The sequence below is a fragment of the Odocoileus virginianus genome, chromosome 4, assembly GCF_023699985.2.
Source record: "Odocoileus virginianus isolate 20LAN1187 ecotype Illinois chromosome 4, Ovbor_1.2, whole genome shotgun sequence".
NCBI classification, from domain to species: Eukaryota; Metazoa; Chordata; class Mammalia; order Artiodactyla; family Cervidae; genus Odocoileus; species Odocoileus virginianus.
In genome coordinates, this window is record NC_069677.1 from 48,571,858 (window position 1) to 48,716,036 (window position 144,179).

The window sequence follows — 144,179 nt, forward strand, 5'->3', positions numbered from 1 at the left end:
CAAACTTTGTGCTAAGCTGGGATTCAGTGAGTTCAGTCACTCAGTCGTGTCCAACTCTCCATGACCCCATTGACTGCAGCACGCCAGGCCTCCCTATCTATCGCCAACTCCCAGAGTTTACTCAAACTCATGTCCATTGAGTCAGTGATGCCATCCATCCATTTCATCCTCTGTTGTCCCCTTCTCCTCCTGCCTTCAATCCTTCCCAGCATCAAGCTGGGATTAAAGGGTATTTAAATATTAGTTATTTTACAAATAAAACTACAGTGGCTCAAAGATAAAGCTGAGTGTGTACAAACATATGGAACAGTGATGTGACTCAAAGCATATAAAAATTAATAATTTTCATTTATGAACAACTTATAGGCAGTATCACATTCATTTTCCTAATCTCTTTCCAATTTTCAAAAAATTTAAGACATACACGATAACACCAGGATTTTGCCTGCATTCCATTTGATTCTACTCGTAGTTTTGTTTTGAGCTATGAATAGTTAGAAGTTAGTAAGTTCTTCTGAAAGTCAATTGGAAGTTTCTATGTTGGCTCTTGAATAAGAGTCCTTCATGAGATAATGAGTTTATTACACTAATTTCTCTCAACTTAGGAAATTCTATGACCTGTTCTGTGACCTTTCCTAACTTTCAAAGTGTTACAACCACATAACATGCTACCTGGTACTTATGGATAAATGAATGAATGCTCACAATAAACTGCCTGTGAAAACATTAACTATTTCAATGATGCATTAGTCTTATTTGAAGACATTTTAAGCAGCAATTAAAGCTTGAATTAAAAAATTTATACTTTCTCGGCAAGGCATGTAGATGTTTTCTAAAAAGGGATTTATTCTAAAAAGGGATTTATTCCTATATGTCACAATTTACTACTTAACCTGGTGGCTGCCCTGGTTAACTGGCATCAATTTTAAGATCTGTCCATATTTCAAAAGTATTAAAATATGAAAAACTCTAAAACGTCAGTATTAAATTTTAGTGGGACTTACCTGGTGGCCCAGGGGCTAAGACTCTGTGCTCCCAATGCAAGGGGCTTGGGTATGATCCCTGGCCAGAAAACAAATCCCATGTGCTGCAACTAAAAGTTTGCAAGCCACAACAAAGGTCAAAGATCCTGAGGGCCATAACTAAGACCCAGCTGTCACGGCCACAATGTAGTGACTTCACAACCTAAATCTAAGTGTGAGCAAGGAGGAAAGAATAGAAAATCGACTGCATATGTTTACAGATAAAGTTACCAAGCTAAGAACTAACAGCCCACAATCTAACATCACACAAAAGAATATTAACAATATGACACATGTGAACGTTTCATGTTTTGGAGGTACAGGTGATACTGCAGGGGTCTTTAACCGTGCCTGTACATTAGAATACACTGGAAAACTTCTGATTTTGATCCAAAGAAGCAGGAGTACCTAAGGGTTGGCCTGGATATTTTTTTAAAGCTCCGCAACTAATTTTTAAATTGGGAATCAGGGTGATACTACTGTCTAGCGCTGCTACCATTCTCCAACACAAATAACACTGTCTTTCTTTAAATTAGCCAACAATTATCCTAAGAGCAGTATAAAAGAAACCCTTATTTATAAATACCGTCATTAATTTTTTCCTTTTGCAGACTTTGGCTGGTAACGTGGTCTTTACCAACTACAACCAAACTGAGTCAACAAAAGATGTTGGTTCTGGTCTTGGATGGGTTCCTGTGAGATAGTCTTGTTTTTTGGATGAGCCAATTCTGAACAATATGGTAGAACTTCCTGGCAAAGTCCAATATACCTTAGAAACAAAAGCTTAGCGTTTGTCTTTCATAATCTCAACACAGTATGTGGTACATTCCAACAGACTCAAATTCAACTAACATTTACTGCGTGGATGAAACAGACTACCCAACAACCCTGTAAGTTGTATTTTATTATTTCCAAAGTGCAGACACATTAAAATGAACACAGACAAGCATATGAAAGGGTCTGTTTTTTACCTCACAGGTCTGCAAAAAAGTAACATTTATGCCCCTGAAAAGCAGCAGTTACAAATGTGTATAAGCCACGAGCTGAAGCTCTATATAAAACAGCTAGAAATTTAGTTAGCATTTTAATAACCCAATGAAGAATATGAAAAATGTTCTTCATTAAGATTATATGGAATCCTTTTTTGTTTAAAAAAAACCACCTACTTTTCTGTTCGCTGTGTCTATGAGACTTAGTTTTGTCATGTTTATTTTAATTTGTAGATCCACATATAAGTAAAATCATATAGTATCTGTCTTTAACTTATTTCACTTAGCAATAATAACCTCTAGGGTCATCCAGGTTGTCACAAAGGAACCCCACTCTTAAAAAAAAAAGTGACACTCCAAGAAGGATCATGATCTATACAATTCACTTTCAAGTATTCGGCAAAACTATTTTTTAAAAGAATGGAAGTATGTGACACAGATGGACAACAACAGAAAGCAGATATGACAGATTATCTGATAAACACTCTTAACAAACTTCACTATTCAGTCTAGACAGGTGGTATGTGGCTGTTCTTTCTACTGTGCTTTCAGCTTTTCTGTATCCTGAAAATTCTCATGCTGAAAAATCTGCACGTTTATACATGTTCTAAGCTTATAAGTAGAATAGAAATAAGTCTCCTCTCTCAAATATTAAATATATTTCAATAATAACCATATTTTATTTGAGGTATAAAACCAATCAACAGTTGAGATATACATAGAATCAACTTTTACATAATAGAAACTCCTGAATATATAGGAAGGGCTTCTAAAGTTACTTGTTTTCCACCTGAATTTATTCCACTGGAATCCATTAAAGTATCCAAAGTTGCAGATACAGTTAAAGTTCATCAACAAAGTGAGAAAAATTAGTTCTTGGCTTTTCCTTTTTTCACAGGAAGTTGACCTGTAGCTTCCAAATACTTATTAATGAGTTCTTCTTGTGTAGCTGGTGAACATGGCTGATATCTGCAATACTCCATTGTATATTCTCCCTTCCCCTGGGGGTTCAAAACAAAATCAAAAAGATTTTAAAAAACCAGACCTCCAAAAACTATCAAGTAAAGAAAGTCATGCAAAGCCAAGATTTCACAAAAATGATCCTTTTGTAGGATGGTCTCTTGAAGAGCACTGAAGTAAAATTCAAACATCTGCTTACCTCTGTGCATGACCTAAGTTCAGTAGAATAACCAAACATATTATTCAGAGGGACCTGAAAACAAACACAGTAAAAACTTCAGCATTGCCTACTGGAAAATGAGAAACACACAGAAGCCTTAGCCATTTAACTCCTCTAGACTCAGCTCTCTACCAGTAACTCTTGGTTTAAAAGAATTAGAAGCCAAAGAAAAGCTTATTTTTGTTTTATTGAGAGTAGAAACCCCATTTGAAGATAACTTCGTTTGACAGTCACAACTAGCAAATCGATCTTTCAGTTTCGTGGAGTGGACACCACTGACGGCCTCCCCCATCCCCACCCCACGCAGCTGCAGCTGAAGTCCTCAGTGTTTCTCCGGTGAGGAGGCGACTATTCGCGCAGCTTTCCTGCGGACTCCTCAATGATGTGCCCACAGTAATCTTCTAGGAGACCTGAGGTAATATGACTAAACCCTTTCTCCCGTGAACTCTGAGTAAGGCAAAGGAGATAAATATTATCCTAATAAATGAGAACATAAGAAAACAGCTATGTAAATAAAGCTATCATGAGAAAGAAAGGTAATTACACATCTAAGAAAATGACATACAAAAGGCCTACATAAAATGAATCTCATTTTTACCTTTTACACTTAAAGAGATGCTCTAACAGCAAATTATAGAAATTGACACACACATATATAAGCACAAATTCAACACTTGAATAGGCAGGGAAATGTGCCAATTTGCTCTACAATTTCCAAACACAAAAGCTAATCCTGATTTTCTCCTGTGGATAATAAAAGCAAGGTTGTCAGTGACTAACAGTACTTACATCTGCATACAGTGTAAAATAGTCCTCAATTCCATCTTGTCCTGTGATTACCCCATGGCGTCGGTTAATTCCTGCAATCACTGGTCCCTGAAATTCATTTGGGGCTATAACTTCCACCGACATAATAGGCTCAAGAATACATAATGCTGTATTTGCCAGGGCTGGGGTTTAAAAAAATAAATAATACATCAGTTTATTAATCTTTAAACAAACTGGAACTCTTTCCTTATCCAGATGTACAGAAGGGAGATGGAAAGTGCTCTCCCAAAGGTACACACACAAATGATAAGATTAAAATATTTGATCTGGACTCATTTTTCTAGCAGCAGTAGCAGTCACTCTTTTAAATGGAACTTCCAGAAAGACAACACTTAATTCTAATATTAGTATGTCCATTACCATATCTTTATCCTTATAAATCATGAGGTTGCAGAGAATAATATAAAAGGGGTCTTAGAACAACATTCAATAAAGTCCTTTCCCACTTAAATTATGCAGTTAAGGGTCACTAATTCTTTCTGAGATCCTTCACTAGCTGTTGAGTCTCTGACCTAAGTAAATCAACCCTTTCTTGTTGGTCCCTGCCAGACATTTATACTTGGAGATAATAATCAAGTCAGGCCTGAGATCTGTCTAGGCTAAACAATTTCAATACCTGATTGAGAGCTAGAAATCCAAGTTTCTGCTTTCTACTCTGCCTCTGATAAGTGACATGCCTTTTGGAAAAACACAATCGATCCAGGTATTGAGTTTCTTCACCTACAAAATAAAGACACTGGCTGAGATGCTAATGGTCATTTAAGCACTATACCCCAATGTTGTATATCTACACTTATTTTTAGTCCCACTTAGTACATAACCAGAATAATTCTTACTGTGACAGATGCTTAAGAGAGAAATGTAACAATGTGGAGAGAGTGTAACTTCCAACACTCAAATTTAATATGGACATTATGACAGTGTGGAATAATACTTCAGCCTCAGACTGGATGGACTATCTTTAAAGACTTGAAGCTGGATGTCCCTGGTGGTACAGTGGGTAAGAATCTGCCTGCCAGTGCAGGGGATGCAGGTTTGATCTGATCCGGGAAGATTCCAAATGCCACGGAACGACTAGGCCCGTGGGCCACAACTCCTGAGAACCCAGGCTGCGGTCCTGAAGCTGGGGGCCTAGAGCCGCGCTCCACACGGGAGGCTGCACCGTGAGGAGCCTGTGTGCACAGCCAACAGTAGCCCCCTCACTGCAACGAAGAGCCAGCATGGCCCAAAATAAACAAACAGCATACAGAAGACTTCCAACAAAGCATGAAAAGGTGACAAGTATTTAATTTTTCAAAAAAATATTAATTTTCCAAGCATCAATTCTGTTTATAATAGTCAGCAATTATTCTGTATATTCCTTAATGCACTTGTTCTAAAGATACTACTAACTTAAGTGCAATACTTAGAAGAACAGCCATTTAATATACTTGTATTTCTTTGAAATATTTTCTAGTTCAAGTCATATCTTAGCTCAGACCTACCTCTGACTCATTAGTCCTAATTAGTGAGTTTTGATTTCAAAAGAGGGATATAAGTGAGCTCTGCAGATTCCTCAGTGTCATTAACGAGGCCCTGCAGAATTCTATGTAGACATCTAAAGCAGTAGATGAAAAATTCTAGACTGTAGAAGCAGCTCTATTTCTTCTAACTTCTTGGGTTACTACAATGGCTGGGCTCCCTTGGCTCTAAATAAATGTAATTAATGCAGAACCCAGGTGGTGCTAGAGGTAAAGAAAGTGAAAGTGAAGTCACTCAGTCGTGTCCGACTCTGCGACCCCATGGACTGTAGCCTACCAGGCTCCTCAGTACATGGAATTTTCCAGGCAAGAGTACAGGAGTGGGTTGCCATTTCCTTCTCCAGGGGATCTTCCCAACCCAAGGATCGAACCTGGGCCTCCCGCATTGCAGACAGACGCTTTACCGTCTGTGCCACCAGGGAAGCCCTTTTTTACAGTGGTAAAGAACCCGCCTGTCAATGCAAGAGACATAAGAGGTGCAGGTTCAACCCCTGGGTTGAGAAGACCGCCTGGAGGGCATAGCAACTCACTCCAGTATTCTAGCCTGGAGAATCCCATAGACAGAGGAGCCTGGTGGGCTACAGTCCAAGGGGTTGCAAAGACTCAGACGCGACTGAGCATACACACACAGAGGTACCCAGAAAGACAGATGTGAACAGACGGATTTAGTTACATATTATCTAGTGTTTTCAAAAGGTCAGTAATAATAAAAGAGCTCAAGTGTGAAAGAGTCATCATATCCTAAAGGGAGAGAAGGGGCCAAGTATACAGTGTCCATCCCTTAACTGTTGAGGGTAACCTGTCCAATTCTGTTTCATATTCCCCCACTCTCCTTTTAATTCCTTCTTTCTTCCTAAATCCACCTTCTGCTTCACTTGCCCTTTTTCATGCTTTTCTCTATCCCATTCTGTAATGACAAGACTCCAGAGCTAATTCATCCTGCCACTTTTCAATAGTCACATGGCAGCCAAGTCCTATTTTCCTGAAGTAGAATAGCAGGAAGTGAAAATATACACACCATCCATCACAAGACCTTTAAGTCTAAAGTGGTGGGCAGAGGTGGTGATGTTTCTATTTCAGTCCACTAGGGATAAAGCTGAAAACACCATGCTGGGTGCCAAAGAGCTTTGAGAGGAAGTGGTCAAGGGCTAGGACCCTGGCAAGGGTTTGAGTCTCGGTTCCACCACTAGCTAACACGGAGCCTTGGGCCATTTGACTAACTACTTTTGAGTCTCAGTTTTCTGAACCATCAGGTCACTGTGGAAGATAATTCATGTACTTAGCATAATATTAGTACACAGCACAAAAGTCATCAATAAATGTTACTGTGACTTCTCTGAGACAAAAAGCTGGGAATGGGTGGCATGGAACAGGTCAAAGGTAATATGAAGGGAAGAGGGATAAGCTTTCACTATGCCCAAACACATATGTGCAAGTATGTTGTGTGCTAAGTCACTTCAGTCGTGTCTGACTCTTTGTGACCCCATGAACTATAGCCCGACAGGCTCCTCTGTCCATGGGATTCTCCAGGCAAGAATACTGGACTGGGTTGTTGTGCCATCCCCCAGGGGATCTTCCTGATTCAGGGATCGAACCTGTGTCTCTTATGTCTCCTGCACTGACAGTCAGGTTCTTTACCACTAGCGCCACCTGGGAAGCCTATGCAATGTTTAAGGACATTCTGATTTAATAGTGTGGAATTACTATCTGGAAGCAGCTGGACATGCCCATTTCCACAGAGTTAAGTATGAAGAAGGGCCAGGATTCAAACTCAGCCCAGGAGGTCAACAAAGGGACAATGATGAGCAAAATGAGCTAATGTAGTCCCGGGGAGGCCTTTATTTCTCCTATAGAGTAACTACAAATTAAATGTTTGCAGGGAGACCAAGCACAGTGGTCTAAATATTGGCCGAAGAAAATGATGGTGGGACTTCCCTGGTGGTCCAGTGGCTAAGACTCTGCTCTCCCAATGCAGGGGGTCTGGCTTCAATCCCTGGTCAGGGAACCAGATCCCACATCCTGCAACTAAGAATTCGAATGCTGCAATTAAGAGTTTGAATGTCACAACTAAAGATCCCACATGCCACAACTAAAAATATCCTGCAGCTACAACGAAGATCAAAGATCCTGCATGCTGCAACTAAGACCAGGGCAGAAAATGAAAAATTAAGAAAAGAAAATGATGGTAATGGTTAACATCCATGGGGTGAACCAATCCCTGAAAGAACATTTAATTTCATATTTCCATTTTAGTTACATCACTGATTAATTTCAGGGATAAAGTTTAAATTGTGACTGAATATAGTTCCAGTTTTCACTTTTTAAAATTAACAACATATGAGAACATGAACTATTTTTCTCCCAATTTTGATAATAGAATAGTTCAAAAGTATAAGTTAATCTGATATTAAGCTCAATTATCAACATTTACCACCTTAAAACTCTCATATGATAATCAGTTGGAGGTATGTGTATGAAAAGATGATTTTCTTAAGAGCCCAGCTCAGTAAAATTTTTTTTACTCTTTTACACTTTTATCTTTTAATCATGGAGAAAAAAGAATCAGATGATGAAACAGCAAAGTAACTCTCTTTTCATGCTAGCACCCTGTTTATTTGCACTTATTTTTCTGGCAAAAAACCCCCACAATACTCCTCAGTTCTATTATCATCTAGTGCTTTTCCTCTGCATCCCCATCAGGCAATTAATCACACATAAGAATATTTGCACACTTAACTATTTAAAAACTAAATGGTACATACCTGTTTAATATTCATAGACATACAGATTTTTTTCATGGGTATACATATGTGTGTATTATGGACATCTAATCTACATTTACCTATATTTCATATAGGTACAACTGAAAAGCATGACGCTCTTTATTGATTTTACCAATTATCTTGCTTTATGCAACCTCTATCCAGGAAAGCTGCCTATTTCCAGCACAGAATAGTTGGTGATTTCTAATTTGTCTTAACTATATTAAAAAAAGTATCACAATGCATAGTTTATGAAATCATCACTTAAAATATATCACAGTTTTGTCAACTGCACCTCAATAAAGCTGAGAAAAATATAAAGTGATTACAACTAAATTGTCAGTTTAAGACTTATTAAAGTGGTAAACACCTTTGAAGGCAAAAGGCAGGTGTTATAATCTGCTGCTGCTGCTAAGTCACTTCAGTCGTGTCTGACTCTGTGTGACCCCATAGACGGCAGCCCACCAGGCTCCTCTGTCCACAGGATTCTCTAGGCAAAATACTGGAGTGGGTTGCCATTTCCTTCTCCATCATGCCTAATAAAATCTTACTTTGTGACTTTATTTCCCTTTTCCTATTAACACAATTGTCAGGTTGTGACAAAGTTTCCAGATCATAGATTTCAACTGCATTTTTAATAGACAGCTAGCTGGCATAAAGAAAATGAAGGATTCTTTTACTCTTTTACAACTAGGAAATGAAATAAATAACTAACGGCTCCCATTAAGTAAAATAAGGAATTAGCGGCTTGGTCAAGAAATAAGCAACCTTCTCCAGCCATTGCCCCACACCTAATCACAGATGCAAACAGACTAAAAATAACCAAGTCCAAAATTCAAACAAAATCAATAAAATCCTGATTCTCTGAATGCCTGGAAATAAAGTGTTAGAATTTTCTGCTGTCCATTTTGACCTTCTTTGATAAAGATATTTATGAATGTTTTATGAGTTATAATGTAATTTTCTGTGAAAACACACTTCTGGACATAACTAATGAATTATCATATAATGGATGTGGAAGAGATGACAAACACAATGAATTTTTTGAATTTCAGTTATAACTTAAAATTCTTTTGTTGAATAACCCTGATGTCAAACTGCTGTGTCATTTGCTTTTCTCTCTTACAAGCAATCAATCAAATACACCTGCAATTGCTTATGGTTCTGGTATCACCAGGGTTTTAATACACATTATTATCCTTGTGAGAAAGGTTGACAGTTTTAGCAGTTTAGTAAGAAATCTGCACTGAGAATAAGGTTTACTAAATTCTTTCAAATGCCTAAAAGCCTACAATGTCATATGTGAAAAAACTGTTTACAAATTTATAGATTTTCTGACATCTGAATAAATTACTAAAAATAGCATGACTATAGTTAATGTTTCTTTAAAATATTTCTTAAAATTCTAAGCATTTGTCTTCTTTATTAAAAATACAGCTTACAGATTATCTATGAATTTAAACATATGAAAAATACCAGATAATTGAAGAGAACAAAGTAGGATCTTAGTTTTGTAAAAAAGAAAACATAGTAATCTATCCTCACACTGATTCTATGAAAACCTGTCCAGAACCTACCTTGTTCCCCCTACTGCTGCCCAGGAGAAGGGGGTAGAAGCAGTGGAGGGTGTCGGGAGGAAAACCGAGGCAGCACAGTGCCGCCTTTTGGGGCTCTGATGGTCCACTACGGAAGCAGACTCATCCATGTGGCAGGTGCCAGACGCAGCATACCTTGTTTAAGAGCACCTTCTCCTGCTCGGATGAAAGAGATTTCATTGGAATCCACCATGTGATGTGCTCCATCTTGCAGAACAAACCGGAGCCCAGAGAGCTTGTGACCAGACAAAGGGCCCTTCTCGCAGGCATCCAAAAACCCCTGTTAATGAATAAGCTTCTTGAGTGTCTCTTCAGATGCATTAAGAAAAACCCTCAAACATTTTAGTATTCAGAAGTTTAACATTTTCATGTATATTTCATTTTTTAAAAAATTTCTTTAAAATTGAACAGCCTATTTAAGCTTTATTATTGTGGAAGGTAGATAAGCAATCCTTTGGAACAGTCTATTACTTAAAAGGTATGAAATGGTTTGAAAACAATGCTGAGTATTAGCAATCACTTTCTCATAACCTAATATTCAAGAATTACTAAACTCTTATGATACATTATAGAGTCAGTATGATCTTAATTTTACAAGGCATAAACAGAGGAAAGGCAAATCTAAGAAATTCCCTAAGTAAAACTTTAATCAAAACTGACATCTTATCAACAGCTGTGTCTTAAGCTCCTACTCTATACCTATCACTGCTCTGACTCACTGGCAAACCACTACATAATACTTTTGTGCTACACAATGTAAGAACTAAAATTAAAACATTTTTCCAAAGCAATTCTTTTAAGACACAGCTTTACTGAGATATAATTGATAAACAATAAGCTATAAATATTTAAAGAGTGCAATTTGATATGTGTGCAGTTCTTTTTCATTCATTAAATACTTGTAGAGTTGCTACAATTCAAGTTAGTTTACACAGTCGCACATGTAGTACAATACATTTCTGACATTTCAAAAGTGCTACCTCTGAATGCTGTAGAATGTCTAAGCTTTCCTTTGCCTATGCTAATCTTGGAGAATAAAAGATAATTTAAATTTGTGTGAATGACACATTCATGTGAATGACAAAATACTGTTTTGAAATTAAGTATAATGGATGAAATACACTAATCACAAAAACTGCTACCAAAATTAATGCTAAAACCAAAATCATGATCTGTTAATAAAGACTTCTAAGTTAAAAGTTAAAAGATTTTAAAAAATAACCTCCATCTTTATGAATAGACAGTTGCTAAAAGTTTACAACAGTCTTAAAACCAATGATGTAGAAAGCTACTAAAACACAAATAACCCCTTACATGTGCAGAGCACCTCACAATTCCCAAAAAAATATCAGAGTCTTATCCAATCTTTGATTCTGTGAGGGGTTCAGGATTAAGTACTGTATGCTCAATTTACAAAAGAAAGTGGCTCTGAACACTGTGATTTACCCAAGGACATATTAATCATTAGCAGAGATGGCAACACAGGCAGGTGTTGGAAATCTTAATGCATGACCATTCTACTACAAGGGTACTACATGTAAAACTTTCACAAACTCCTAACGACTACTACAAACTTCAATTACTAATTATAATTAATCAAGTAGTTTCAATTTATCGAGAAATGTAATAACTATGATTCAGAAACAGAATGATTTCCTCTCATTGTCATAGCTTATATTTATAGCTCTTGAACTTAATGATTCTAAACCAGATGGAGAGCTTAATCAGATAAAGAAGCAGGACTGGAACAAAACTGAACCACAGAAGCCATGATAGCAATATGATTTGATATCTACTACACCGTTTTTTATTTTTTTTTAATGCAATAAAGGCTTTTTTTGTTTGTCTGTTTTTACCTTTTCCACAGCAGGCACAAACTGCTTTGGTACATTTGACCCAAATGTTTCATCTGAAAACTCCAACTTCGTGTAGTTCTCTGGGTCCAGAGGCTCCAGTACACCTATCACTTTTCCATACTGGCCCGCCCCACCTGATTGTTTTTTATGTGTAAACTCAAACCTGAAAGTAATATGAGAAGAAAAAAAAAATCAACATAATATAATTACCAAAATGAAATAAACTACTAACTGAAATGAAAAACCACCTCTCATCAATTTTACTTCTTCCTTCAAATAGGATGGCCTTGCTATAAAATTTTACTATAGAATTTATTTAAAAAGGAATTCGCTCCTTTCTGTTCTTACTTAGAGGTGGGGTACACCATCAAATAATCCATGGTTTTAATTCTGCTAATTTATTTGAATTTCACAAGTAGAAAGTAAAAGTGTTAAAACAAAAAGTCGGTGGAAGGTTCTTATTCTAACCTACATTCCAAGAAGCTTACCCATTTTCTTGTGGAAACAGGGTTCTATTTCCCTGGGACACAGGGTTCTGTCCTGAATCTCTCTGAGGACAGTTATCCGAAATTAGGAGTTATGCAAGTAATTCATTCAGATAGTTATTTGATTTTACAACTTGGACACTAAGGACTGAGGAAATACAAAAAGGGGAGCTTCCGGAAGGATAACTAACACCTGAAAATGATTAATGGCAAAATCATCACAATTAACATAAGTCCTCCAAATAGACACATATATAGACACAGGTTAGTGTTTACTTCAAATTATTAAAGACAACATTAATAAGATGCCATAAGCATCTTGCATGCATATTAAATATATGTAAATATAGGCTACTATATCACTTAAAAAACATTTCATGAGTTTCTACTGTTTGCAAGGCATTTTTCCTTTAAACTGCAACCTTCCTCAAGACCATAAGACTGAAGAAGCTGGCTGCTTTCAAAGTTGTCTGCAGATAACTGCAGGTAAGTGGACATTAACGAACATCTGTTCCTGCATAGAGATCTGTGAATGGTTTGGCAGAGGTAAATAGCAATTTCAGTAGGAGATGTCAGCTTGGAATGAGTTTTCATAGACAACCTAAGTGTGAATGTGCCTGATGAACTGCCTTTAAATAATGTTGCAGTTGCCAAGTTTCAGGATGGGCTGGAGAAAACAATGCTGAAAGGTAAACAGACATCAGAACTAAAAGGACAGCAGAAGAGAAATAACTGCCAAATCACCACAGAATTACTAAGAGATTCCAAAATGGGCCCACTGACATGTTCTCAGGTATGCTGAAGTTCTCCAAGACAATGTAAATTTTGTTTTCAATTTAACAATAATATCCATACAACATCTAGATCTGTGCTGTTTATACGGTAATCACTAACCATGGATATTTAATTGAAGTTAATTAAGATTAAATAAAATTTAAAATTCAGTTCCTTAGTTGCACCAGTCACATTGCAAATGATCAATAGGCAAGTGTGGAGAGTGGCTACTGTCCGGGAAAGCACAGCCCTGGAGGACCAGCTTACAAACGAGTTATCCATACAGTCTCGGGGATCCTGGCTGAGTTTATAACTGAGCGGACGCCAAGTAAGAGGATGCAAGTGCCAGGTTTGTGCTAAGCACTTTTTATGGACTGTAGTACTTACTCTTCACCACATACCCATGAAGTAGGCACTATTTTTTTTTATCATTACTTTACCGGTGAGAAACCTGAGGGTCAGAGAAGCTAAGTAACTTGTCAAATGTGATGCAACTCTTAAGTGGCAGAGCCAGAATTTTCACCAAGACCAACAATCAAACATGTTTCTAGAAGGATAGTAGGAATGTAAATGGATTTAACCTGCATATGATGCATTCAACTCGAAAGCCTTATAAGGACGCTGCACAAAGAGATTTTCCTGGAGCTTAGAGAAGCAGAAAAACTAAGACACCACTTGGTAGGCAGTGAATAGACATGCTGAAGGTAAAAGAATCCATGCTCTTGTGGTCAGACCACTGGCATTCTGTGAAAGAGTTTCATTTTGGCAAAAAAACATCATCTCTCACATAAAAGTTAATGTTAAAAAAAAAGTTAATGTTAATTAGAATTGTGTTGGTTTTACTGTATATCTTATTTTGTAGATTTATTTTGACTTTATAGTCTTACCAAAGTTGCAAGTCATAGGTGTTCTTACTTATTTCCATATAGTTATTTAAAACAATAATTTGCACGATCCCAGAGACTTATAATAATTTTGCTACTTTCAAGGTAACTCATACATTATTCAACTTTGAGGATAATGATCCCTTGATTAACCATTAATGAAATTTTATTGAGAAACTAAGATCTATCGCAAGGACTCCACAGGGATAAGATTCTCTTAAAGCAGTTTATTTAACATCTACACAGGCAGCTTGAAGTTTTTAACATGTACTTCCGGGGGGGCTCAGTCTGCAGTGTGGGAGACCTGGGTTTGATCCCTGAGTAGGGAAAATCTCCTGAAGAAAGAAACAGCTACCCACTCCAGTATTCTTGCCTGGAGAATTCCATAGACAGAGGAGCTTGGCAGTTTACAGTCCATGGGGTTGCAAAGAGTCAGACGTGACTGAGCAATAATATAATAATTTTATTTTTAAAAGAACCTAAATGGTATGTGTGTTTTTAGCAAATAAACACCTGATATTGTCTGTCACCCAGCATCTCTTATTACTAGCCTTGTTCTACAGAGATGGTAATTACATTCTTAAAGCTTCAAACTGGTGACTTTGGGGGTCTCAAATACTGCACTTCTCACAACTCTAACTGGTAATACAGGAGATGTTAACTAGCTGCATGTGAAACTTTAAAATTTCATTTTCAGCAAAAAGATCTATGTAATTAGAATGTATTTGACCACTCTTCCTGGGCACTATCAAAGGAGCACATAATTCACAAAACTATTAAGAACACACACAAACAACAACCTAACAGGCTGACTCCATCAAAAGAAAAAAAACAGCTTTCAATTTTTCAGAAAAAGCCTTAAGAGGAGAAACGAAACCCTTTTTTTCTCTAGTTATTTGACAGGTGCTGGCTAATATAACTAGAAAGATGGGAATGCCTTACTTTTCTTAAAATATCTATTTACTCCGACTTTATTAATAAATAAATTTTAAAGGATATTTGAAGAAGACAACACATTACAAATCCATTTTTAACTTTTTTTTTTTTTTTTTAAGCAACACAACATATATATCTACTCAAAGAACCTTCAAAATCCACTTTGGGAAAAATACCTAAGAATATTTCTAAGACAACAAACTACAGTGTCAGTTTGGTTACATATCTGAAGAAAACGAATCTTAGCTGCCAATTCGACAGCATTTCTTAAGAACAGCCTAGACTAGTGCCTTTAAAAGTGACAGAGGTAATTAAGAGATCTGGAAAGAAAAACGCACTGACTACTCAAAGTTTGTGCTTGCTTAAGGAGCTTTTAAAAACTTTTTGTCAGAAGCTACTTAAATGTAGTGCCTTGTATAAACTCAGTTTTAAACTACGCTTTAATCTTCTTTCAAAGTGATCCAGAAAGTTGGAAGCATGGTGTGATCAAAATCTTTTCCAAGATTAGCAGAGGAAGAGAGGGGTCCAAGTACCTTGTAAAATCCCCCTGCCCTAAATCCTCCAAATTAATGCTATTATTTGCAGTCTTTCGAATCCTGATTTGGGCAGAACCGGTCCAACATCACAGAAAGCTGGGGATGAGCAAGCTTGCTCATGGAAAGTAGAGGGAAAAGGAGGAAACGCAAAGACTCACTACCGGGAGCTCCTCTGGACTTTGCCCCGAGCCTGACACCGCGGGTGGTGGATAAGGAAGTTGCTCCATTCTGCAAGTGAAGCAACCAGACTTTTCACGGAGGGGAAACTCGAAGCCCCAGAGGAGATGCTGCAGTGAGGAAAAAGCCAGAACGCCCGTCCCGCGCCTCCGTTCAGGTTAACAACAGGAAGGCTGGTCCCGGGCACCCCCCCCCTTCCCTCCCCACCCCCACTTAGAGGAGGAGGGGGCGCTCGGTGCAGGAACCGGAGAGGAATTGCAGGCGGCAGCAGGGCGGGGCTCCACAAGGGGCCCCGGCAGGAGCCAGCTCCCAGGCAGCTGCTTTCAGAATCGGAAGGAGAGAAGGAGAGAGAGCGGGAAGGAGTCGGTGACCCCGCCCCAGCCCACGCCCAGCCTCCAGGCGGCGTTAGGACTTTTCCGGCTGGGCTGCCCGGCAGCAGGCAGGACGGGGACGCGGACGCTCGCAAACCCAGCCAACACTCCGCAAGAATGGAAATCCCTCCGACCCACTACCCGGCAGCCAGGGCGGCCTCGGTGGTCGAGAGCTGCATCAACTACCAGCAGGGGACCCCGCACAAGGTGTTTCTGGTGCAGACAGTCACACAAGCCAGCCTGGAGGTGAGTCGGGCAGAGGGCGGCGGGGCACGGCCAGCGTCCCTCCATCCCCTCCGCTCCCGGCTCGTCCGCTCCCAGCTCCCCGGACACCATGCCTGCTTCGGGTCTCACTGCTGTCTCTCTAGAGAAGCTGGTATTTCTGGCTTTTCTCTGGGGGCAGCCCCGGGACTGTCTGTTGTTTTCACAGGGACACACACACAGATACAGTTTTTATGCGCACTATTATAAGGAAATGGATAAGTGTTCTCAGTTTGGGGCGGCTTCTCCCCCTTTCCCCAAGTGAAACCTATAGGAACCATTTGCAAAAGTTTCTTAAAACGGGTACCATGTTTCTCATCTGCTGCTCCAATCTGGACCAACAAAAGCTCTGGTCTTGCGTAACATTCTTCACTGCCTGTCTCTTAAGACCAGTCGTTCATTTGACCAAAACGAAGGGTAAACAAACGAACAAACAAAACCAGAAACTGACAAAACTGAAGTCAGAGGGAAGGAATTGTGGGCTGAACCACCCAAACACTACCGCGCTGATTGCAGAGTGATGGGCGCTCTCTGGCTAACGGGGTAAATTAAGTGCTATGCTTAAGACCTTAGCAATCACTAAGATTGTTTCCATTTTACTGACATCTAACGGATCTGACAGAAGTTTCACTGCTAACAGTCTGTTAAGAGCTGACAGGGAGTGCATATTTCAAAACCACACTAGGTAACATAATTAGGTATAAACTTTCAATTGTATCTTGATTCAAAAGTGAAGTACCTAAATGTTTGTCTTGCTGTTATAAAATTTATTAAAGTCTCATTCTGCAGGTCCACTAATACACAAGTAAAAGCAGTACTTAAAATCTCTAACCACTTTGCAGTAATCTCAAAATGGAATTGTTTGGAGGCTTTATGAAAAATCTTTTCAGTGGGTAATCCTCTATTTGTCACCTTTAGAATTAAAAATGTTAAATTTTCTTATGTGGAACTTAGGGTCACAGATCCAGATGTCAAAGTTCTCTGATGATTGAAAGTGAATTGTAACCGAATATACATGGTTTTTATCCCACTCCTTTGTTCTCATCCAAAATAACCCTGCTTAGAGGACCTACTAAATCAGCCGTCAAACACAGTGACATGCTCTGCTCAAGGTCTAAGGCTTTAGTCGTTTACCTCCAACAGTCAGCTTCCCCCGGCCCCCTCAAAAGAGCATGGATTCCCCTAACCATATAAAGACTTTATTTGTTGTTATAATAACATATTTTCTTAATTTTAGGATATTCCAGGAAGAGGACATAAGTATCGCCTTAAATTTTCTGTGGAAGAAATTATCCAAAAAGTAAGTGAAATATCCTTTATTATGAAATAAAATTTGATTCCTAACATTCCAGGTCACCTCTGCTGATTAAATCATATGATTGATTTGGTTTTTTGGGGTTTGTTTTTGTTTTTTTTGAGAAAAAGTTGTGAAATTCCTTCCTCAAAAAAAATGATCACCGTACAAGGGTTAGTTTTTACTTTTTGTGTATTCTGAGATACACTTAGTATTTCTATTGTGCTATTTAGAAAAGAGGCTCTAGATACTTCACTACAAATACATTTCCTTTAAAAATGTTATATATGCATGGGTCAGTGTGAATTTATGCCTAATATGAAGAAGTGAAATAATTAACTCTAATCATCATTAGGTGTTTTTTATTTGTCTCACTCTGTTTCTTTTATTTAAAGAAAGCAAGGACTTTTAGTTATTTACGAGCAACAGAGTGGCCAACTGATACCACTGTGTTCCGATTAGAATCCTTCAGTAATGGGGCAGGGCCAGTTTTAAAAATTATACACCTCTCAAATTATTAACGAGATAAACTTAAGAGGAAGAACTGCCAGTTGTACTGTAACCATCTTGAAATTTTAAAAAACTTGCCCATTTGTTAAGCATAACTAAGAGATACAGGCTAACAGAGAGAGATTCACTAAAAGGCATCTGAGCTGCTAGACGAATATTCATCTAAAGCAGAACCAATGCTACAATCTTCTCATTTTACATCTGGATACAGATTGAAATGAAGCTGAGTTTGAGAAAATTTCTGTTATTTCAGGAGGAGAGAAGAATAGAAAGACTTAATAAAGTCAGACTAAAATTTGCCTTAGAGATGGACTTCCCATTACTACTGAAATACATTCAAAGTTTTCAACGAATTTACAAGATTATGAGACTTTATATGTTATAAACTAAGTTACTTATTTTTAGCTACCTCTAAGAAAATCGACTTCCCTAGTGGCGCAGACGGTTAAGCATCTGCCTACAATGCACGAGACCTGGGTTCGATCCCTGGGTCGGGAAGATCCCCTGCAGAAGGAAATGGCAACCCACTCCAATATTCTTGCTTGTAAAATCCCATAGACGGAGGAGCCTGGTAGGCTACAGTCCACAGGGTCGCAAAGAGTCGGACATGACTGAGCAACTTCACTTTAAGAAAATTACTGGGCCACCATGAATTAGATACCTCTGAAATAGGCACATTGAAGTCCAGTCTGAAGTAATACCATAAGGGGGACAATGCTTTAAAGGTTCTATCTCAAAGAATAATAATTAGTAATGGATGTCCATTTACATGTAAAGATCTTTTGCAAAATGTTTCAAACAGGAAGTTACAGTGAACTGCACAGCTGAAGTACTGTACCCTCTAATGGGACAAGATACTGCACCAGAAGTCAACTTCACATTTGAAGGAGAGATTGGAAAAAACCCAGATGAAGAAGATAACACATTTTATCAAAGACTCAAGTCCATGAAGGAACCACTAGAAGCACAAAATATTCCAGGTATGTAAATATATAGCAGAGGAAAATATTTTTTCAATTTTAAAAACAGTATCAATTTACCTATGCTCAAAAATATTAAGATGTTTACATTATGCTGGAAATAAACTGACTTTCACAAAAATATTCATTACTAATCTAACAACAATAAAGGTCTTAGGACTTGATAGACATAGCTTAATTAAATTACTTTCTGCACACATATGAAGAAAACTAAGAAATGACTTAGAATTTACATTAAAAAGGTTAATACTCTCTATGTAAAATAATTCCATTTATCATATAAATATTTTCTTCACCAGACAGTTTTGGAAATGTACCTCCAGAAATGAAGCCAGTTCGACATTTAGCCTGGGTTGCCAGTGGTTATATAATATGGCAAAATTCTACTGAAAATACATGGTATAAAATGGCAAAAATTCAAACTGTCAAGCAAGTGGTAAGTAATTTCTATAAAATATACTCTAAATAGGTTCAGTATTTACAAAAGGTGTCATAATTCATGACGGATAAATAGTGCCCCTTCAGTCATTTTGTATTTACAGTAGTGAACTCAGTATTTGAAGGAGAGGTCAGTTATCAAGGCTGGAGAAGGTGAAGCTGCAATTTCAAGAGTGAAGTCTCCAGTTATAATTTGGCAATGGTTTTTGTGTGCGTCGTAATACAAATCATTTCCTTTGGCAACCCAAGCTTTGTGTTCTGATTACTATAATCATATGATACTGAAACTACCTCTGCTTTTTTCCTTTCCTCAAATGTTAGTGCCAGAGCTAGATATAGGGTTGACATTTTCCCCACTTGGATTCGCCAAAATAAAATATTAGCATCTCAGTCTCCACAAACTGTCTTTGATAACCCGTTCAGTCATAACTGACCGCCTCCTGTCTTGTTTGTTGCTAGCATGTACTTTAAGTCTGATAGAACTACTCCAAATTGCCTCCTTCTAGACCTTAAAGAGATTAAAACAAATTTTTTGAATTTAGCTTTATTAAGAGGTTTAAAAGAAAAAAAATACTAGTCAACTAGTAGTATTTAATGGAATGCAAGAAAAAGATTCTCTAAGAGAAAAGCACTTTCCATTGGCTTTTCTCAGTTCGTTGATAACAAACTGCAAGAAAGCTGGAGCACCTTTACTCCAACTTTTTGCAACTACTTATTAGATACCTTTGGGCTAGATCACAGATAAGTAACCTTCCTGATCTTTACCTTATCCTTAAAGGACTTTCTTTGTCGATATAGTCAAAGAAAGGATTGTTTCAAGAGACTATAAAGAGAGAATAGTCTTATTCAATCCTGGGGCCACTTTATTAGTGTTAACCAAAGGAGCCACAGGATTTTTCAGTGCTTCATTATAAGCGTTTAAGAGCCTTGTTTAAGCACAGCAAATTTCTGATAATCAAGGTTTGAAACTATGTAGATATGGTATTTCTGTGTAGTTGATGGAATACTTTACATGCCCAAAGCAGTAAGCAGCATAGATCAAACCTTTAGTTACAAAATCAAACATTATATTTTATTATTTTCAGTTTTTTAAAAGAGAATTTCTATTATAAAATTGGTTTTCTTTAGTATAAACACTCATTTCAGCTGTTATCCCCTAAACAATGTTTTGAGCAACGGAAACATTAAAGAATCTTAATGACAAATTATAGACTGTAATGTTCTAAAATGTTCAAATTATAGACTATAATGTTATAAGTTCCACAACTCTCAATTTGTAATTTTTTTGGTGTGCTGTGTGCCATGTAGAATCTTAGCTCCCCAACCAGGGATTGAACCCATGCCCCCTGCAGTGTATGTGTGGAGTCCTAACTACTGGATTGCCAGGGAATTCCATAACATTCAGTTTTTAATTTTACTTAAGTATTATCATCATCTACTAGTGAAAACTGATTTTTGAAATTAAAATATACTTTTTGCCAATGATACTAAGTTTTAAATGCCAGGTTTTTATTTTTTATTATAGCAAAGAAATGATGACTTCATCGAGTTAGACTACACTATTCTCCTTCATGACATTGCATCTCAGGTATAGTATCATTTACCATTATTTAATGTCACTTTGGAAATTGAGACTCACTTGGTAGCCTCAGTGTATGCCTTGTTAATTTTGATTCTAAATCAGAATTCATGTATATTCAAATAGGCACCAGGTTGAAGTATATTACCACTTGTAGCAATTTAACTTGTCTTATGCTATCTTTATGAGGACTGTTTTGTCTCCAACAGAGTATAAATCCAACTGTTTTCCTAAATGTTTTTATTAATTTTATCACAGCATCAGTTTCTTTTACTTGCAGGAGATTATTCCTTGGCAAATGCAAGTTCTCTGGCATCCACAATATGGTACTAAAGTAAAACATAATAGCCGTCTGCCAAAGGAAGCACAATTGGAATAAACAAGGACCATAACACTGGATAAAGTGTAAACACGTTTGTTAATGATGACCTGTATACCAGTCTTCACTGATATCTAGCTTAAGGGGTTAGACAAATCCCAAAAGTGTCATTATGTATAAATGGCCTGATTACAGTACAGAACTATATAGCTTCCATAATAAAGCGCATCACAGTGTGAAAGTGTCTTATCAACAGTAACAGTGCCATGTATACCCCTAATAAAAGCTTTTAATTCCAGCCTCATAGCTTGTTTCATCATGTTGGATACTTACGGAACAGGGGCTGTAATGGTCTCTCTGAAAGCAACTTTTGGCTTTCCTGTGATACAAGGACAGCCATATTCTCTTTCCATTCGCTGAAAAGAACAAGAGAGATCTTTTTTGATATATTTAAATTAAAAAATAATAAACTAAAACAAGAAAAATCCTAAGAGTCTTAATTACCTTAGAAGCATTCATTTAAAAGTGAAAGTGTTAGTCACTCAGTTATGTCCGACTCTTTGTGACCCCACGGACTATAGCCCACCAGGCTCCTCTGTCCATGGGATTCTCCAGGCAAGAAAACTGGAGTGGGTTGCCATTCCCTTCTTCAGGGAATTTTCCCAACCCAGGGATCAAACCTGGGGGTTTCCTGCATTGCAGGCAGATGCTTTACCATCTAAGCCACCAGGGACGGTTATGATGAGCAATAATAAATCTAAAATCACTTAAGTACCTTATGAGGATAAGTACATTACAAACTTTTACAGATTTTATATAAACAAATTCTAATTTAGACTGATTAACTTACACTTACCTCCAGTTAATCTACTAAAACTTTACCTTTGCTCCATTTTATTACATGTTCATTGGAATGTTATATGGATCTGTTGTCATAATTTTCTACTACCTCAACTTCAGAGATACAATCAGAGCCAGAATTTTTAATCATAAGTCAGATGTATTAAAAAAAAATAAGTCATATATATTTTGATTTCATTTATATACATATAAGACCTTTCCTAGGAAAGTAGGGTCTCCATCTACCCATTTGTTTAACTACATTATATTGATCTTCAAGTACTGACTTGAGATGAAAACAGGTAAGAACTGGCCTGGAGAGTGAGTAGTGGTGGGCTGACTTTCTCAGCAGGTTTCCCCCTGAGGCTGAGACCTTAGGGATATACCTGACCAAAAGAACCATGACCCACCTATGGATGGATGGTCTGACTGCAATGTTTTACAAATAAGAAGGTTTAGAGATCAAAAGTAATTGATTAGTAACAGATAGTAGAAGATGCAGTATACCACATCTGGATAAAAAACCAGAGTGAAGATTGAAGAAAGAACCACTATTAGTTTATGACCATAAGACTGAGAATTCTTGACTTTTACGCTCTTAAAACACAGACATAAAGGAAGTGACTTTAACATCCTTGCTGTTCACTACCTGAGCATAGATCTCCAGGTGTAACTCTCCCATTCCAGATACGATTGTCTCCTTGCTCTCAGGGTCAAAGTGGACTTTAAATGTGGGATCTTCTCTTGTAAACCTGCCAATACCTTTTGAAAATTTTTCCAGATCATTCTTAAAAAGAAAACAAAAAACATTACACATTGTACTAAGCATGATAAGCAATGAAACTGTTAAAATTTGATTGGATGAAATCAAATACATGTGCAGTTAAATAAAAATGATCTACCATTTAAGTTCTAAATGCTATTTTAATATATGAGCTTGGATACCACACAAGAGAGCAAGGAACAGCTAATTTACAGAATTTTCTTTTCACACCAAGATTCAAGAGTCTAAGACTTACCTCTATGCCCTTTCCTACTGACAAAATCTCTCCATTTGTGGAAAACTCCCCATAAAACAGAAAGTAGAGTGTTACAGTTTAGAAATCCTAAACCAAAGAAATCAGCATGGTCACCAAGACTACTGTAGGTTCGAGAGATCAGTTAAGACCAGCGAATGCACAGTGAGATGTCTCCGTTTCCAAATAATCTACCTGGATGTAGTTCGATGTACCTTTATCCTCCTTAGATGTTAATTTCTTATGTGGTAAGCAGAATGATGTTCTTCTTAAAGGACATGCCCCATTCCCCCCAAATCTGTGACTGTTACCTTACCTGATAAAAGGGACTCTGTGGATGTGATTAAGGTTACAGACTCTTCATGTGGGGAGATTAACATGAATAATCTGGACAGGTCCAGTGTAATTGCATGAGACTTTAAAAATGAAAAGGAATGAAGAAGGGCAGTTGAGAGATGAAAAGCGGGAAATAACAGACAGGAAATGTCTGAAGCATGAGAGGGACTCACTGCACTGTTGCTGGCACTGAAGACAGGAGAAAGCGGGCTACGAGCCCCTCTAGAAGCTAGGAATGCCCTCAGATAACAGCACGGAAATCTGAAGTCCCACAAAAGGAGATGAATTCTGCCAACAATCTAAGCAAGCAAGGAACCAAACTGTCCCCCAGAGCCTCCAAGAAAGGAACACAATCTTGCCAATACAATACTTGATTTTATCCCATTAACAACTGTGAATTGTGACCCATAACTGTAAAATAATACATTTGTACTGTTTTTAAGCCACTAAGTTTTTGCTAATTTCTTATGGCAGCAATAGAAAATTAACATGCCCTGAATCACCAGTGTTAACAGCCAAATACGTGGTTAAAGAGGTGTTAATGTGTTTTGTTTATGTTATCTGAAATTCTAACCACAAGGCTGCAAGGTAGAATTATCCCCATTTTACAGGTGGGGAAGCTAGGTACAGAGAAGTCAAGTGACTTGCTCAAGGCCACACAGCTAACTAGGAATGAATCTTAAGTTAGTCTATCTCCAAAGTCTTTCCCCTTTTCCCTGCATTGGCCAGGGACTCAACTTACAAGCTGCCCCACTACTGAGATTCATGGTTTTATGCAGGGTTTCATTATTTGATTTGTACTAACTCCAGCAAGCAGACAACCCTGAGACACCAAAAAGCTTTATGAATATTGATCCATTTGATTTCCATCCATTATTGTGAACTATCAACAGTAAAATGTCTACATAAACTCTGAATTTAGGAATAAAGAATAATATTTTTAACTTCTAGTCCTTTGTCTTCCGAAGGGAAAAGCAACCTATTTGGCAAAGAACTTTGAACAAACTGGCGTTATCACTGTGGTGAGATGTAAGGTTCAGCTTGCTTCAAATTTCTGAGATGGAGTGACTGAATGTTTCTTGCCACCTCAACATTCTCTTTTCTGTAATTTGAGAAGGAAAATCTCAAGTTCCTCAAAACAGATGAAGCAGTAGCCGTTAATATACCCGTAAGACAATAAATCAGAACCTGTTCTATAATGATAGTACCTAGATGACAAGAGATCATACAATGTTCACTCAATGCATAAAAGAATTAATTTCAATATAGCACATTAACCTGACAGTTATGAATATAACTAACTTAAGAACTAAACAATTATGGCTCAAGATCAGGACTAATTTCAGTGACAAGTTATGCAAATACAGAACCTATTCAAGCAATTTTGGCTAAAAAGCTAAATGATATGAAATACAATCATAAAACTGTTATATCTGAAAGTGAGTCAAAAGAGTCTTATTTGCAGGCCTTCCATGTTATAATCAGACATTTACTGAATAACTACCACAGATGTGGAGATGTACTATAATCCATGAGGCAATTTAATTGATGCAATATTCTAATGTTCTTTACAGTGAGGTTTTTCTGCAGTTGAGGACAAATGCCCCAGTTTCCTCTTTTCTATCTCTTATGATCTCCATCTAGGAAGTTACTTACACTTACCATTCTGGAGCCAATGATATACCTTTACTGCAGTAAGAGTTATAAAGCACAGTCTGATGAATACGTTAAAACCATCAACCTCTTCAAATATTCTGAGGAGTACTTACTAGTAATAGACTGGTAAATTTGAAAAGATGATTTGAATACCAGAAAAGGAAACAGAGTCCGTAAGAGCGCTTATGGTCATCACAAGACACCATATGCGTTGTGGAGACAGGTGAAAGGGAGCTCAAAGTTTTACTGTGATTTACTAAGTGCTAAATCAAACTCCTACCTTGTTAGATGGCTTCATTGCTATTGAAATGACAGGATCGGGGACATGAATTGACTCCTAGAACAGTTTTAAAAGAACAGACAAGAATTCAAACACAGTACTGTATATGTCAGAGATGGATTAATTTCAATGTTCTTTACAAGCAGAAGAAAACACTATAGTCAACATCTTTAAGGCAGACAAAATATATCTTGCTCTACTTTTCATTAAATGATGAATATATTAATATATAAATAAAGGTTATACTGCAATCATTGATAAGAAAAGCAGAGAAAGGGACAAGATTCTTCATACATACAATATCAAATGAGAGGCAGATAGATTTTATTATCCCCATTTTACAAATAAAATAATTAAAGGGTTGGCAAGATTAATGAATAACTTGGTCAAGGGCCAGCAGTAGCGCAGGGCATAAGTAAGGCTCTGACCAAGGTCTATTTGCTTCAACGCTCGAGCACTTCCCACAGCCTCCAGTCCCTTCATACTGCTCATGACAAGTTTAGAGACAGTCTGATCAATAATACTTATTAAAAAGTCCACTTATTGAAACTGATTTTTTTTGTAGTGTCCTAACTCCACATGTAAAACCACAGACATCAGAGAATACTTTAAACAAAAAAGCTAAATTATAAGATTAAGAATTCATCATATGATACAGGAGCTACTACGGAGATCACCTGTTAGGGCTGGACAAGTTCTTATATATAAACAATCTACTGTAAGCGCCTATCCCCTCTGTACTCATATCCTCCTTTACTGAATTCAGGAGAGGAAGCCCCCTCGGGAGCACATGGTCATACTGTAGAAGAGCCGCCCTCCTGTGGGGGCAAAAAGGGGGCAGGAGTGAAGGGGACTGACAGGCAGGAAGTGCCCTGAGCATACCCTGCTAGTTGCATCCTGCCTGCAAAGCACAGTTCTGGTCTGTCATGCAATTCCCCGGAGTCCAGCCTAAATGTTACAGTCTGCTCTTATGGTTCTCTAGGAGACTGAGGGAGGCATCCTCTCTCCAGCTGCTGAGTTACTAAGGAAGGAGCACTTGGCTGGGACCAGCCTGTTGATGGTGACAGCAACCAGGGACGCACCCACAATAGGGAGCCAGGTCTCAGGGTGGAGGAGTCACAGCCATACAGGCCAGGTTACCTAATTGGAGATTTTCCCTCCATGCTAAACCTTGGAGGATGGTGGAATGATTTTACTAAGAAAAATCAGCTAAGTTAGCTAACACAGGACACTTGTTCAGTTGACATTAAAAGAGCCACAACCAATCTACACTTGATGCCTGTGGCACTCAATGAAAACTTCTGTGATTGTTTTTCTGAAGTACTAGAACATACATTTTTGAAATGCAAGTGATAAACAGCTTTGAAGTTAAATGACTTACCATAGAAAGGCTGCTATTATCTTTGTCTGTGAATGTGTCTCCACTGGCACAGTCAATGCCGAACAATGCACAGATGTCTCCAGCAAACACTTCCTCAACATCCTGAAGAAAGGAAGAATACAAAATGATACTTGCAAGTAATTCACATCTGCACAGAATCACTAAAAAGTAACTGCATGATAAACATACTGTACACAAACATGCCAGAGTCTCACCATGAATTCCACAAAGAAAGAATTAGATAGAATCAACGCAATACCAACAATCAACCATGGCAAGATACACCTTCAACAAGCTCTTATTTAAACCACATGTCAACTCGCAAGATTCTACTGTAAATGGAAACTCAGAACATGGCATCTTTACTTGGGGGATCTGCAGTACCAACAGAACACAGAGCCTCATGGTTCTAAAGTAATTCCTATAGCATTAAAAAGTATGTAGTGCTATATGTGCTGCCATTGTCTAACAAGGAAATGTCTATGACCAAGGCATACAAGGAAAGCTTGCAAAGGAAGTTTTGAAAACAAAGGCAGGAGATGTAAGCAGTTAAGAAAACACAGGAAATCTAAGAATAAAGCACTGGGGCCTCTAAACTTCCTAGTCTTTGTCCTTTTATATTAACAGTTCATTCATAACAGCTGTGGCTGTGAATAAGCAAGTGTGCATGTCTTGCTTTAATAGTTACACAGCTATAGGGATCCTTCTGGCTCATGAAACAGCTCTGACAATCACTAATCCCTCTAGCCTGCCCTCTGCTGCCTATTTCAAAAAACAGTGATGTCTAATTTTGAAAGACTGTCTATTCATTTTCCAGGAGATTCAACAGTTATGGACGTCAAAAATGTCTGCCCTAAGATTTTGCTTAGACTAATAAATTTCTCTAGGAATAACTGAGCTGAATTGGGAAAGGGTGCAAGGAGGGGACAACCTCCTGTACTTGGTCTTCCTGCCAACGCTTCACCCTGCAGACCACAGAAGGCCAGAACAGGTTCAGAGCCAATTCAAGAAGTCAAATCATAAGCCAAAGTTTATCTCCCAGACCAGGCCTTCAGAGGTTTTAAATCTTTAGATGAATTCTAGCACCAATAAAGCCCTTCTAGGGGTTGATTCTATTTCCATATTTCAGGAAGTAAATCCACTGGGCAATATGGGAAGTTATGTGTAAATTTATTATTCTCATTTACTTTTGAGAACCACAGTTCCACTGAACTAAAAACCTATTATACTCTTTCCAAGGCTAGCTCTTGAGGAAAGTGCTGTCCCTTCTTCCTAATCCTGGCCACTGAGGACAGACAGCTAACTCACAAATGATGGTATAAAACGTGTTCGTAATATGTGCTAATTTAGCCTACACCAAAGTGCTAGATGAGAAATGTAGCCCACCTAACTAAAAAGGAAGAAGCTAGGAAAACACATTCAACTAGAAGTGATTTTCTTGTGGTGCTCAGGATAACAAAAAAAGTAGACCTGTTTTAACTGCATGAGAGAAATTTCTGATTGTACAATGAAGCCCAGGTACTCACCTCCATCATGTCGGCATGCATGCGAACCAGTCGCTGCACCCGCACTTTCTTTCTCGTCCTTGTATTATAGATGTTATCACCTTTCTTCAACTCTCCTTGATAATTGCGAACGTAAGTTAACTGTCCAAATCGACCTGCCTAGAAGTCAAGATTGGGTAGGACAGAAAGAGTAAAAAAGAAACACAGGAATCAAAAATAAGAGGAAAATTTCATAATCACCTTCAAATACTTGCTCTCAGTTTTAGTAGTACAACTTATATATATATATGTTTCAGCTTATTGTCATAAACTACTTTGATGCTAGTTTTGAATAAATGGTTCTTGTTCTTTCTGATATCAAAATTCAAGATACTACTTCTGTTTCCTCTGAAAATATTAGAAAAAGTTTTTAAATTATAAGGCAGTTATTTCATAAGTTCAGCTTAATATAGTAAGATATAAAAATAAGGTAAAATTATATTAGAAAGACAACAAAAATATCATTAGAAATGAAAGACTATACATGTTAGAAAAACTGATAATCACCTGGAAAGCTATACAAATATGAATTCTGTAAAGTAACTGAATATAAAATGAATAATCAGGATCATTTCCTCCTGAATAGTAACACTAAATGTTAGGTAAATATGAAAAAGTTGCCAGTTCTTCCCATATTAATATTTAGGTTTAACACAATAGCAATAAAATTCCAAAGAGGACTTTTAAATACTTCAAAATATTAAAATAATAGCCTTTATAAAATAAATATCTAAAATGTTTAATTCATTAGTCAATAGATGAAAAAGGAGACATTACAATCAATGAAAAAATTTAACACTGTTCAAAAACTGGTAACTGTACAACTGGTCTTCCATTTGGAGGCAGAGGAATCCAAACAGCCTTCTGAGATCCTAACAGCATTCAGCAAAACAAAGTCCAACTGGGTTAACAATGAAAAAAACAAAAGAACCCACAAGAAAGCAGAAGAGACAAAAGGAAGTATTTATAGAATATAATCAAAGAGGAAGACTGAGAAAATAACAAAAGACAAAGATTGCTGTATTTGACTATGTAAATTTTAAAATAATTGTTTTTTTTTAATTTTATTAGAGAAAGGTTCATACAAATAAGTAAAACACTTTAATTCTCATTTTAAAAAGGGAAAGACAAAAACATAAAGAGGGAATTACAAAAGAGGACATAGAACTGCATAATGAATATATGGAAAAATGTTTTCTATTATTAAGAATTAAGACAAGATATGGAGAAAAGGATTGGGGGGAGGGATGGTTAAGGAGTTTGGGATGGACATGTAAACACTGCTACATTTAAAATGGATAACCAATAAAGACCTACTGAATAACACAGGGAACTCTGCTCTATGTTATGTGGCAGCCTGGATGGGAGGGGAGTTTGGGGGAGAATGGATACCTGACTATGTATAGCTGAGTCTCTTCCCAATTGACCTGAAACTAAAAATATGAAAGCAATCTGGAAATATATACCATTAAATATTTAAAATATTTTATATCTTTTACTCAAGAATCACATTCTGGAGATCCTAAGAAAAATATTCCTAGGACTTCCCCGGTGGCACAGTGGATGGGAATCGGCCTGCCAATGCAGGGGACATGGGTTTCATCCCTAGTCCAGGAAGATTCCACGTACCGTGGAGCAACTAAGCCCGTGCGCTGCGACTACGGACGGTGTGCCTAGAGCCCGTGCTCTCCAACGAGAGAAGCCACTGCGACGAGAAGCCCAGGTCCTGCAACAGAGAGTAGCCCCTGCCCACCGTAACTAGAGAAAGCCTGCACCCAGCCAACGGAGACCCGGCGCAGCCAAAAGTAACTAATAAACAAACACGCACTGCAGTGTTATTTCTACTTCTTAACTTAAAATTACTTTTTCTGGATTTAGAATAAAAATCATACTGTAAAAACTTAAAAATAAAAACTAGGAAAAAGCACTGCCCCCAATATAATTCCATCCCAGAAATAACCACCCTTGAACACTTCTGACCTATCTGCCTTTTTCCTCCTTAAAATATTATACACAGAAGCAACACCACCACAACAAAAAGCACACCCAGTCCCAAAATCTTGGTTCCTAATACCACTCACAATTAAAAGGAACCAGGGCTCTTAGACAGATGGCTGATTCTCGGGCCGGGGCAGGGAATATACAGCATAAGCCTGGAAGGTAAGGAAGTGTGCAAAAAAGCAAAATACTGGGGCCTGTCTAAAGGTCACAAAAGCCACCTGCAAGAGCAGCAGCAGCGGGCACCGGTCAGTCTGGCAATAAAATAAATAACATACTACCGGATTTTAGCTCAAAGTATGAAAGTGATATACATAAGTCCAGACTGATAAAAACAAACGACTGAATAAATAAATATGGGGGAGAAAGGACAACTCTCCCTTACAGAAGAATCCCACATAACTCACAGAGACACTGCCCCCTCATGGAGGAAGATCGTGATTCATCCCTTAAGTGTGGGCTGTGCATAGAAACCTTCTAGAGTCAGTGTGGAACAGGGTGGGGGACAAAGGAACTTTACAGCGGAGAAATCTGTAACTAAATCTTTCCTAAGAGTCACTTTGTAATAGGAATAAAAGCCTAAAAGAAAAATTCTATATACATCAGTGAAATACATTAGAAAGCAACTTACCTCCAGTTTAAAAGCCAGGCCAACAAACGGATGGGAACTGTCTCTTTGGGGGTTCATTAAGATTTTGGTTTTCTCTTGAGAGCCACTTAAAATAAAAGACATACACATTTATGAGATGCAATATTTGATATTTCTTTTATATCAATTTGTTTCATCAGAATATTACCTGAGAAAAAGCATACTTGCACTAAACATTTCTGAGCTTATTCTTAAGCGAAATTTCACTGAATGGGATCAAGAATAACTTCTGGCCAATACTGCACTGTGACAGGACCAGAGCAGAATAAAAATCACAAAACGAGTCTCGCAGAAAAAAAATAATGAAAGCTTAAAACATTTTTGTTTCTTAAAAAATATTTAAAAAAAAATTTGGTTCCACATGAGAAAATTTTCTAATGATGTAAATCTTCATAATGAAACAAACCATATTCTAACTTACAAACAGAATATGATACGGGAAGGTATAATAAATAATTTTCTTTATGCCAAAATTGTTACACAAACAGAAATAAAGATTGATTTTTATTAATTACTGGAAAAAAAACCCACAAATGCAACATCAAAAACCATTCTTAAATTCTTTTCCAGTGCACAGATGTTCAACTCTCTGTGCACAGACTAAGAATCAATTTCTGAGACTTACTCCTGATTGAGAATGGCGTAATTCTGGACTTCAGATGGATTCGGGAGGTATTCTAAAACAGCGTCTAACAGAGGCTGAACTCCTTTGTTTTTCAAGGCACTTCCCAGAAAGACAGGGGTAAATGACCTGTTTATTGTGGCTCTTCGAATGGCAAGCTGCAAAAGAAAAAAAATTAGTTCATCTTAAAGTTTCAGATATTTTGTGTTTCAGATTAACTACAAAGCAACAAATGATGAAATAAATTGATACTCTTTGGATTACAGGCTTTAGTGGAGACTGGAATGGGGTTCTCTACAACTTAAGGTCAAAATACACCCCCCCCCAAAAAAAATAGAAAGAAAAAGGCTATTTAACTTTCAACACTGTAACTGCTTTCAACCCTCAGAATGTCACTAACTTTCAATTTGTAGAAAAAACTATATATACACATCAGTTCAGTTCAGTTCAGTTCAGTCGCTCAGAGGTGTCCGACTCTTTGCAACCCCATGAATCGCAGCACGCCAGGCCTCTCTGTCCATCACCAACTCCCGGAGTTACTCAAACTCATGTCCATGGAGTCGGTGATGCCATCCAGACATCTCATCCTCTGTTGTCCCCTTCTCCTCCTGCCACCAATCCCTCCCAGCATCAGGGTCTTTTCCAATGAGTCAACTCCTCGCATCAGGTGGTCAAAGTATTGGAGTTTCAGCTTCAGCATCAGTCCTTCCAATGAACACCCAGGACTGATCTCCTTTAGGATGGGACTGGTTGGATTTCCTTGCAGTCCAAGGGACTCTCAAGAGTCTTCTCCAATACCACAGTTCAAAAGCATCAATTCTTCACTGCTCAGCTTTCTTCACAGTCCAATTCTCACATCCATATATGACCACTGGAAAAACCACAGCTTGACTAGATGGACCTTTGTTGGCAAAATAATGTCTCTGCTTTTTAATATGCTGTCTAGGTTGGTCATAACTTTCCTTCCAAGGAGTAAGCATCTTTTAATTTCATGGCTGCAATCACCATCTGCAGTGATTTTGGAGCCACCCAAAATAAAGTCTAACACTGCTTCTACTGTTTCCCCATCTATTTCTCATGAAGTGATGGGACTGTATGCCATGATCTTAGTTTTCTGAATGTGGAGCTTTAAGCCAACTTTTTCACTCTCCTCTTTCACTTTCATCAAGAGGCTTTTTAGTTCCTCTTCACTTGCTACCATAAAGTTGGTGTCATCTGCATATCTGAAGTTATTGACATTTCTAAACCCGGCAATCTTGATTCCAGCTTGTGATTCTTCCAGCCCAGCGTTTACACATAGGACAGTGTAAATGGTATGTTAACAACTGTGCAAAACAGAGGAAAAAGCAATACATATGCAAACAAAACAAAACAAAAATCTATGGAAAGAAACACCAGAAACTATTAACTGGCAGCCTGGTTTAGGAATGGGGCCCAGAGTGACTCAGACAGAAAAGAATCTGCCTGCAATGCGGGAGAACTGGGTAGATTGGGAAGACTCCCTGGAGGAGGGCATGGCAACCCACTCCAGTACTCTTGCCTGGAGAACCCCATGGACAGGGGAGCCTGGCGGGGTCCATGTAGTCACAGAGAGTCAGACACAACTGTGCAACTAAGCACAGCGCAGAGCGCGGGACAGCTGAGAGCCGGGTAAGAGGCTTCTGTGTGCCTTTACATAGCTTTTGAATGTTTAAACCATATGAAAGTATCATCTATTAAAAAAACAATTAACCAGTTTGCTTTCTTTTTTTAAAGGACATACATACAGAAGCCAAACCAGTGCAAGGTGCTCATAAATTAAGGGTCCTGATAGTAACCGGCTGTAAATAACGACCTCCTGGTCTTGCACCAACCTCTTGTGCAAGCACCATCCATGCGTCCCAGCCTTGCTCCTCAGGGGGTGCTGGCCACAGGCCTCAGAGGGGGCGGCGGAGCCTTAGCTCTGGCGGCCGGAAGAGGCCAACAGCAGTCTGTGCTGTGGCCACAGCCCACCAGTTGTTGGTGCAGCAGAAATACGGAGCAGCATAGTTATTTCTCAGTCCTCAGGAAAAATAGAAACCTAGATATTCTACAAACCTTACAGCAAAACATTTGTAACCACAATTTCTAAACATCGCAATGAAAACTAGGATAACAACTGAGCACAATAAAACGAGTATAAAAAGAAGAAAATAAACGTGTTAAGAAAATAATCACTATTTGAAACTCTCTTAAAAACTTGCTTTTTCTAGGAACCATAAATGGCTTGGTCGCTAACCACTGAGATACCTTAGGCCACAAGGTCACATATTTTACTTTCCAACCCTTCCTTATATGCAAAAGTAGGAACATATGAATCTTACCACGCTTTCTTTATTTCCATTGAATAGAGAAACACATGAATGTGGTTGATAAATAGAAAAAAGGTGAAATTAAAGCTAAACCTATACCAGCCTAACAAAAGCTATGTTCTTACCCTAAATTTCCCTTACTTTTGTTAAGAATCACATTCACACTTGAAAACTTGCCTTTCCACTGTCCCTAATATACCCAGTGACAACACAGAAATAAAGTACCCTGCATCCTGGAAGAGACAGGAGACGCGACGGGACTCAAAAGCCCCCTTGCAAGGCTGGCCCCTGGCTGGCTTCTGGGAATCTGGCTAGCAGCTGAGTCCCAGCATTCCAGAACTGGTAAGACTGGCCCACTGTGCCTACACTGCTGCAGAAACAATGGGATGTATGCTAAATACCTGCTTTCCTTCTGGGAGTCTGGAAATCGGTACGTGCTAGGCAGGATGTGTCTATGTGACTGAGTATGTCGCTCGGTCATCCCGACTTTGTGACCCCATGGATCGTGGCTGGCCAGACTCTTCTGTCCATGGAATTCTCCAGACAAAACTGCTGGAGTGGGTAGCCATTCCCTTCTCCAGGGGATCTTCCCAACCCAGGGACTGATCCCAGCTCTCCTGCATTGCAGTTTAATTCTTCACTGTCTAACCTACCAGGGGAGCCTTATGTGACGCCTCCAGTGAAACCCAGGGCACCAAGTCTCTAATGACCTTCCCCGGTAGACATTTCACAGGTACAGTCACAATTTGCTGCTCGAAGACATGCAGCTTGAGGACACGCATGGCAAGACTCCGCTTGAGAGCGCGCCTGGAAGCTTCCACCTGGTTTCTTCTGGACGTGACCTCAACACGCCTTTTCCCTTTGCTGATTCTGCTTTGAACTCTCACTGTAATGCATCCTAGCCATGAGTGTGATTACCTGCCGAGTCCTGACTCCCAGTGAATCAGAATCTGGCATGGTCTCGGGGACTCCTGACACATTCCTTTCAATAGATCAAGACCTCTCCCTGGTGGTTCCTAGGATACGCTGCTTGACTTTATTGCAGGCCCAGACCTATACTTTCCTATACGGAGTTCCTTAGTCATCAGAGAGTTGGGGTGGTAAGGCCTTTGTTAATGGTACAGAACTCAAGCTCAGATGTTAGTAAGCATCTCAGCTTAAATAGCGTTCTTTCCTTGTGCACCTGATCTATACACTCCTTGAGTACACTGCATTACACACAGTGTTTATTTATCTGATCTCTGCTAAGTGTTCTAAGCGGTTTAGCAAAATAAGTGTCAGTCTTTTTTTTATTATGATAACGTAAACACCACAAAATTGACTATTTTAACCATTGTTAAGTGTACAGCTCAGTAGCATTAAGTACATTCATACTGCTGTCACCACTATCTCCAAAACTTTTCATCACCCCAAACTGAAACTCTGGATCCATTAAACTTCCCATTCTTTCCTCCCCCAGTCCCTGGTAACCACTGTCCTACTAGGAACTTGACTCTTCTGGCTATCCCACAGAAGTGTAATCATACAATATTTGTCCTTTTATGTCTGGCTTATTCCACTTAACACGATATCCTTAAGACTCACCCATATTGTACCATGTATTAGAATCTGATTCCCTTTTAAAGCTGAATAATATCCCATTGTATGAACATGCCAATTTTACCTGTCTATTCATCCACTGATTGGCACTGAGTTGTTTCCAACTTTGAGCTACTGTGAATTATGCTGCTGTCAACAATGGTGTGCAAATATCTGATCCCTGCTTTCAATTCTCTTGCGTATATAGAAATGGAATTGCTGGACCGTATGTTAGTTCTTGGATGTGAATCTGAGCAAACTCTGGGAGACAGTGGGGGACACAGGAGCCGGGCGTGCTGCAGTCCACTGGGTCGCAAAGAACCAGTCACAACTTTGCAACGGAACAACAACAACGTGGTAGTTCTGGGTTTAATTTTTTTTTTGAGAAATCACCGTACTGTTTTCCACAGAAGAAGCATCACTTTACATCCCCACCAGCAATGCACAGGACTTCAATTTCTCTACATCCTCACCAACACTTGTTATTTTGCTTTTTAGGTAACAGTCATCCTGATTGATAAAGTGGTATCTCACTGTGGTTTTGATTTGCTTTCCCTAATGACTAGTGATGTTGAGCATCTTTTCATGTGCTTATTGACCTATTTGTTCTCTTTTATGGAGAACTGTCTATTTAAAAACTGAATACCAGTCTTAAGCAGGTGATTTTCTCTTCATTTTAAAGCTGAACAATCAAGTAAAGAAATCTATATGGCCTTCCAAATACTTAACAGTGTCCACTTCTAGTTTATCTTCTTTCTTTTTAATAGGGATATGTCCAAGAGGTTGAATGTTTAAGTATCCCCTTCATGGCTCACTGCCTTGGTGGCAAAGGGGCTTGTATAACTCAATGAAGCTATGAGCCATGCCGTGTAGGGTCACCCAAGATGAACGGGTCATAGCAGAGAGTTCTGACAAAATGTGATCCCCTGAGGAGGGAATGGCAAACCACCCCAGTATACTTGCTGTGAGAATCGCATGAACTGTATAAAAGGCCAAAAAGATATGACACCCAAGCTGAGTACCCCAGGTCTGAAGGTGTCCAAGATACTACTGGGGAAGCATAGAGGAGAATTACCAATAGCCTCAGAATGAGTGAAGTGGCTGGGCCAAAGCAAAGATGACTCTCAGCTGTGGATGTGTCTGGTGATGAAAGTAAAACCCCACGCTGCAAAGGACAGTACTGCATAGGAATGTGGAGTGTCAGGTCCATGAAGCAAGGAAAATTGGACATGGCCAAGCAGAAGATGGTAAGAATAAACACTGAAACCTTAGGAATCAGAGAACTAACATGGATGGGAATGGGTGAATTTAATTCAGATGACCATTGTATCTACTACTGTGGGCAAGAATCCCATAGAAGAAGCGGAGTAGTCTTCATAGTCAACAAAAGAGTAGAAATACAGTACTTGGCTGCAGCCCCCAAAAGACAGAATGATCTCAATTCGTTTCCAAGGCAAGCCGTTCAACATCACAGTAATCCAAGTCTATGCCCCTATTACTAATGCAGAAGAAGCTGAAGCTGATCAATTCTACAAAGACCTAGAAGACCTTCTAGAACTAAAAGAGATGTTCTATCCACCATCAGGGATTGGAATGCAAAAGCAGGAAGTCAAAATATACCTGGAGTAACAGGCAAGTTTGGCCTTGGAGAACAAAATGAAGCAGGGCAAAGGTTAACTGAATTCAGTCAAGAGAATGCACTAGTCATAGCAAATACCCTTTTTCAATAACACAAGAGATGACTTTTCACATGGACATCACCAATTAGTCAATACCAAAATCAAACTGATTACATTCTTCATAACTGAAGATGGAGAAGCTGTATATAGTTGGCAAAAACAAGACCTGGAGCTAACTGTGGCTCAGATCATCAGTGTCTCATAGCAAAATTCAGGCTTAAAATAAAGAAAACCAGGAAAAACAACAGGCCAGCCAGGTATGACTTAAATCAAATGCCGTACGAATTCGCAACAGAGGTAACAAATAGGTTCAAGTGACTAGATCTAAGAACTACTGACAGAGGTCCATGATACTGTACAGGAAGTGGCAAACAAAATAATCCCAAAGAAAAAGAAAAGCAAGAAAGCAAAGTGGTTGTCTGAGGAGGCCTTACAAATAGTGGAAGAACAAAGAAAAGTGAAAAGCAAGGGAATGAGGGAAACGTACATCCAATTAAACGCAGAGTCCCAAAAAATAGCTAGAAGAGGCAAAAAGGCATTCTTCAATGAACCATGCTTAATAATAGAAGAAAACAACAAATGGGGAAAGACTAGAGATCTCTTCAGAAAAAATGGAAACATCCAGGGAGCATTCTGCCCAAAGATGGGCACAATAAAGGATAAAAATGGTAGAGACCTCATAGATGATGAAGATCAAGAAGAGATGAAAAGAATACACAGAAGAACTATATAAAGAAGATCTTAATGAACCACATTATTACAATGGTATGGTTAGTGACCCAGAACCAGACATTCTGGAGTGTGAAGTCAAGTGGGCTTTAAGAAGCCCTGCTGTTAATAAAGCTAGTGAATGCGATGAAATTCCAGCAGAACTATTCAAATACCTAAAGGATAACACCAAGCTGGTTTTAGAAAAGGCAGAGGAACCAGAGATCAAATTGCCAATATTCGTTGGATCATTGAAAAAGCGAGAATTCCAGAAAAACATCTATTTCTGCTTTATTGACTACACCAAAGCCTTTGACTGTGTGGATCACAATAAACTGTGGAAAATTCTGAAAGAGACGGGCATGCCAGACCACCTGACCTGCCTCTTGAGAAATCTGTATGCAGGTCAGGAAGCAACATTTAGAACCGGACATGGAACAACAGACTGGTTCCAAATAGGAAAAGGAATTTTTACGTCAAGGCTGTATATTGTCACCCTGCTTATTTAACTTATATGCAGAGTACATCATGAGAAACACTGGGCTGGAAGAAGCACAAGCTGGAATTAAGATTGCCGGGAGAAATATCAATAACCTCAGATAAGCAGGTGACACCACCCTTATGGCAGAGAGTGAAGAGGAACTGAAAAGCCTCTTGATGAAAGTGGAAGAGGAGAGTGAAAAAGTTGGCTTAAAGCTCAACATTCAGAAAATTAAAATCATGGCATCTGGTCCCATTACCTCATGGGAAATAGATGGGGAAACAGTAGAAACAGTGTCAGACTTTATTTTGGGGGGCTCCAAAATCACTGCAGATGGTGACTGCAGCTATGAAATTAAAAGATACTCCTTGGAAGGAAAGTTATGACCAACCTAGACAGCATATTAAAAAGCAGAGACATTACTTTGCCAACAAAGGTCCATCTAGTCAAGGCTATGGTTTTTCAGTGGTCATGTATGGATGTTAGAGTTGGACTGTGAAGAAAGCTGAGCAGTGAAGAATTGATGCTTTTGAACTGTGGTATTGGAGAAGACTCTTGAGAGTCCCTTGGACTGCAAGGAGATCCAACCAGTCCATCCTAAAGGAGATCGGTCCTGGGTGTTCATTGCAAGGACTGATGCTGAAGCTGAAACTCCAGTACTTTGGCCACCTGATGCGAAGAGCTGACTCATTGGAAAAGACCCTGATGCTGGGAGGGATTGGGGGCAGGAGGAGAAGGGGATGACAGAGGATGAGATGGCTGGATGGCATCACCGACTCGATGGGCATGAGTTTGAGTAAACTCCGGGAGTTGGTGATGGACACGGAGGCTGGCGTGCTGTGATTCATGGGGTTGCAGAGTCAGACACGACTGAGCGACTGAACTGAACTGAAAGGATGACACCATCAAGGTTTTTATGGCAGCAAATCCAGAAGACCCAGTAGTAGCCACAGAACTGGAAAAGGTCAACCCTCATCCCAACTCCCAAGAAGGGCAGTACCAAGGAGCGTGCTAACCATTGGACAACTGCACTCATCTCCAATGCTAGTAATGTCATGCTTAAAATCTTGCATGCTAGGCTTCAGCATCATGCAAACGAAGAACTTCCAGATGTCCAAGCTGGGTTCAGAAAAGGAAGAGGAACTAGAGATCAAACTGCCAAGATTCACTAGATTACAGGGAAAGCAAGGGAATTTCAGAAAAACATCTATCTCTGTTTCATCGACTATGTTAAAACCTTTGACTGTGTGATCGTGACAGACTGTGGAAAGCTCTTAAAGAGGTGGGAATATCAGATCATCTTATCTGTCTCCCGAGAAACCTGATGTGGGTCAAGAAGCAACAGTTAGAACCCTGTATGGAACAACTGATGGGTTCAAGATGGAGAAAGGAGTATGACAGGGCCGTCACCGTTTGTTTAACCAACACACTGGGCATATCATGAGAAATGCTGGGCTGGATGATTTACAAGCCGGAAAAATGCTGGGCTGGATGACTTACAAGCCGGAATCAAGATAGGTGGGAGAAACATTAACAACCTCAAATATGGGGATGACACCATTCCAATCGAAGAAAGTCAAGAGGAAATAAAGAGCCTCTTGATGAGGGTGAAAGAGGAGAGTGAAAGGGCTGGCTTAAGACTAAATTAAAAAAAAAAAAAAACTAAAGACAATGGCATCTGGGCCCATACTGCACGGCAAATAGAAGGGGAAAAGGTAGAAGTAGTGACAGATTTCCTCTTCTTGGGCTCCAAAATCACTGCACACAGTGGTTGCAGCCATGAAATCATAAGACAATTGCTTGTTGGCAGGAAAGCGATGACAAACCTAGACAGTGTGTTGAAAGCAGAGACATTACTCTGCCGACAAAGGTCCATATGGTTTAGTCTATGGTCTTCCCAGTGGTCACATATGGTTCTGAGAGCTGGATGGTAAAGAACACAGAATGCCAAAAAATTGATGCCTTCGAACTGTGGGGCTGGAGAAGACTTGTGAAATTGCCCTGGACAGCAAGGAGACCACACCAGTCTATGTGAAGGGAAATCGACCCTGAAAATTCACTGGAATGACTGATGCTGAAGCTGAAGCTCTAGTATTTTGGTCACCTGATGCAAACAGACAACCCACTGTAAAAGTCCCTGATGCTGGGAAAGATTGAGGGCAGGAGAAGAGGGCATCAGAGGATGAGACGGCTGGATGGCATCACAGGTGCACTGAATATCAACTTGAGCAAACTCTGGGAGATGGTGATGGACAGGGAGGCCTGGTGTGCTGCAGTCCACGGGGTCGCAAAGAGTCAGAACTGCCTGGGCAACCGAGCACCACCACTGGAGAGCTGCCTGTCTAAAAACTGAATACCAGTCCTAGGCAGGTGATCACTTCATTTTAAAGAGATGAACAACTAAGCAAAGGAATCTATGGCCTTCCAAATAGTCAACAGCGCACACTTACAGTTTATCTTTTTTCCTTTTGATAAAGACAGGTCCAAGAGGCTGGCTGTTTAAATATCTCTTTTCCTAGAACAAACTGATTCCTTTCCCATTTTATATAACTCACTACGTTAAAAAAAGAGTAATATGCCATATCACACTTGTTTTTGAAGGAACCAATTATGTTAAACAACTTGCTTGGATTTCATTAATAAAGCCCCTACATAAAAGCATCATGTCCCTCCCCTACAAAAAACAAAACAAAATGAAACAAAAAAACCTTCTTTTTCTTGTTAATATAAGACATATTTTGAGAGCACCTGCCTTTAAATCTGAGATTGAGGGAGTTTTTTCTTCCAGAAACATCTCTCCAAGTTGCTCATCTGAATTAGCAACACATTCAATCAGCTCCTGCCGTTGGTCTGCGGCTGCCGCCCTGAATTCTGCTGGAATTTCCCCGTATCGAACAATCTGACTAAGAGAAGAAATGTTTTACTTTGGTACTTTAAGAATATTCAATTAAACTGTAATTAACTTTACTCCAATAAAAATTAATTTGAAAAAAGAATATTCAATTAAACATATAAGTTATCAATGAAGAAGATAAACTAATGGTCAAAACATTTTTTGAGATAAGAGCTCTGATATTTTTGCTTTAAAATCACAAATAAGAAAAATATGTATCTATAAAATTCAGACAGAATAGTGGATAAAATACTTTCAAACAGGCAAAGCAAATCGCTCAAGGTTGTACTACCAGTAAATGTACAAGCCACACACAATTCAAAGCCAAACTGACCCCAAAGCCCATGAGGACAGCTGATCCGTGAACAATGCAAGTTTGAACTGTGCAGGTCCACTTATACAAAGATGTTTTTCAATAAACATGCAAAAATACGTGTATTACATTGTGTGCAAGACTTGTATTGAAGTGGACAGCCTAACATTATGTAGGAATAAGTAAATGATATTTAATATGAAATTCAAAATGTGTTAGTTTTATTACTGTTTTATAACTTTGCTTTCAAAGAATTACATCCATACAGTATGCCTCTCTCACAGAATTACAGAAACTGCATACCATCACACGTAATTTTTTTAAGTCACAACATTTCCAATACTGTATTAGGAATATGATTATAATGTCATATGCCATAAACAATTTTATAATGACTAGGCTAGGCTACTGCTTTCCACCAATTACCCTAGGCTACCATAAAGCAATACATTGCTGCTTCTTTCTTATCAATGCATGAACTGTTATACCTGTAAATAAATATGAATGTCTTTTCACATTATCTTTTCATTTTTGATAGCATCCAGTCAACAGTAGGTTATTAGTAGGTAAGTTCTGGGGGGAGTCAACAGTTATACTTGAACTTTTTACTGGATGAGGGATCAACACCTCTAATCTCCACACTGTTCAAGGGTCAACTGTACTGGAAAATTCTATTAACCAAATTAATCAGAATATCACAGTCTTTGACAAGCAAGATTAGACTTGACTATTCCGGGTCATTAATAACAAATCCAATTACACAGTTTTTTTTAATACAGAATACTCCATTTTGTAGTTTTTAAAAAAAAGTTTACTAATTATGACAGACTGTTCAAACTTGACCTCCATTCTCCATTCCTTTAGGGGCCAGATAGCTAAAAGTCACAAATAAATACACACACGCGAGAAATGGACATACTTGATATTTACAAACATCAGTCTGAACACTTTAAAAGTATTTCTTTAAAAACGCAATCTAATATCAAGCACTAACAAGCTTTCCAGAAAAAAAATTCCTGAAAAAAAAAAAGGGGGTAGGGAGGGAGAAGCAAATCGCAAGTAGTCAGAAAATAATTCTTATTATCCTAAAGAATGCCTCTTCACAGCCTTCAGAATCTAATTTCTTCCTTCCTGGCAAGGACCCTGCTTAAGTCTTTCATTTTGGAAACTTCCTTTGAAAATATACATACCCAGTGGTCTAGGGCTGGGAAAAGGCGCAGGTATATTAAGAAGTTCCAACTGTGGTTCTGATGCACAACAAAGTTTAAAAACCTCTACTTTAGAAGACAGAATTGTGTGCACTGGTAATTCTGGGCAAGTGATATAATCATTTGCTTAAAAATATTTTTTGAGTCCCTATTTTGTACCAGACAGTTCTAAGGCAGCAGATAAACCTGATAAAAATTCTTGTCCCTTACATTCTAAGGAGAGGTAAACCTGGTTGTCATTACTTAGTTGTGGAACAAAAAATGAGAGATACGCCTTGTCCACTGAATAGGCTTGATCTCCTTACGTAAAAGATTGTCAATAAAGATAAACTCTGTAGTTATCTGATCACAAAGGCCTTCATCCACCTGCCAGACTAGTAATCTCAGTTCCAAAACAGAGGAAGGGACCCCCTTAGAAAGGACCTTTGGAGAAACTGCCAGGCTCCGGAGCGGTCCTTCAGAACAAAGGATCACTTACCACTCCTGGCACTGTCTAGATTAGTGCCACTCAAACTGTGGCATTCAGACCTGAAACATCAGCGCCACTTGGGAGCATTCCAAAAATGCAAACACCAGGCCCCACTCTATAGCTACTGCATTAGAATCCCTGCAAGTGGATCCAGATATGTGCATTTTTCCAGGTGATTTTTCTCAATGCCACAGTTTGATAACCACTGGGCTCTGTATGCAAAGGTCTCTCAAAAGTTGGTTGATGGACCAAACAGCATGTCAAAAGTTACCAATTTGCTTTTTGTATTGCCCAAACTACATTCTTTTATTTACATAAAAGAATATGTAACTTCTTTTACACATTAATCTGTTTATCTTTGTAATCCTATGAAGTAAGTAGAGGAAGTATTTATAACCCCTTCTTCCCAGCTTTTATAATACTCACGACACAGTAGTTGTTCCAACAAAATCTACAGAACAAATGAACAGATCAATGAATAAAAGCAGAAAAAGAGATATTACATCATTAGTTTAAGCTGAAGGCCTCCTTTCACCATACCACATATATCATGTAATATACATATATCATCCAAATGCATATATGTATATATCATCCACATGTATATATGATATACATGTATCATGCTAAGCAAAATGGGAAGCAACTAGAATTAAATGCATTAAAAGAAAATCATCTTAGATGACATTTTTTCAGTCTCATTTCAAAAAAGTTTATATTTAAAGCACTCATCCATTTCCTTCTCTTTGATACTTTTTTTAAATATAAGATTTGAATAGTATATTTTTAACACTTACCCAAAGTCTCCATCAAAATAGATGGCTCGTTCCTCAATAAGATCTATAATACCTTTAAAATCACTCTCTAAACCAATGGGCAATTGCACAAACGCTGCATTATGACTTAGTTTAGACCTGAAAAATAAAAATACATGTTTACCCCTTTTTCTCTTCACCAAATTTCTTTGAACTGACAAAGTAAATAAAAAAAGAAATCAATGGCAGATCTTTGGAACTGATTAGCAGGTCAGAGCCAAAGGTACAAACAGCTGGGAACAGATGGACAAATTCATTGTGCTCAGGAAGTACAACCCTATTTAGGCAACAAAAATATCTGTAAGATAAGTGTTCTTTCCATTAGATCCCCAGAATACCCTGAATCAGACACAGAAGGGAGAAGACAGGTAACTGGGTGGTTGACCGGGAAATCAAAGGATGGTGGGATAATTGTGCTCACGTCTCCTCCTTGGATCAGCTAATACAAGTGAAGCCAAGTACAGCTATCTGAAAAGGAAATTCCTCAGAGGGAAAATCCGTGCGGTGGTTTTAGACACTCATCGTCCGCCTGTACACCCAATCGGCACAACCACAGAACGGGATTGCATTCACTGGCAGGAATTCACGTTCAAGTAGAAACATGCCCTAGCCACCACTGTCTAGTCTGTAACTCTGACCAGATAACTAAGAACCACCAAATAGTTCACAAGGAAACGAACAGCTTGAAAGAGATGGGAGCTCAAGAAACAGTACCAACTTCCAAGGAGAGTTACCAGAGAAAACAAAATGTAAAGATCTAAGAAGTAATTACCTCTATTAATATGAAACTGAACTACATAATTGCTGGGATTAAAAAGAACAAAAACCAGGCTAAATAACAGAAGGGAAGCAGATGAATACCAAAGAAGTGAGTTGGAAGACTAAAAATATTTTCTCATAACCCAGTGAAAAATGAGAAGGAAACAGAAAATATGAGAAAGCATGGCAGAAAAAGTAAGACAGAGAGGTCAGATTCAGAAGTTTCAAAATCTACTTAATGGGAATTAGGGGATGAGGTAACAGATAACGGGGAGCGGAGCAAAGCAGTATCTGACTACCAAAATAGTCAAATAAATGCGGAAAGAGAATCTGCCTGGAATCCAGAAAAAGACTTGGCGGGAAGAAACCATCTATTGCCAACCACAAGTAAAATATAATTAGAACAAAAAGGGAAAACATTTCATTTTACCAAGAAAGCATTACAAACACCCAATAAAGAAAAGTTTCACGTGCATATTCTCACACACGTCACCTCCCTCAGAGCACACAGCAATACCATCACTTAAAGCTCCCTGACACTGCGTCTCTTGTCAGGAGACACATTAGTCTCCCCGCTGCCAGACTTTACTGCCTACATCCAAGAGCTCTGTCACAGGAGCCTTGAGTGGGAACTCTGGCTCCATCTACAGATCTACAAAAGGTCAAGAGTGTAATCGACTCTTCTCAAAGGCTGTGTGAAATACATCATACTGTGAAAAATGTAAAATCATGTGAAGACCACTGGGTTATGTCTCGAAAGGAAGGACTGCTGCTTTCCTAACAAAAACATTAACTGATGAAAACGAGAATATAGCATACTATTGACAATTTAAGGCATTACATTAAAATTCCTCAAGTAAAGGTTAAAACTGAAGACAATCCTTTACACTTGTCTAAATAAACATGGTACTTTTAGAATCTATCCTAGATTATAACTTCTCTAATTATAACACTACAAATGACCAGATGAGTTCTGAATTCACCTTCAACTTATCTAAAAATTTAAGTCATATTTCTCTGATTATACAGAGAAAGTACTTGATAAAATCATATCACAAACTAAACTATGCACATCAGGGTTCTGTTTACTAAGATAAGTAATTCACATATGTGAATTTTAAAAAGGAAAAAAAAATTAAGGATAAAGCTTAATGACAGTGAATTAACTGTGTTTCTAGATGTAAGGTGGAGAAGGAAATGGCACCCGATTCCAGTGCTCTTCCCTGGAAAATCCCATGGACGGAGGAGCCTGGTGGGCTGCAGTCCATGGGGTTTCGAAGAGTCGGACACGACTGAGCGACTTCACTTTCACTTTTCACTTTCATGCGCTGGAGAAGGAAATGGCAACCCACTCCAGTGTTCTTGCCTGGAGAATCCCAGGGACGGGGGAGCCTGGTGGGCTGCCGTCTATGGGGTCGCACAGAGTCGGACACGACTGCTGCTGTGACTTAGCAGCAGCTAGATGTAAGGTCAGTTAGCTAGATCGTAACTGTTCTAAGGTGCAGTACCTCATTTGCTGCAGGGCCCTGGCTGGGTTGGAGCCCATTCGGTCGAGCTTGTTAATGAAAGTTAGAAACGGGACACTGTAGCGCTTCATCTGCCGGTTAACAGTCATGGTCTGGCACTGCACCCCTCCGACCGCACAGACAACCAGGACTGCACCATCCAGCACTCTCAGGGCTCTCTCCACTTCTATTGTGAAGTCCACGTGCCCTGCACGAGACAGAGAAGCGTGTGAGCGTCTTAAAAAGCAGTCTGAATCTTTACAACACGCACAAGTAAAAGGCTTTCCATCTCTGATCATTATGGCAGTCTTCTAGGTAGAATGTGGATTTTTTAAACCACCAATATCATTCACCAACCATAAGGTCCAGGGGCCCAACAAAGTCAAACTTCAAAAAGATACTAGGACATGGGCACCTCTGGAATTAGCAGCAACATGTAAAAGGCAAGAATCTTCCTAGTCACTATTTATTTGCACTCTTTTTCAGAGAAACCACTTAAGGATGAAGTATTCTAGGTCCCGTTCAGATTTCTCTAATAGGGAATTCACAGTCACACTTCTGGAGTTTTATCTGATGCTCAAAAATGAGCTAGGTCATAGGAGAGGAAAGAAGTCAGTGTGCTGCTGCCCAAAAGGCTGCAATAAAACCAAGAACTCAACTCACCAGGAGTATCTATGATGTTGATGTTGACATCTTTCCACATGGTGTAGGTGGCCGCTGACTGAATAGTGATTCCTCTTTGTCTCTCTAGTTCCATGGAATCCATGACAGCACCAACTCCATCTTTACCTTTCACCTAGACACAAGCATAGCAATTCAGGTTTCTCTGTCCCTGCATTCCAAGAAGGGATGACACCTTTACAGAAGGAACCATAACACAGAGAAACCCAATTTTAGAGAAACCTAATTGTCAAGCCACATCTCAGGAAATACCAATTGAAACCTGATTATAGTATTTGGCCTCTATGAACAGCAACCCTTTTTTCACTGCTGTTGTCAGCAGTTGCTGCCACTAAGCGCTACCTGGTCTTAAAAGCCATCCTGGCTCTCTCTGCCGTGTTTCTTCCTACCCGCCCTGCGTCAGGCTGGGAGCAGGCGTGCAGGGAGCAGCTATTTCCCTTCCCTGCCACTCGTGGACTTTGAGGGCTGGGTGGGAAGGATTCGGCTTCTAAAGTCTGCGATTTAACAAGATGGTCTTCATCCAAAGTAACACTTTTAAGTGGAAAGTTGAGTTAGTGGATATGTAATGCCTTCAGGAGAGTTCCAAGATTTTCTAAAATAATTTTTTCCTGATAACTGTCATTTTTAACTAGTAGGCTGATACTACACATCATTATTTTAAACCCTTTCCCCACTTAACATTATAAACATCTCTCCAAAACATTTCAAAGTATGCAAACACTATTTTAATGGCTGCTTATGGATGTATCATATTGACTTAACATTCTTTTTTTTTCAATTGGAGGAAAACTGCTCCACAATGTCGCATTGGTTTGTCATAGATCACCATCAATCAGTCATGATTGTACATACACCCACTCCCTCTTAAGCCTCCCTCCACTTTCTCATGGCACCCCATCAGGTCACAGATCACCAGGCTGGGAGCCGTGTGTGACACAGCAACTTCTCACCAGCTGTGTGTTTTGCACACGGCAGAGCATACATGTCTGTGCTACTTTCTCCGTTCACCCCATTCTCTTCTCCCCCACTGTGTCTACAAATCCCTTCTCTATGTCTGCGTTTCCATTCCTTCCCTGCAAACAGGTTCGTCAAAACCATTTTTCTAGATTCCACATATATATGTTAATATACAATATTTGCTTTTCTCTTTCTGACTTACTTCAGTGTATATAACAGACTCCATCTCACTAAAACATCCATTTTTATGCCTGAGTAATATTCATATATGTGTGTGTCTCTCTCTCTCTACTCACCTGTTGATGGACATCAAGGCTGCTTCTAAGTCCTAGCTGTTGTAAATAGCCCTGTGATGAACTCTAGGGTACACGTGTCTTTTTCAATTATGGTTTTCTCGGATTGACTTAACGTTCTTAAAAAAAACAGTCTGCCCAGGATACCCACAGTGATGATTTCTAGAGAAACTCCTTAGAACAACATTTCAAGCCAACCTGAGCTATCCACTTTGTGACTCTGATTGAATTTCCAGGGTTACCATCCTTCTAATCTTTCGGGATTGTGAAGTTTATTAAATCCTTACAAAACAATCAAACCAAGGTCAAACTAATCTGCAGTCAACCATGAACCCCATACCTCATGCATTTTTGCGATTCTGCCAGTGTAGTAAAGCACTCGTTCTGTTAATGTAGTTTTCCCAGAATCAATGTGAGCTGAGATCCCGATATTTCGTATCTTTTCATTAGGAATCATCCCTGAGGAACACCATCGGCAGATCTTCCAATTAGCCTGAAAAAATAAGAGAGCTCAATTCAGGGCACTTTTTATGAAATAACAGTGGACAATTAGAAAGGGCTGAGTGGACATCTCTCCTCTAAGAAATCTCAATGAACACAAAACGGCATAGGAGATAGCCTGAAAAGGCAAAACAGTGAATGTCTCAACCATCAACTCCTGTAACCAAAGAAGAGACTGAAAGGGAGAACAAGAAAGGCATACTCTTAAAACAAACAAAAAAAAAAAACAGAAAAAATACATTCAAATTAATTAAATATAAATGGACAGATATTTTTACTATACGGTACAGGTTTGAAAACATACACTTGGGCTGATAAAATCAGAAATACAAGTTCCCAACAGCTGCTTTAATAGGAAATAGCTTTCACTCTAAATTTTACTTTGATTTTCCCCAGTTCCTTCTTACTGTAGATTCACAGCTAGCAAGGATTTTTGAGGATTTTTAAGCTGTATGCAGAGGTGCCAATATGTTCAAGGTAGTGTACAAAGGTTGCCAATTCCTTCTACCCCAAAACAACAACTTTTAAACAACAACTTTATTTTACTCCAGTGGGGACAGGGAATTCTGCATTTTATGCAATCAAGACATAATATAAATCTCTCCCTATAGGACTGCACATCCAAAATGCACTGCAGCCACTTCTAGATAAGGGGAAGTAGATGTCAAATGGAATCTGGGTGATCAGCACTTAGTTGATTAAAATCCAGGGATATCAGCAAGCAAAGCAAAGGTCTGCATGACAGGAAAGGATCAACTCCTACCTATTGTGGGTCAGGAAGCAACAGTTAGAACTGGACATGGAACAGACTAGTTCCAAATAGGAAAAGGAGTACGTCAAGGCTGTATATTGTCATCTGCTTATTTAACTTATATGCAGAGTACATCATGAGAAAGGCTGGAAGAAGCACAAGCTGGAATCAAGATTGCTGGGAGAAATATCAATAACCTCAGATATGCAGATGACACCACCCTTATGCAGAAGAACTAAAGAGCCTCTTGATGAAAGTGAAAGAATAAACTGGAGAAGTTGGCTTAAAGCTCAACATTCAGAAAACTAAGATCATGGCATCCAGTCCCATCACTTCATGGCAAATTTATGGGGAAACAGTTGAAACAGTGGCTGACTTTATTTTGGGGGGCTCCAAAATCACTGCAGATGGTGACTGCAGCCATGAAATTAAAAGATACTTACTCCTTGGAAGGAAAGTTATGACCAACCTAGACAGCATATTAAAAAGCAGAGACATTACTTTGTCAACAAAGGTCCCTCTAGTCAAGGCTATGCTTTTTCCAGTAGTCATGTATGGATGTGAGTTGGACTACAAAGAAAGCTGAGCAGTGAAGAATTGATGCTTTTGAACTGATGTGTTGGAGAAGACTCTTGAGGGTCCCTTGGAGTGCAAGGAGATCCAACCAGTCCGTCCTAATATCAGTCCTGGCTGTTCATTGGAAGGACTGATGTTGAAGCTGAAACTCCAACACTTAAGCCACCTGATGCCAAGAGCTGACTCATTTGAAAAGACCCTGATGCTGGGAAAGATTGAGGGCAGGAGAAGAAGGGGACGACAGAGGATGAGATGGTTGGATGGCATCACCGACTCAACGGACATGGGTTTGGGTAGGCTCCGGGAGTTGGTGCTGCAGTCCACGGAGTCGCAAAGAGTCGGAGACGACTGAGCGACTGAACTGAACTGAATGCTCTGCGACCTCTCCCCGCGTCCCGCAAGAGGCAGACAGAACCAAAGAAAGGTAATGGGAAGGTCAGGCTACAAATCAAATAACACGGGTCAGCTAAAAGAGATTAGCACTCGGCCCAACGACACTCTGTACTGAAAAGAGCACTGGAAAATGTGCCAGAAGCCCTGGGTTCGAGCCCCGAACACACTGATTTTTCAGTTGTCTTGATCTTCACTCTAGTTACCTCTTCTCTTTAGGGTATACTAAAAATACGAGGCTTAACCGGAGGCCGCCCAACCTCCCAGGGCACCGAGACGCTGCTCATGAATAACCAGCAGCTGTGCAGACACCCAGGGGGCTTTTCACATTGAGGTCCATTCGGGGTCGTCAGTAAGGAGATGCCAGGGAGGGAGAGGTGTCGCTTCCCCCCCGGCCCCGGACGCACCGCAAAGTCCCGGGGACAGACCGTGGTGCGGTCTCGCCCCGCCGGACTCCACTACCTGCTTCCCCTGCCAGCCCAGGGCTGCGGGGACCCGCGGGAGCGGTCCGCGGCTCACAGCCGCGGCGGCGGCAGCTCCCAGCAACCTCATGGCGAACGCAGCACAGGCCAGAAGGTCCCGCGACTCCGGCCCTGTCCAGCAACCGGCACTACTATTGGAAGCGGTCAAAGTCACGCCGGCAATCAGCGCCAAAGAGCACTTCCGGGGCGAAGGATACGAGGGAGGAGAGAAAGAAAGAGAGAGGGAGAAGCTTCCGGATCTCAGGGCAGAGCGGCGTCCTCCGCTGCCCGGCTGCCCTCTACCGACTGGGAAGAGAAAGTGCAGTCGCTTTGCGTAGCTAATCAGGCTTTTAAATAAAGCACGCTGCCCGAAAGATGCAGCCTTCATTTGCTTTGCCTATACAGCAAAGTGGAGAAATGTTTATATTTAACTTAAAAATGCAAAATCGTTATTAATGCTACTACAAAAATATGAAAAAATAATCTACAGGATATGATCTGTAAAAAACTTGGGAAAATAAAAAAAAATATCTACAAATGGTTTTTCTCGTTTCAAGATGTTCTATAGTTCGATGCTAAACATGATATGTCTAGTCTATATAGAAGATAGCATCTTTGAGATTCCACTTCGATTTCTTGGAGGCATTGGAGCTAATGATCTTCCCCTCAAAACCTTCTTCTGCAGTCTTTGTCTCAACGGAAACTCCTTTCCTCGAGTTGCCGGGACCAAAAATGTGACTTTGAACCCCTCTTTGACTTTCCTGCTCTAGTCAGTCGGCATGTACTATGGGCCCTGCGTTTAAAAATGGATCTAGAATCTGCACCTTCTCCCCACCTCTCAAAGCACTGCTGTCTGGATGGAATTACTGTCAGCCCATCTGACCTTACAGCTTCTGCCCCACGGCTGCTCCGCCTAGCCCCTTCACAGCCACTAAAAGGGATCCTAAAACCCCGAGGGTGTCATTTTCTGCTAAAAACACCCATCCAGTGAGTTATTGTTACTGTCATCTCTACTTTAGCATTGGCTTGAAATTTTTTATAACTAAAATTTTAATCTTGAAGCTTTTCATTACCTTAAAAATTTAACTAACTAAAATTTTTAAAAATTAACCTTCAGAATAAGCACCTACAAAGACTTGCTTGAGCAGCCACGCCAGCCTGGCCCTACCTCACTTGCTCTTCTTCCTCTCCGCCTCCGGGCTGACCCGTCACGTAACCAGAGCCGGTGCTCTGCTCCTGATACACGCCGAGCTCTTTCCCTTTCTTCTCTGTTCACATCCTCTATCAATTAGGTGTTCCCTGACCAGCTCTTCTAAAACAGCAACCTCTGCCCTATGTTTGTGCGCTGCTTCGTTTTCCTTCTGAGCTCTTCTTAGATACATCCAGACACACCCTACACAACTGTTGTCTGACTCTCCCAATTAGAACCGCTCCAAAAGGATAGTGGTTTGGTTTTCTTAATTGCTGTATTCCTTGCTGTGCTCAATAAATACTTGTTAGATGAGTAAGAGCAAATAAATAGAAATCAGAGTAAATTACAAGAGACAAGAAAAACCATAGATTCGATGATGAATTTTGGACTTATTTTTTATATTAACCATTTGTTAATTTGTAGTAAAGGACTGACTTTGATGAATAAATCCATTAATGTTGAATATACTTTTAAGCAAACTTTATTCGTAGGCTTTCAAAAACTGAGTCTTTATAAACCTTTGTATTTGTTTAAAATATACAAATTAAATAATAGTTATGTAAATGGTAATAAAATTAAGGTTTTAATTTTAAGATATAATTTAAGTAAAAAAGTTAGTTTTGAAATTGCTTTTTGAAATTACCATTTTAACAAACTAAATTTCCTAGAGTAAAAATTCATACTCTTCCTGTATGTGTATATTTATATTCATATTTTTCTGTAATTATTACACCAAGTATGTTAATTTTTTTTGTTAATCACCACTTTTAACCAAAGTAATAAACTTTTGTTTGCTCCACAGAAAGAATTGGAAGACAAAAAACCAAAAACCGTCTAACTAGGTTTCTGAGTACACTTTATAAATTACTTCTGTTAAGTTTTAAAATGGCAAAATATACATTATATTATTTAAAGTAGTTGCACATTCTGCTAATTCATAGTCATTTTATAATATATAAGAATAAAGATAAATTCAATGAAGGTCCTGATTCACTGCAGTGAAGGGAAGGTCTAGTCAAACCTCAGTAGAATCTCCAATATATCCTAGCCTGACTGGCCCAATACCACAGTCTTAGTCCATTTAGTCTGCTATAACAAAAGCACTAGACTGGGTGACTTGTAAACAACTGAAATTTATCTCACACTGTTCTGCAGGGTGGGAAGCCTGAGAGCGAGGCTCCAGGAGATTCAGCGACAGTGTGTGCGACGTCCTGGTTCACAGGCAGCCAACTTCTCACTGTGTGCACACGAGGCAGGAAGAACAGGCGAGCCGTCTAGGGTCTCTTGTTGTTTAGTCGCTCAGTCGTGTCTGACCCTTCGCAACCCCATGGACTGTAGCCCACCAGTCTCCTCTGTCCACTGGATTTTCCCAAGTAAGAATACAGGAGTGGGAAATACTCCAGGAAAATACATTTCCTCCTCCAGGGGATCTTCCTAACCCAAGGATCAAACCCCTATCTCATGCGTTGGTAGGCAGATTCTTCACCGCCAAGCCACCAGGGAGACCCAGGGTCTCTTTTTTGTTGTAGTTCAGTTGCTAAGTTGTGTCCCACTCTGCGATCCCATGGGCTGCAGCATGCCAGTCGCTCCTCCACTATCTCCCAGAGTTTGATCAAATTCAAGCCCACTGAGTCGGTCTCTTCTACAAAGGCTTTAATTGTATTCACGAGGGCTCCACCCTCATAACCTTACAAAGGGCCCACATCCAAATACCATCACATGGCCATGAGCAAGTCACCATTTGATACCAATGTGCTCCTGCCTCTGCCCTGTGACAGTAATAGATAATGAAATCATAAAAGTAAGTAATGGAAACCTATCCCTGGGACCGAGTTACCAGGAAAATTGCTAAAGTAGCAAGGAACCTAAGTACTCAACTTGGCCTTACTGTCAAGGCCACATTCACCAAATAGTTAATATCCTTATATTCCCCAAAGACACAGACTTCCAGAAAGATCAGTGGTTGTCCATAAAAAAAAAAATATGTGAACTACAATCTATGGCGAGCCTTCTTTTTTATACTAGTTGACTTCAAAATGGGCTTACTTTATGGTTCAACTGGTAATCCGCCTGCAATGCAGGAGACCTGGGCTCAGTCCCTGGGTTGGGAAGATCCCCTGGAGAAGGGAAAGGCTACCCACTGGCCTGGAGAATTCCATGGACTGTATAGTCCATGGTGTTGCAAAGAGTTGGACACGACTGAGTGATTTTCACTGACTTCAGAATTAGGATAAAAATAAATTCCAGAAAAAGTCAATTTCAGTAGTGTGTGAATGTAAAGAATTGACATTTAATCTCTGGATGTCACATACTTTATAAATAGCCCCCTAGGAAGCACTGTAGCAGAAGAGGAAATACATATTTAATTCAATTTTAACATGATTGCCACAGTGAACAAACTGGGGTGAAAAAATCATCTATGAATTTTGTTATATGATGCATGGAAGTTATACTCTTATAGGTACAATATTTATTCAAGTGTGTTTCATATTTGAATACAATGATTTGAGTTAGCGATCAGTGTAATAATGTAGAAGAATAACTACAATGTCTACTGGATTTTGATCTATCCAGTGAATTTACACAAACATATTATTTAAAACCTATGCTTTATGATAAGTTCCCAATGTGTAATAGTATGTTATTAGTATACTCATTATTCATAAGAGGAAAATTTTAACATCTTTAACTGATACGTGCTCAATTACTTTCCATTCTAAAAATGAGATGACACATATGCATTTTATTTTAGTGACTAAAGACATGAAACACAACTAGTAATATTAACAGGATATGATATAGAAAATTAGTAGTATAAGCCCAATTACACAATTCTAATTCCAAAGTTTAAAAAGGAAGATATTAGGATTATAGAGTTAGTTGACTTTGTTCTTTTTTCTCCCTTTGAAACAACAAAAACTTAAAAAGTTAAGATTTTATATTCTCATAAGCTTTATGCTTAAATTTATATAAACAGATCAATGCTCTAATTCTAGAACAAAAAATTAAAGAGCTGAATTTTTAAATAGTATAATTAAAAAGGGAACAGTTGTATTAAGTACCTTGCTCAGACACACACATCACCTGTCTAAGAAATTTTGAGACAATCAATCATTAAGGTTTGCAGAATACCAAATGCATTTTTCTAAAGGTCACAAAGAGGCTGAGCAGAGTTTCTCCAAGGACAATCCAACTTTAGAATCTTAACTATGGAGATAAATTAAGCTGTCTGTGAGAAAGGAGAACAGAAATATGCTACCTTAAGATGTAAAGAGAAAGGTCAATAGAAAGTCTGATGAGTGTTAAAAATGTAATACAGAACAAAAAATAATATACTGTATAAAGAAATGATAAGCATGAGACAAGCGCTCGGGGCTGGTGCACTGGGAAGGCCCAGAGGGATGGGACGGGGAGGGAGGTGGGAGGGGGATGGGGATGGGGAGCACATGTACATCCATGGCTGATTCATGGCAATGTATGGCAAAACCCACTGCAATATTGTAAAGTAATTAGTCTCCAACTAATAAAAATAAATGGAAAAAACAAGAAATGATAAGGAGAAAATTCAGGTATATTAGCAATTTAAAATCTCTTCAAAAATGAACTATTTACTTATTCTTTACGTCCTTTATCAAAATAATAACATTTTTTATAAAGGAGTACTAGTATAGTTTTTGCTTTATTTTAAAAAATTCTTTAAGCCGGCTGGCTACATAAACACATTATAAAATTTGAGCTAGATAATTTTAGCCTTTATTAACATCACTCTATTATAGTGTTGCTAAAAAAAACTGGGACTATTTTTGAGCAGTTTACTAATTTTATATGCTAGAACAGTTGTACATTCAATCTTGAGTATACAGGGGAAAACATAACCAATATAAAAATAATTGTGAAAGCAAAATCAGTACGTGTTATGTTTTAAAGAGTGTTATAGAATGTTTAACAGCTTGCACTGTTGAAGATTCAAGTTTTATTCCTAAAGTAGGGACAATATAAAGCAAGCACTTTCAAGAACATTCAGAAGAAAGTTGCTAAGAACAGTACTGATTTAATAACAAAAGATTGGTCTTACATATATTACCCAGCACCATTACTTTCTCTGTTAAAACAACCAAAACTAAAGAAATCAAATGCAATGCTATTTATTTTTTGTTGATTTTCACAGGTGATCCTTTGATGTTGAGTTTGTCCACAAAAACATTTGATCTTCTTCCATGTTCAATGGCTGGATTTTGATGATGTTTCTCCCTAGGAAATATACATATGAACATTAATATCATTTTTAAGTGGTCATAAAACATCAACACAAACTTGATAAAGGCCAGTGTAATTTAAGGTGAGTTTTATCTTAAGAGTTCCATAATAGCTTTGAAAAACATATGGCAGACAATTTCACTCAACATTTAAGAGAGCAACAGCTGCTTCTCTGAGACAGATATAACTGTTTACCTTTGAACCATGCTATCCAACATTGTAGCCACTAGCCACATCGTTTACATTTAAATCAATTAAAATAACATGGAATTTCAAAATTCAGTTCCTTGGCTGTATCACTGACATTTCAAGTGTGATTCAACAGCCACATGTGGATAGTGGCTACCATATAGACAGTGCAGATGTATAACATTTTCATCACTGCAAAAACTCATTTCAGAAAGTTCAGCTAGACAATGCTGGTTTACAGAAAATGCCACTGACACGGTTATAGATTTCTAAACCAACTATAAGGAGCATGCTTTTCTCTAGCTGGGACCTGAATCTCACAGTCAAACTTAGGTTTGATTATAGCACTGTTAGGTTTTTATCAATAAACTTCTCAAAGTGAGACAATTATGGTTTACAATTAATAGGGGAGCAAGTTTTCTATGGAAAACATTAGGGCTCTAAATTCCTAGACAAGTATTTTAAAATAAAAGATAGCTGGCACACAGCATTCTGCACAAGGCTTCCGGTTTCCTCGGTACCCACTTGTTGCTCGCTGGTTCTGGGCAGCCTTCCACCTTCTGCAGCGATCCTCCACTCTTATAGCCTAGAACAGATTTCTGTTTTGAGGCCTGGGGAGGCCTCTCTCTCTCTCTCTCTCTCTCTCAAATCTAATGTCAACAGGAATTAGGTAGTGTTTTCAATTTTCCCCCAGAGAACCAAATTAAATTGTAACTCTAGAATACACACTAAATGTGTCCAAGTCTCATCTTTAAAGTTGGTTTTAGCACATTTGTACTTCACATCTATTCCAAAAGGTAATTCCAAATGAGGCTACAGATTTTGCAAAATTCTTCCAAAATATCTAATACAGATATTGTAACATACTATTTAATACATAAGTATCTAAAAACATGTTTGCCATTAAATGCTCAATTTTGACTTGTTAGGGAAGTTTCGTTCAGCCTTTTAGCTCTCCCCTTACCATATCCCTAAATGCCGGTATCTTTACCTAGTACAACACCGGTATCTTTACCTAGTACAAAATGTACAGCTCCTACTCTCTCCCGATGAGACTCTGTTGCATAAGAATAACTGCATTATAGTATATCACTTTTCCTCAGGAGGATTTTAGTCCCACTGTCTAAACCATAATTTGCTAGTGAGTTACTAGTCATACAATCCTAAAATATTATTGGGTTTCAGGTACAAATTTCAATTTGTGTTGGAATACTCAGATGTAATTTAAAATTATTACATCTTTCACAAAACATTGATATAAACCACCTGGACATCAATCAAAACTTCCTGAAAACAGAGGTAAAATTACACAACTTTCCTTCTAATTTGTCTTAAAAAAACGCAATTTAATTAGAAATAACTTTTACCTTCTTTTAAGCTCTCGGGATCCTGAATTCTCATGACCAACACTTCGCATCCTAGAGTTATCTAGATTGCGCCATTGTCCCCTTGGCTGGTACTTCAGAATCTCATTTTGCCACTCATCATCAAAAGCATGAGCATCACCTACGTTAAATATCAAAATAAAAGGGTAAGTACTAAGGTATCAACTGTCAGTAACTGCTTTGCTCCTCACACATTCCCTGGTGTTTTCCATCGGCCTAACCTTAGAGATAGGAAACTGCTTCAAATATAAAGGTCTTTGACTCAGAGAGATATTTCCTTTTGTATTTGTTCCTCTCCTATTCCTGCTGGTAATTTGGTTACTGATGAGCTGTTTTTTCACACAGCTGCCTGGATATCACGTTATTCTATCCCTGGACCCCATGACCCAGAGACACTGACTTACAGTCTTTCTTTCTTCCTGGTCATCTCACAGAGGTCCCACTTTTCCGCTGTACTTGGAGGACACTCCTCCTGGGACTAGCACTTTCTATTATTCTCACAATTTCACTACGTAATCTGGCCTCACAAGTTTCTGCTTCAGTTTCCTAAGATAGGTTAGTCACCTGCCAGTTTATGTTGCTATGAACTAGATAATCTAAATTCTATAATAACTATAAGTAAATGACAATACTTGTTCTTTCAGATTGCCTGTACCGCAATGTTACTTTGCCAAAATTTTCTTCAATATGTTAATTATTGTGAAGTATTCTGTATATATTTAAATATGACCAAATTGCAAAGGTTAAAATTAAAGAAAGGTGAAGACGTTGTGGCTTTCATCTCATTGCATAATAATAATTTTTTCCAATTCCAACCTTAATAGAATTTCTTTTTCTAAAATGAAACAATAATTAAAACTCTTTACTATGATAAAACATTTTTATTCAAAATATTTTCTAAAAACAGGAAATGAATATAACTTAAAAACTATAATGAGAAGAGTTAGGACACTAGAAAGAATTGAATGCATTAAAGAATGAGTAGAAAATTTAGGAAATGGAAAAGATGAGCTTGATCCATATATATTATCTAACAATATCAGATATCTAAATCTTACCTATACAAAGGTCTGAGTGCCCAACAATACAGAATAGTTTAAGTAAATTATGGCCAATTCATGGTAAAAGTCTTAGGTAACCATTTAGAATGTTTTTGAAAAAGTAACATCATAGGTGGCTGTTCAAAATTATAGTTGGGAATTAAAATAAGCACAATATAAACTATATAGATGGTAAAATACTAATTTTGAAAAAGAAAAGTATGTGTTTATATGTTTATATATACATAAAACTATTAGGAATATATATACTAAAACATTAATACTAGTGTTTTGGGTTGGAATTATGGGTGATTTTATTTTCTTTCTTTGTACTTTTCTATGCTTTTCAAATATACTTCTTTGATAACCACAAATATATAAAAACTAATTTTTACTAATGACAGCTTTACTAAAAAACAAAAGATTCCATTTTCCAAGTATAAAACAAAAAATAAATGGTACTCAACATTAAAAAAATCACTATGAAAAAACAGATCTACAATGAAACTACAATTTTATTACTATGTTGATAATGTATTACCTACATATACAATTCATAAAACTGCCTGAAAGAACATCATATAAAATGTTTCTATTAAAAAAATTCTCACCAAGTCCTACTGGTACAGCTGCTATTTTAACTTTGAGAGGAAGAACGCCACTTTTTCTGGTAACTTACATTCATTCATATTGATGAACTCTTGATTGACCTCTTCATCTCCAGTCTTGTTGTTCTTTGACTTTTTAATGACATGAGCTCGGTCATGGAGGTGATGACCAACAGCCATTTTTTCTAGTCCACTGTCAGAATCTCTTAATGCTTTCCTGGTTTCCTTTATCTGTGAAAATGAAGAAAATAAAAATTAGTTTTTATTTATATAAATATAAACTCCTCAGAACCTACTTGCCTATACAGGTAAGAACATAAATCTATTGCTCTAAAAATAATGGATACTTAGTTCCACTACCAACTGGTAGTAAAATTATGGTAATAATTCTCTGATGTTTCCTGACCTGCTTAAAATTAAAATGCCTAGGACAAACAGAACCAGTATAATTACTAAAAAAAAAAAAGAATACATGCAAGGGCAACTAATTATTCAGCAGTCATGAAATGACTTAAATATTTTCATTTAAGTCATCCATTAGACAGGCAACCCCTAATTTTCTTTACTATAAGTACTAACAAATAAATGGAGAAGTGGCAACTCTCAAACCAAAATCTGTAGGAGTCAACTGTTTCAATCCCTACATGATAGTAAGTTGGTAATTTCTAGGTAAGAATGAGGACACACACCTCCTCCAATCCAATAATAGTATTCCTAGCCCTTTTTGCACAAGGAGACAGCTATGAAGATCAATAAGTGAAAAATTATCAACAGCTACATATCTATCATTAGAAAAGGAGATTTTAAAACTGTGGTATATTCATATTTTGGACATTATATAGAAGTTAAAATAAAGAAACCAGAGCTACACATATCAACTTGAACAAATTTCAGAAGCAATTACTGAGCAAAGTCTAGTTGCAGAACAAAGTCACATATGCTAGGAAACCATTTATACAAAGCTTAGAAACCTGTAAAATGATTCACTATATTGTATATGGAGCATACATAAGTAATGAAATCATAAAAGCATGCATAAAAATGATAAGTTCCAGGTACAGGCATACCTCAGAGATAGTGCAGGATCCATTCTGGACCTCTGCAATGAAGGAAATAGTGCAATAAAACATGTCACATGAATTTCTGGTTTTCCAGGGCATACAAAAGTAATGTTTATCCTATTCTGTTGTTACTAAGTTTGCAGTGGCATTATGTCTAAGAAGGCAATGTACACACCATAATATAAAAACACTTTATTGCTAAAAATCGCTAATTATCACCTGACAGCACAGGATTGCCACAAACCTTCAGTTTGCAAAAAATGCAACTTATCTGTGAAGTGCAGTAAAGCGAAGGCCAGTAAAATGAGGTATGCCTGTATAAGAAAACGGTTCTCTTTGGGGAGGGAGAGAGGGAAAAGGGACCAAGGAGGGAGGAGCATATTGGAAATTTTAACTGCATTTTTGCTTAAAAAGAAAACAGAAGACAACTTAAATAGAGAAAAGCATTATGAGTTCACTAAACTGGATTAAAGAAATATGGGGTATTTATATTATTCTCTATGCCCTGTCTGTACACTTGAAATATTTTATGAGTTAAAAAATTCATTTACTTTGAATATAAACTAACTGTAGACATTTATTTCATGAAATAAAGACTTCAGTGTCTACTTCCCTTGTCAACATATAAAGGTAATAAAACATCAATAGACACTGAATATAAGAAAGGCACCTGGGGGCACAAATGGAGGTAGGTGGGGGAGCAAGTGAGGGAAAGTGAAAGTGAAAGTCGCTCACGCTCTTTGCGACCCCCTGGACTATATAGTCCATAGAATTCTCCAGGCCAAAATACTGGAGCGGGTAGTCTTTATATTACGGTGAGTACATTGCTTTTTTATACATACTGCTATTGCAAACCTAACAACAGAACAGAATAAATGTTACTTTTATATGCACTGGAAAACCAGAAATTCATGTGACCCATTTTATTGCACTGTTCCCTTCACTGCAGAGGTCCAGAATGGATCCTGCACTCTCTCTCCCACTACCAGTGGAGGAGACAAAGAATGCCTTAAAATAAACAACTACAAAAAAATAAATAAATAAATATACAACTACAGTCAACTTTATTGCTTTTTCACACTTTGCATTTTCTTCTTCTTCTTCTTTTCCGCACCAGCACCAGGTCAAATTCTAATAGCTAAAGTTTGATACAGGTGATCTATCATTCATAACTTTATAAAGTTCCAAGAAAGTACTCACTCCCCCTGGAGCCCGACGGGTCTGTGTTGAAGCCTGGAACACCTTGGGCGGCTCATCTCCTACTTTGGAATAAGTCATCACGGAGGAAGAACTAAATGAATGTCCATTTGGATCCACTGAAAGGTGACCCTGGAGAGAAATATGATCGTATATCCAGTGAGCTCAGTCAAGTATGGAGGACTAATGTCAGAAGCTTCAAATAAGCAAAACACTAGCTGTAAGTTCTAGTAAAGACAGTGTATATGATCAGTATGATGTATCCACATGGTACCCTCATGAAGGCCCTGACCTCCTTCCATTTTAGGTACCAATTCACACTCCTCTCGTAAGGAATAATGAATAACTAGTGATTCACTTAGAATTCCTCAAAGCTTTGAGGTCAAAGACTTCAAGGCTTACGTTTCTAGACGTTATGTCCTGAAGCATGTGATACTTTTATAGTCAGTGGTTAACTTTTGTGAGCAATTTTGCCATTGTTGAGCCATTTAACCATATGCCAAGAAGTTTTATACCTTCTGTGGGTACCAGTGCTACACTTCTAATGTCCAAGATTTGGACATTATGAGATGATCCTTAGATTTCAAACTGGATGACCAAATTAATATGGTTGGTCTTCATACTGAATCAAGTTATTATTTTGATTATGATTAATGTTATGAGTGGAAAAGTAAGGTTAGTACTAGTTTATAAGTATTCAGACTATATGACTCTAATCCAGTTTCTAAATATCATTCTTAAAATTTCTATTTTGAATTATTTTTAAACACTAAAACTTAATAACTTAGATGCTATAATTTTTTTAAGTAGACAAGTTATACATAATAAAAAATCTAAATTCATATAAAATGTTCATTTACAATAGTGACCTTCACCAGAATAAATATTTTTGAGGTTGAATTTTTTATTTTGGAAATTTAAGTAATGCTATTTATCAAACTTGTAGATTATGAGATCATTTTGATAGGTTGTGATCAGGAGTTTTAAAATATGAAATAAATAGAAAATATCAATAGACTGTAAACAGCATGATCTTTTTCTCATGAAACTTTCAGGTGTACAATATATACAGTACACAAGTAGGGTCATGATGTAAGATATATTTTTTATATAGTTTATAAAACTATATAGATTATATAGTTTCTGGGAACTATGGTTAGAAAATGGTTGAAAGCCACTATAATACAGGGTGCCAATAATGGAAAACAACATTCTCATCCATCTTCTAGTACTTACAAAGTTTCTTTGTAATTCCTGCATACTGTTTCGCATATTTAACATCATTCGGTCCATTGCCTGAAAAGGGTTGACATCTGTATGCTACAGGACATTAGGAAGTATGTTATTAACTATAAATACAACATGAAAGAAGCAAATCCACCTTCCCCAAACAGCTGAATTTCTTTTTTTTCCTTGACTTTTGTTTTGGGATCTCATGCAGTGATTAACCAAGCAAAGATAATGTAAGGACTATACAATGGAAGCGATTTGTTAAAGAAAAATTTGAAGCATACACACAATCCTAGACAGCCAGCATATAAATGGTTAGGAAGCTGTAACACTATAAACACATGCATACATACATATGTATATATCCACATGAATATACATGCAAGAACAGATAAATATACACATCATTCAACTTGCTCAAAACATAATTTGGTTGTTATTTAAATACTGAGTGGTATATTCTGGGCTAGCACAGCTTTAGCATAGACTAGTTTTCAAATTTTTCCTTCTTACCTCTGTATATCCCACCAGGCAAAAAAATAAAACCTGAGTGTAAGATAACAGTGTCATCTCCAGCAGGACCACGTGGCTAACAGAAGCTGATTCTGGAGAAGCCAGCCCTCCTTTCCATCAGCGTTAGCGATAGTTGCTCAGTCATGTCCAACTCTGCAATCCCGTGGACTGTAGCCCGCCAGGCTCCTCCATCCATGGGATTTCCCAGGCAAGAGTACTGGAGTGGGCTGCCCTTTCCTTCTCCAGGGGATCCTCCCATCCCGGGGATCACACCCGGGGCTTCCGCACTGCAGGCAGACTCTTCACAGTCTGAGACACCAGGGGAGCCTTTCCGTCAGAGCTGGCGCTGAGTGACGGAGGGTGACTCATTCCACTAGCAGGTCTGGGAATTGCTGCCTATCACTGATGGCTCGATAGGGCATCCCCTTGAAGCGTGAGGTGTGCTCCTCTCCAAGAACAGTTAAAATTCCTCTGGAACAGTGGTTTCTTAGCCAAGAGTGGTTGGTACCCCAGGGGGACATTTTTCAATAATTGCTCTCATGTTTGTCACCGCTGGGGAGGGCGTATGCCTGGCATCCAGTGACGGGCAGGGATTCTGTTAGACATCATCCTACAAAGCACGAGAATGGAGGACAGCTCCCCACAACAAGTTACCCGGCCCGACATGAAAGGAGCAGCATCGAGGCAGAGAAACACTGCTCTAGAAAAATCTCCTATTGATTTTAGGTTTTATCACTGGAACGATCACCAGGAATCAAAAAGTTAAGCACACATTCTCGCGTGTGAGCCAAAGCATCGTCTGCCGTTAGAAGCAGCTTCTGGTCCCAGGACTCCCCGCTCAAGCAGGAAGAGTCTTTTGACTCCTACATGTAAGGCGCTGTTAAGCAGTGCGGGTATTTCTGCCCTTCTGGAGGTTCTTTTGCCTTGTACCCTTCCGGGACTCAGTAAAGAACTATCAAAGGTCGGTTTATATCTCTGCCTTCTATTGGGTTTTTAATGCTAATGGCAACCCACTCCAGTAGTCTTGCCTGGAGAATTCCATGGACTGAGGCTACAGTCCATGGGGGTGCAAAGAGCTGGACACAACTGAGTGACTGACACGCTCACACACAACAGGAAATAGAAAAGTCAAGTTCCTCTTCAGAGTCTGCACTGACCATTGTGGACCTCCCCCGTGGCTCAGGGACAAAGACTCCGTCTGCGATGCCGGAGACCCAGGTTCAATCCCTGGCTTGGGAAGATCCCCTGGAGAAGGGAATGCAACCCACTCCAGTGTTCTCCTGGAGAGCCCCGTGGACAGAAGAGCCTGGTGGGCTACAGTCCGCGGCACTGCAAAGAGCTGGACGCACCTGAGTGACGGTCACATCACTTCACGTCTAACCACAGTACAGAGCAACAAAGACACGTTTAGGAAATATGATACATCTTTCCTGATAACTCAGCTGACAAAGAAACCGCCTGCAATGCGGGAGACCCCGGTCCCATCCTGGGTCGGGAAGATCCTCTGGAGAAGGGATAGGCTGCCCACTCCCATATTCTTGGGCTTCCCCGGTGGCTCAGTTTGAAAAGAATCCGCCTGCAATGCAGGAGACCCTGGTTTGATCCCTGGGCTGGGAAGATCCCCTGGAGAAGGGAAAGGCTACCCACTCCAGTGTTCTGGCCTGGAGAATTCCATGAGTTGTATAGTCCATGGGGTCGCAAAGAGTCGGACACGACTGAGCAACTTTCACACTTAGGATGCAAAGGACAGCAACAGAATTAATCTGCATTTCAGAGATTCAACACAGTTCTGGAAATATTGTGAACTGTTTGTTTCAGCATTACATTGAGAATCAACGCTGTTTAAGAGATAATTCAAGAGAGACTAAAAAGCTAGCCTAAGGAAAGTGAGGGGGAAAAAAATCACATGTTTTGGGTAAATTTTGTCTCTTCTCAATTCACTGTCAGCCATTAATGTGTCTGTACCTGCTATGGGGGTGGCCCAACACCTTGACAAAGGAAGGGGTACAAATTAGAGCTGAGATTCCAGTGGGCTTCAGAAGCCTTCAGGAACTTTGTACAGCGGCTCTTCTCTCTGCCTGGAATGTTCTCTCCTGACTCAGTATAGTTAGTTTCTTCTCATCATTCAAGTATCACCTCCTTAGAAGGGTTACCTGTCTAATCTCTGCTCCACCTGAACCTGTCCCTGGATCATTTGCCCACTTCGTCTCCTTCAGAGCACTTAGACTATCTGAATTATTTTGTTCTTTATTGTCTGTCCTCCTACTCTGTGCAAATAACCTCTGTGAAGGCAGGGCTATCTTCTCTTACTCATTCCCATATTCCCAATACTTTAGAAACAACTCCTGGTGCATATGAATAGTAAAGTCGCTCAGCTGTGTCCGACTCTTTGCGACCCCATGGACTATAGCCTACCACGCTCCTCTGTCCATGGGATTTTCCAGGCAAGAGTACTGGAGTGGGCTGCCATCTCCTTCTCCAGAGGATCTTCCCGACCCAGGGATTGAACCTGGGTCTCCCGCATTGCAGGCAGACGCCTTACTGTCTGAGCTGCCAGGGAAGCCCCCTGGTGCATAGGAGGGCTCAATAAATATTTGCTGAATGAATGAACTATCTGTAGCTCAGTTCAAGCTCATATATCCAACTGCTTACTAGATAAATCAACCTGAACAGCCCACAGATGCCTCAACTGCAAAACACCCAGAACTGAAATGATCGTCTGAACACGCCTGCCCTCACACTGGCACTGCCTCAACACTCTGTTCCTTAGCTCGGTGGCATTTTCATCTGCCTAATTCCTCAGGCCAGGAAAATAAGCACAAAACTTTTCTTCCCCTTCTCTACTGATCCAACAACCCGATGAATCGCCAAGTGCTATCCACTTGCTTATTTAACTCTCTCAAGAGAGATTATTTCTCTTTATCACCACAGCTATTACTTGAGTAGAAGCTATCTATCACTCATACATCTCAGAACACTTTGTCAGCCTCCTAGCCTCTCTGCCTCCACTCTGGCCCCTTCTAATATCTCTCTTCCCTGGAGGGACAATGCTTTTTCAAAAATCAGAATCTGATTCTCCTACTATTTTGACAAAAATTCATTGGTTGCTTCTCCTGCTCTTTTGTTAAAGTCCACAGTCCTTATCAGGGCCAAAAGTCCCCCCTGGTACCCTCATCACCCTTCTCTATACCTGTTCTCCAACTCATACCCTAGGGCCAATACCCAAATATCTTTGGGCTCCCTAGCCTCCTGGTCTTTACACACGCTGTTTCCTCTGTGTTGATCTCTCTTCTCCCTTCCCAGCTTTTCCTGGCTAATTCCTATTAATCCTTCAGGCTCAAGAAGTCTTCTCTAACTGACCTCCACTCCACCAACCCAAAGATCTGGGCTACAGGCTTTTCTCTATCTGTGTGCCCACAGCACGCTGAACTTCCTGGATTACTTGACTGGTAACTCTGTGCTATGGCTGTTTTTTTCCCTTCATCGCTTGTCCCACTAAAAACACTGATCAGGAAGCACAAATGTTATAAGGCAAATTTTAAGGTAAGAAATGGCTAAAGTCTAGCACAAGAGAATTCAAAAAACTTTTTCATGAGCGTATAGATGCACGCATAGAACGTGCTCCAAGATGATGATGCTATTCTCTGCTACTCCCTAGACTGCATTTAAGTGTATTAGAAATTAGCAGCAGAGAACCAGAGGACCAAAGGCTCAGAGAAAAACAGGGGTGGGAGAAGAAAGCTGGCTGCAGAGTACTTGGCCATGGGAAAGGAAAGCATGGCTGAGCTGACAACAGAGCCCCAGAGGAGCCGTCCGGCTGAGCTGCTCCGGATGTGCTTGGCTGTCCTCAGTTTGGTGTTTTTTCACTTTTTGAGAAGTCAGCATAAGCACGTGGAAGTCTCCAACTTTTAAACACAACTACGGGGATCCCTTTTGTAAATAAAGCGAATCGTCATCAACCAAAATGTACTTTTTCTTTTGGAAAACTGAGTTTTTTACGTTGACGTGATGTACTCCACAAAACATACGCCTAAACATTCTAAGACAAATTTAACACACGAAACAAGTTTTCAGTAACAAATGCTAAAAGCTGTTATGAAAGTGAGATGGCATGCCGATTCAATAGGCTTGAGTTAATGAAAAATAAAATATTGTCAGAAAATATTGCTAAAATGGCTTGTGTCTTATGATACGAACCATACCACCAAAACTGCCAAAAGGCACGAGAGAACTCATTGCCTAGAAAAAAAATCCAGTTAATTTTGGTATGATATTTATTATACAACAATCTCTGAAAAAGAAAGTAATGCACTACATAATTACATAGTTCAGAGCTAACCAAATTACAAAACCGTTTAATCAAAAAAAGCTCAATATATATATTTAAAGTTATCTACTTATTATTCATTGTAGAGCCTGACATGAGCCTAGAAGACAAACAAGGAGACCACATATCTCTTTTAAATAAGACTGCTCTAGTACTTATTAAGGAGAAAGTAATTGCTATGGACTAAGACAAACATTTTTCAAAGAAAATGCAAATTCACACCAAAATTAACACATAAAGTATAATGATTAAGATTATATCATCTTCCTTTTGTTCAATGATTGCATATTTTTAAAAAATCATTTAATTTTGCCTGAAACCAATTAAAAATCAAAAGTATCTATATTTATAACATTTCAAAAGCTTCAAAGAGATATTGGTCAAAAAATTTAATGGACACTTCCTAAGAACTAATATAGAATAAGAAACACAGACTTCAGAAAGGATCATGCATATAGGTTTAGAAATATTTAGTCTTTGACAGGAAAAAGAATGTTAAGCATAATAGATGGAATAATAAAAATAAATTTTTTAATACATGTATAAATTAAAAAGTCTCATTACTTGGAAATTTCAAATGCTGAAAATAAATTTTGAGTTTCTTGGTAAAAGGTATATACAAAATTATACCATCATTCAGTGATAATTTTCTCCCTGTGTAAGTTATGTCAAAAAACTAGAGAAAACTGTTTAAATTTTATAATAAATTAAAACAGTAATCTCCAAAGTGTATTTGCACATCAAGAAAATTCCTCATTCTGTTTCTTTTAACTGAAAGGAAAAACAGATTTTACATTGACTCTGGCACCATCTCTCAATCTGTCAGATGGTCATATGTTGTATCTTGAATTATAAACTGCCTGATGAAATAAACTTACAGATTAAATGATCTAGTCTTAAACAAAACTGACCCCAAATGGACAACTGGCTTAAAAACATCCCAATAAAGAAATCATGAACTGAAGAAAAAGCTAATAGTACAAAGAAATGGCATAGCTGATGCTTTTCCTACTTTTGTAGGAATCTCTATTTTCCCTCATAACAGGGCTGATAACGATGACAAATGGCAAGAAATGGGTGAAAAATAACTTCTTCGGTTATCAAGTGTATATTTGAAATATAAATTTTCATCCACTATGCTTAAAAGCATCAGCATGTGGCTCACTACTTAATCAAAATACTCATTTTAAAATTTATAGCTTCACAAAGAGGAAAAAAAGCTCTGTGTAAACTATTATTAAAAAGTTCAAATAGAACAGCTAGCATGCTCGAAAAGCCTGCTCTTTACTTAGCTGTGCTATTTTCAAACTCGGCAGCTGATTTGTCCATCTTCTATAGTCAATTTCTAATTTTTACTCCTACTTTTATATGATTAGAAATGTCACGTAGGGATAGAGGTCTTTTGTTGTTACTGTTGTTTGTCTGTTTTTGTTTTCTTTTAATTAATGTATTTAATTTTGCTTTGACATAAGTCTTTCATACTGAGACATAAACATGTCAAATGTATCACACTCTAGGGGAAAAAAGGAGAGTCATGTCTCACCAGTATAACTCATTCAGAGGAAGAGAAGAGTTTTGGTTAAAAAGAAGCTGAATGTTCCTTGGAAAACCTACTGTAACCAGATGAAATTCCTATATTTAAAAATTACTTCTGCCCTTCAACTGCCCTAGGGCAGCGCTCGGCACTCTTAGTTAGCAAAGAGTTTCCACAGCTTGAACAAGAGAAAAAAAAAAACTCACTGGTGTTAGCTTTCTAAGATATTGGTACAATATAACGCAATTGAATATAATATTATATATACCACTTAATTTTAGATGGGAGAGGTAAGTAAATACTACCGAGCAGTATTTACTATATAAAATACCATGAAACTCATTTTATGAAATGGTTTGGTCTAAATCTGATATAGTAAAATCACCATTTACTTTCTATTTAATAGGTAGGCGAGGATTGCCATTTCTCTTGGGAAAATGCTGAAAGAGATTTACTATTAAATTAAAAAAAAAAAGATGATAGGTTCACCTGTAAGTGATTAGTGTCCTTTACTCAGTGCTGATTTTTTTTTAAAAAAAGCTAAAAGCTTTACACTCTCTTTGAATATTATCATATCCTTCATTAAGGTAGCCAAAAGCTACATGTGGCTATTTAAAATTAATTTTAAATAATTAGAATTAAAAATTCAGTTCCTCAGTGGCACTAGGCACATTTCAAAGTCTTGATAGTCATATGTAGCTAACCATACTGGACAGGGAGGATTTAGAACATTTAAATCATCCAGAGCATTCTATTGTATAATGCTACACACAGATTTTAGCCTCCACCTATGGTTCATCATCTTCAGTTCAGTTCATTCGCTCAGTCATGTTCAACTCTGGAATCCCATGGACTGCAGCATGCCAGGCTTCCCTGTCCATCACCAACTCCTGGAGCTTGCTCAAACTCATGTCCATCGAGTCAGTGAAGCCATCCAACCATCTCATCCTCTGTCGTCCCCTTCTCCTCTCACCTTCAGTCTTTACCAGGATCAGGGTCTTTTCCAATGAGTCAGTCCTTCACATCAAGTGGCCAAAGTATTGGAGTTTCAGTTTCAGCATCAGTCCTTCCAATGAATATTCAGGGTTGATTTCCTTTAGGATTGACTGGTTTGATCTCCTTGCAGTCCAAGGAACCTAAAAAGTCTTCTCCAACACCACAGTTCGAAAGGCATCAATTATTTGATGCTCAGCTTTCTTTATGGTCCAATTCTCACATCCGTACATGACTACTGGAAAAACCACAGTTTTGACTAAACAGACTTTTGCTGGCAAAGTAATGTCTCTCCTTTTTAATATGCTGTCTAGGTTGGTCATAGCTTTTCTTCCAAGGAGCAAGGGTCTTTTAATTTCATGACTGCAGTGATTTTGGAGCCCCCCAAAAACAAAGTCTCTCACTGTTTCCATTGTTTCCCCATCTATTTGCCATGAAGTGATGGGACCAGATGCCATGATCTTAGTTTTCTAAATGTTGAGTTTTAAGCCAACTTTTTCACTCTCCTCTTCCACTTTCATCAAGAGGCTCTTTAGTTCTTCACTTTCTGCCATAGGGGCAGTGTCATCTGAGTATTGGAGGTTATTGATATTTCTTGATTCCAGCTTATGCTTCATCCAGCCCGGCATTTCACATGATATACTCTGCATTTAAGTTAAATAAGCAGGGTAACAATATACAGCCTTGACGTACTCCTTTTCCTATTTGGAACCAGTCTGTTGTTCCATGTCCAGTTCTAACTGTTGCTTCCTGACCTGCATACAGGTTTCGCAGGAGGCAGGTAAGGTGGTCTGGTATTCCCATCTCTTTCAGAATTTTCCACAGTTTGTTGTGATCCACACAGTCAAAGATTTTGGTGTAGTCGATAAAGCAGAAACAGATGTTTTTCTGGAACTCACTTGCTTTTTCAATGATCCAAGGGATGTTGGCAATTTGATCCCTGGTTCCTCTGCCTTTTCTAAATCCAGGTTGAACATCTGGAAGTTCTTGGTTCACATACTGTTGAAGCCTGGCTTGGAGAATTTTGAGCATTATTTGCTAGCGAGCGAGATGAGTGCAATTGTGCAGTATTTTGAACATCCTTTGGCATTGCCTTTCTTTGGGATTGAAGTAAAAACTGCCCCTTTCCAGTCCTGTGGCCACTGCTGAGTTTTCCAAATTTGCTGGACTATTGAGTGCAGCACTTTCACAACATCATCTGTTAGGATTTGAAATAGCTCAACTGGAATTCTATCACCTCCACTAGCTTTGTTCGTAGTGATGCTTCCTAAGGCCCACTTGATTTCACACTCCAGGATGTTTGGCTCTGGGTGAGTGATCACACAATCGGGATTATCTGGGTCATGAAGATCTTTTTTGTACAGTTCTTCTGTGTATTCTTGCCACCTCTTCTTAATATCTTCTGCTTCTGTAGGTCCATGGTATGGACCTTTCTGTCCTTTAGTGTGTCCATCTTTGCATGAAATGTCCCCTTGTTATCTCTGATTTTCTTGAAAAGATCTCCAGTCTCCCATTCTATTGTTTTCCTCTATTTCTTTGCATTCATCACTGAGGAAGGCTTTCTTATCTCTCCGTGTTATTCTTTGGAACTCTGCATTCCAATGGGTATATCTTTTCTTTTCTCCTTTGCTTTTCACTTCTCTTCTTTTCTCGGCTATTTGCAAGGCCTCCTCAGACAGCCATTTTGCCTTTCTTTTTCTTGGGGATGGTCTTGATCACTGCCTCCTATACAATGTCACGAATCTCTGTCCATAGTTCTTTAGGCACTCTATCAGATCTAACCCCTTGAATCTATTTTCACTTGCACTGTATAGTTGTAAGGGATTTGATTAATAATAAGGGAGATGATTTCGTCATCTTAGACAAAAGTTAATTTATGCCACTAGAAACTGGACTCGGTAGCAACTATTTTAGTTTTTCATTCAAATATTGGTCTTGGCCTTCTTTGTATTCAGAATTGTTTTCTTACTTAACTTTCCTTATTTAATCATCACATTTATGCAACCATACTAATTCAGCTATGTGGGCTTTTTGGTTTCTCAAAACTTGATTTCAAGCCGCACTGGCAATACAAATATGAGGCAAGCTAAAATACAAATTGTTCTAAATTATGAATCAGATAAACTACAGTTTCAAATAAATTTATCTTTCTCTTGGTTATATATTTCTTATTCCAGCTCATTAAACATTCAGATTTTTTAAGCACAGGTACTCAGGAAAAAAACATTTCTTCTTCTCATGGATAACCAGCAGAGTTACAGCTTAGGCATCCTCACTAAGAACTTTACAGGTGGATTATAAACAGATCTCCTCTCTGTGCTAACGAGGGAATAAAATCGTCACCTCCCACTTTTTGCACAAAGGCTACAAGCAGCTCATTTATGCATGCAAATATTAACACAAAGCACTATGTACAGCCCTACTCCTCCTTTGCTATGGTTATAACAGATATATAAAATACTTCAGTGCTCATGTGAAAGATAAAATTTCAGAATGTCATATTTGATTTTTCTGCTCTCTCTGACAGTTCTTTCCTTTGGGCTTAATTTTAGACTTTTATGGAAATTTATAGCCCTAAAACTAAAAAATAAACATAGTGACCACATTAACAAATTTAAAAATAATTGAAATGAAACTAATATATATATTGGAATAATGTGTATGTGAAAAAGAATATGAAGATTACTTTCATTTAAATGGCAAATGTAATTTTATCCATCAAACTTCTTAGGAGTATTTGAAACATTTTACTCTATTTAACAACAAGATTATAGCAAATAGAAAATATAAAAGTCCTGGAAGTTTCCCAACTGACCACTTCAGAATGTTTATTGAGAGTGGCATGCGAACATATCCATTACCATATGTGAAACAGATAACCAGTGGGGATGCGCTGAATGACCCAGGACCTCAATCTGGGCTCTGACAGCCTAGAGGGGGCGGGATGGGGTGGGAAGAGGGAGGCAGCGCCATGAGGGAGGGGTGACATAGGTGCACCTGTGGCTGATTCATGTTGATGGATGGCAGAAACCAACACAATATTATAAGGCAATTATCCTTCAATTAAAAGAAATCCGTTAAAAAATGTTTACTGAGGTCCAAAGCTCTACATTTGAACCGCAGATTTATTTTTTAGAAACTCCTGTGGATTTGTTGTTCTAGAACTGCCATTCTTGAGGCTGAAAAAGTAACACAAATAAGCAGAAAACAGCTAAGGTATATAAATATCCTGAGTTTTTTGTTGTTTGTTTGTTTGTAACCCTTTAATTTTGCTCTCAGATAAGACTTCTGAATATTTACTGTAGTTCTACAAGTCTTTTGAATAACTTTTAAAAGTTAATCTAAGTTTTGAAGGTCCAAGGTAGCCAAGGAGTAGATTGGGTTTCCCTGGTCCAGTAGATAAAAAGCATTATACTACAGTTTTGGATGCTATTTTAAAGCAAGAAAAAAAGTGTTGCATGCAAGGATATTTCCATGCCTGTCCTAATTTAAGACATGGGAGTAAATGACAAGGTGAGAAAAACCTTATCATGGTTTTTCTTCCTTCCATGGTTCCCACGGAAAACAATGTCTTAAGTTTGGCTTATAACATATAACCCTACGGTGCTAAAAGTTTTGGTATCACAGTGCAATTCTATACAGTTAACACTTCACTGTCAGAGAATTCTGCTTTTCAACCGGTCCTTCCCTGTGTATAAGGGTTAGTTCTATAACATTAATCCTATCCTATTATCAGAGATAGACTCTTCTGTAATACTTTTCTTCACTATCTTTAAAATAAAGAACTTACAGTCAAGGAATTTTCTTCATCCTCACGTCCCATACGGTTACGAGCTCTTCCTCTCCTATCAGAGATGCTGAGCATGTCTCTTCCAAAAGGTTCAGGAAAACTTATCATCATCTGTCGCATACTTTCTCGGTGTGCGATGAAAGAATCACTATTGAAAATACATGCAATCATTTAAGTGTAAATGTTGGAATTTAATAAGTAGGCAGCTTAATACTGCAAAGAATGATCTGGGGCTAATATACTTGTTAAAGAGACAAAAGGAGTTAAAAAAGCATTTTTGAAAATGCAAACCACTTTGATACTTTATAAAGTAAGGTCGTAATTGCTGGATATTAGATGTTATTACATCTTAAAATGAGAGTTTTCTCACTTTTAAAAGTCTTTACAGTGCATGTGTAAATATGGAAAATTGAAATGGGGGAAACTTCTACAATTAAATCCAATGTAAATGTTCAGTTCAGACTGTATAAATGTGTTTTTTTTTCCATAATAGTAATAAAGCTTATTTTTTGGCAACTCTCACTCAAATGTAAAATAAAGTACACCAATATATTTCTGTGTGGAGAAGGAAATGGCAATCCACTCCAGTATTCTTGCTGGATAATCCCACGGACAGAGGAGCTTGGTGGGCTCCAGTCCATGGTGTTGCAAAGAGTCGGACACAACTGAGTACTAATTTATCTTTGTGAAAACCCTAAAGCTTGTCAGATTTTGGTATTCATGGTAAGATGTTACTAAGTTTTGTTTCAAGAAATACATTTCCTAACTGTTTTTAGTAAAGTATCAGTTTTAATTATATGCTAAGACAGAACTTTGCTCCAAAAATATGTAGTTCTGAAGTCTTACTGCCTTAATTCAACTTGAACATAATTTCTGAAAATTGAATGTAGAAATCTGTTATGTAGACTGTTTCATATGATTATATCGATTTTACTATAAATGGTGTAAAGGTGAGTGTTTTTAACTCGTCTAAAGGATTTCCAGCAATTATAATCTATTCTCAACAAATAAATCTATAGGAGGGCTGTTTATGAGAGTGTTTCCTGACTGTTTTGTTTCTTCAGATCTGTTTATTCCTGTGCAGTATCAATTGTTCCAAAGGAAGCTGGTTAAGTAGAAAAAGAAATATATTTACAAATGATAAATCGCAGCTTCTCTGCACACCTGACCAACACAGTAACTTTTAACCACCTCTGCAGTAGGACTGGTGCTAGTGATAGATCCATGTGCTAAGAAACTAACACGTCAGTAATCTTACTTCTTCATTTGCTCTCTTGTCCTTTATACACTCATCCACTTGGGGTCATTTCCCTGCTTTTCAGCCTCCCTCCTGCTGACAAATTTCACACAAAGTCATCAAAGGAAAGGGCTCCCCAGTGTGTGCAGGCTGAGTATGCTCTTAGCGCAGCCGAACACAAAAATTTCAGCACGAGTCCAAAAATTAAGCTGCTCTTAACCAAATTAGTAACGTTCAGTATTTAACTACAGAAATACTCTTGCCCTAAATTCACTTAGGAAATATAATAAAATGAAGACACTAGAGCATTTAGGTTTATTTAGAGATTATTCATATTTCATTCCTTCTAGCTAAAAGCAGAGTCTAACATAGTTAGGAATGAGCAAGGAAAAATATTACACATACAATGCAGAAAAATGCCATAAATAAGATTATCCTCCCATGAATTCTTGTAAGATAAAGTTTTGTATCTGTCTTACTGATAGGAGTGATGGGCATGGGAAATGTAACAGATTACTGTTCTTAGATTTGCCGCCTGTTAAAAAGTTTGATAATCACTATTTCAGCAGAATTATAGGCCAACTGGCACTATGAGGAAGTTGTGACAATTTAAAAATTTAATAGATCAATGGCACCCAGGGAGACTAGTGGGCAGAAAGAGAGTTGCTTTATGCTTTCCCAAATAAAGACCTAAAGTCCAAACGTTACTTACAATTAAGGAATCAGAAATTGGTGTATGTTATCTTCCCAGTTTTTACGTAAAGGTACAGAGTTTCAAGTAGTTCTGAGACCAATAAGTGAGTTGTCTAAGAAATAATTCCTAGTTTTTATCTCAAAACCAGATTATTTTGAAGTGTTTCATATCCAGATGATACTCAATGCCAAGTGATAGCAAGAAACTGGAATTATTGTAATCTTGTTAGATGTAAATATGGCATTGTGGTGATGAAAGTATTTTTCAGAGATGTATTTGGAAATACATATAAGTGAAATACCTGAACTCTGGAATTTGTTTTAAAACACTTTAAAGACAGCAGCAGCAAGAGAGATGGGTAAAGCAGGTGTATGTTGTGAAATTCTGATTAAGGGGTACACCCAGTACTACCCTTACACTTCTGTAATATACATTCAAAGTGTGTCATGATAAAAATCTTTAAAGAATAAGAAAGAAATAGAACTACGTGGAATTAAACAATCTTATACTACTTGATGTTTCAAAATGGATGATTCAAAAGAGTCTCCTTTTGCTGAGATCTCTATACTCACTGGACATTCAGAGTTTAGGATATGGGTACAAGGATGGGGATATTAAACTATTCATTCTTATTAAAATGCAGATACTTAAAAAAACACTCAGCGTTCCCTTTAGATACATGGATGAGATTCAAATTCAACAAGGAAAGATATTTCAGGGATTACTAGTTTTGGTCAGTAAATAGATGAGAATTAAACAACTATTACTTTTCTATAGAAACATAACATTTAATAAGATTTATTTTTCTAATTGGGCTAAAAATTCAGCACTAAATGTGCTCATTAAAAATGGTGTCCAAAACAAAACAAACAAACAAACAAAAATGGTGTCCAGGTTTCTCTTTATTCAAGTAGGAGTAGGTATATTTGTACATAGAACAAATGTCAAAAAACATCTTTTTCTTTTTGTTGACACACAGAAAAAGGCTGCTTAAAAAAACGGGCTCACAGTCTGGCTTTTGCACCTGTCTGGACCATTCGGGGAAGAAATCTAGCTGGATCCTGAAGTGAGTTCAGCTTATGTTCACCCAAAACAGCAGGTGCTTAGAAATAAGACTTTTAAGATTTCTCCTGCTCAAGCTTGAATTTTTTTTTTTAACAAAGGGTAAATCTCTAATGGAAGCAAGGACTTGTTTTAAAACTTTAAAAATTAACTTTGTATAGTTTTCTTTCTCAGGTAAGAAGAGTTTTTACTTCTTTCTACTTATTCATATTGTTCTCTTGAAAATTAATGTTTTCATTCTTCTAGGAAAATATACTGGAAATATGATGACACTTTGCAAAGCTATTAATAGGAACAGGTCATATCATGTATATAAACTAAATTATTAATTTGAAATATGATTAAATATTTATATGAAAAATATTCTTTGCATACCTGTTAAGTTAGTGAAGTGTGAAAGTTGCTCAGTCGTGTCTGATTCTTTGCAACCCCATGGACTATACAGTCCATGGAATTCTCCAGACCAGAATACTGGAGTGGGTAGCCATTCCCTTCTCTAAGGGATCTTCCCAACCCAGGAGTCAAACCCAGGTCTCCCGCATTGCAGGCAGATTCTTTATAATCTGACCAGGGAAGCCCTTGCATATTTACAGGATGCAATATTTTGCAGACACTAAATTCAAGCTTGAAAGAATACCTAAAGACTAAGAAAATGCTTATGGTATATATTAAGGAAAATAATTTATTTATAACCATAAAAGTTGGTTCTAATTTTGAAGAAAAAAAATCCATATATGGAAAATAGAAACAAAATAATGATAGTAACCAAAATCAAAAAGACACTTTAACGACGCTCGCTCCTTGGAAGAAAAGTTATGACCAACCTAGACAGCATATTAAAAAGCAGAGACATTACTTTGCCAACAAAGGTCTGTTTAGTCAAGGGTATGGTTTTTCCAGTAGTCATGTATGGAGGTGAGAGCTGGACTATAAAGAAAGCTGAGCGCTGAAGAATTGATGCTTTTGAACTGTGGTGTTGGAGAAGACATTTGAGGTCCCTTGGACTGCAAGGAGATCAAACTAGTCCATCCTAAAGGAAATCAGTCCTGAATATTCATTGGAAGGACTCATGCTGAAGCTGAAACTCCAATACTTTGGCCACCTGTTGTGAAGAACTGACTCATTTGAAAAGACCGTGATGCTGGGAAAGATTGAAGATGGGAGGAGAAGGGGACGACAGAGGATGAGATGGTTGGATGGCATCACCAACTCAATGGAAATGAGTTTGAGTAAACTCCGGGAGTTGGTGATGGACAGGAAGGCCTGGTGTGCTGCAGTCCACGGGGTCGTAAAGAGTCAGACACGACTGAGCTGACTGACTGAACCAAAATCTTGGGTTGCATAAGTCCCTTAATGAAATTTTCAGTATTCAGATTTTCCATGAGAATGCATTTTCATTTAAGTAAGGAAAAATTTACTTATACTACTAAGATGACTATATGGCCTCTTTCAGGATTGCTGACACAAACCACAATCAAACAGAATGAAATTTGGCACCAAACATGTCCACAGAGAAAACCACAGTAGAGAGCTAGAAAATAAATTGTGCTCCATGTTCCCTTGTAAAACCCATAAATAAATATGTGTATCTACATTTAAAAAAAGGTAAAGATAAGATGATTAAAAACAAACAAACCCAACTCTGCATGCCAGGAAGTGCTAGCTTTTAACCTTTGTGTTTTTAACCAAATTACAAGTATTATTTATTTGAAAAGGTGTATGCGAATATATACTGTGAGGCAATTTCACTGAAACAACTTCAGCTCTGAAACATATAAGGAAACCCCCCAAAGTCCCAAGCATACAATAAAACACTAAACTTCATCACTTTTAAAATTTCTCTTTAATTTTCTCATGAATTTAACATGCTGTTATAGAAAGGTAAACATTAAAAACGAATATACTTGGATTCAAAACTAGATTTTGTTTTTTACTCAGAGCTCTAAAGTGTTTGACAATTTGATACCATATTTTACTAGCCTCAATTTATTTAATAATTCTAATTTTATATCCAAGAAGTATATACTTTTTGTCTGCCCACTTTTGATTAATTAAGTAAATTTGGAGAGTATGCTTATGATTGATATCCTTGATTCTGAATTAGTGAATTATTTAGAAAATGGTAGTGCTTAAATTGGGTTTCCCAGTGGCTCAGTGGTAAAAGAATCCGCCACAATGCAGGGAATGTGGGTTGGATTCCTGGGTCAGGAAGGTCCTCTGGAGAAGAAAATGATAACCCACTCCAGGATTCTTGCCTGAATATCCCACGGACAGTGTTTAAATTAGAAAGTGCCAACATCAACAATGGCACCTACTGAATGCAAATACAGATCATCCTCCACTTATGATGGGGTTGTGTGTGTACGAAGTCGCTTCAGTCATGTCGGACTGCTTGTGACCCCGTGGACTGTAGCCTGCCAGGCTCCTCTGGTTCATGGGATTTTCCAGGTAAGACTACTAGAGTGGGTTGCCATTTCCTTCTCCAGGGGATATTTCCAACCCAGGGATCCAACCCTCCTCTCTTATGTCTCCTGTGTTGGCAGGTAGTTTCTTACCACTAGCGCCACCTGGGAAGCTGTAATGGGGTTAGTTAGTTAGTTAGTTAAGTCGCTCAGTCGTGTCCGACTCTTTGTGACCCCGTGGATGGTAGCCCACCAGGCTCCTCTGTCCATGGGATTTTCCAGGCAAGAATACTGGAGTGGGTTGCCATTTCCTTCTCCAGGGGTTCTTTCCAACCCAGGGATCGAACCCAGGTCTCCCACATTGCAGGTAGACGCTTTAACCTCTGAGCCACCAGGGAAGCCTACATCCTCATAAATCCATCAGAAGTTGAAAATAACCCTGTCGAAATGCATTTAATACACCTGAGCTATGAAACATCATAGCTTAGCCTAGTGTATCTTAAACCTTAAATGTGCTCAGAACACTTATATTAGCCTGCAGTTGGGCAAAACTATCCAACACAAAGCCTATTTGTAATAAAGTATTGAATTCCTCATGTAATTTATTGAATACTGTACTAAAAGTGAAAAACCAAATGCCTGTAAGTATATGGGTTGTCCACTGTCATGATCTCGTGGCTGACGAACCTGAGGCTTGCTACCCCTGCTCCCGCGCACCTTTTCAAAGTATTGTATCACATGTCGCTAGCCAGGGCAAAGATTAACATTCAAAATTGAAAGTATGGTTTGTATTTAATGTGTATTGTTTTCATACCATCGTCAAGTTGAAAAATGTTAAGTGGAGCCACTGTAAATTGTGGACCGAACGTAATCACCTTCAGCGATCCAACAATCAACTATACCATAAAACTATAAGACAGAGAGTAAAAGACACTAGATTGTCATTAAATAGTATCTCTTGAACATTTTCTACATGTCAGACATTAAAATAGCCACCAGGCAACCCAATGACCAGACGCATAATGTGAGCAATAGGGATAATAATTGTATAAGAGATACAGGGCATGGAACCCCTCTGTGTTCCCTAAGGTCAGTGGATGATTTAATAACGACTGTCACCTTTATCAATTCCTTATGCTTGACATATTCAGTAATGGATACTCATTTTGTTTGGGGTTTGGGTAAAAGGGGTGAGTCAAATGAAATAAATATTTGAAATTTACTTGAAAATTTACTTGGAAATAAATAAAATTTACTTTTTTACTTGAAATAAATATAAACTCACATTCTCTTTCTTATCTCCCCTAATTATTTTTACTCTCTATATTACCAGTTGTGGAGCAAAGAAATAAGTCAGTTTTATAAAGTTAATTTTATCCCAAATCTCTATGATATGGCTGCCTGGATTTGAAGACGGCTACAGGGAATGATGACTGAAAACCCTGCAGCCATGTAACTGATGGTCCTGTCCATCCTAAGTGCAGGGGAAGAGTGTTCTTCGCTGTATGCCTACTATTTGTGTTCTGTTACTATTTCTGACGCTGCCTCTTGGGTTCACTGCCTTTGCTCAGAAAGAGGCATCCGAGAGTTTAAATTACACTTTTGCTAGATGTTTTAAAGAAAGTACTAATCATACATTAGTTTAGTTAGGGCCATTGCTCTTTTGATATCATCAAGACAATACAATTCAAAAGTTGTCATAATCTTCTTAACTGCTGCCCATTGTATTTAGGTCACAATTACATAAGAACCACTTCAACAGCTCAACTAAACTATGGATATATTTAGTCCCTACTCTCACAGGCTTTTAAAAGAGCAAATTATAACACAAACTTTGAAATTTGTTAAAATGACATTGTTCATAAATGTCACAACTGCTCCTAAACACATTAACTAAAACAACGTGATAAATTTACCTGAGCCCACACACTCCTTGGCTTCCCTGGTGGCTTAGATGGTAAAGAACATGCCTGCAATGCAGGAGACCTGGGTTTGATCCCTGGGTGGGGAAAATACCCCGGAGAAGGGAATGGCTACCCACTCCAGTATTCTTGCCTGGAGAATTCCATGGACAGAGGAGCCTGGTGGGCTATAGTCTGTGAGGTCCCAAAGAGCTGGACATGACTGAGTGACTAACATTACACCCCTTAATTATAATGAATAACCTTTAGAATAAAATACAAATAGTTCTGTTTTTAAAATATTAATAATTTCATCTTTTCTACTGTTAATTTTCTCTCAGTTATTGCCTTTATATTATTTGGTTTTAATATAGTACTATTACATTTAAGCCAAAATTATATTTTCTTTTAAAAACAAATCGATGTAGTAAACTGGTAACATTTCTACCTTTTAAACAGATGGTGTCCAGGTTGCACAGAGAATTTATGTGATCAAAATAAATTAGCACAGCAAGTCAAAATTCAAACTGGCAAAACACTTGGGTAAAAAAAATAACACAAACCTTCCTGTTTTAGGGATCCAACTAGATTGTGTTACACGTTTATATAATCACCAAAGGAAGAACTACCGAAAATACAAAACCCAGGACACCCTAGAAAACTAGGTCATAATTAAATAACTATTTTCTGGATGGCTTCCTCTTTAGACATCACAGGATCTCCCTTGAAACCGTTCACTGGGCTTGGCACTTGTTTACCTGAGGTGTTAAATGCACCCCCTGTTTCGCTGTCCTACTTGCACGTTTAATAGGAAGAGGAGTCCCTTTCCAAACACGGCTACCTTTGTAACAAAGCAGGAAAGGAAACAAACTGCACCTGGCAACTTCCAACCGCTTCCAGGGAGAGACAGCAAAACTCTGCAATGCTCTTAGAATCACATATTATGGAAAACACTCTTTTAGAAAACGTTTCCCTTGTAGAAGACTTCCCATCTTATCAAACATTCCCTGCCTCTCTTTTGGAGTAGAAGCAGGTGTCGTAAGTGCCCTGTGAGTATAATTCTCCAGAAGTTCCGCCGAGAGGCAGTGACCGTCCCCTGCAAAGCCCCTGCAGCGGCCAAGGCGGGACTCCGAGCGCCAGCGGCAGAGGTTAGGGGGCGCCAGGTACCCGAAATCGGGCCGAGTTTGAGAGCAGCTCGCACGGGGGTCGGTTGGGCGGGGAAGCCTGCCTAGACATCTCACCTCACGCCCCCAAATTTCTCTTCCTTTCCAAGTCCTCCTCTCCTTTCCCTCACACGCTCCTATATCCTCTTCTCCCTTCCCTTTCACGCCCCCCGAGTCTTCCTCAAACTGTCTACTGGAGTCACCCGAATTCTCTCTCTCCTTCTTTGGCGTTTTAACTGACTTTCCCCTTAAAATAGCTCCTCTCAAGATCTCCGAGTTCCTGCGCTACCGCGGCCTCCCGCCCCCGACACTCACGAGAAGAAGGGATCATCCTCAAAGCTGCTGCTCAGCATCCCGAACATCCTGGCTCTGTCTCGGGCAGCGGCGTTCGCGGACAGATTGGCAAACGATGTAACTCGCCGCGGCCGCGACCCGAGTCAGCCTGGCCAGCACTGTCAACGCTTGTCTCCCAGCCGCAAAGGCCGTGGCCGTCGCGAAAGGCGGTGCTTGACGCGGAGCTGCTTTCCTATTGGGCGCAGATCCCATAACGTCACCAAGACGAGGCGGGGAAACAGCGTGCCGCTGCCATGGCAACCACGAGCAACACGGGGCAGGCTAGAGGCTTGTCCAAGAGCCAGCCAGGCAACCCAACATGAAGCCTCCTGTGGGACAAGATAGCTCGTTCTCTGGGCTGCAGGAACACAGAAATTAGTCTACCCTCTGTGTGACCTTGGGTAAATCGCCCTCGGTCTCGAAAATGGAGAAAATGGAGATGGGGCATCCAAAGACCCCTTTACCGGCCTCATTTTGTGATCCACAGCAGAGTCCTGTCCGAAACACACTGTGGTGGTTGACCTAACGCTGTGAACAATAAGGAAAGATGTGCAAAAAGTTTTTGAGTACATTTAGTAAATAGTGTGACTCAGTACTTTAGGGAAATGGGATGAGGCCTGTTAGATTTCAACAAATTTGTGTTTTGTGAGCCTAACCCGAAAGCAGTGTTTCCCAAGTGGGAAATGCTTAAGCTTTACGTATACATGGTATTTAAAAATAAGACGAGAATGTTGTTCTCTTCCATCCTCTTTCCAGTCTGTTTCAAGGAGCGGTGCTGGTGTGTCTCCAACACTTCTCCAGCATTCCTTAACCTAAGAGTTGGACTGCAGCAAGCAGCCATAGCCAACTAAAATTCCATTAGTGTATATTTTTGTTTTAACTATATTTATATATGAGCCTTCTGTTTATGGAAAGGAAAGTGGTCTTAAATTTAAAGCAGTAACTTTAAGTGAAAGTTTAAAAGTTTCAACATGTAAGTGAAACCATATGCTAATTTAAGGAAATAGCACAGGTGAGATGTGGATATGTTGGGGGGTGGTGGGAGGGGGGTGGTATCATGACAGTGGTTCTCACATTACTGAGCCTGGAAAACACGGTCCTGAGGCGTTGCAGGAGCCTATAAAAATGTGGAGGAGAAGAAAGAGAATATTAGAGAAAGAGAAGATGATTAGGGGTCTAAGAAGAGAGAAAATGCATGTTGCATGCCCGTCCTTAACTAAGGATCCTTAACTGTGGGCTCCCCAGCGTCTGCAGAGGGTTGTCACGGGGAGACAGAGGGCTGTCCATGACTGCACGGGCCTCCTGGCACTGGGCCAGCAGAGTCGCACTCTGCCAGCGTGAAGAAGTGTGCAGGGCCTGATTTGGAGGTGGCAGGAATACTCAGGGTTATTTTGGGAGCAGGAAATTTAATCCTTTGGACCTTTTACCTCCCCACCTTTAGCCAAGTTCTTTGATTCCCACCCCCATCCCCATCCTGAGACTGATGACGTGAGGTTGGGCAACCTTTACAGTCCAGGTTAAGACCTCATAGCCCTTCCGAGGAAGAGGATATTTTTTTTCTCCAGCCTCAGAATAAAGTTCAGAGAGCATATACATATTAGGGATATTCTTAATTAGTTTCAAGGCAAAACAATTGTTTTAGAAGAACTGAAATTATTTTCTGTTTAAAATAATACAAACCAAGATGTTAAGGAGGCTAAAAAAAAAAACTTAAATGAAAGGAGGTAAGTTATTGGTGACAAATGAGAGTATTAAAATAGTTTTGAATTAAGGTCAAACAAAGCAGTTTGTGGGAAGTTTTCCCCTTTTGTTCCCATGGGGAAATTTTTCTTAGCATTGCACTGTTGAAACATTTAAGCTTTATTTCAAGCATCGGTTAGTTCAGGGTGTTACAGTTTGGGTCTCATGCAAATGCTTAAAAAAATGTTAGTAGAGGAAAGGGGAGAGCGGATGCTAAAGAGACCTCACAGTTTCAGATCAGGTGGGTAACAGGTAGGAGCCGGAGCAGGGGAAAATAGAATTGCAAAGCAGGACTGTGGGGAGAGCGCCCTGGACTGTCTTGATCACATTAGATATATGTACTGAACGTGTGCCAAGTACTACGGTAGGCTCTTCATGTATATTAACTCATTAAATCCTCATGATTTTTATGGAGGAGTGATTGTTTTTATCTCCATTTATAGGTAATGCAACCAAGATACAGAGAAGCTAAGAAAGTTGCCAAAATTCACACAGCCAGAAATTGAACTGGGCAGAGTGCCTGGAGTTTTTGCTAGTAGGAGCTATTTGCATGGAATGTGGGTGATGGGCCACACAGAGATGCAGATGAAAGCAGGTTTTTATATCTCAAAATCATGTGAACAAACTAAATAATGCACTCATACTAAAAATTGTAAAATTCAGTGGAGATTCATTTAAAATCAACATAACTTTACAAATATCTATTGAGTGCCTACCCTAGTCAGACACTTATCTAGACACTGAGGTGTTGGTGAACAAAACAGACAACAATTGCTGTTGTCTTGGAGCTTATATCTTGTGAATGGGCAGAATGAAAAATGCCACCACAGAAAGTCGTACGTACGTTGAAAGGTGACAGGTGTTAGGAGCAAAACCTGAGCAAGGTAAGGGGAATGGAGGAATGCAGTTTTAAACAAAGAGATCTGTGTGGATCTCACTGAGATGGTGAGTTTGAGCAGACTCACTGGAAGGAAGTGGACATCTATGAGAAGAGCATCCCAGGCCACTGCAAAGGCCCCGAGGTAGCATGTGCCTGGTATATATAATGCACAATCCATTCATAGGTCAGAGGAATAAGATGGGCCAAGTAAAGTGAAAATAACCTATTAGGATAATAGCTCTTGTCTGTACTTATGTTCCAGGCATTGCCTTCAGTGCTTCACATACATTTTCTTACTTAATCCTTATAACAACTCTGTATACTGAGATGTTTATCTCCACATTACATATGGAAAACCCAGAGAGATTTGGTGATTGCTTAGTCAACTCAAACCCAAATTAGTCCTACTCCAAAGGGTATATTTTTGCCATCACCCTAATATATCTCCCTATAAAAATTAATTATTTATTGAGCACCTCTATGTAGTAGGCATGGCACTAGTGGTAAAGAACCACATGCCAATGCAGGAAACAGAGGAGACATGGGTTTGATCCCTGGGTTGGGGAGATCCCCTGGAAGAAGACATGGCAACCCACTCCAGTATTCATGCCTGGAGAATCCCATGAACAGAGGAGCCTGGCAGGCAAGACTCCACAGGGTAGCAAAAAGGTAAGACTGAAGAGATTTGGCATGCATGCATGTACTAGGCATTTTTATGTATATAACCTCTAACCTCACTACAACTTAACATTTGGAAGGTCACTGACCAAGTTCAAAGAACACAGTGAAGGACATGAGACCCAAGTCAACCCTATAACTCTCAAAAACATTGAGAGTTTAAAATGAGTGCATTTGTATGGAAGTTTGAACATTCTTTGGCATTGCACTTCTTTGGGATTGGAATGAAAACTGACTTTTCCAGTCCTGTGGCCACAGCTGAGTTTTCCAAATTTGCTGACATATGGAGTGTACAGCACTATAATAGCATCATCTTTTAGGATTTGAGATGGCTAAGCTAGGATTCCATTACCTTCACTAACTTTGTTCGTAGTGATACTTCCTAAGGCCCACTTGATTTCACACTCCAGGATGTCTGGCTCTAAGTGAGTGGCCACACCATCTGGTTATGAGTCATTAAGACCTATTTTGTATAGTTCTTTTGTGTATTCTTGCCACCTCTTCTTAATGTCTTCTGCTTCTGTTAGGTCCTTACTATTTCCTTTTTCATGCCCATTCTTGCATGAAATGTTCCCTTGATATCTCCAGTTTTCTTCAAGAGATCTCTAGCCTTTGCATTCTATTGTTTTCCTCTATTTCTTTGCATTGTTCACTTAAGAAGGCTTTCTTATCTCTCCCTTCTGTTCTTTGGAACTCTATATTCAGTTGGATAAATCTTTCCCTTTCTCCTTTGCCATTCATTTCTCTTCTTTTCTCAGCTATTTGTAGTCTTCCCAAACCACCACTTTGCTTTCTTTCATTTCTTTTTCTTGAGGATGGTTTTGATCACTGCCTCCTGTACAACACTAAAGCATCTGACTGTGTGGATCACAACAAACTGTGGCAAATTCTTAAAGATATCAGAATACCAGACCAACTTATCTGCCTCCCGAGAAACCTGTATGCAGGTCAAGAAGCAACAGTGAGAACCAGAAATGGAACAAAAAACTGGTTCAAAATTGGGAAAGGAATACAACAAGGTTGTATATTGTCACCCTGCTTATTTAACTTCTATGCAGAGTAAATCATGACAAATGATGAGCTGGATGAAACACAAGCTGGAATCAAGATTGCCAGGAGAAATATCAACAACCTTGGATTGGAGATGATACCACTCTAAGGGCAGAAAGTGAAGAGGAACTAAGTAGCCTCTTGATGGGGGTGAAAGAGGAGAGTGAAAAGGCTGGCTTGAAACTCAACATTAAAAAAACTAAGATCATGGCATCTGGTCCCATCACTTTATGGCAAATGGAAGGAGAAAAAGTGGAAGCAGTGACAGATTTTATTTCCTTGGGCTCTAAAATCACTGGAGACAGTGACTGCAGCCATGAAATTAAAAGACACGTGCTCCTTGGAAGAAAAGCTATGACCAACCTAGATAGCCTATTAAAAAGCAGAGACGTTACTTTGCCAACAAAGGTCCATCTAGTCAAAGCTATGGGTTTTCCAGTAGTCATGTATGGATGTGAGAGCTGGACTATAAAGAAAGCTGAGTGCTGAAGAATTGATGCTTTTGAACTGTGGTGTTGGAGAAGACTCTTGAGAGTCCCTTGAACTGCAAGGAGATCCAACCAGTCCATCTGAAAGGAAATCAGTCCTGAATATTCATTGGAAGGACTGATGCTGAAGCTGAAACTCCAATACTTTGGCCACCTGATGTGAAAAGCTGACTCATTTGAAAAGACCCTGATGCTGGGAAAGATTGAAGGTGGGAGGATAAGGGGACGATAGAGGATGAGATGGTTGGATGGCATCACTGACTCAATGGACAGGAGTTTGAGTAACTCTGGGAGTTGGTGATGGACAGGGAGGTCTGGCGTGCTGCAGTCCATGGGGTCGCAAAGAGTTGGACATGACTTACTGACTGAAAAACAACAATAACAAAGAGTTTTAAATTCACTGTGTCCTCTTTTCTTTTTACCCCTTAATTCATCAGTTCAGTTCAGTTGCTCAGTCATGTCCAACTGTTTGAGATCCCATGGACTGCAGCACGCAGGATCTCCCTGTCTATCACCAATTCCCGGAGTTTACTCAAACTCATCTCCATTGAGTCATCCTCTGTCGTCCCCTTCTCCTCCCACCTTCAATCTTTCCCAGCATCAGGGTCTTTTCAAATGAGTCAGCTCTTCGCATCAGGTGGCCAAAGTATTGGAGTTTCAGCTTCAGCATGAGTCCTTCCAATGAATATTCAGGACTGATTTCCTTTAGGATGGACTGGTTGGATCTCCTTGCAGTTCAAGGGACTCTCAAGAATCTTCTCCAGCACCACAGTTCAGAAGCATCAATTCTTTGGTGCTCAGCTTTCTTTATAGTCCAACTCTCACATCCATACATGACTACTGGAAAAACCATTTGACTAGACAGAACTTTGTTGGCAAAGTAATGTCTCTGCTTTTTAATATGCTGTCGAGGTTGGCCATAACTTTCCTTCCAAGGAGTAAGTGTCTTTTAATTTCATGGCTGCAGTCACGATCTGCAGTGATTTTGGAGCCCAGAAAAATACAGTCTGTCACTGTTTTCACTGTTTCCCCATCTATTAGACATAAAGTGATGGGACTGGATGCCATAATCTTAGTTTTCTGAATGTTGAGCTTTAAGCCAACTTCTTCACTCTCCTCTTCTACTTTCATCAAGAGGTTCTTTAGTTCTTCTTCACTTTCTGCCATAAAGATGGTGTCATCTGCATATCTGAGGTTATTGATATTTCTCCTGGCAATCTTGATTCCAGCTTGCGCTTCATCCAGCCCAGCATTTCTCATGATGTACTCTGCATAGAATTTAAATAAGCAGGGTGACAATATACAGCCTTGACGTACTCCTTTTCCTATTTGGAACCACTCTGTTGTTCCGTGTACAGTTCTAACTGTTGCTTCCTGACCTGCATACATGTTTCTGAAGAGGCAGGTCAGGTGGTCTGGTATTCCCACCTGTTTCAGAATTTTCCACAGTTTATTGTGATTCACACAGTTGAAGGCTTTGGCATAGTCAATAAAGCAGAAATAGATGTTTTCCTGGAACTCTCTTGCTTTTTTGATGATCCATCAGATGTTGACAATTTGATCTCTGGTTCCTCTGCCATTTCTAAAACCAGCTTGAACATCTGGTAGTTCATGGTTCATGTATCGTTGAAGCCTGGCTTGGAGAATTTTGAGCATTACTTTACTAGCATGTGAGATGAGTGCAATTGTGTGGTAGTTTGAGCATTCTTTGGCATTGCCTTTCTTTGGGATTGGAATGAAAACAGACCTTTTGCAGTCCTGTGGCCACTGCTGAGTTTTCCAAGTTTGCTGGCATATTGAGGGCAGCACTTTCACAGCATCATCTTTTAGGATTTAAAATAGCTCAATTGGAATTCCACCACCTCCACTAGCTTTGTTCGTAGTGATGCTTCCTAAGGCCCACTTGACTTCACATTCCAGGATATCTGGCTCTAGGTGAGTGATCACATCATCGTGATTATCTGGGATGTGAAGATTTTTTTTTTTTTTACAGTTCTTCTGTGTATTCTTGCCACCTCTTCTTAATATCTTCTGCTTCTGTTAGGTCCATACCACTTCTATCCTTTATTGAGTCCATCTTTGCATGAAATGTTCCCTTGGTATCTCTAATTTTCTTGAAGAGATCTCTAGTCTTTCCCATTCTATTGTTTTCCTCTATTTCTTTGCACTGATCACTGAGGAAGGCTTTCTTATCTCTCCTTGCTATTCTTTGGAACTCTGCATTCAAATGGGAATATCTTTCCTTTTCTCCTTTGCTTGTTGCTTCTCTTCTTTTCAGAGCTATTTGTAAGGCCTCCTCAGACAACCATTTTGCTTTTTTGCATTTCTCTTTCTTGGGGATGGTCTTGATCCCTGTCTCCTGTACAATGTCACAAACCTCCGTCCATAGTTCATCAGGCACTGTGTCTATCAGATCTAGTCCCTTAAATCTATTTCTCATTTCTGCTGTATAATCGTAAGGGATTTGATTTAGGTCATACCTGAATGGTCTAGTGGTTTCCCCTACTTTCTTCAGTTTAAGTCTGAATTTGGCAATAAGGAATTCATGCATCAACTTCTTATAAAAAACCAACTATATTCTGGGCACTATTCTAGGCAATGAGTATCAAAACTCCTGGCCTTCTTAAAGCTTACTCTCCAGCAGATGTTCCGTTCACCAGCTAATTCTGCAGGTACCACTGTTACAGCACTTCAGAATTGTCAAGATGTTTTTGAAGACTTTATCTCAAATGCCCAAGAAGTGAACAGGCTCTTGAGTGCTGTAATTTCAGACTTAATTCTAGTTCTCCAGAACCATGGCTGTTAGGCCATAATAAACATCTGTACTATAGCTAATTTCAATGTGTCTAGGGTTTCATTTGCTTTAAATTGTGCACAGAGAATCTGGGACTTTATAATGTTGATAGAAATTGAAATGATGTCTGTGGACAGCGTGAAACTACTATTTTGAGATACTTCACATACTTTTTTCAATATTGTGCTACATTCCTTTAGGGTATGTCATAGCTTTGGAAAGCTAGGTTTTTAGATGTTTCCATGATGATAAGGAAGTACCTTGTGAAAAATGAAACGAGATGTTGGCAAATCTCAATCTGTTCCCAATGTTTGAAATGTTTAGCTTGCTAAACAGGTACACATCTACCAGTATGATTATTTAAGAATGATACAAAAATAATTTTTTTCAGTTTATTTTTTAAAAGGCTACTGAGTTTTCAGGACAGACATACTTAAGTTGTTGGTAATAAACAGAACCAACTACTGAGTATTTTTTCAGATCTAGGGGAAAGTATAAATATTATTGAGGCAGGAAGGGATCATGAACTGAGATCATTTGGGGTAAGATGGACATGAGTTTGAGCAAGCTCTGGAGTTGGTGATGACAGGGAAGCCTGGTGTGCTGCAGCTCACGGTATCGCAAAGAGTCAGACACAACCGAATGACTGAAGTGGACTGGGGACATCTGTCCTAACCCCATGATCTTTGTTGTTGTTTTTTTTTCAATTTTGTATCACAAATCCAATTTTACTAAAAGGTGTGATTCATTTTCCTTTTAGTGTACATCCTCTTTTCAACCAGCTGTCTTACCAGCCCTCATACAGGTTTGCATTATACCTTTATGAGGAATGGGGAAATCATACATAGTGCTATATGACCTACAAAATAAAAGTATAGGTTCGAGGTCTTCAAAATCTGTGGCGGGGCCACGTCTGGTCCATATGGCATCATTGTTCAAATTAGGAACAGGCATCGCTCTCTCTCAAGATAGTTCCATTAAGGAGACAATCATTTAGTAAATTTACAAGTCTACAATGTGCACAATATGACTAGTCCCACCCTGAGGAGTCACACACTTAGTAATGGAAGCCCCTGTCCCAAGCCTGAATTCTACTCATAGGACGTTACTGTACCCGGCTCATTCACAAACTCATGAGTAAGAAACGTAGTTTTATTTTTCTGTAGCTGACCTTAATCTATGTTCTGTGCTCCCATCTACCAGGGGTGACCCTTCCCTCTCCCAGGAAGACAGTCCAAGGTGGAGTTGGTTGCCAGCCGTGCTGCATCCCTGGAGGCATCTTTATACCCTCGCTGGATGGAGCCAGGACACTAAGCCTCTCAGTCTGCACAGTGAAGAACTGTCTCGTCCTCAATGCCAACAGGACTCTTCTCCCTTGGAGAAACATGCTCTTCTTCCAGTGAAGTAACAGAGCAAATTTGACTTCATGGAGAAAAACTTTCCAGGTCAAATCCTCCTTTCCCATGCTTGCTACTGAGGTGACAGCCGGGAGTTTTGTTCACACCAAACCATGAACAAGCAGCACACTTTCCAAGTTGTGTTTACCTTTATATCTCATTTTCTCTGTGGAGACGTATATTCATGGCTGGCTATTTATCGTGCATGAATTGTAACTGAGTCGTATTTTATTTGGAAAAATATTGAGAAAATATCACCTTTGGGGTATTGGTTACAAGAAATACGCCTTTGCCAAGGTTGTTTTAGTTGGCTCTTGAGAGCAGAAACAGAGGCTTTAGTCCCTGCTGTGCCATGCTAAGTCCCTTCAGCCGTGTCCGACTCTTTGCGACCCCGTTGACTGTAGCCCGCCAGGCTCTCTGTCCATAGGATTCCCCAGGCAAGAACACTGGAGTGGGTTGCCATTTCCTTCTCCAGCGGGTCTTCCTGACCCAGGGATCGAACCCAGGTCTTTTACTTCTGTATTGGCAAGCAGGTTCTTTACCAATAGCATCACTGGGGAAGCCCATTAGTCCCTGGGTGGGGTCCTAACATTCAGGTGGCAGGAAGGAAGTCTGTAGGAGAGAAGTGGGGGAGTGTTCTGCTCCAGAAGGACAGAGAGGATGGAGGTGCTAGAAAACACTGGGGAGGGATGAGCGCTCACTGTAGGGTCAGGGCTGAGCCAAAGATTATACTATTGCTAAATACAGGCAAGTTGTGGCCTTTCCCACATTTCTTAGATGTAAATGTTTGAGGCTTGGATATTTTGAAGCATGTGCCATTTTTAAAATATAGCATGTCTACATTTTTAAGCACATCTATATATTTTTTTCATTTATTTTTATTAGTTGGAGACTAATTACTTTACAATATTGTAGTGGTTTTTGTCATACATTGACATGAATCAGCCATGGATTTACATGCATTCCCCATCCCGATCCCCCCTCCCACCTCCCTCTCCACCCGATCCCTCTGGGTCTTCCCAGTGCACCAGGCCCAAGCACTTGTCTCATGCATCCAACCTGGGCTGGTGATCTGTTTCACCCTAGATAATATACATGTTTCGATGCCGTTCTCTTGAAACATCCCACCCTCACCTTCTCCCACAGAGTCCAAAGGTCTGTTCTATACAAAGCACATCTATATTTTTAAAATATAAACTTAGATAAGGGCTCACTTCCATTTAGTGACAGTTTCCATCTAAAAATTGTGTACCAGAAGTTTTACATAATTTATCCCAACCAATACTCTCACTAACGGTGCAAGGGAGGCACCATCTCCATTTTGCAGAAGAGATGGATTCAGGGAGATGGAGATGGAGTGATTTGCCAGGTCCTCTTCCTGATGACTGGTACAATAGGGATTTTGATCCAGATTGGACCACTTCAAGGTCATTTTCTACTCACTACAGCCCTAGGCAGTTCACATAATGAAAAAAGAACTTGGTGTTGTGAAATGGCATACACGTGAAGCTCCTAGGGCTGTCTGAACACTGATATAGGTTGTTTGGTTTAAGTATATCAAAAGATTTTTGAATTTTCCTGAAAAACAAACAATAACAAAAATGCTATTTAATGAATAAAACAAAGGTTATTACTCTAAAGAATCTGAGTGACAATGTAAAATATAAATATGTTACAATAACTTTTTTTTTCTGTGACAAACTTTCACAGAGTCTATAATGGAGTCTCATGTAGTTTCAAAAATCCACAACCAAAGACTAACAGTTTCTTTTAATTTACTTTTTAATTGAGGTATAAATATGGTAAAGTCCAATAAGCTTAAATGTACAGTTCAATAAGATTTTACATATGAATAACCCTTATGTAAACACTACCCAGCTGAAGATACAAAGCGTTTTAAAAATTTCATGTTCCCTCCCAGATCATCTCTCTCAAAGATAACTAGCATTCTGAGATTTGCTTCTTTTGCTTAACATGTTTGAAAAATTCACTTGTATTGTTGCATATAGTAGTGGTTTATTCTTTTTCATTGCTGTGTAGTATTTTATTGTAGGAATTTACCATAGGTAATTTACCCATCTACTGCTGAATTTTTTTTTTTTTTTTTTTTTTTAATGTTTAAGACTAATGCTGCCGTGACCTTCTTATACAGTGACTTGATTAATTTTTAAAATTTTCTGGTTTCTGAACAGCTAATGGGATCTTAGTTCCTCAACCAGGGATTGAACCTTGGGCCCTAGCAGTGAAAGTGCCGAGTCCTAACTGTTGGACTTACAGGGAATTCCCAGAACTTGATTAATTTTTAAAATCAATTTAACAGTCAGTTCTTTTTAAATCTTTATTTTCATTGAAATTTGGAAAACTTTCTACAGGCGATAATTTCATAAGGAGGGCTTTTCTATTGAGTCAACTTTTTGATGTTTGCAACTGTCTATTTCTTTTGTGTCTAGAATAGAAGAAACACTTTGCTGCTTTTTTTAAAAAAATGAAAAATTTTAGAATCATGAAGCCTAAAACAAGTTGAATAGTAGGTAGCATTCTTTAAGAAATACTGTTGAGGTCATTTGTTCTCAGGAACTTTTTAATGTGACTGTCTAAAGCATTATTTCAAAAGTTATTTTTAAACTTCTGATAAGATTTGGAGAGAATTCAAGCTGTGGGTGGATGTCCCACTGTGAAGGCAATCATATGAGAAGACTGTCAGGGCTTGAGGGAATTATTTTGGAAAACTTTAAAAACTTGAATGCCTTCATCTTTTTCATATGCTTAGATGCTTTTACTATTTGAAATGGTAGGAAAAAATTTGCTTCCATCTTAGAGGAAATGCTTTTAATCTCAGAGCCATGCAAGTTTTAATGCTACCTGGGATAAATATTTGGGGATAACATAATAAAAGGGTGACAAGGAGTTAATAATAAGTAGCTCCAAGTTATACCTGGTTTTCTCCTAATTCATATCTCCCTCAGACCTGGAAGCCCCTGGACCCTGATGAGAGAAACTGAGGTGGGCCAGGCCTGGGTTTGCTGGTGGCAGAATGCTGTGGTCTGCTGAGTGTTCTTAATAATAAAAGCTAAAACCTACTATGTGCTGGGCACATTAATTCGCAGCAGTTCTTTTACTGTTTTATAGAATTAAGTAGACACAGGCTTTAGAGAATTAAATATTATAATTTGTGCAAGAGCACATTGCTGAGCAGCAGTAGAGGTGGGACTGGACGTCAGGCTGTCTGGCTTTAGAACCTGGGCTCTTATTCCGTGCACTGCCTATAACTCCCACGGTCTAGCACACAAGAGACTAGCTGTCTCTACATCCAACTGAGGATGGGGCTTTACCTAGAGCCCACGTCAGAAACACAAGACCAATAGGGCCAGGTGAGTGATCAAAGTGGGAAAAGTGAAATAGGAGACAGTGAAAAGAGTAACAACAAACATGTATGGAGCTTCCACTGTGTACCACGCACTTTAAGTGCTTTACATGTTTTACCTCTCTTAATCTTTCAAACAGTCTAATGAGATAGGTGCTATTACTACACCCATTTTGCATAAGAAGAAGCAAAGGGTCAGTGAAGAGAAATCACGCACTCAAGGTCACACAGTGCAAAGTGGGACCCGGCAAGTCTTGCTGGGCATCTGTGTGGTATGGCCATGGGCTCCTCGAGGGGCCTGCACGGTGGGGCACTGGACGGATTTGTCTCTAGCAGACCGGATTGCCCTGCAGAAATTCACATCCACTGGTGGTATGGGATTTCATATGAAATCTTCCAGTTTTTTAAAGTGAGCAACTAATTAAAAACAAGATACCTTAGAAGGCAAACAAAACAAGCCTGTGGGCTGAATCTGGCCCAAGCCTGTGATCTAGTTACTGTGAAAGTGAGCTGTCACGGCAGGAAAGGATACTTGAGCCTGGTAGCATCTGCGTACACTGGCCTCTGAATGTAGCTCCAGACCACACTGACCGTGAGGCCTGTCCTGTGAGAACTGAGAAGCGCCCCGACTCCCAGACAAAGGCCTTTGTAAGTGGACGCCAGTCACCACATTACTGGCTGTCCAAATCTTAAAATATTGATACCATGAAGCAGTAGTTTCATTTCTGCAAGGTATTTAGATTATAAACTAATGTTTTCATCTGGTTTGCAAAAGCCTAGCACAAGTTGATTATCAGTTTGGGGTATTACATTACCTTTCCAGTTCTGTGTCTTAAAGTAGGTCTGAAATCATCTTGCCTGTTCTCTAAAAAGTTCACATTCCAGTTTTTCAAACTGAAGAACTTGTGGGTTTTGACTCCAGCTCTCGGCAAGCCCCTCGCTCAATGGGAGGTAAGGAAAGAGCCAGTCTCCTCTGTGCAGAGTGGGACAGCAGTCTTGCTCAAGACTGTGGAAAAATCAGACTCTCATAATGTATGCAATAAAATATCAAAAGCCTGTTTACCCATAGGAAAACAATCTGTTAAACTAAATGCAACTGGATGCCTCCATGAGTTTTTTCCCTCTTAACATTGTTCACTTATTTGTTACTTGTCACTGCCCAGCATGTATAGGAGAGCCATAGGTTTTTAACAAAAAAGCTTAACAGACAACATATTTGGAATTTAATTTGTTTTCTTCATTTTCTCCCCTAAATCCTTATATTCCTACCGGGCATGTACTCTAGGTTCTTAGGAAAAAAAACATTTAAGGGTTGTATTAGTTTCTTAGAGCTAATGCTGCAAACTAGGTGGCTGAAACAACAGGTGTTTAGTTCTCACAGTTCTGGAGGATGGCAGGCAAGCTGTCTGTAGGGCCATGCTGGCTTGGAAGGCTCTGGGGAAGAATTCTTGCCACTCCTTGTCCCCATCTCTCTAGTCTCTGCCTCAGTCATCACATGGCCTGCTCTCCGTGTGTTTCTGAATCCAAATTCCCCTTTTCTTATAAGGATGCCAGGCACTGGATTTGGGGCCCATCCTAATCCGGTGTGACTTGATTACAACTGCAAGGACCCTAATTCCAGATAAGGTCATACTCACAGGTTCCAGGTGGACATGAATTTTGGGGGGATGCTCTTCAGCACAGTGCATGCATTATTGGTAACTTGTACAAAAATAATCAGGATAGAAAAATTCTCAGGATTAATCACGACATAAGACTGGAAATGCCAAGTTGCTTTAGTTGTGTCCGACGGTTTGTGACCCCATGGACTATATAGCCCACCGGACTCTTGTCCATGGGATTCTCTAGACAAGAATTCTGGAGTGGGTTGCCATTTCCTCCTCCAGGGGATCTTCCCAACCCAGGGTTTAAACCTGTCTTCTGCGGCTCTTGCATTGCAGGTAGATTCTTTACCGCTGAGCCACAGGAGGAGCCCAAGATTGGGAATATATGCCAACAATCAGCTGACAAGTTTGCAGATGTGTAATTCTGCAGAACTTTACAGCATGCATTTACGATATTAACCTCATTCCTTCTAACTTCCTGCTGTCTCTACTTTCATTCTCTCCTTGGCCCTAGTTTCTTCACTGACTTGTTACAATTTCTCTTTTATCTGGTCATATCCTTTGAATTATAAAATACTTGATGCTTCTCTGGAACAAAGAATGGTAGGGATAAATAAAATAATAACATAACCACCATTAATTTGATGGTAGTGTTGAGATCCTGGCCTCCATTTAAGAACAAACTCATTATGAGAAGCCTTCTGACATGATAAAATGCCAGTGTAGATCTCAGAGTGATGTCTCTAATTGCCTAGACCTTTTTACACTAGGTATCTGCATGAGTTATAACTCTTTTGTGAAGATAAAAAGGCTGCTGTAAGAAATAGCCCCAGTGCTATAAGAGCTGTCAGACTGGAGGGCATCGCAAATGAGATTAATGATGTCTGCCTTAATATAAGAAGATTTAGCATAACCAAGATTATGGATCCTGCAGAAACCTGCCAACACTCATTTATCTGGGATAAATATTATTTTTAATTAAAGTCCTAAGGTAGGTTATTCTTGAACTAATGAGATCTATAGTGATTACCTTTGGGAATTAATTTTCTTTCTTAATTCTCAGTCATTTTGATGATTATCGCTTATTCAATCTTATGGCAGTCAGCTTGTAGGACATGCTATTTCTAGCTAAAGGTGCTAGTATTTAGCTAGAACAAATAACCCAGTATTTGTTTTTGTGGCACTCTCATTTTCTAATTATATTTACCATTTAACCCAAATACTCTTACAGATTTGTCTGTCCAACTGAGCTGTATATGATGAGTCAACTTTAATAAATCAGATCACTCACAAGAGCATAAAGATTCAGGAATATAAAATCAGAAAATAGGGCACTGCTATTTTTTAACTATTTAATTGATTCTAGTTCTTTGCTAGGCACTGTGCCGAGTGTTGTAAACACATCAACTCTAAACCACATACAGACTCTGCAAAATAGGAATTATTATTGTTTATTAGATATGGAATAAATGCTTAGGAGACAAGAAGTTTAACTCTATAGCTCATGTTCATACACCACACAGCTTCTCTGCTAACAGAGGCAATCACCCAGCTTTCAGCAGACCTCCACATAAACATTAGTGTTTGTCCAGTGTATGGTTTAACCGTTTTCAGTGACTCTATAGGGTTGGTGTTCTGGTTACGCTACGTGTGAAACAAACCACCCCAAAACCTTGTGGTATGGGGTGACATTTTATTATGCTCATAGATGCTGTGGGTAAGGAGTATAGACTAAGAAATGAAGATGGCTTGTCTGTAGAGCTTCAGCTAGAGGGGCCTGTGGCTGAAGGAGTCTACACTCACATGCTGGTTGTTGGCTGGAACTGAACACCAGAACTCCAACAATGCAGACCTCCCTATGGCCTGGGTTTTCTTGGGACATGGCCACCCCTGAGTCATTGGTCATCTTGTATGGCAGCTCAGGGCTCTGGGGTGAGTACCCCAAGTGAATTAGGCGTGAGCCTTTCATGAAATAGTCTTGCAAGTTATGCTGTGTCACTTCTGATACATTCTGTTGGTTAAAAGCAAGTCACTAAGATTGACCCAGATTCAAGAAAGGGGATATAGACCCCCACCCCTCAATGAGAGGTGTCAAAGAATCTGAAGACATGCTTTAAAGCCATCACAGTAGGTAACAAATATTCTATTACATATTGTTACCTGTTGCTGATGTGTTGGAATTAAGGTTCGTATTATCGGCCCCTTCCTGTTGGCTAACTCGGCTTCCAGACATATAAGCAAGGGCATGCTCCAGGTAAATGCACCTCTATTCCTAGTTGGGATTTCTGATCCTAATTTCTAGCTGATCTACAGCCTTAATACATTGACCTGGGAAGAGCTGAAGCACTGGCAGTCCCCTTCTCCGCCTTTTCTTCTAAGACTGAGAGTCAGACTGTGCCTCTAGTTTATCTTAGACGGTTTTGCCTGGCTTTTCAGGAGCTAGGGCTGAAAAAAATCCAAATTTATTGTTTCACTCACCTGAGATCATGCACCTGGTTAATTCAATTTTTAGTAAATTAAACTATCTGTTGACAGGAAGACCCTAATGGGGTAGATAGAAATCATTAACAAAAGGTTGGCTGATAACTGCAGAACTAGAATTGAATTGAGCATTCTCCATGTGCTTTACGACCTAAGATGAACAAAAGGTTCTTTTTTTTTTTTTCGTTTAAAGGAGAAAAAGTTGAATAGACATGTAAACTACCTAAATGGGAAAGGAGGTGATTATGACCAAGGGTTAAATTGATGATTTGGTGCCTTTTTTCCCCTGAGGCCTCACCTCAAGATAATCATACCATTTTGACATAGTCAAGCTGAAACGTTCATGCTAGACCTCTCTAAATCAGATACATTTGGGCTCAGAGAACCACTCTTCACTGACTAGTGTTGGTCTGGAATAGAGAGCTGAGGTGCAATGGTGATTAGGAATCTCAGAGTTGAGATGCCACTCACTTCGTGTTTGAAGTGTTTGCACATAAAGCTACCACTGTCACAGCTTAATGTATCTTCATGAAAAGACTGCTTGTTGAGTAGCTTTTGGAGAGCTGGACAAAGGAGTATGCCCTAGGTTCATCCACCTAGAGCATGTTATACAGAGTGAAGTTAAGTCAGAAAGAGAAAAACAAATATCATATATTAACACATATAGATGGAACCTAGAAAAATGGTACTGATGAATCTTTTGCAGGGCAGCAGTAGAGACGCAGACATAGAGAACAGACTCGTGGACACGGTAGGGGGAGGGGAGGGTGGGATGAAGTGAGAAAGAAGCATTGAAATATATACATTCAGTTCAGTTCAATCGCTCAGTCGTGTCCAACTCTTTGAACCCCATGAATCGCAGCATGCTAGGCCTCCCTGTCCATCACAAACTCCCAGAGATTACTCAAATTCATGCCCATCCAGTTGACAATGCCATCCAGCCATCTCATCCTTTGTCGTCCCCTTCTCCTCCTGTCTTCAATCCCTCCCAGCATCAGGGTCTTTTCCAATGAGTCAACTCTTCGCACAAGGTGGCCAAAGTATTGGAGTCTCAGCTTCAGCATTAGTCCTTCCAATGAACATCCAGGACTTACTCCTTCAGGATGGACTGGTTGGATCTCCCTGCAGTCCAAGGGACTCTCAAGAGTCTTCTCCAATACCACAGTTCAAAAGTATCAATTTTTCGGCACTCAGCTTTCTTCACAGTCCGACTCTCACATCCATACATGACCACCGGAAAAACCATAGCCTTGACCAAACGGACCTTTGTTGGCAAAGTAATATCTCTGCTTTTTAATATGCTATCTAGGTTGGTCATAACTTTCCTTCCGAGGAGTAAAGGTCTTTTAATTTCATGGCTGCAATCACCATCTGCAGTGATTTTGGAGCCTAAAAAAATTAAGTCTGACACTGTTTCCACTGTCTCCCCATCTATTTCCCATGAGGTGATGGGACCAGATGCCATGATCTTAGTTTTCTGAATGTTAAGCTTTAAGCCAACTTTGTCACTCTCCTCTTTCACTTTCATCAAGAGGCTTTTTAGATCCTCTTCACTTTCTGCCATAAGGGTGGTGTCATCTGCATATCTGAGGTTATCAATATTTCTCCCAGCAATCTTGATTCCAGCTTGTGCTTCTTCCAGCCCAGTGTTTCTCATGATGTACTTACTCTGCATATAAGTTAAATAATCAGGGTGACAATATACAGCCTTGACATACTCCTGTAATATACACATTACCCTATATAAAACAGATAACCAGTGGGAATTTGCTGTATGTTGCAGGGAGCTCAATCCTGTGCTCTGTGACAACCTAGAGGGGTGGGGTAGGATGGAAGCGGGGAGGAAGGTTCCAGAGGGAGGGGACATATGTATACTTCTGGTGGATTCATGTTGTTGTATGGCAGATATCAGCACAATATTATAAAGCAATTATCCTTCAATTAAAAAAAAAAAGAGTATGCCAGTCAGCAGCATCTGGTGGAACTATTTTCTGAATAAGCAGAAATTTGAGTGTGTGGATGTGCTATGTAGCTGGATTTCTCTAGGATTTTCTATATTGTTAAAGGAGATTTCTTAATCTCTCTTGTGACAGGGGAGTTGTCGGCTGATTAAGTTCTAGTGGATGAGGTATAAGCTTCCAAGTTTCCTTTATTTTCAACTTCTGAGTCTTCTTAAAAGAAAGGGAGTAAGTATATCCTTCACACTGCCTGGAATGTGGGCCGTGGGATGTGAATATGATGGCTAGAGCTGTACACACCGTGGAAGCCACTGACAGACAGGAGGATGTCAGAACAAGAGCCAGGGTTCTTCCCATTTGAAGCCGCCATACCTGCCTTTCAGTGTCTCTCCCTTGAGAGAGAAATAAATGTGTGTTTCTTTTTTATTTAAGCCACTATTTGTGGTTAACTGTTGTCATTGTGTATGAAGGCAAAACTAATTGGTGTACTTAATTAATCCTAATTGATGCACTGCCTTTTCAAATAATTTTATCAGCTTTGGTCCCAGCAGGAACAAAGGACATGCTCAAAAGAGTTTACTGAAGGCATGATACACAGAGATGTGAATAGGGTAACAGGGGTCAGTCAGGGCCTGACACCAGTCTCCAGGTCACAGGGGGCAGGGAGGAAGCTGTACTTGTAACAGGGTGACAGCTGGACCCTTGAGAGGGGCGAGCCTGCAGGAGTTGTGGCCTTAGGAAAGCAGCCGTGGCAGAAAGAGCAGGGTATGGAGACCCACTTCTCTCTCCCTTCCTGTGACTTCCGGTTAGAGCCTGCTATTGCCTGAACCCGATCGGAAGCCAGAAGGCAAGGAAAACTGGGCCCGCTTCTGGGGACACTGCAGAGAAAAAAAAAGTGAAGAATGAATCGGAATGAGCGATGGGGAGAACGAGCTATATACAATGTCTCCTCATTATAAACTGCCTTTTTAATTCTTAAGTGATTCGAAGAAGAGATTGAGATAATGATTTGCATAAAATTGTCCACTTTGAAAGTTCACTTACTGTTGTTGTTATTTGCTGGTTTATGGCTCAGCAAGTCCACTTTTAGGAATCGACACAACTGTTAAAAAGAATGGGGTGTAGGTGGACTGCTCTGGAAAGTTATCTAAAGCATATGATCCTGGAAAAAAAATTACAGACAAATCCGCTTTCCTGGTCCAAAAATAGAGCCCATGTGTCAATATCTCAATAGAAATGCATTTGTTCAAGCACAGGGCTAGGCTGGGAGGACTTTTTCTCCCAGTGTAATGGTCATCAGATGTTCTGTGACCGCCTAGAGGGGAGGGATGGGTGGGAGGTGGGAGCGACATTCAAGAGGACGGGGACATACATATACCTATGGCTGATTCATGTCGATACACGGCAGAAACCAGCACAATATTGTAAAGAAATTATCCTCTAATTAAAAATAAATTTAAAAATTAAAAAAAAAAGAGAGGAAAAAAATAACGGTCACTAGGTAGGGCGAGACAATGCAGCTGACCAAGAGGGATAGATATGTTTACATTCAAAAACTGGTTCCATATGGATGACTTTCCTTCTGTGTTTTGTTGGTATTTTTCAATGAAAAAAAAATCCAAATCACAAAAGTGTGGAAGATATCACTTAACAAAAAGCTTAATTCTTGATATAAATCTCCATTTTATGTATTCTTTTTCTAGTAAATGATCAAATTTAATAAATTATATGTGATCATTTGCTAGCTGGCGTAAATTATATAATTTATAGGAAAAGATATAAATGAATATTGAGAAAATTTTGAAGTACTTAGCAGAAAGAGAATTAGTTTAGTAAAATGGTGGCTGTTTATATTTAATTTACAAATTCCACATCTGAACTAGAATCCAACATTCAGGAACTTCCCTAATAGTCAAGTGGTTAAGACTTTGACTTCCAGTGCAGGAGATGTGGGTTTGATCCCTGGGCAGGGAGAGGTTGGGGAGATGAGATCCCACATGATCCTGGTCAAAACAAAAACAAAAAACACCACCCCAAACTTAAAAGCAACATTCTATCCAATTCAATAGACTTTGAAAATGATCCACATCTAAAAAATCTTAAAAAAAAAAAGAATATTCAAATCTCCCATTGACTTTTAAACAGTATATTTTAAATTCCCAAAGTAAAAATACATTTCAAATCTATGCTGTGTTTGTCAGTAAAAGAACAGAGATCTTTATCATGGATTGTGATAAATTCTAAAATAGGTTTCTCCAAAAAATAAGATAATTCTTTGAAAGAGTTTTGTAACCCTTTCAAAGTTCTCTGAAAGTCTGTGTAAATGCCTTTCAAAGGGATTCAGAAATTAACTGAACAATGTCTTTTGGGAATTATATCGCACTATTATGGCAAGATAAACATGCTTACAAAGTGGAACTTCAAGAACCCCAAACAGAAACTGAGTCTCTGGGACTTTCTAGACTGTGTCAAATACTAACCTATTTACCAATCATTTGTCACCTTCTCTTATTAAGTTAACCGTAAAGAAGGTGAGTTAAAAGTCTCTGAGCACCTTTGCTGAAAATGGCCCACATGACCTTGGAAACAGGAGTGCTTGTTGGAGAACAAATGTTAATGTGAAAATGGTTTACTTCCTGAAGGTTCAAATGCTTTAGATGGAACAGCTATTATATAACACAGGGACTGGGCTGCTAATTATGCTTTATGGTACTTAAAAAAATTTTTTTTAATGATCTACTTTGAACATGGAGAAAGTATACTTACTGAAGATTATAACTTTGGATGACTTCTTGTTTCCACTGCATGTGGTAACTGCAGCCGATTCAAATATACAACATTATCAAAAAAGTATTTTTTCAAACTATTAATAAGTGAGTTATCTAGATTTACTGCAGCGGAAAGAGGAAAGAAAAAAGTGACAATGTGGCTAAATAAATAATCCAGTTAAAAAATCTACCTGTTCTTTAATATAGTCATTCAATCCATTGTACTGGTATGTGGAAAATATTTATTTACGTCTCAATTATTTGTTTTCAGTTCCATTTTAAGCTTATGAAATTTTCATAGAACAGGCACAGGTAGATAAACTATAGCTATGGATTTTATTCAAGACGTGGGATTTTGGCAGTTAATTATTTAAAAGATTATGAAGGGAGCATATACTATACTAGGTTTTTTTACACTGGGATTTAAGCCTGAGTACCATGTTACAAGATGTGAAGAAGAAAGGGTCAACTCAGTTCATCATTCTCTCTTAGCACTGCTGCAGGATCATTTTGCCGTTCAAGACCTAAAAATAAAATGGTACATTGTTGAGTTTAAAGTGTTGTCTTACTATGCTGGTAGAGTCTACTTCTTGAAACGGACCTGTCGTTTGCGAGGAGAGCAGTCACAGCATCCATGTGTGGACCTTGACTGACCACATCTGTATCATTTAAAATATTATTCCATATTTTAAAATTGGACCAGAAAGAAAGTCTGGGCAAGTGAAGACTAGTGAGATCTTGGCTTAAACTCTGGCCCCACTGCTGCTCATCTCTAACGCAACAGAGAAGGCCCTGTGTACTCTGTATTTTCTCATGATATCCAAAGGCCTTGGTCAGTTCAGAGACATGCGGAGATACAAATCACAGAAACCCAGACTCATTTGGCAACAAAATTTGTGTCTTTTTAAATTTAATTTTTTTAAATAGTTTTGGTGTTGTGAAAGTACACACAATTACTCTCTTACCCATTTTTAAGTGTATAGTTCAATGTTATTAAACATATTCACACTGCTGTGCATCCATCTATGCCTGGAACCCTTTTCATGTTATAAAACTGAAACTATTCCCATTAAAGAATAGCCCCATCTCCCCTCCCTGCTAGGCCCTGGTAACCACCATTATACTTTCTGCTTTTATGACTTTAATTACTCATATAAATAGAATCATATATTACTTGTCTTTTTGTGACTGGATTATTTCTCTTAGCATAATGTGTTCAAGGTTCATCAATGTTGTAGCAGATTGCACAATTTTCTTCCTCTTATGCTAAGTGCTAAGTCATTTCAGTCATATCTGACTCTGCGACCCTATGCACTGCAGCCTGCCAGGCTCCTCTCTCTGTCCATGGGATTCTCCAGGCAAGAATGCTGGAGTGGGTTGCCGTGCCCTCCTCCAGGGGATCTTCCGGAACCAGGGATTGAACCTGTGTCTCTTCTGTCTCCTGCATTGGCAGGCGGGTTCTTTACCACTAGTGACACTTGGGAAGCCCAAGGTACAGAGATATCTTTTTGTTTTTGGAGTGCCCAGGCCTTATATAGTTCATTTTTTATCTGGACATAGTTATCTATTTCCAGGATGTGTAATGTGTCCCATGTATTTAACTTGTTGCTTTGAGATTTTGTGTCTTTTTCTGGGAGACCCAATAATCCTGTGTCCCAAGGAAATTAAGAATTTCAATGGTGTTCTGATCTGAGGCCTCCATGGAGGGACTACACATTCGCATGTCTACATACTGTAGAATAGCCCTTTCTTTTAGGCGTATTTCCCTTAGTTCCTTTCCCAGGGCCTGGGCAAACAAGTGTGGGCTGTCCCCAAACCCTTAAGGTAACACTGTCCAGGTGTACTGCTGCATCTGGCCCAAGCGGGAGTTAGTCCATTCAAAGGCCAACAGATGTTATTCTTCCCCTTTAAGGTTGAGGAATATTCCATTGTATATATACACATTCATATATACTACATTTTACTTCATCCATCCCTGGATACTTGGGTTGCTTCCATATTTTGGCTATTATGAATAATGCTGCTATGACCATGGGTGTACAAAAACCTCTTCAAGACTCTGCTTTCAATTCTTTTGGGTATATACCTGGACACCGATTTATTTTCAGCTCCTAATAGGCTGAGTAACAAAAATAGCCATACTGTTAAACAGACTGCTCATTTCAGATGGGCAAGTTCATTTTTCCTTCATTGAAAAAATATTTATTGAGAGCTTTCTTTGTATTAGGCAAGGGCTAGATTCTTGATCACAGGATCAATGATAGCAAAAATAACTTGGAAATAAATGATGACAGAGCATTTTCTTTGATTTGGAAAAAAAACTCCACCAAATAGAATATTGATTAACATTCATCTCTATGATAAAAGTGAAGATGAGTAGGGAATTCACAGAGTTCTTTCTTACCTCCATTTTTATTTCTGTTCTTCTGTAAAGATTCAGATGTCTTCTGATTAAGATGACTTGCTTCTCCATTATTCCATAAGGAAGTTCCAAAGAGTAATAAGTAGGGTTACATTTAAAGAATGGCATTTAAAAGTTTTTTAATACAAGTGCTGAATCTATGGAGTAATGGCCAAGAGATGGTTCAAAACCTCTTTTGTCACACTCACAAAGAATTTTGGGGTGGCAGGGTGGGGTGGGGGGAAGGAAGGAGTAACATGGGTATAAGAATTCCAGATCAATTCATCCATAGTTTAGTGACCAAAAATGTCCAGTGTCTCGCTTCATTTCTAGCTTTTGTTACTATCTTAGCTGCTCACTAAAAGACTTTCGCTTGATATCTAAACAAAAGGGAAGTTTGGCAAGGGGTTTAACCATATGCAAATGAATTGTATCATTTCATTCCAAAACAATGTCCTCTATAACAATACACTCAGGAAAACCAAACAGGATTAGGGAACACACAGCGGTCCCCGTGGTTGTGCAAGCCTTATTGGCAGATGTAACTCATTCTCAGAAGTATTGAAAGTCTCTGTCAGCTACCACTGCATGTTTCATTCAAGCATGGTGGTGATATAAGACAGTGGAAAAAAATGGCTTACTTCTCTGATTCTCCACCAAAAGGAAGCAACGATCAGAGAAAGCCAGAGGGTAACCAGGAACCTAAGACTTTGCCTCCATTTTTAATCAGATGGAGAGGGAAAGGCCATTTGGGTCTTTGACATGAGGGACTCTTCCCAGGGTTGGAAGTGCAACAGTTTCCAGCCTCCTTGAGCAGCTATCAGGAAGATGGAAGCGGATGGCTGAGAGATCCTGTGGCTCCAGGGGCCTTTCATACTTCAAGTCTCCATTTAGCTGTGATCTCACCTATGAAGTCTTCCTTAATTTTCTAACTTACATTAACTTCCTTAATTTTCTAACTTTCTTCTTTGCAACCATGTCTTCACCCTGTCACTAAATGTTATTATCTTTTATGTCATACATATGTCTAGGCTTCATAACTAAACCTCCTGAAGGCAGGATCCCCATTGGAGTCGCCATGTATACCCAATCACCCTTACTCTGTCCAGCAAAAACTAGGTAGTTAGAAAAATGTTAATGAGTAAGTGGGTAAATCTGACTGAAGAAGACCTGAGATTCCTCAAGTAAGCAGATAGTAGGTTACTAAGTGCAGAGCATTTGGTGCTTCTTGTGGTCTTAGCAGAGAGGGAGGTCAGGGAAATCCAGGGACAAAGTTGGGGTCTACTGGCCAAGGCCGTTCAAGCACAGACACAAGGAGCACACTGAAGCTGGGGTGTCGCTTCTCAAATAATTACACATGCAACCATTTGTTCCACATTTCATTAAGATGGGCCACCATGCCAAAATGCTCCCTTGGCATAAATAGTACACTTTTTCTATCAAGAGCTTTCTTTTGTGTTACTTTACTGAAAAATCAAAGTAGGCAGGCCTGCAATTAGTATCCTCATTTCACCCGCTGGGATGCTGAAGAGAAGTAGGTGAATGACTCAAAGTGCTCTCTTCTCATATCCTTGGATATTTGCTTCCTCCTAACTAGGGAGGCATATTAAAAAGCAGAGACATTACTTTGCCAACAAAGGTCCGTCTAGTCAAGGCTATGGTTTTTCCAGTGCTCATGTATGGAGGTGAGAGTTGGACTGTGAAGAAAGCTGAGCGCTAAAGAATTGATGTTTTTGAACGGTGGTGTTGGAGAAGACTCTTGAGAGTCCCTTGGACTGCAAGGAGATCCAACCAGTCCATCCTAAAGGAGATCAGTCCTGATTGTTCATTGGGAGGACTGATGCTGAAGCTGAAACTCCAATACTTTGGCCACCTCATGTGAAGAGTTGACTCGTTGGAAAAGACCCTGATGCTGAGAGGGATTGGGGGCAGGACGAGAAGGGGACGACAGAGGATGAGATGGCTGGATGGCATCACCAACTTGATGGACATGAGTTTGAGTAAACTCCGGGAGTTGGCGATGAACAGGGAGGCCTGGCGTGGTGCGATTCATGGGGTCGCAGAGTCGGACACGACTGAGCGACTGAACTGAACTGAATAATGAAATATAAAATTATTCAGTAACTGTGGTCCCTTTTTAAAGTCACTAAACATTGTGTATGTTAAAAATCACACAAACCTGGGTTCATACTGGACACTTTACTTATAACTAAGGAAAAATATCCACTAGTATATATTGAGAATATGGAAACATGTTTGTATGGAAAGCAGTCTGTTTCCAACCCTTTTGCAATTGATTTTAAGTTATTTAGAGTTTTCATTTTTAACAGGGATTATAATTTTAGCAGTTGCCGAAATATAAAAAGATGGCATCAAAATGTTCTATATATTGGTAATCTGAGCCCAAGAACTTTTCATGCTTAGCTTGTGTTCTGAGCTACAGTCTTCACAGATATAAAATTGAGCAGAATAGAAAAGGGAAATATTCATGTCAGCTGTTGAAAACTAGTTTGTAAGACAGGCCTAAAAGCCTTTATCTCTGGCATGTTCAGTATGGAATGCATAGCTGATTTTCATTCAGCCACCAGAGAAAGGCATTCTACAATGACAGATAGCCTTATCAAAATTACAATTAGCTGGCTTCTTCTGAAATATACAGCAGTTGGTTAAGTAAGGCTGAAGTGAGAGCTCTTACCAGTTTTGTCAGAAATGATTCTCCATGATGAATATTTGGCCAACTGGTTAGGTCTAGCGTGAATGGATAATTTTCAAAAGAAGGAGCTGAGAACTGCTAACATGTTCCAAAAAAGCACCTATTAAAAACTGATCTCAAAGCAAATAAACCATCAATTTATTTAATTTTCAAGTAGAGTTTTCACCAAACGTATTATTCCTCTAAGATTAGCATGGCTCATTCTGCTTAGATTGTTTACAGTGCTTGTTATTGTGCTTAAAATTTTGCAGTAAGGTGAAATAACACATTCCAAATGGTTTTTAAATACATGGAAGATGAAATCTCATACTTACAGCATATAGTTTGATTCTTTTTATTCATGACTAATCAAAATTGTGTCTTTAAACAGTAACCTGATATTTTTCAAATTGTACTCAGAAACACAATTGTGTACCATTTATTTTAATACTAATACTTCTAGGATTAGCTTTATTAACAGTATGACATTTTCATGCATTCTTAAACTTCATACTAGTTTCAATATTCACAATGTTTGATTAAGTTCAAATCAACAACTAGTAGAGCCTACAAGAGAAAAGAATGAAACGAGATTACCCTTTTTATATAATCAGCTAAATTATTTTTAAGAGTAAAAAGTTAATACTAGGACTTAAAAACCTAAATTTCCAACGTTACTGTTAATTCAACCACATGAATATTACTTTAGGCCACAGGACTGCCCATTAGCCTTTCTTGTCGGAGAGCGATTAATCTCTTGAACCATTTTTCCTCAGCATCAGCTTTCTCAATAAATAACTGAAATGAAAAAAAAAAAAAAGACAGAAGAAAAATGTCATTGCTTGCCAAATAACTTGGATTTGATCTTACAAATCATCTTTATACAATACATCCTTCAGCACAAGATTTAGATACTACTTAATTCTTGATGACTTCTTAACTGAAGATCATCTATTTGGAATAACCCTTGGAAAGTGAGAAAAAGGACTAATATAAAAATCATTAGCAATTTTACATTTCATTTTGTAAAGTTTATTTCCTACAAACTTTCTGAGAGACAGAGTGGTATGACCCTAATTCACAGAAGACAGCACAGTATGACATTAATGACACGCCCACAATGAACCAACTGGGGCAGAGCCAGAATTAGATCTTTTAGTGCCAGATGAAAAAACAAAACAAAACTCTTCTTTTTTGTCAATTTTTCTTAACCACATAAAGAATCTTCTAGAAATCAGGTAACACAGGGTGGCCCAAACCAGATTCAAATACTGGTAACAGCTCTAAGGGCTGGGGGTGAGCTGTCTTATTTTTGGCAAGTATGAACATATGAATCCATTTCCTCCAATGGTCTTCCTGTCACCAGCCCAAAAGAACAGCAGTCTGAATTAACTCCAGTGAACTAGACTTAAGCTGACATTCTTAAGGCTTAAGGATCTTACATTTGGATGAGCCAGAGAATTGTCATCTTGGTACTTGATGGCAGTAGGGATGCTGCCTGGGTCTATTTCCTTCTCATTACTCGGCGGATCAGCCACCACTGATGCTGGTCCTGACGTGGCTGCTGCATGCTTCACTTCACTAGCTTCCACTGACTGAAACATAAAACACTTTAGATTTTTGAATAATAATTGCTCAACTGGCCTCCTTTGAGATGATACTAACTGCAACATGGCCCTAGGATACTGAATAACAGACTATTCCTCAAACAAGCAAACAAATACAAAAAAAATCGTGAAAATGTTATTCTTACAATCAACATTTTTTCTTAAGAAATTTGTACTTATGAGTCTATACTATTGAAAAAATATATACATTACACATATGTAAATTCTATTAATCGAAACAAGTGGGCAACAAATCTCCATTGAGCTGGTCTCTTTAGGTATAAAAAACAAATCTAAAGATTTTTATTACTATTTCTTAAATAACTGCCTTACTGAAATATAATTCCATATCACAATTCATATTGCTTTTATTACATCAGCAGAATTCTGAAACTATCACTCCAAACAACTTAAGAACATTTGTATAATCCTTCTAAAAAAACACATACCCATTAGTCACTGCTCCCCATTTCTCCCCAACTCTGACATCCCTAGGCAACCACTCATTTACTTTCTGTCTTTATGGATTTGTCTATTCTGCACATTTTATATAAAAAGAATCATATAATATGTGTTTTTGTGTGTGTGTGTGTGACTGGCTTCTTTCATTCAACATGAATATCAGTATTTCATTCCTGTTTGTGGTTGAATCCTATTCCACTTTGTAAAATATTATAGGCCAGGTATTGTGCTCAGTACCAGGGACAAAAGACTAATAAATCATTGTGCCTGCTTGGAAAGAACCAAGAGTGTAGTGCTACTCAGGTTAATTTCAACATCTCCTTCCCTGAGGGAAGAGAAGGTCAGGGAAGTGCCTAATTAACAGCAAAGGCTGTAGGGATAATATGAAATGAATGATGAGATAAACTAGACAAGAATTTGGAATTTAAAAAGTTAAAATTAAAAAAGTCTAGATGATTGACTAGCCTTTTTTTTTTTTCTACACCCATTGTTCTAAATCTATAGCTTTTCAATTTCCATGTTTTGTTGACTTTCCTACTTCCGAACATCTACTTTTCTGAATGAAGTGCAAAACAGATGTCACTGGGGAAAACATCTAGAAAATGAAATATGCATGAATTAGTTAATCCTTTATTAGAATGATTTATCTCAGAGTTGGAGATTTGTCTGTTTAACTAGTACTTACTAAGCACTACTAATTGCTTAGCACTGGCCACACCAGTGCTAGGGTATACCCAGCACTAGGATGATAAGGGAGTGCTAGAAGAATAAGAAGACATGTTCCCTGTCCAAACTGAACATGACATTTTGTTGATGGGGTGACAGATCTCTTAACAAAAAAATACCAAAATATATATATAAACACAAATTGTAACAAGTTACAATAGAGATGTTTAAAGAAATATTCGGTAAATTTGATTTGGAAGTTTTTTTCTGTCATTTTGCAGCCAATATATTTTTCCCTCGACCTCAAACTTTACTACATCTCCAAAATACTGGTCATAGAAGACTCATAGCCCTAAGTGATATTACACTGACTTTTTTATAAAACTGAAGACATGTAACAGGAAAACCCCATATTCTTCACAGAGGGAAGTGGGGAAGTATAAACTAGCCCAGTGAGGTCCAAGACACAATTTTTTAAAATTACGTGTTGCCATAGAGGGAATAAAAGAGTACGCATACATGCGTGCCAAATCACTTCAGTCATGTCTGACTCTGCGATTCCACGGGCTATAGCCCGCCAGGCTCCTCTGTCCATGGAATTCTCCAGGCAAAAATACTGAAGTGGGCATACAGTTCTGCATAACTAGGCCAGGCTATGACAGGGCTCAGCTAGGAGACTGGTTGTCCATATTGAACAACCTTGAAAAATTGTGAAGTGTTGTTATTCTAGTTGCCAAAGATGCGGACTGCACATATTTAGGTGGTAGAGATAACATTCTATTATAAAAATCAAGTAATCTGATTTTGTTTTTACCTACACAGTACATCAGTTTTCTTCGAAAAGTGCTTAAATACACATAAGGTATATAAAGAAAACATAAAGTTCTCAGTGGTTAGGATCAGAACATAAAAGTTATTATTTAATAATTATTAATTTAAAAATGCATGAGGAAAGTGATTAATTGCTTCTTTAAGTGAGGAAAGCTGTTTTGGAGAAAATTTGACCTTTAAAAAAACCCTCAATGTGGCTACCATCAAACATCTGGCTCTAAGTAGCACTGCCACCTGGTGGTTCAGTACGGAACAATTTGTTTTAATATGCACTTTATAAGTAAAAGAACAAATGACCATGCTGCTCAGTTAGGTACCCTTTTTGAACACTGGTGGATACTGGCCAAATACAACAATGTTAGGACTGAATAACTGATGATAAGCTTATCTGTGAGAGTAGTCTGAAAACAAGCTGCATCTTGATTCCTCAAGTTGATGATATATCAGGAACTATCAGATTATCTATCTACTCACATTAGAGAAATAGGATGGTAGAGAGTTAAAACTAGTTAAATCAATGTGTTGCAGGAGACACACCATCTAGCATGTCACTGGTGATAGCCACTTTTCTGGTAACATCTCCCTAGCTAAATCAGTGGAATTTATACAGCTGAAGACTCTACCAATGGAAGGGGTCATTAGGTTATACAAAAGCCTTCTTTAGAGACACAAATTTTGTACCAATGTGTGTAGAATTGTCCAGGATGTTGAAACTTGGGTCATAATTTAATTTTCAAGAAAAGGATAGCCCATAAGATCTCCCCATGACCTGGGTAAAATGGTCCTCTAGATAATTTACCTCTCTTTGCTAAGTCATCTCCTGATAAATAATTCATCTTCTTGGACATCCTGAATCTTTACCTCATATTGCAGACATAGACATTTTAGAAAATGGAAGGGATATCACTTTCTAAACTAATAAACTGGCCCACTGTTTTATATTACAGTCCAGTGCGAATTTATGCTTTGCTGGCCCATCACTGCTCTTCTGGTGGTTTTGATATGCGACGACTAATACAAGTCCAGGGTTGGATAGCTAATATTTTATTAGCTTACTGTACATTTACCAAGGTAAATGTCATCTTCTGAGGTTTTTTAGCATATTCCCCTGTTAGGGTCACTTCAAGGCATGCTTTCTTTATACCTTAACAAGGAATATGCATTGAGTTACAATTATGAGAGACATTTAATCAGTAGGGAAAAAATGGGTTGTGGTGTTGGACAAATTTGGTTTGGATGCTGCTTTCAATCATTTGTTAGATTTAACCATGCATTATAAAATGTTGAACCTCAGTTATAAATGTTACTAGGATACTAGTTAAATTACAAAAGTTAAATGTCTAGTATAATGGCAGCCATTATAATGGCAATCATTATTTTAGTTAAGTTATTTAAATATATATTAAAAAGTGGGGCTAGGATACAACATTTGTTTTATACCACTTGCTTAGTGCTTTAACATTTCCAAACGGCTGTGTCAAAATAAACTGGTTCAAAGTTGATGTCTATACATGAAACCAGTAAATTACTGTGTAAAGTAATTTTAAAACTCTTTGCTTGGTAATACAGTAGATCACCAAGCCTCAAGTAAGGAGAATTTTAGGTCTAGAGAACATAAAAAATTACATAAAACAATCTCTGGCAGAACTAAAACGGAAATTTTTGTGTCTAAAATCACTCTGAAGGAAGTCACACACACATCCAACGCTTGTTCTTCAGTGAGAGGAGAAGGTGGATTAGCAGAAGGAAGATGAGGCGTGGCAACAGCTTTCATTTCTTGAATACTTATTTATGCCAGGCATGTGGCTAACTGTTTTATGTAAATATCTTGTTCATTCTCATAAAAACCTCTGCTACAGGTATTATCCCATTTTAAGAGAAGAGAGTCGAGGTGTAATGAAACTTTTACATAGCTGAAGGATACAGTCAGCAAATGGCAGAATCAGAATGTGGTTCCAGGTCTGATTCTCCATCTCATGCTTTTGACCACTGCTTCCTAATTGCTAAACGCAAGATTTATTGTAATTTGGTTTTAATTTTAGAGGAAATAAATAAAATTAGTGGTAAAATATTTAAACTAAACATATTTCTAAGTGGCTCAACTCACAGTGCTGGATTAATATTTTGAGGCTGCTTCTGCTTCTCTGTCATTCTTATCTAACCAAAAGCTAGCCTGTTCTAATTTTATATCTTTCTATGAATTTTTGTTAAGGGGAACTTCTTTTTAAAAGATAGTTGAGACAGAAGGTGGGTTTCCCTCACACAGATTTATTAAGGTTGCTTACAAAATGAAGAGACCCCCTAGGGGTTCCATTCCTTGTCCTCTTGATCCTTACCTGTGGCATCTGAATTGGAAGTATAAGAAAAGACATAGTGAAACTGAGTAAATTCCAACTCAGCACTAAAAACTAAAGCAAACAAAAGCTAATTATTAAAATAATTAATAACGGTGGTCCCTTTGATGAGAGAGGTGGGTGACATTCCTTTATTTTGCTTTCATAGGAAGCCCATTTAACTACACAAAGAGTTTGTTACAATTTGGGAAGAACAGTTTTTCTCTTGGATTTAATCAGTTATCTTAAGATTAATAACCATAGGAAATAATATTTTAAAACTCTTCTCAGGAATATAACAAGGTAGAAAAATTACTAATCCTGAAATTAAAATATATAGATATTATTACATTTATACATTTCAGAAGTCTTTTAAGAAATTCTAAAGAATTTTTGTGTTTATTAGCAAGGACTCTGATTTTTGCGCAAGTAGACTCAGGGAAAGTAAGAGGCATATCAGGGAAACATAAATGAAGTAAGGTTTATACTTCAGACAGATTGAATACCTACAGTAGAAGTTTTCAAGTTTTGTATACACTATACATACTCAGTGTATAAAACATACTTAGATATCAAATAATTTAGATGCTAGTCTGTATTTAAAAAATAAACATTTAATGGATTAAGAAACATGTTAGATATTTGATAATCATTATATTTAATCCTCAATCACTCTAGAAAGTAGATATTATTAGTTTAATGTTATGAATTTGGAAACAGAGGCTTAGAAAGAGGTTGAGGTTTGCTCTAGATCATAAATCACTGTAGGAAGTGTAAAAGTTAAGTTCCAAGTCAGATCTTGAGTCCAAAGTTCATGCTCTTTCCACTATATTAAACAGGATTTGGATCAATTTCCTCAATCACTGTCAATTTTACTAGTTACTGGAAGAACTGCTGTTATCTTGGAAGAGAGGAACAGAACTGCAAATAAATTTATTATATTAATAATTAATACCAAATGGGAAAAAGTTATTTAGAAGAAAACTCAGTGTATTAACCATAGAGGAGTAAGTATTCCCACAGAAAGAAAATACTAGTTTATCTTAAGTATGTCCAGTGAGAACTGAGAAGTCAAGGTGAACTCTAGAAAACAAATACTACTGAAGTCAACTTCAAAATAAATTACAATTCTACTAGGACAAGTGAATGACCTCACAACATGTACAAGTAAGATATTAAATAAAATGGGCAACTATATTTATGAATGTGTATTTCACAGCTCCTTTTTCTTCAGAGATTGTGGTGGCAAACTAAAAATATTCAAATGAAATCAGCAAAATAACAGGGCAGGGGCATGGACTAACCAAGGTTGTCTAGTGCATCCTGGCATCTTGCACATGCTCAGTTCATGTCTCCAGAATGAATCATTTAAAAATATATATGGTAACTGAAAAGCCATCCATCTCACTAACAACAAAAGAAATGCTAACAGAACAACAAAAGGTCAATTTTTACCTATGAGGTCAGTAAACATGAAAAAGTCTGACAAGGTCTTAAAAAGTTAGGTGTTAACCAGGGTGTGAGAGGCACACTTCTCCCTGTACTTCGGGGTGGAATTTGAACTGATACAGTATTTTGGGAGAATGAGTTTGGGAACAGGTATGAAAATAAATAGTATTAACCTTTAACAGATAACTCCATCTTGAAAAATTTATCCTCAGGTGATAATAATGGATATTCACAAACATATATATTATACCTTCAAACTTACAACTACTTAAATATCTACTTATCAGAGGAAACAAAATGAATGAATTATGATATTGGGTTGGCCAAAAAGTTCATTTGGGTTTCCTGTATCATCTTACAGACGAATCTGAATGAATTTTTTTGCCAATCCAATACATTCATTAGTAGAATGCCATACACACAGGCATTAATATATCTACAGATACAGAATATTTTTGAATAAATAGTAACTATACCACATCTTCATTATATGTGTGATATTAAAGAATACATGTATTTCACAGCCTTTTCTTCCTAAAGAAACACAAATTCCAAAAAATAATCCTGATAATGATTGAAAGAATAAATCAAATACTCAACAGAAATACAATGTCAACGAAAGCTCCTTTTATTAGAGTAAGTGATACCCATATATAGACAAAGAGTGTAGACAGATATACATTACTATTTGGGCAATAATTTTATTGTTAAAGTTCTTTTCTAACTTTTCTCTAGCAATGTCAATTCAAAAAGCAGATGTACCCATTTGAAAAGAAAACGGGGTATGTTCACAAAATGCACATTTCTGCTATAGAACTGTCATGTTAACATTTTACTTTGTCTTCTTGGTGAATTTTAAAATAAAAATACCATCAGAAACATTTTTACAGGTTTTTTTTTTTTAACAGTTTAAACAAACTGATTCTCACTGATTCATTTTTTCTCTCAATAACACGCTGACACTCTCTTGCCCTACTTCATCTACTGGAAGAACTTATATTTAAGTAAAATCCATTAATAAAGCATCTCTTTAGTTGGAATGTAAAGGCTTATTCATAACGCCTGGATGAAAACTTACCTTTTTGATTTCTTTACTTGATCTGAATGTTTGCTGAACAAAAGAATCACTTTCAATGGCTTCAATTTCTTTGACTCTTTTTACTTGTTCTACCAGGGTGGTTTGGTCTAAAAGAGAGCATATAATGTCAATGTATTTTGATGTGTAAGCTTGTTAGCAGCACTATACCTAAACAATGTTCCTTCTATGAAGTAATATTATGACTTACGAAATTTAACTGGATTAAAAAAAAAAGACATTATGGTTAAGTTATAATAGAAACATTTTACCCCTATAGATCCACAAATAGAACTTTCCTTCTCCAAGGGATCTTCCTGACACAGGGATCGAACCTGGGTCTCATGCACTGCAGGCAGATTCTTTACTGACTGAGCTACCAGGGAAGCCTCTGGTATAATGATCTATAATTATATTTACATTAATTATATGCTAGTTTTAATTAATTATATATTAATTTTCTTATTCTTATTTAATCTATCAATGGGTTTCCCTTCCATGGGGCTGTAAAGTCAGACACAACTGACTGGCTGAACGACAACACGGCATCATGCTGCTGCTGCTGCTGAGTCGCTTCAGTCGTGTCCGACTCTGTGCGACTCCATAGACGGCAGCCCTCCAGGCTCCTCCGTCCCTGGGGTTCTCCAGGCAAGAACACTGGAGTGGGTTGCCATTTCCTTCTCCAACGCATGCATGCGTGCTAAGTCACTTCAGTCGTGTCCAACTCTATGCGACCCTATGGACAGCAGCCCACCAGGCTCCTATGTCCACAGGATTCTCTAGGCAAGAATGCTGGAATGGGTTGCCATTTCCTTCTCCAGATATGGCATTATGTGTGGGATTTAATTTTAAATACTTCAGGTCCACCCCACCAAAAATTGAATCAGGCATTGATATATTCGTGGTTTAGTTGCTACATCATGTCCAACTCTTGTGACACCGTGGACTGCAGTATGCCAGGCTCCTCCAGCATGCCAGGCTTCCCTGTCCTTCACTACCTCCTGGAGTTTGCTGAAACTCATGTTCATTGAGTTGGTGATGCCATTCAACCATCTCATCCTCTGAACCCCACTTCTCTTACCCTCAATCTTTCTCAACATCAGGGTCTTTTCCAATGAGTTAGTTCTTGCCATGTTACCCCTAAATATTTTAGCAGGTATCTCAGATAAGGGCTTAAGGAAAAAAACTAGCAACATAACTACAATACTACCTTTAAATCCAACATTATTAGGAACAATTCCTTAATATCACCTTGTACAGTCCATGTTTAATTTCCATGATTGCCCAAGAAAAGTGTTTTTTTTTTTTTTTTTACAGTTGGTTTGTCTGAAACAGGATCTAAACAAAGTCCACATATTACACTTAGTCAACAAGTATCTAAAATTCCTTTTAATCACTTACAGTCCACCAACCCTTCCTTTCATTGTCACTTATTTTTTGGAGAAAATGGATCATTTAGCCTCTAAAATTTTCTATATTCTGGATTTTCCTGATTTTATTATCATGGTATCATTTCACATACTCTTCTATCCTTCATATTTTCTGTAAGCCAGCAGTTAGATCTAGGCAGGCTTAAGTATTAGGTTCAATTTCTGGTCAAGCATACATCACAGGTAGTGCTGTGTAATTCCAAATACATCAGATGAGGATGTGCTTCTTCCACTTTTAATGATGTTAAGGTTGATCAGTGTGTTCAAGACGATGTCAGTCCTACCCTATTATTAAGTTCTCCACTAAACTTTCACTTAATGGTTTTAGCAGACATTAACGATTGTTGCTGAAATCCATTATTTTATTAGGCACTGCAAAATGGTGATTTTTCTTCTAATTCTATTATTTGTACCATATTTATTAACTCTGATCTAAAGAACTTCCCTCATTGATTATTTTATCACTGAAATATAGTCTGTACAGAAAAAAGCAGAGTGTTTAATTCTTTCCCTTTACTGATCAATTCTGGTCCAAAGGTGACCATTATGAGCTCATGAATAATTATATATTTAATGCATTTCAGTCTGAGGGCACTGTCTTCACATTTTGATTCTACCTTTGCCAAGCGGGAGCCTCTTGGATATGAAGAGTGGGAGAGTGGGAACACTCTTCTGATATGACCTCTTTTGTTGAGACTGGTAAGAGGTCCCAGATAATCACAATGGTGTGATCACTCACCTAGAGCCAGAAATCCTGGGGTGTGAAGTCAAGTGGGCCTTGGGAAGCATCACTACCAATAAAGCTACTGGAGGTGATGGAATTCCAGTTGAGCTATTTTAAATCCTAAAAGATGATGCTATGAAAGTGTTGCACTCAACATGCCAGCAAATTTGGAAAACTCAGCAGTGGCCACAGGAATGAAAAGGTCAGTTTTCATTCCAATCCCAAAGAAAGGCAATCCCAAAGAATGCTCCAACTACTGCACAGTGGCACTCATCTCACATGCTAGTAAAGTAATGCTCAAAATTCTCCAAGCCAGGCTTCAACAGTACATGAACCGTTAACTTTCAGATGTTCAAGCTGGTTTTAGAAAAGGCAGAGGAACCAGAGATCAAATTGCCAACATCCGCTGGATCATCAAAAAAGCAAGCGAGTTCCAGAAAAACATCTAGTTCTGCTTTATTTCTGCTCTATTTCTACTTTCTATGTCAAAGCCGTTGACTGTGTGGATCACAACAAACTGTGGAAAATTCTTAGAGGGATTGGAATACCAGACCACCTGACCTGCCTCTTGATGAATCTGTATGCAGGTCAGGAAGCAACACTTAGAACTGGACATGGAACAACAGACTGGCTTCAAATAGGGAAAGGAGTACATCAAGGCTGTATATTGTCACCCTGCTTATTTAACTCATATGCAGAGAACATCATGAGAAATGCTGGGCTGGATGAAGCACAAGCTGGAACCAAGATTCCCAGAAGAAATAGCAATAACCTCAGATATGCAGATGACACCACCCTTATGGCAGAAAACAAAGAAGAACTAAAGTCTCTTGATGAAAGTGAAAGAGGAGAGTGAAAAAGTTGGCTTAAAGTTCAACATTCAGAAAACTAAGATCATGGCATCTGGTCCCATCACTTCATGGCAAATAGATGGGGAAACAGTGAAAACAGTGACAGACTTTATTTTTTTGGGCTCCAAAGTCATTGCAGATGGGTACTGCAGCCATGAAATCAAAAGACGCTTACTCCTTGGAAGAAAAGTTATGACCAACCTAGACAGTACATTAAAAAGGCATATTACTTTGCCAATAAAGGTCCGTCTAGTCAAGGCTATGGTTTTTCCAGTAGTCATGTATGGATGTGAGAGTTGGACTGTAAAGAAAGCTGAGCGCTGAAGAATTGATGCTTTTGAACTGCGGTGTTGGAGGAGACTCCTGAGAGTCCCTCAGACTGCAAGATCAAACCAGTCCATCTGAAAGGATCAGTCCTGAATATTCATTGGAAGGACTGATGCTGAAGCTGAAACTCCAATACTTTGGCCACCTGATGCAAAGAACTGACTCATTTGAAAAGACCCTGATGCTGGGAAAGATTGAAGGCGGAAGGAGAAGGGCATGACAGAGAATGAGACGGTTGGATGGCATCACTGACTCAATGGATATGAGTTTGAGTAAGCTCTGAGAGTTGGTGATGGACAGGGAGGCCTGGCGTGCTGCAGTCCATGGGGTCGTAAAGAGTCAGACATGACTGAGCAACTGAACTGAAGAGGTCCCAGGTTCATCCTGTACAGTTCCTGTCTTAGACTTGCAATCAGCCATTTCCCCAAAAGGCTTGGACTCCTTTTAGTGGGAAATGATATTTATTTAAAGACAATAACCTGAGCAGAAGGGGTGTCCGTTTTTCCTGGATTGACATTGCTTCTCATATTTTTCAGTGGGTGGGATAGGTAATACTTATTTTTAGAAGAGAAAAACAAATATAAGTTCATGCTGATGTTACCTTGTTGAGTCTTTTATATTTGTATATCATTCCTCTTATTCTAAGAATATTACTTAGGCTTTAAAGATATGATCAAGAGCACTTACTTGTTCTTTCTGAGTTGCATTTGTATTAGTTTCAAAATAATAAGATAAACACTACTATTAAGATGAATTATGCAGTTTAAAATTCATGGTTCTTTTTGATTTCAGGATTTGTTCCACTGATGAACTGCCAAAACACTATAAAGTCACTTGGAGAAATAATTCTCCATGTGATTATGCTACCAACTTGATATGTAACAGTTAGGTTCATTTGCTTCAGCTTTTTAAAAAGCTTTTAAATCTTTTGCTCTGTTGTTTTCTTAATTAATATTTGTTTTTTGATTGCATAAAACATTCTTCTAAAGTCAAAATTAAAACATCATTCAGAAAAGTCTAGGTTTCCTTTCTTACCCCATTTCCCTAGTTCTTCCCCTAATCCACAGGCAACCACTTTTTATTAGGTTTTGATTTTTATCCTTCCATTGCTTATTTTTGAAAATATGAGCATACATATTCTCTTTTTTCTCACACAAAATTAGCATGCTATACATTTCTATGTATATTACTTCTCTAACTTAGCACTATGTCTTTTAGTATAGAGACTTGCTCATTCTATGTTAGAGATATACAATAACCTATTTTATGGTTGCAGGATAGTTTCTTTCCTACCAATACCTATTGATGGTCATTTGAGTTGTTCCAGTTCTTTGCCTTTATAATTAGTGCTTTAATAAATAGCCACAGGCATGTGTCATTTCATATTTTTGTATTTTTTTCACATGCCAGATGGGCAGGAAAAAATGCAACTTTATGGATCACACTCTCATGGTTAGTCTAAGCTGAAATGAATACACAGCTGAATTAGGAGCTACTGAACACTCAGCCAAGGTATCTAAAAATGCTGGAATTTTAGCCTTTATGAGTAACTGAATTTACTTAAAAAACAATTGTAATAACTGGTTTAACAAGGTAGAACTATTTGCATCAAAGCAATTTCTACATACTAAGCTGCAAAGGTTAAATGATACATAGAGAGTATAAAAGTAAATCTGGTTTAAATGCTAAAAAAATAATAATTAACATTTTATGAAAAATCTTTGGTTAAATTTTTGGCCAATCACAAATTACAAGTATGTAGTCTTATGCAAGTTCCAGTTTATTTAAGAGAAAGACAGTGCTTCTGAGGATGTGTCCCTGACAGCTCTAACCAGTCTTTTCTCATACGAGAAATCCTGCATGGAATGTGTGGAAATAACAGCCATCAGAGACAACACTTCCATCTTTGGAAGAATATATTTTCCCACATAAAAGCGAACACTGTCAGAGTGTCATGGAAGAGCAAATAGTTCCACCATGCTTTAGAATAAAAGCTACTGTGGACTTTAATTATGCAATGTACCAACTGAGCATGTGAAACAAGAGAAGATTCTCTGCCCAGCTAACTTATGAATATTAACACATCCTGTACCAGAGAATAATATTTTACTATTCAAGTATATAACATCATTAATATAGCACAGAAAAATCATAAAAGATACCATTCCAGGTGATTCAACTTTACTTTTTCAATATGAAAACACATTTGTTTGCGTAGGTCTGAATTACTCTCACAATTATTTCATAATCATTAGTTACCAACCAAAAACACTATCTCTGACTTCAGGATGATGTCTCATAAGTATCAACTGTTTGACCCTTCGGATTTTCTTCTCTAACATATTCTCTCATTTGGATTTACAAAGCACATCATTAGTATTAGATGTCAGAGGTGAGCTCACAAACAGGACTTGATGTCTAAAGCTTCCAGTGTTTGTAGCTTTAAATATGGGCATACAACCAGCTCCTAACACAAATAAAAGTGTTATCATAGAAGCTAGCCAAAGAGCCAGTATGTTTAACAAAATAGCACTGGAGAAATTATAAAGGATGGAAAGAAGATTAGAGGAAAAACAGAACATTATCTTTGTGTTTCTTTAAAGATGAGGACTAACAAAGTGAGAGGACAGATAGGGGAAAGCCTGTCTACCCGACTTACAATATGAAAATAAACCAACACAGCTTTACCTTTCAATGCAGGGAGCCATTTTACTGGTGATATTTAAAGAGTGTGATATTTAAATTAAAGAGTAAGAGAGTGATATATAAATTAAAATTTGAAAGATTGATAGGATATTTACATTTCCATCCTTTATAAATAGCTCAGCTCCATGCTGTCTGAAAACAGGCATAAAACATGTTTTAAATTGCTTCGTACTCAGAATTCTAAGATCAATGCCCACAAATGTATGTCTTAAGTATAACCCTGTCATTTTGGGAAACAGAATAAAACACATCAATAACATATAGTAAATTGTTTTAAATTCAGGCTCTTAAGTTTTACATGCCAATTTGTCATTCAAAATTTCTATACCAATTTTAAGACTGGGAAAAATGTGGACTAAAACTGATTATTGTTTATATGCTTGGCATGAGTGCCTAGCATACAAAGTATCCTGTATTTACCAGCCATGAGGTAAAAATGAGGACAAGTGGCAAAGTTACTGGGAGAACAAAAATTATAGGATGTTTTAAAATATTAACATGATAAACATGAAGTAAACATTTGTATTTTCACTTGATGCTTTTTGATAAATACATTACTGGTAAACAAAATGACTTTCATAGGTTGCCTGCAAGAAGTCTGTAGAATATTTCATATTTCATAGTAAAAGAAAAAATAACGGAGTCAGAAAGTTAAGTCACTAGAGACTAAAAAAGTCAGGTATTAACTCACTTGCTGAATGGAATATTATTTTGTTCCTCTTATGATGAAAATTAAAATCAAATATTTTGTTACCATTGATCTTAAAAAAATTAGGCTCACCTGCTATTTAAAGTTGTATTTAACAATTTCACAAGACACACAGAATTTTCCTTGAAAATGTTATCAAGCGGTACACAAATTTAAGATGGGTAAGTAATGATGACAAGCTCCAATATAAATTTTTTACTTGAAAAGACAAAATGTAAATCTGTAAACTATTTGCAGATTACCAACAAGCCCATCTCTAAACTGGCAGCAATGCCAGGCTGAAAACAGCAGATGGCACTATTTCCCAAGATGAAATCATGTGCTAAGAGACAACATGAGTTTCATGAAAGGTATCTTACACATGAAAACATCATCTCTAAATGACTCCTTTTGAATATTAATAATTTATGAGTTTCCCCAAAGTTAAAATGCATTTTATTTTACAAAGAGTTTAGGTGGGTTGGCTTCATAGTTACCGAGTTAGCTATGCTGCTTTTCTCTCCCAAGAGGGAAACAATTATATACTAATATACTGCTACAAATACATAAATAACACAAGAGAATATCTTGTTTTCAGTTTAAATGGACTAAAATTTTAGTCAATAAGGGAAATATCTGAAAAATCCCCTTTTATGGTACAATATAGACACTGAAAACAAAACAAAGTCCTTGAAATATAAAGCATCTTCAAGTGTTTTAAAAGAAGAGAAAAAAGCAAACAATAACCAGTCGGTTACTCAATAAATAAGCAAATAAAGATGGCTCGTCAATAAGATTCGCAAACAAATGAAACATCCCATAAAGCTTACTTGGAATTCTAAAGTTAAAGCAACTTCTCATGAACAAACATTTTAATTAAACCACTACTGGTTTCCCTCCAAAACAGTGTATTTTAAATAAGTTTCCTTCACAAAGCATACAAAATATATATTAGAAATCCATCCAACACTAACATTTTAAGGTTGTTCATAAATCTCATATCCCAGGGCATTAATTTCCAGAACTGATATCCATAAATAACGTGAAAGACGAGAAAACTTCTTAAGTAGAATGTGGCTTGCCTACCAGTCTTCTGGAAGCTTATGGTACAGTACCAAGTTATATCTGCCAAGGACGCTCCTGGAGTGTCTCTAGTAACAAACCCCCTTGGAGGGGGTCCAAGACAGACTTACAACAAACTGCTATCCATATCAAATTAAGTAACAGGAATATTTCTAATGTGACTGAACCAGTGAAGAATTTCTGATAAAAATTTTAATAAGTGCATATGAACCGAGAATCAGACTAGGTTTTATGAAAAACAAAATGCTTACTGAAAATCTACACAAATTCCCCCTCATTTAGTTCTTCTCACCTGGAATGCTCTTCCTTCTTCTGAATCCTCCCTATCACTTTCCCTTGGCGTCTGCGAGAGGACCTCTTCCATAATTCATTTGGCTCTCAGCATATGTTACCTTGCACTGATATTCATCTCTTCATAAGCAAAAGTTTCATTTCCCCCAGCTATGGGGACACACCTTTTTGTGTCAACTTCAGCAGTTAGCATGGTGTGCTCCATTATTTAGTAAGCAGGCAATAAATACTTGCTGAAACTTAAAAATTAAAAGGCATGCTTCCCAGGTGGTGCTAGTGGTTAAGAACCCACCCGCCAACGCAGGAGATGTAAGAGACATGGGTTCGACCCCTGGGTCAGGAAGATCCCCTGGAGGAGGAAATGGCAACCCACTCTAATATCCTTCCCTGGAGAATCCCATGGACAGAGGAGGCTGGCGGGCTACAGTCCACAGGGTCGCAAGAGTCGGACATGACTGAAGCGACTTAGCATGCACACAAAGTAACTATTAAAAAAAAATCATGGGGGAGCAATGTCAAATTATAAGAAATGTGTAACTTAAGAAATTAAATGTCTCTAAGTGGTTAGTTATAGCACTGATTTAGTAATCGTACTAAAGACATAGAAACTAGCTAAAAAGCGAGTGTATAAACCTCTCAGTTTCTGGCCATATGGAATCCTAATGGACGTCTAGTAACACACGCTCCCTATAAGAGTAGTCCTCTGGTAGAAACCATGTTTTAAAACAGAAGTATATCAGTGTAGTGTTTGTAAGTCTACAGACCCTCATTTTGATCATCAATATCTGGAATGCCTTTCTAGTGAGGAAGGTCACAGAGGCTAATCTTTCATTAAAAGGTTTGTTAAAAAGGTCAGAGGAGCCGCTACGGTAGCAGGAGCAGTCATCACGGCAGCAACAGGCTTACATTCATGGCGCCGAGTGCTAAGCAGATTCGCATGGATCACCTCATTTAACGACCACGACCATCAAAGACAGCAGTGCTAACATTTCCATTGTACAGATGAGAAACTGAGGCTAAGTAACCTGGCCAAGGTCACAGAGCTGGTTGGTGGTAGACGTGGGATCCAACCCCTGAACTGTGATCCAGTCGTTATTTACTGGTCAAATAAAGTCTTTATTCACTCCTGCCAGGCAACATACTCTTTTTTCCACCTTCTTAACCATTTACAAGTATAATAAATGTCCGTGGTATTGTTCTTATTCTGCATTTTAATGCTTATTCATTCAGAAAAATACAACAGAGCTTTATTAGTAGAAGAGATGCCATAAATATTATCTTGGTCTGCTGGCATTATCTTGAGCTAGATTACAGATGTATATTTTTGGAATCTTTCTTACTCAAATAAATTTTTAAAGAATTATATATGTCACATTCTGAAAATCTTTGTTAATGAATAAAAGAAACAAAACTTTTAGAAAACCTATCATTCTTTCATTTAAGCCTGAAGATAATCTAAGTAGTAAATTACTACTTGAGAGTCATTATTTATTTATTGTGTAGTAACTGTTGCTACAAAAAACTAGAATGGTTTCTGAGAATTTGATTAAACAAAATATTAGTAGACTACTGCCTTATGTTCGTCTCAAATGTAATAAACATGGGTGGTCAAATTCACTTTAATAAAAGTAATAATTCCAACAAAGCTAAAGCTACTGGGTAGAAGAAAGGAATGTAATTTGAAGTATACTGGATTAACAGGGCAGTATACAGACTCTGAAGTTGTTGTTTGTTGTCCATTTTAATTTCAGAATTCTTATTGACTCTAATTAAAATTCTGTAGATGGAAGAGTTGTGTTTCTGAGGCACTTGAATGCTGTCTGCCAGCCATCTCCAAACACCCCATAACCACACACAACTCGCCTGTCAGGAGAGCTAATGCAGACATCGCAGGGCACACCACATTTGTCACTGCGGCTAATATCAGAGATACGCAGCTCTTTTTTCTTAGCACACAAAAGCAAGATATGTAATTCAATGCTCAATTTACCCTTGTCTCGCAGGAGATTTTTCCCCGCTAATTGATAGAAATTAAGCCATTAATCAAGCCACTAGCCATCATTCAAACCAGAGAAGATGAATACAAACTTTCATCATAACCACCTTCCCCATTTTAGTGTTCATTAGCATTAATTTTTAATGCAATTATGCTATTCTTTTACGCTGAGCTCATAAATTACTGCTCTTTTGTTGCTGGCTGGCCTTGTAAAATCCAAACTAATGCTTTGTGCTCTGATCTTAAAGGCAATTACTAGATTCTTCTATCTTTTATATCTTTGCAACTCCAATAACCTATATATTGGCAAAGATATACACACACACATATAAAATGAACACCCATGATTGACTATACCTATTTGCTTTTTTAATGCCTCTATATAAAGTCTCTGTGAACATATAAATGTAGTAAAATGCACCTAAAGTAAATAAACACATATTCCCCCATACATAAAAAATACAGATGTTAATATAAAGTAAGATCACATATATTCATATTCTATTTGGGGTTCAATATAGATATTGCTACAGTTTCCCATGATTAAAAATATATCATTTGCAGTAAAGGTATAATTTTTATAACAAATTTGAGAAAATAAGAACATTAATAGTGATTATACACACTTACAAGGGTCAAAAACTACTAAAAACAGAAAAAGGAAAACTATAAAACACTAAAATCCCTTAGCTCTTCACCTAAGGTTACCACTTTATGTTTAAATTATTATTTTAAAAAAATATGTTAAAACTGGAAAGTTAATAAGGTGAAGAGTAACAGAAGGTCAAAAGAACCGTTTATCCAAAAGTGTTTGTAAGTGCATATAATAACTCCATAGTCTTAAATTCTGCAAAGTTAATGCATCAGTTTATTACAGGATGACAGTAAAAGGAGAAGGCAAATTTTCAATAAATAAATATTAAATCCAGAGACAGAGTATCCACTCAGTTCTGCAACCCAGAGAAAACAAAAAGATGTACCCACCCACTCCAAAGCACCTCTCCAGGGTGCAGAGGAGATAAATAAAAATCTGCAACTCTCTTCTTCATATCACCGCAGTAATGGTTTTTGTCTTTGTTTGCAAGTTCTAACACTCTGGCCCCCCACTAGCTAGAGAAGGGTGCACATGTGGCATCCCGATTAGTGAAATAAAACTTATGGGAACATGCCGGCTATCCTGGCACCGGCGTCGGAACCCTTTGGAGTTGCACAGCTGCTGCCCACCCCAACACCGGAGGGCTGGGGTAGAGAGTATAGTCAGGAGTCCTCTACCGGGAAAAAAAAGAGCGTTTGAACTATTAACTTCTTAAGAATAAAGAGAGTGATGATCAGTTTGACTTCATCTTATGTTTCCTCTCATTGCTAGTTCTTTTTTAGGTTTCCTCTTTAACAGAAAGTTATACATGGTTTTGAACTGTGGTGTTGGAGAAGACTCTTGAGAGTCCCTTGGACTGCAAGGAGATCAAACCAGTCCATCCTAAACGAGATCAGTCCTGGGTGTTCATTGGAAGGACTGATGCTGAAGCTGAAACTCCAATATTTTGGCCACCTCATGCGAAGAGTTGACTCATTGGAAAAGACCCTAATGCTGGGAGAGACTGGGGGCAGGAGGAGAAGGGGACGACAGAGGATGAGATGGCTGGATGGCATCACCGACTCGATGGACATGAGTTTGAGTAAACTCCGGGAGTTGGTGATGGTCAGAGAGGCCTGGTGTGCTGCGATTCATGGGGTTGCAAAGAGTTGGACACGACTGAGCGACTGAACTGAGCTGAACTGAACTGATACATGGTTTAGAAGCAATGAAGTTTATTCTTTAAGGACTTAATGCTGTGAACCAGGGGACTTGCTATGCCAGGATAAGTGGACAGCCTAAATTCAAGCCTTTTGTGATCCATTCCTTTGTGATGTCAGAAGCAAATAGGTACCTAGCATATTTGAATATTACAGTGGCCAAGATAAAATCTATGAGCTCTAATACATTGTCTTAAAAGCATTTTCTGTTTGGACTCATAAGCCATGGTTCTACCTACTCTAATTTCCCTAAACATATTGATAAAAATGCTGGGTTCAGAAACAGGAATTGAAATTAATTCAGGCAACATCTATTTAATGCCTCTATATGCCAGATGCTAGTATGGTGCCAGAGATTTCTGGTTGAAATGACATTTGATTTTGCTCTCTCAGAGCTCATGGGAAAAACAGAATTTTTATTTATAATTTTTATTTGCAAGTAATTGTGAGCTGAAGGTACAGTGGATAGGTACAAGGATTTGTGGTATTTACAAAGTAGCATTGCATCTGTTATTTCATTTGACACTGAAACAGACATATCTTTTGGTAATATATAATATCCCTGTTTTTCAAATCAGGTATGTGACACTCGAAGCTTAAGAGACACTGTAAGAAGCAGGGTGTGGATAAACTAAGTCTTTGAACTTCACATTTTGTATGTTTCCCATTGCACCAAGTGTCTCTTTAGCCTTTGAATCTCTGATAACCTTACAAGCCTTAAATGATGAATAGCTATGATCGCTTATGCTTATTTCATATTCTTATCAAATATATATACAATTTGATCTTTTAAACAGAGATGGGGTAGGGAGAATAGTAGTGAATAGTAGAAGACATTAATTTCTCTTTCTTAAAAGCAGAGTATTTTGCTGTAATATTAAGGAAGTACAGCATACAAAATCAATAGGTTTAAAGAACTACTAAATACTTCAAATTGAGCTTTACTGAAACATAATTTGCATATTATGTATAATAATTATACTCACTTTAAGTATACAATTCAATGAGTTTTGATAAATGTAAACCACCTGTGTAAACAATACCCAAATAAAAACATAGAATACTTTGATCACCACCACCATTTCCTTGTGCCTCTCCGTGGTCAATTTCTATCTTTACCCTGACCCCAGACAATCACAGATCTGCTTTCTGCCAACAAGGATTAGTCTCCATTCTCTAGAATTTCATATAAACTGTTACACTTTTTCATGTCTGATGTCTTTCACTCTCCATATTTTTGTGATAGCTCCAGGTTGCTGGGTACCTGTTTTTTTTTTTAATTACTGATAGAATTTTATTACATGAATATGTAACTCATATACAACAATATATATATAACATATATATATAGAATTTTATTATATGAATATATCCACAATTTGTTTATCCATTCATCTGTTGATAGAATTTGGGTTGTTTCCAGTTTCTGGCTTTTGAGAATAAAACTGCTATAACAATTATGCACAAGTTTTTGTGTGGACATGTTTTCACTTTTCTTGGGTAAATATATAATATTGGAAAGGCTAGATTATATAGTGGGCTTGGATTTCTCTGATGGCTAATAATATTGAGTATTTTTAGCACTTATTGACCATTCACTTCTTTTTTAAAGTTAGTGTTTAAACTTTTTTGCTCATTATTTAATTAAGCTGTCTTATTATTTGAGTTTTAAAAGTTCTGTGTACATCTTTTGTCAACATGCCAGTATTTTCTATCATTCTATGACTGGTTTTTTTTGTTCTTAATGGGATCTTTCAAAGAGTAGAAACTTTTAATAAAAAAATGCAATTTATCATTAAAAAATAGTTTGTGCTATTTGTGTCTATCAAAGAAATATGTGCCTACTTCAAGACTGCAAAGATTTGAAAAAGATCCTATATTTTCTTCGAGAAGTTTTATAGTTTTAGTTTTTATATTTAAGTATATAATATATTTCAAGCTACTTCTTATGTATAGTGTGAGATAAGGGCCAACGTTCATCTCTCCCCACTAGAATAACCAGTATTTTTCAGCAACATTTACTGAAAAGATTTCCCTTTCTCCATTGAATTGCATTGGTAATTTTATTGAGAATAAATTTGTCATACATTTGATGGCTAATTTCTGGCCTTTCTAGTCTGTTTCATTTACCTATAAGTCTATCCTTAGTAATCCACAATCTTGATTACCATAGTTTTATAGTAAGTCTTGAAATCAGGGAGTGTAAATCATTTGACTTTAGTTCTTTTTAAAAAAACTGCTTTAATTATTTGAATTTTATATAAAATTGATTCTTAGAAACTTTGCTCCTAACACTTTACATTGAATTTTAGCATGAGGATGCAAAATATAATTGATAATGAAATTCCATTTCAGGAATAAGTTGAAATATACATGATTAATCAAATTAGACAGGCTCTCAATATTAATTAGGTACAATACTTAAAACAAGAAAAGAGATTATTGTCAAATATTTAAACCAATTTGAAAAAGAGTTTTTATAAAACGATCAAGTTGTAAAATTGTTACTTATCATGAATAGTTACTGCCATTGTAAATTTTTATTTTTGGTGATGCTTTACAGCCTGAGGGGTCCTAGTTCCCTGACCAGGGACTGAACCCAGACCCCAGCAGTAAGAGCACCAAGTCCCGACCACTGGACTGCCAGGGAATTCCCTTTTGTAAAGTTTTATTTATTCTGATTTTGAAGTCAATAATTGAGCCATATTCATATTATTTTACTCAGGAAATTGCCACATAAGAAGATAATGGTGGCCTGAATGACTAAAATGTATGGATGGCAAGATTTTTTTGGAGGGGGATTGTCAATGAATGTAGTCTGGAAAATGCATTTTATTGGTGTAACCAATAAAAGAAAAACCAGAAGGGAGAAAAAAGAATGACAGATGAATAGAAAAGGCAATTTTTTAGTAAGTGTAAAGAACCAAGGGTGAGTGTCTATGTTTAAGAGTTTGAAAGACTAACACTTGGAGAAACTCTAACTGTTCATGGAACAGAAGAAGGGCACAGAGATCCCAAACCACATACATAAATAATCTCTACTTTTCAAACTATCACCTAAGAAGCAACATATATACACATTCTAAACTGAACTCTGAAGTTTGCAATTATAATATCCTCTCTGTTTGGCCCATCACCCTGCCAGTATTTTGTTCTCATTATAGTTTTTCCTTTCAAAAAAATGCAAGTAAGATTCTTGGCTTCTAATCAAGAAAAGCCTTAAGTGCCATGTCATCTATATTATTGAATTAGGGTGCATTGAAATTAGGGTGTGTTGAAATACAGTTGGTTGAGCTGTTATCAAGAAATACACATGATTCTTATTTGGTTTGCTTTACTGCCGCTAACTTGGGGTAGGACTAAGATCTCCTAAACAATGTTATGAAAATTATATGATAGTAAGTAGGAGCTATGAATCACATGCATAGCTGTATAATATTTTCAATTAAAGTATCCTGGTGAGATAATGTAATGATTTGATCTTGAAAATTCTACTTTAAGAAAAAGAGTGTAGAAAGCATTTAAAGTGGAAATCTTACATCAGTAATGATCATACTTTTATAAAAATGGAGATAAGTTTCCATAATTATAACCTGTTTTCAATGTAATATCAACGAAGCAAATCATACTTAATTCCCACATTTTCACAATAAACTGAGACACAGAGTCATTCAAATATGATGAGGAGCAAAGTATAAACAAAGAAATAAAGGAATTAACGAATGGGGAAATGAGATACATACTAGCCTATGCCTCCATGACTTTGAGGGAAATCAGCTATAGGAAAAAAGTAATATTAATACTAACCATTAATTTGCTTCTAAGAGTGATTTTCCCTAACAAACATAATGCCGTAAGTCATAAAGATGCAAAATATGAGGCAAGTCCAGCTCCATTTACAGGTGAAGTGACTGAAAGTAAGTGCTCTGAGTTCTAGCCTCATAACCAACTTCATTATCTTGGGCAAGTATTCCCCCTAAATTTCCATATTCTCTTCTGAGTTAAGATAGTGAAAGTAAAAGTGGCTCAGCTGTGTCAAACTCTTTAACCCGATGGACTATACAGCCATGCAATTAACCAGGCCACAATACTGGAGTGGGTAGCCTTTCCCTTCTATAGGGGATCTTCCCAACCCAGGAATCAAACCCAGGTCTCCCACATTGCAGGCAGATTCTTTATCAGCTGAGCCACAGGGAAGCCCAAGAATACTGGAATGGGTAGCCTATCTCTTCTTCCGTGAATCTTCCTGACCCAGGAATCGAACCAGGGTCTCCTGCATTGCAGGCGGATTCTTTTTTTTTGTGTGTCCTAAATAGAAATCTTTGTTTTCCCATAATAAATTTGCACTTCTTTCTTTTTTTTTTTTTTTTTAAATTTTTATTAGTTGGAGGCTAATTACTTTACATCATTACAGTAGTTTTTGTTATACATTGATATGAATTAGCCATGGATTTACATGTATTCCCCATCCCAGTCCCCCCTCCCACCTCCCTCTCCACCCGATCCCTCTGGGTCTTCCCAGTGCACCAGGCCCGAGCACTTGTCACATGTACCCAACCTGAGCTGGTTATCTGTTTCACCCTAGATAATATACATGTTTCAATGCTGTTCTCCTGAAACATCCCACCCTCGCCTTCTCCCAGAGTCCACAAGTCTGTTCCATACATCTGAGTCTCTTTTTCTGTTTTGCATATAGGGTTATCGTTACCATCTTTCTAAAGTCCATATATATGTGTTAGTATACTGTAATGGTCTTTATCTTTCTGGCTTACTTCGCTCTGTATAATGGGCTCCAGTTTCATCCATCTCATTAGAACTGATTCAAATGAATTCTTTTTAATGGCTGAGTAATATTCCATGGTGTATATGTACCACAGCAGGCGGATTCTTTACTACTGAGCTATCAGGGAAGCCCTGAGTCAAGACAGGATGTCTACTAAAGTGCACATATGATCTCTGGTTGGAAGAAGCACTTCAGTAGAGATGAGTTTATTGTTCCATAGAAGAGAAGAGGGTCCTACAGCACTCATAAATTTGGAGGAAGGAGAAATCCAAGAGATGAAGAACTGAGGAAAGGATCAGGATTATGGAGAGGCTTTTGTTGCTGTTCAGTCGCTCAGTCATGTCTGACGCTGCAACTCCACAGACTGCAGCACGCCAGGCTCTTCGCTATCTCCCAGAGTTTTCTAAAACTCATGTTCATTGAGTCGGTGATGCCATCCAACCATCTCATCCTGTCACCTCCTTCTCCTCATGCCCTCAATCTTTCCCAGTATCAGGGTCTTTTCCAATGAGTCAGCTCTTCACATCAGGTGATCAAAGTATTGGAGCTTCAGTTCGGCATCAGTCCTTCCAATGAACATTAAGGGTTGATTTCCTTTAGAATTGACTGGTTTGGTATCCTTGCTGTCCAAGTCTTCGCCAGCACCACACAAGAATCAATTATTTGACGCCCAGCCTTCTTTATGGTCCAACTCTCACATCCACACATGACCACTGGAAAAATCATAGCTTTGACTATATGGACCTTTGTCGGCAAAGTGATATCTCTGTTTTTTAATATGCTGTCTAGGTTCGTCATAACTTTTTCCCAAGGAGCAAGCGACTTTTAGTTTCATGGCTGCAGTCACTGTCTGCAATGATTTTGGACCCCCCAAAATAGTCTGTCAATGTTTCCATTTTTTCCCCATCTATGTGCCATGAAGTGATGGGACTAGATGCCATGATCTTAGTTTTTTGAATGTTCTGTTTTAAGCCAGATTTTTTACTCTTCTCTTCCACCTTCATCAAGAGGTTCTTTAGTTCCTCTTTGTTTTCGGCAGTTAGGGTGGTATCATCTGCATATCTGAGGTTATTGATACTTCTCCTGGCAATTTAGACTCCAGCTTGTGATTCATCCAGCCTGGCACTTTGCATGACGTTCTCTGCATGTAAGTTAAATAAGCAGGGTGACAATATATAGCCTTGACATACTCCTTTCCAAATGTTGAACCAGTTCATTGTTCCATGTCCAATTCTGTTTCTTCTTGACCTGCACACAGGTTTCTCAGGAGGCAGGTAAGGTGGTCTGGTATTACCATCACTTTAAGAATTTTCCACAGTTTGTTGTGATCCACACAGTCAAAGGCTTTAGCACGGTCAATGAAGCAGAAGTAGATGTTTTTCTGGAATTCTCTCGCTTTTTCTATGATCCAATGGATGAAGCTAAACCCCGGGAATACCGTAAGACAAGCAGTTCTGAAGATGTGAGCAAGGGACAAGACAACATAGGAAAGTGAGACGGTGACAAAACATTTACAATAGTCCTGGGCTTCACATGGAGATCTGCCCATGACAGCCCAGTGTGGGAGGACAGTGGCTCTAGAGCATAATCTCTAACCATGGGAACATCATTTCTGAGCCATCTATGTTTCACACATTTTAATCCTTATGGATCCATATCAGCTAACAATATGTGATTGGTGCTCTAAAGTTTGATCTGTGATCGTCAGGAAGAGGGAAATGGCAGTGCCAGTTGCTAGCACCGTAGTATCATTCTGTAGTATCTCAAAATTTAACCAGAAAAATCAATACTGGATCCATACAAGTGGAGAAATTTATAACCTCTTAAGGTACATTTCCCAGTTTGTAATTGAAACCACCAGGGAATATTAGTGATGTTGGGTATAAGTAAACTTTAAATTAAAAAAAAAAGTAGGAATAAAATTCTAACCCATGAAGACCACAACTGACTTAAAATATAATTTTATATATACACACAAATAGCATCCCTTGTGGCTCAGTGGTAAAGAATCCACCTGCAAAGCAGGAGACACAGGAGACGCAGGTTCAATCCCTGGGTCAGGAAGATGTCCTGGAGGAGGGCATGGCAACCCACCCCAGTATTCTTGCCTGAAGAATCGCATGGACAGAGGAGCTTGGTGGGTTACAGTCTATACGGTTGCAAAGAGTCGGACATGATTGAAGCAACTTGGCACGCAGCACACACATACATGCATAAACACTTCCAGGCCTACTTGAACTCATTTAATAATCACAAAACTGATATCATATAATAATATTAGCACTAAAAATAAACCCTTGAAAATGAAACCACTGCAAATCCACAATTAATTTAAAACATTTCAAGAAGAGTTTTTACAGGCTGACTCGGGGTTTGATCCTGACAGCCAGATGGATATAGAAGGTCAATAATCCAGAAGCAATGAGACAGTGAAACAAGTCAAACAAATGAAACAAGCCAGACAGTAAAGCAAATCCCCAGAAGCAATTACTGTCCAACATGTCAGAAAGCCAAAATAGTCCAAAAACGGATTTAAAAGATAAATTTCAATGTCTCCCTGCTGTCTTTCTAAAAATCTTGTTTAGTAAATAAACCCAGTTACTACCTCAAACAACAATTACTCACTGCAAAAAGTTTTTGTTCAAAACTGATGACAGAAGGAAGGTTTCTCCTTAATAAAACAAGTTTATTTATTCCTCCATGTGCTGATTGTGAGGGAGAACATATTTATTTCTCTGTGTCTGTCCAGTCAGAGGTACTGTAAAGCTGTAAGTTCTTGGAGAATCAGATCTGGTCCAAAGGTTTATCAAACATGATGAAATTTTGCTATAAAGTAGCAATGGGCCAAACAGCACGAAGCAGAGAACCAAACATGTTTGAAAGTTCAGCAAGAACAGTGTTTGGGTCTCGCTAACATTTGCAAAACTCTAGTAGTTATCTGTTGAATGATGAGCTAAATAAAGTCAGTTTACTGTTGCTAAAAATGTGGCATTCCTTTATTGAGGAGGGAGGTGCCTTGAAGACTCTCTGTTTTTTGGAAACTGGCAGATACTTGTTTACTGCCTTTAAAAATTTCTAGAGTACATAAAATTTACCTTTTAATTGTCCTTGAAATTACTAAGTGGTGAGCTTTATAGTAGCAGGATTCTATTTGTATTCTGACCCATTATTCAACAGAGGCGACAAGTTCCTTATTCTTGAAACTAAAAATTTGGCTTCTATGACACCTTTCACTTCTGGCTTTCTCCTCTCTGGTCACAATTCTTCATTTTCCTATAAGGCCCCCTCTAAATGTCAGAGGGTTCCAGTGCTCAGATTGGACCCCTTCCTCTTCCCTTTGTGTTCTTTCTCTAGGTGATCCATAGTTATGCTGCTGCTGAGTTGCTTCAGTTGTGTCTGAAGGTCTATGCAGACCTATGGACTGTAGCCCACCAGGCTCCTCTGTCCATGGGATTCTCCAGGCAAGAATACTGGAGTGGGCTGCCATGCCCTCCTGCAGGGAATCTTCCCAACCCAGGGATCGAACCTGTCCCATGTCTCTTATGTCTACCTGCCCTGGCAAGCAGATTCTTTACCACCACTGCTATGTGGGAAGCCCGACCCATAGCCATAAATACAATCTACACGCTGATGACCTTCAAATCTTTAGGTCTTGACATCTTTGCCAAACTTCAGATTTTGATTTTTCTCTCTTACTTCCTAAATTTAAATTACCGCTTTCCATTAGCTTCCCATCTCATCTAGAATAACATTCAAACTCCCCGGTGGCTCAGATGGGAAAGAATCTGCCTGCAATGTAGGAGACCTGGGTTCAGTCCCTGAGTTGGGAAAATCTCCTGGAGAAGGGCATGGCTACCCACTCCAGTATTCTTGCCTGGAGAATTCCATGGGGAGAGGAGTCTGGCGGGCTACAGTCCATGGGGCCACAAAGAGTCAGACACAACGTTCATGCTGTTATATTAATAAAACTCTACATAACCTGAATCCTGCTAAACGCTTCAACTAAATCTCTAACCCCTGCCCTAGCCATGCTGGCCTTCTTTGTGCTTCTTAAGAATTCTAAACTTGCTTCCCTGTTATGATCTTTTTCTAAATTTATAATTTTATTTTTTAATTTATTTTGGGCTGTGATAGGTCTTCATTGCTGCATGGGCTTTTCTCTAGTTGCAGCAAGCAGGGGCTACCTTCTCACTGCAGGGTGAGGGGTCCTCATTGCAGTGGCTTCTCTTGTTGCAGAGCACGGCCTCCAGGGCTTTGGCAGTTGTGGCTCCTGGGCTCTAGAGCACAGGCTCAGTAGTTGTGGCATAAGGACTTAGTTTCTCTGCGCCATGTGGGATCTTCCCAGATCAGGGCTCGAACCTGTGTCCCCTGCATTGGCAGGCAGATTCTTTACCACTGAGCCACCAGGAAAGAACCCCCTACCCCCGCCTTTACAGTCTTTATAGAAGCTGTTCCCTCCATCTGGAATGGTCATTGCATGACAAGTCGCTTTCTGTTCAGATTTAGTTTAAATGCCAGCTCGTTAAGGAGGCCCTCCCAGAGTAACCAGTCTCAAGTTGCCAATGGTCATTCTTCAGCACATCAAGAGAGAGTAAAGAAACTAGAAAATTGTGAGGCTGTCATAGGAGTCTAGGCAAGAGATGATGACTGCTCAGAACAGGGGTGGCAGGGAAGATGGGGACACATTTTAGGTAAAGAATAGATGTGAATTTTGTGCAGAGTGATGCAAAGAGAAGATGATTTTCAATTTTCTGGATCAAGTAACTAATACACAGTAGTGATTAATAAAGACAAAGATGACTTGGAGGTGGAATTAAGAGTTCAGCTTTAAAGATTATGGCTTTGAGATGCCTCTGTGTTTTAAAAAGAATGTCTCTAATTCTGGAGTTCAAAGAGAAAGTCTGGGTTGAAGATGTATATTTGGAAGTAATAAGCATACTATACTTAATAAGCATAATATATTTATAACATATTTATATTTTTTATAAATGTTATCAGTTTATATTCACTTGAGGAGAAAAATATAGAGATAGAAAAGAACTAAGTTCCAATGCATAACAATGCTTGCAGATTGGGTAGAAGGAAGACAGAGGCTTGCTAGGGCTGGCAGGAAAATCACATAAGTATTATGTCATTTTTAAGTGACAAAAAGGGATGTTTCCACAAGTGTGGTGAGCTGCATTAAAAGCTGCTACAGGGTCTAGTGGAGAAAAATTCCACTAGATTTGGCAAATTAGATAGCGTTGGTGATTTTAAAAACAGGAGTTTTAATTGAGTGATGTGGTAAGTCACAGTGGAGAGAGAAGACATTTAAATGAAGATTTCTGTTTCTTAGATAATGGAGGGCAGTTCAGTTCAGATCAGTTCAGTTACTCAGTTGTGTCCAACTCTTTGCGACCCCATGGACTGCAGCACGCCAGGCTTCCTTGTCCATCACCAACTGCAGGAGCTTGCTCAAACTCATGTTCATTGAGTTAGTGATGCCATCTAACCATCTCCTCTGTCATCCCATTCTTCTCCTGCCTTCAGTCTTTCCCAGCATCAGGGTCTTTTCAAACGATTCAGTTCTTCGCATCAGGTGGCCGAAGTATTGGAGTTCCAGTTTCAGTATCAGTCCTTCCAATGAATATTCAGGACTGGTCTCCTTTAGGATGGACTGGTTGGATCTCCTTGCAGTCCAAGGGACTCTCAAGAGTCTTCTCCAACACCACAGTTCAAAAGCATTAATTCTTTGGTGCTCAGCTTTCTTTATAGTCCAACTCTCACATCCATACATGACTACTGGAAAAACCATAGCTTTGACTAGAGAGACCTTTGTTGGCAAACTAATGTCTCTGCTTTTTAACATGCTGTCTAGGTTGGTCATAGCTCTTCTTCCAAGAAGCAAGAGTCTTTTAATTTCATGGCTGCAGGCACCATCTGCAGTGATTTTGGAGCCCTAAGAAATAAAATCTATCACTGTTTCCATTGTTTCCCCATCTATTTGCCATGAAGTGATAGGACCGGATGCCATAATCTTCGTTTTCTGAATGTTGAGTTTTAAGCCAACTTTTTCACTCTCCTCTTTCACTTTCATCAAGAGGCTCTTTAATTCTTCTTTGCTTTTCACTATAACAAGATTCTCTAAATGATACCTCTGCTAAACACAGGAACAAATAATAATGGATAAAATATTAAAAAAAAATTAAATCAAATGAATTGCTGAGATCACGTGAAGTAAGGAATCCACAAAGATCTATGAGAAAGTTTACAGTCTTAGTAGTCCCTCCAGGGATGGGGCGGCACAGGGTCGGACACGACTGAAGTGACTTAGCAGCAGCAGTTCACACAGAAGCTGAATCTTTTGTGAAAAAAATTTTATAAACACTAGGCTGAGAAGGTTTTACAGAAAAATTCTACCAAACTTTCAAGGAAAAGATAATTTTGATGCTATACCAACTGACTTACTAACTCATTTTATTAGGCTAGCACAAACATGTTTTCAAGAACAATTAAGAACAGTACAAAAAACACATTGTAGAAGCAAGTCATGAATGCAGACACAAAAAGGGTAAGAGAGGAAACAATACATAATGTTTATACAGAAATACATATATACATGATGTGAATGTTTATATATAAACAGATTTAATTAAGGAATGTAAAAAAAGATAATACATCAAAATCTTGTAGGATTAGAAACTTGGTTCAACTTTACAATATGACCCCAAAAACTTTCTCCTGTCTTGTGTATAATCAATGAGGAGAGATTAATATTTTTCAGTTAAATATCATTGATCCATAGTGGTGAGAAATACAATATATAAGTAGGCAAATCATATATATTTACATATAGAATAGAGAACATATCTGGAGAGAAATGTAAAATATCTTACATATACATATTTTTAAAAGCAGAGGGAAACAAAATGATATTTATTAAGTATAACAAATATAACACAGACTTTAGTTATACACCGTGGAGAGATGAGGAAGAAAAATGAGGAACGAGGAGAAACAGATACAGAAAGAGGGTGAGGAGGCAAATGTGACACAGACCACCCCCCCCCAAAAAAAAGGCAAGAAAAAAACAGGAAAGAGAAATAAAAAGATGAGAAAGAGAGAAGAAAGAAAGTAAACAGGATGGGGAGAGAGGAAAGATTTCTGACCTTATGACAGGGTATCAGATGGATGGGTCAAGTATAGCTTGACCAATATGTAAAGTATAGCTTGATCAGTATGTAAAGCTGGGCAAACATCTAAGACACAAAGTCCTCACAGAAAGACCAATATTAAAAAACAAGCAAAGCACCAGTACAAATATCCTTAATGTACTGGATTAAAAACAGATATTATAAGAATTCTTATAGTTTTTTTTTTTTTAATATATCACTGCCTGGTGGCTCATTGGTAAAGAATCTGCCCGACAATGTAGAAGACACGAGTTCGATCCCTGATCCAGGAGGATCCCACATGCTGTGTGGCAGCTAAGCCAGTGAGCCACGACTGCTGAGCCTGTGCTCTTGAACCCAGGAGCCACAGCCACGGAAGCCCGTGTGGCCTGGAGCCTGTGCTCCACGGCAAGTGAAGCCGCCGCCACGAGGAGCCTGTGCATAGCAGCTGGAGGGCAGCCCCCTCTGCGTGCAATAGAGAAAAGTCTGTGCAGCAGGAAGACCCAGCAGAGCCCCAAGTAAAAATAAACGTACACACACTAAAAAAGTTTTTGAATAAGATGTGGAAATTCTAGCATTCTTGAAATACCTCCATTCTTTTTTTTTTTCTTGAATAGAGAACAATCTTAGTCCCGCTACAAAGCAAGAACTATCACATTTTACTTTATACACAAAAAAGGACATCTACTTTCACCAACTACCATTATTCTTTTACAGACTTTCAGGACCATAAAAAGTTTGCTTTAGAACAGACATTCATAGTATCACCTAAAAAAAAAAAAAAAAAATCTGCTGTGGGTAAACCTCTAGCCCTAACAAATTTCTAGAAGGTTTTTTCTTTGTTAAGAAAGGGTTTCTAAATCTCTGCATGATAAGGTCTCCATTCCTCAAGTGTACCATTTCCCTACATGAATCATTTGGTTTCAGCCATGCTAAGCTTTATTCAGTTCTCAGTTATTTGAGAAACCATGTTCTCTTATTTCTAGGTTTCACAAATGCTGTCCTCTATCTGGAACACTCCTAATGTTTCCCCATTTCATCTTATTTGTTCTTTAATTCTCAGCTCAGAATTTACCTTATCCAAAACCCCTCCCTTTGCCTGTAAGTCTGATTCCTACAAGCTTCTACATCTTTTCAAGTTCTTCCCCCAGGTTTGACGGTTGATCTTCTAGTCTTCACAAAGTAAATTTTACTTTTGCAAAATTTAGCTCAAATGCCACTCCCTATGAAGCCTTCCCCAATCCCTACTGATTAAAGTTAATTGTTTCTTTGAACCCCCAACACAGCACTTATTTTAGTCTCCTTTATATTACTGTTTTATACATCCCCCCCCCCCCCCAGCTGATATACTACAATGGAGCCCAGATATGTGTCCCTACATGGTATTTAGCACACAGGGCAGATTCAGACAATGTAAGCTGTCTAAAGGAATGGATAAGATGAAATTAATCCTAGGGCAGAAGCTGACTGGAGAGCTGGAGTCCTGTATAGCTTTGGGTAATGAGGCGGCTAATCTAGGAACAATGCTTCCTAGGTGGTAGATGCTTCTAACTGGATGGAAATACCACAAATTATAAGCAATATGAATCCCACAAGACAAAAACTGCATCATAAAAATGTGCTGTGGTAGCTATACAATCATGAAATACTATAAGAAATTTCTGGCAGTAATCTGGTAATAGATTTTGACTGAATTGATTACTCACTGACAGTATTCAACATAGTCCTGCAAATGCATCAACTATGTAATGAACAGCTATTAAGTTTATTGATTTTCTGATTTCCATTGATAGCTAACAGGCCAAAGCTACACATCGATATTTGTGTTAGTAATACCCAAGAGCTAACAATTTTGACAAATGAAAACATCAAAAGTCTGCAGAGTCCAAATTAATGGAAATTTGAAGACCAAACCTCAGTATTTAAATGAAATACCTAACAAATGAATCTAATACACTTAATAACAGTGAAGTCAGTGCTGATAACTTTTTCCTCTGATTAATTTTAAAGGTTTCTATTATCCTAATGATGGGATCATTTCCTAATAAACATAATCTCTATTTCATTCCACAATCAAGATTTGAAGTTCCACAGCCTCCAGTTAAGACCTAAATAGACTTTACTAAGTGCTTTCATATAGTTAATCCTTACAAAATTCTTGTGAGACAGGAAATGTTTTGTTTTTATTTTTACTTAAGAGAACTGAAGTTCAGTGTGATTAAATAACATGGCCAAAGTCATTAAATTATTAAGTAGAAAGGCCAGGAACCAAATGTAGCAAAATAAAATAGCAAAGAACCTTTTGTTGTTTAACACCACTTTTTTCACTGCATATTACCTTACATTTGTTGACTGTACAATTACTAATTTAAGTATGCATTCTATTTTGTACTCTGCTTTTTCATTCTTACTTAACAAATCCTTCTCTCTGGCAAAGTGTAGTAAATTTCCCTAAGACTCAGGCTATCTCACTGAACGCTTTCATGGGTTCTTATTGCCCTCACACTATCTTCCAAAACTTTTTCCAGTGGTTTTTTCAAAGTGTAGTCTTAAGGCCAAAGCA

General features: G+C 38.4%; 4 protein-coding genes across 12 annotated transcripts in view; 1 reads left to right on the top strand and 3 right to left on the bottom strand.

Moving 5' to 3' along the window:
• Positions 1 to 2,667: 2,667 nt before the first annotated feature.
• On the bottom strand, positions 2,668 to 51,168 carry GFM1 (G elongation factor mitochondrial 1). 2 transcript variants are annotated; one of them, XM_020915052.2, is made up of 18 exons: positions 50,968 to 51,168; positions 48,628 to 48,780; positions 47,020 to 47,152; positions 46,360 to 46,564; positions 44,075 to 44,191; positions 41,147 to 41,297; positions 31,622 to 31,776; positions 30,979 to 31,063; positions 28,332 to 28,469; positions 26,806 to 26,907; positions 25,425 to 25,481; positions 22,786 to 22,923; positions 21,630 to 21,712; positions 11,753 to 11,915; positions 10,032 to 10,176; positions 3,981 to 4,141; positions 3,171 to 3,224; positions 2,668 to 3,012 (listed from the first exon to the last, which is right to left on the bottom strand). In XM_020915052.2, exons 1-18 carry the CDS (start codon positions 51,055 to 51,057, stop codon positions 2,881 to 2,883), a joined length of 2,262 nt encoding a protein of 753 aa, XP_020770711.2. In that variant the 5' UTR covers positions 51,058 to 51,168; the 3' UTR covers positions 2,668 to 2,880. The 2 variants fall into 2 exon arrangements, with proteins under 2 accessions (XP_020770711.2, XP_020770712.2); XM_020915053.2 differs by lacking the exon at positions 50,968 to 51,168 and adding an exon at positions 50,913 to 50,933.
• On the top strand, positions 15,562 to 21,594 carry LXN (latexin). The gene is made up of 6 exons (XM_020915054.2): positions 15,562 to 16,161; positions 17,414 to 17,476; positions 18,783 to 18,960; positions 19,260 to 19,396; positions 20,924 to 20,986; positions 21,258 to 21,594. Exons 1-6 carry the CDS (start codon positions 16,033 to 16,035, stop codon positions 21,354 to 21,356), a joined length of 669 nt encoding a protein of 222 aa, XP_020770713.2. The 5' UTR covers positions 15,562 to 16,032; the 3' UTR covers positions 21,357 to 21,594.
• Positions 51,169 to 54,881: 3,713 nt separating the features above from the next.
• MLF1 (myeloid leukemia factor 1) lies at positions 54,882 to 83,250 on the bottom strand. 6 transcript variants are annotated; one of them, XR_002318128.2, is made up of 9 exons: positions 83,057 to 83,250; positions 74,283 to 74,430; positions 67,836 to 67,877; positions 63,132 to 63,215; positions 61,899 to 62,027; positions 59,709 to 59,868; positions 57,972 to 58,110; positions 57,130 to 57,190; positions 56,288 to 56,409 (listed from the first exon to the last, which is right to left on the bottom strand). XR_002318128.2 is itself a non-coding variant. In XM_020915056.2 (8 exons), exons 1-8 carry the CDS (start codon positions 83,101 to 83,103, stop codon positions 56,304 to 56,306), a joined length of 855 nt encoding a protein of 284 aa, XP_020770715.2. In that variant the 5' UTR covers positions 83,104 to 83,250; the 3' UTR covers positions 54,882 to 56,303. The 6 variants fall into 6 exon arrangements, 5 of the variants coding, with proteins under 5 accessions (XP_020770715.2, XP_020770717.2, XP_070322616.1 ...); XM_020915056.2 differs by lacking the exon at positions 57,130 to 57,190 and having other exon boundaries at positions 54,882 to 56,409; XM_020915058.2 differs by lacking the exons at positions 57,130 to 57,190; positions 67,836 to 67,877 and having other exon boundaries at positions 54,882 to 56,409; positions 63,132 to 63,191.
• Positions 83,251 to 109,506: 26,256 nt separating this feature from the next.
• Positions 109,507 to 144,179, bottom strand: part of RSRC1 (arginine and serine rich coiled-coil 1) — a 394,770-nt gene continuing 360,097 nt past the window's right edge. For 2 of the 3 annotated variants that reach the window (XM_070466518.1, XM_070466516.1), the window contains 3 exons: positions 117,796 to 117,902; positions 110,812 to 110,979; positions 109,507 to 110,167 (listed from right to left, as the gene is read on the bottom strand). In XM_070466518.1, the coding sequence (XP_070322619.1) occupies positions 110,075 to 110,167; positions 110,812 to 110,979; positions 117,796 to 117,902 (368 nt within the window). In that variant the 3' untranslated portion in view covers positions 109,507 to 110,074. The remainder of the gene's footprint in view (positions 110,168 to 110,811; positions 110,980 to 117,795; positions 117,903 to 144,179) is intronic. The other variant, XM_070466517.1, reaches the window with a different exon arrangement.

Bases quoted from the DNA above. Each gene is read 5' to 3' on its own strand.
- LXN (XM_020915054.2), top strand. From the start codon at position 16,033: ATGGAAATCCCTCCGACCCACTACCCGGCAGCCAGGGCGGCCTCGGTG. The intron at 18,961-19,259 runs GTATGTAAATAT...TTTCTTCACCAG, and splicing joins AGAAGCACAAAATATTCCAG to ACAGTTTTGGAAATGTACCT. The intron at 19,397-20,923 runs GTAAGTAATTTC...TTTTTATTATAG, and splicing joins TTCAAACTGTCAAGCAAGTG to CAAAGAAATGATGACTTCAT.
- GFM1 (XM_020915052.2), bottom strand. From the start codon at position 51,057: ATGAGGTTGCTGGGAGCTGCCGCCGCCGCGGCTGTGAGCCGCGGACCG. The intron at 3,225-3,980 runs GTAAGTACTGTT...GTTTGTTTTCAG, and splicing joins ATTTTACACTGTATGCAGAT to GTCCCTCTGAATAATATGTT. The intron at 3,013-3,170 runs GTAAGCAGATGT...TTGAACCCCCAG, and splicing joins AACTTAGGTCATGCACAGAG to GGGAAGGGAGAATATACAAT.
- MLF1 (XM_020915056.2), bottom strand. From the start codon at position 83,103: ATGTTCGGGATGCTGAGCAGCAGCTTTGAGGATGATCCCTTCTTCTC. The intron at 67,878-74,282 runs GTAAGTTCTTTA...TTTTTTTTCTAG, and splicing joins ATGAAGAAAATTCCTTGACT to GCAATGAGTTCTCTCGTGCC. The intron at 63,216-67,835 runs GTTCGTATCATA...AATGTCCTGTAG, and splicing joins TTGGCAGTTTTGGTGGTATG to CATACAGATGTCAACCCTTT.